The sequence below is a fragment of the Bos javanicus genome, chromosome 3 (assembly GCF_032452875.1).
Source record: "Bos javanicus breed banteng chromosome 3, ARS-OSU_banteng_1.0, whole genome shotgun sequence".
Taxonomy (NCBI): Eukaryota; Metazoa; Chordata; class Mammalia; order Artiodactyla; family Bovidae; genus Bos; species Bos javanicus.
In genome coordinates, this window is record NC_083870.1 from 82,953,139 (window position 1) to 83,097,317 (window position 144,179).

The 144,179-nt window shown below is 37.2% G+C and overlaps 1 protein-coding gene and 1 non-coding gene across 5 annotated transcripts; one reads left to right on the forward strand and one right to left on the reverse strand.

Annotated features, from left to right (window-relative positions):
- Window positions 1-13,928: 13,928 nt before the first annotated feature.
- On the reverse strand, window positions 13,929-109,923 carry ATG4C (autophagy related 4C cysteine peptidase). 4 transcript variants are annotated; one of them, XM_061411746.1, is made up of 11 exons: window positions 109,804-109,923; window positions 86,197-86,335; window positions 73,327-73,410; window positions 62,313-62,546; window positions 59,633-59,963; window positions 57,471-57,541; window positions 51,426-51,562; window positions 46,386-46,464; window positions 45,649-45,725; window positions 39,843-39,962; window positions 13,929-15,077 (listed from the first exon to the last, which is right to left on the reverse strand). In XM_061411746.1, the coding sequence occupies exons 2-11, from the start codon at window positions 86,270-86,272 to the stop codon at window positions 14,910-14,912; spliced, it is 1,377 nt and encodes a 458-aa protein (XP_061267730.1). In that variant the 5' UTR covers window positions 86,273-86,335; window positions 109,804-109,923; the 3' UTR covers window positions 13,929-14,909. The 4 variants fall into 4 exon arrangements, with proteins under 4 accessions (XP_061267730.1, XP_061267729.1, XP_061267731.1 ...); XM_061411745.1 differs by having other exon boundaries at window positions 109,757-109,923; XM_061411747.1 differs by having other exon boundaries at window positions 109,708-109,923.
- On the forward strand, window positions 44,939-45,045 carry LOC133245508 (U6 spliceosomal RNA). Its single transcript, XR_009735754.1, has one exon. It is a non-coding gene; the product is annotated as a U6 spliceosomal RNA (small nuclear RNA).
- Window positions 109,924-144,179: the final 34,256 nt, after the last annotated feature.

A 144,179-nucleotide genomic window follows, 5' to 3' on the forward strand; every position in this document is an offset into this window, starting at 1 on the left:
AGACTCTAGTTTTGAAAGTCAATTGAACAATCCAATTTACTTAAATAAGAGTAGACTTTTAAAACGACATCAGTAGATGTTCTGCTCTTTATATTCAAATTGCCTAACATTAACTCTAAAACGAATTGTCTCTCAGCTAAAAGAAAAAACTGGATTCTAATTAGAGCTCTGTCCTGTGTAGCTGTGTAACTTGGGCAAGTAATTTTATCTTTGGGGGCCTCAGTTTCCTCATCTGTAAAATCAAGACAGTGGACTAGATAATCTTTAAATTTCCTAAAACTTGGCCACCTTTCAAAGTCATTTTTTAGGTCATGCCAGATCACTCATAATCCCTTATTGCAAACTTGTTGTTATTGTCAACTAAAAAAATCCTTCTCTATTGCCCAAGGCAGGAATGAATATATTCTTAATCTAATATTCTATCCTTGAATAATTGAGGTGATTGTATAACTAACTTTCTCTCAGAAAGCATAATCCTAATTTTTTTCACTCCATCATTCTATAAGAACAAAGAAGTAAGATAATTTGTCTTTACCATGCAGGATACCCATTCTTCATAAAGTTCAAAAGAACTTAGTACATGTTTAGCTTATGGGAAAGATCTGAGAGGAACTGAGAGAAGGTAATAGCTTTTTCATGGAAGGTAACAGCTTCAAAGTTCTTCCCAGTTGGCTCAGTGGTAAAAGAATCTTCCTGCAATGCAGGAGATGCAGGTTTGATCCCTAGGTTGAGAAGATCCCCTGGAGAAGGAAATGGCAACCCACTCCAGTATTCTTGCCTGGGAAATCCCACGGATAGAGGAGCCTGATGGGCTATAGTTCATGAGGTCATAAAGAGTCAGACACAACTTAGCAACTAAACAACAACAACAATAGCTTCAAAATTTACTGGTGCTTATGTTATATCTGATAGTGAAAATGTTAACACTGAAAATTCTGTTGTATTTCAGGTATCTTCATGAAACCTTGCTAACTTCTGGGTTTTGTCAGAAACAGGTATTAATGTGTCATATGTGTCTATATGTAAAAAACAAGCAAAAATAAAAGCTTAGGGCTATTACATTATTATAGTAAAATATGGTAAATATTTGGCCTGGTAAATATGGTAAAGTTAGTTTTCACTTATATCTAGGAAAAGAAAAATATGGTTCATTAATTCCATACACAATCCCCAAATTGAGCAGTTTCAACCATTTATGGAATCAAATAGATCTGGGGTGGAATCCTGAATGAATCATTTTCCAGCTGGGTAGCCTTGGGCAATCTGACTAATCTCTCTGAGTCTCAAGTTTCTTCCCTATAAAGTGTAGATTTCTGTCTTTGGCATAAAAATGAGATAATGCAAATAAAGTGCCTAGAATAGCAAGCACTTAGTAAATGGAAGTTACAACTAAATATGAGTTCCATGAGAGCAGAGATGTGTCTTTGTTTACCTTTCTATATCAAGTGTATAGACAAGATGTGTAAGTCAAAGATTATTTATCTGACCAATGATTCCAACTTCTTTCCATGGCTTGTTACATTTTTTATCAAATAGACATCATTTAATTTGAGTTTCATGCCCTTTGACCTCCTCTGCTCATTACTAACAAGGAATGAATCATCTAAAAGATAAAACTCAGAGGGATAAATCCTACATAAATCACTGATCCCTGGCAAATTAAAAGTTATGAGCGTGAACTAAAGACAACCATGGCTCACATGGAACAGGAGATACCTGATCACAAAATAGGTACTTTTTTTTATCATTTATTTATTATTACTATTATTTTACTTTACAATATTGTATTGGTTTTGCCATATATCAACATGAATCCTAGAAAGTTGTACTAACTACCTTTACAAAGGCCACTCCTTAGGTGAGCTTCCACTTTGGTAAAAGTTTTCCAACAGACAAACAAGTGGATTGGGTTTTAGGAAATCCCGTGGAATAACTGAAATTCAGTCTAGTAAAAGAATAAAGGGAAAAGAAGTTCTAGACAATTTTTCCCAAATTAGTAACCAAATTGAAATTAAAACTCATTTTGCTTAATTTTCCTAATAAGTTATTCATTATTAGCCATACATATTTGGTTCCTATATTGGGAATCTGGTTAGTGGTATGAAGCAACATTAGAAAACAAGGTATATAACACATGTTCTCAATCTTCCTTCAGGGAATCCGGGCTGAATTTGCAACATACCAGAAGAATCTTATGAAGATCAATGATCAAAGCCTGCCCAGCAGACCTGCTGCCTGAGATGGAGAATCAATTCTGGTTCATTGGCAAACAGAGTGGAGGTAAGACTGTTCCATCCCAAACTGTACCAAATCTATGCCTCATGGATCGTTTCTTATGAAATGAGTCAGCCTATCATTGGGTCTCCATATAAGGCAAACACAAAACCATACAAAAAGATTCACGCTCCCAAACAACACTCCTGAAGTTCTATAATTATAGAGAATTCATATGGCTAGAGGTAAAGCTAAAGCTGATGAAGACATGGCTTAAAAGCAGAAAAGAGAGGGGCAGTTTGCCAGTGTATGTGGGGGAGGGGGGTCAAATCATAATCACGGAACCAGGTATTAATTGTTCTAAGTCCTTAATAGTACATGGTATATGACATGAACTTGAAAAATCGCACTGACTTCTTTCTCCATCCCCACTCCTGTGAGAAAGAAGACAGCAGTCCACAGGAAACAGGAGAATATAGTTTACAAGAAGTTTTACCAGTGACAGAACTTGGGTTGAGATTCGGGTGTCTTGTTCTTTGTACCCAGGGTTGAATATACCAAGTTATGTAAGAGTTTTCAGATGATTCTACATCTTCACTTTCATACCAGCTTGCTTGTAGCTCTTGATGAGATTTGAGATTCTAAGAGTTAGTCATCTAAATGCAAACAGTAATAATAATAATGGTGTTTCTTTTCTTTACATGTTAATATTAAGAAAACATCCTTTATATTGGGGAAGTCAGGTAAAGCATAATCAAGGTAAATCTGTCTGGGCTTGAGGAGAAGCAGACTTGAATCAGAGGTGTGGATTTGGTTCAATTTTCAGAGCATACCAGATAACTTCAGAGGATGACAGAGAGCCTAATTCTAGTTCTCCTTGAGAGGCTGATGTGTACATGTGCATAAAATGTATATTAGAAGTATATTAATGCAATTCTATCCCAACAGATTTAATTCTTAAATGCTACATATACTTGTGTAATCTCCCATTTTAAAAGTAGAAAAGGTTAGATTATAACATCAGGTTAGCTCTCTTTGAAGCAGGTAATAATTAAGTTGATTCACTGTTGCAATTACTGTCAAATCCCCCTTAATTACCAGAGATTTTATAGCAGCTTCATTATACGTCTGCTATAATGCATTGTGGCCCTAAGGAGAAGTGTTGCAGGAAATTCTGCATAGCATGGATAATTCTCACCTGCAGTTACAGCTTCCAGCAAAAGCTTCTGCACTAAATTTATCTTTTTTTGACATTTCTCCCTGTTACCCAAGCAGTTAAATGAGGTAACAATAGTAAAATACCTACCTAACTTTGAAAGTTAGAATTGATTTCTCCACAGATATTAAAAACAGAAAAATAGATGAAGAAGGGATAAATTAGTCTTCCATAATTCCTGAAAAAGCATTAAATTATGTTTAATAATGAATGTAGATTATGGCATGCAAATAGATCTGAGATCTATATCTACATCATAAATGTATCTCATGTTTCTACTTCTCATAGATATTTCTTGTATGATAAGCAAGACAACATTACTGCTAAATTCCTGACAGATGATCTTGAAGAGAATTATCAATTGCTTTTTGTTTATCAATGATTTTTTAACTAATTTCTGGGGAAAGTAACCATTTAAAATAGGTCATTTTAAAGTTTCCATATCACTGCTTGTTTTCACTGGAAAAATCTTTACAAATCACAGCCTGTAAATTGAGTAAAGTTCAAAACAGATAACTGAATAATGTCTCTCAGAGATCTTTTTTTGACCAAGGAATTTACTCCACAGAATATATTAGATTCAGAAAGGGTTGCAGTGTCAATGACACTATTGGCAGCTGTGTTAACAGTTAAGGGCCTGGCTTTGTACAGCAATACAGTTATTAAATTTCTCCAGAGACCATGACTCATTAATCAAATATTCATACATCTCTGTAAATACACACTGAACAGAGAATACCCTCAGAGCTGAGCATCCCAATACAAGTGCTCTTTCATGTAACACTGACAAAATCCTGAGAACATGCGGTCATGTTTTGCATTTCTAATGCACTATGTACTCTTTAATACTCCATTTCCTAAAAACAGAACACAAATGATCTTACTGATTGCATGTGTTAGAGGGTTACAATTAAAATTATTCCACTATTGCTTCATACCATCTTTTTTTAAAACGAGGACAGTGAATCAATTCTTCTGTTCTTTGTTTACCATCAAACAAGTAATTTTTTCCCAGGCGGATGAAGAAACCCAGGGCCATGCTCCTATTAATACAAGAATTTGTATTAGCATGAAAACAACAAATCACTGCTTAAACTAGGGAGGCCAAATAACTTAACATATTAGCAGACATGAACTTGCTATATTTTGCAAAGTCCTCAGTCTGCTTTCTACCACTGGGAGTTTTCCCTCTGTTGTATAGTAACAAAAGGTCTTTCTCAATTGTGGTCTCTGGAAAATTGGGGTCTGAAGGCCAGGCAAAGAAGAGAAGGCTCGCTTCATAAGGCTACTAAGATCAGACTCTTCACCTCAGGGTGAGCAGGATGTACTATGTGAAGGGAAGAGAGAAAAGGAGCATCTTACGTAAACTTCCCATCTATTTAGCAGTTTCTGAAACAACAGGAATCTGATTCGCAAAGCCAGTAAAATGTAAGCCAATCTGTCGCGTGTCATCTCTTCTCTTACTCAACCTCCTCAAACTGATCATGTCTTTAATCCCAGTTTTCCACAATGCTGCTATGTTAGGTCAAAGGCTTCTCTTCCACGGGCAGCCCTACTTTTATTCCCATCCAGCTCAGCTGTCCTTCATTCTCTGGGCCATTTTCACTAGCATCCACTTCTAGGTTCTTTTGAGCCACTAACTACCTACCTTCCAGGGAAAACTAGAAAGCCTTTGGAATCACGAGAGGTTTAAACCCCAGCCCTGCAAATTATCAGCTGTGCTAACTTGGCAAGCTACCATATCTGACACATCAGTTTCTTCATCTGTAAAATGATGGTAATAAGAATAATTAACTTCCCAGGATTTTTGTGTAGATTTAAGGAAATAATACATTTTAATAAAATACTTAGTAAAGTACCCAATAAATAGCAGCTGTTGCCATTGTTATCATCATTGCATTCATTAATTTTTTTCTTCAGTTCAGTCCCTCAGTCATATCCGACTCTTTGCGACCCCTTGGACTGCAGCATGCCAGGCTTCCCTGTCCTTCACCAACTCCTGGAGCTTGCTCAAGTTCATGTCCATTGAGTCTTCTCTTCAAATTGACTCAAATTTTTCTTTGGCAATACTTGTTGTTCAGTCACGAAGTTGTGTCTGACTCTTTTCCACTCCACCAACTGCTGCACACTAGGCTTCCCTGTCTTTCACCCTCTCGGAGTGTGCTCAAGTTCCTGTTCACCGAGTTGGTGATGCCATCCAAACATCTCATCCTCTGCTGCTCTCTTCTCCTTTTGCCTTCAGTCTTTTCCAGCATCAGAGTCTTTTACAATGAGTCATCTCTTCATTTCAGGTGGCCAAAGTATTGGAGCTTCAGCATCAGTCCTTCATTGAACATTCAGAGTTAATTTCCTTTAGGATTGACTGGTTTGATCTCCTTGCTGTCCAAGGGACTCTCAAGAGTCTTCTCCACAACTGTGGATGCTTTCTCCACAGTTCGAAAGCATCAATTGGCAATACTAAATTCTCATTTAAATTCAACCAACAGAGTGAAAAAGTTGGCTTAAAGCTCAACATTCAGAAAACTAAGATCATGGCATCCAGTCCCATCACCGCATGGAAAATAGATGGGGAAATAGTGGAAAGAGTGGCTGGATTTATTTTTTGGGGCTCCAAAATCACTGCAGATTTTGATTGCAGCCATGAAATTAAAAGATGCTTGCTTCTTGGAAGGAAAGTTATGACCAGCCTAGACAGCATATTAAAAAGCAGAGACATCACTTTGTCAACAAAGGTCCATCTAGTCAAGGCTATGGTTTTTCCAGTGGTCATGTATGGATGTGAGAGTTGGACTGTGAAGAAAGCTGAAAGCAGAAGAATTGATGCTTTTGAACTGTGGTGTTGGAGAAGACTCTTGAGAGTCCCTTGGACTGCAAGGAGATCCAACCAGTCCATCCTAAAGGAGATCAGTCTTCAGTGTTCATTGGAAGGACTGATATTGAAGCTGAAACTCCAATACTTTGGCCACCTGATGCAAAGAGCTGACTCATTGGAAAAGACCGTGATGCTGGGAAAGATTGAGGGTAGGAGGAGAAGGGGACCATAAGGATGAGATGGTTGGATGGCATCACCGACTCGATGGACATGGGTTTGGATAGACTCCAGAAGTTGGTGATGGACAGGGAGGCCTGGCGTGCTGCGATTCATGGGGTCGCAAAGAGTCGGACTCGACTGAGCGACTGAACTGAAATGAACAGAAACTCCTCCTTCCATCTGAATATCTCCCACTGGAATAGGGTTGACTTTGCATTCCTGCCTCCAGGTGCTGCTCTATCTTCATCTCTCACCCCGCTCCTCCTGATGTGCATCCATTTACTTCAACACCAAAATGCTCCATTTTTCAAGCCTTGCCTATGATCCACACAATCTTCTATCTTTCTGTTTGTTCCACTTTCTCACTTTAAATCCTTTGGGAGTCTGGTAAAGTCTATGGACCCATTCTCAATAAAATATTTTTAAACAGAAATGAAACTTACATAGTTATCAGGGGAATAATTATTAAAATATTTTAAAATTTGTGATATAATATAATTGATTTGTGTCTTCATCAATACATTAATAAGTCCTAGCAGCAAGTCCTAACTGTAATTTCGGAGCAGTATAAGTATTTCAAGATAACCATATCAACAATGATCATGAAAGAATGTATGATTTCTATTAGTGACAATGTCCTGGGTACTGCTGATATTACTATATATTTTTGCCTACATTCTGGAAGAATGTGGAAGAAAATGCTGTTTTAGTTAGATGATAGGGAAAATAAAGATGTAATTTTTTTTCACATCCAAGTTCACAGACCCTTGAATTCTACTCATGGGTTCATCAGGTTAAGAACCTCTACATTAAATGACTGACCTTTCCTCAGCCCCATTTAAATTTACTAATTTCATCCATAGACTATAGAATTAATCAAAGTAAAACAGTCTTGAAGGGTAGGGCTTGAGAAATCATATTCCAATTTTAAATCTTCATATTTTAAAGTGTTAGAGCTAAACCCCAGTTCTTCTGACTTCTATGCCCATTTTTTCCCTCCATCATAGCATCCTTCCCCCTGTGGCTCTCTCCCAGGCATCTACCTCACTCACACATGCTCAGTTTGTCCCACTCTTTGCGACCCCATGGACTGAAGCCCATCAAGCCCTCTGTCCATGGAATTTTCCAGGCAAGAATACTGGCGTGGGTTGCCATTTCCTACTCGGAGGCATCTACCTACTTACATGTAAATTTCAGCATGACCCTCAAGACCTTCAGTAATACAGCTTTGACATATGTTTCATTCTTATCACTTATTCTTCTATCCACATCATTGCAGAATGTTTATCATCATTATCCCCTTACTAAATGCCACTAGTGCTCCCTGGTTAGTAGAACAACCAAAACTGGCCACATGTACCTCAAATGTGCCCCAAGGGATTTGTGCTGTTTCCTTATTAGCCCCAATACTTACTTCGTCCCTGCCTATATATCAGACTTTTCGGGCTCATCTCAAATGCTGCCTCTTCCATGAAGATGTTCCTAATTTCCATAACCAGTTGTGAGCGCTCTTATGAAACAAAATACAATTCTATGTTAGAGAATTTCTATTTTAAGTCTTCTCTTCCTCTACAAAGTGTGGCCATTTCTTTGTGTGTATTTCCCCTACGCTTAGGTAAATTTCTAAGCTTCCTGACAGAAGCAACGTCACTTTTATTACCTCAAGGTATTCTGCAGAGCCTGACACTCAATACTGGAATGGAATTAAGAAGTTTTAGGTTGTTTTTTTTTTTTTTTTTTTCTTTTCTAACTCTTGGTCTTCAATGCCAATTTTAAAAAAGGCATACTCTCTTTAAGCATACTCTCTTTCCAAATCTTAAGACAGAGATGAATGAAATCTTGACAATAGTTTTAAAGGTTAACACTTACTGAGTACTCACTATGTGTTTTTGCATGTTTCCTCTCCACTTAATCCTCACAATAGCCCAATGTGATAGTTACTATTATTCATATTTTATAGATGAGATTAAATTATTTGCTCAAGGCCATGTAGCTAGTAGGGCTTCCCAGGTGGCGCTCGTGGCAAAGAACCCACTTGTCAATACAAAAGATGCAAGAAAAAAAAAAAAAAAAGATGCAAGAGACACAGGTTCGATCCCTGGGTCAGGAAGATCCCCTGGAAAAGGGCATGGCAACCCACTCCAGTATTCTTGCCTGGATACTAGAAGAGCCTGGCGGGCTACAGTCCACAGGGCTGCAAAAGGTCAGACACAACTGAAGCGACTTAGCACACACACATGTAGCTAGTAAGTGCTAAAGTCTCAATTTGAGGAGAGCCAGTTTGACTCTAGTTTAACCAGTTCTTTAGTGCCATCTCCACGGTGTACCACTGGAGCTCAACAGAGAGACTAAGTATCTGTTTTTCCCTAAATATAAGGATTCATAATTTTTTCCAAACTAGTAGTATTAAGTGAATATGTAAAGTCTTACTTTTGAAACACCTGCTCTTGTCTCCTAAATGACCTTAAATATAAAAGTTAGACTTTGGAACATCAGCTGACAAAGAAGCACTATGAGCTCTGAGCTGATGCTGTGTGCCAGTTAACAGCATGATCTTTGTGTAGAAGCTTAGACAATATTAGTTTAACATTCCATTTCCCCTTATTTTGTAAACATGACAGGAAAATACAAAAATGAACGTGCACATGGTAAGAAATGTAGGTGTCAAATTTCATATAATTAATATATAAATAGTCATTGCTGTTGTTTAGTTGCTAAGTCAGTGGGTCAGGTTTAGGAAACAGTCACAAGACACAGGTAGGACTACAAAAAAAAGTCAGAGAAACGACGTCACTGCACAAATAAAAAGTTGAAAGACTGGTGGCTCTCTCCATCAAATAGAATGCAGTTAAATTTTAAAAATAAGTATCAAAATTCAACTTATTAAACACAAAAAAGAAGAGAATATAGACAAGTGAAGTTGAGGTACCAGAAGTGTAGGTGGATTTTTTCCCTATGACATCTACTTAAAGTTTCTTGGAAATAATTGATGTGTGCCTGCACGTGTGCTCAGTTGCCCAGTCGTATCCAACTCTTTGTGACCCCATGGACTGTAGCCCACCAGGCTCCTCTGTCCATGGGATTGTCCTGGCAAGAATATTGGAGTGCACTGCCATTCCCTTCCCTAGAGGATCTTCCTGACCCAGGTATCTCTCCATTAAAACTTTGATAACTAATGAGAGTCCTAACTGTGGACTCTCCTGACTTTTGCCATTATGAGATCATTCAAGTCTCAGGACTGCTTAATTGTCTCTTTAATCCCAGGTCTAATTCCCCATTTTAGGTTCAATTTAATACAACGTAATAGATCAAAACAGTGCTGAGTAAATTAGCAAGTAGTATGTAGATATTAGAGCTTCCCGGGTGGCTCAGTGGTAAAGAATCCACTTGTCAATGTAGGAGCCACAGAAGACACAGGTTTGATCCCTGGGTCAGGAAGATCCCCTGGAGTAGGAAATAGCAATCCACTCCAGTATTCTTGCTGGGATAATCCCATGGACAGAGGAGTCCGGCAGGCTACAGTCCACAGAGTTGCCAAGAGTTGGACACGACTGAGCATGCAGGCATGCGTGTAGATGTTAGCTACAAGAATGCCACACTGTACAATTCCAGAAGTGCCATTCATTAGTTGTGCAACATGGAAGCCACATATCTACCCTTTGGGATCAGTATTTATTTTCTTCCAATGTCTACACCAAATTTTAAATCATCCCAGCACCAGCCTTCAAGCCTTTTTATTTCATACTTTTTATCTGTATCAGTCTGGTATGGTGTATTTGCCTAGACACGCTAACTTGCCATCAGTAATTCATCCTTTCTATTATCAGACTACTATGGACTTATTTTCCTTTGTTTACCTTTCTTGCTTATTACTTCTTTTAAAACCCATGAATTCCCAATTCTTATTATATAATCTGAGTATAAAATATAAATATGTACTATATTTATATTTTTTAATAACTTAAATGAAAGATAATTCTCTGTAGAATTTTTTGTGATTCATTCTTCAATGACACCAGTATCTAATGACTATTGACTTAAAATAGGGGAAGACTGAGCTTCTCAATTTCTGGAGGAATTGGTTAGAGGGTGGCACAATAATTTTTCTACCTAACACAAATTGGTATTCTCCACTTTTAGCAAAGTTTTCTTACTGTGAGAGGATAAGTGAAATTTTATAGTAGTTGTGAATGTTTTGGGCCATTGCTTGCCCCCAGTAAAGTTGAGGAGGACTGTAAGAGAGAAAGAGAGGAAAATGCTAATTCAAAAATGTGTCTACAATACTGATTCTAAATATATTCTCCAGAATTTATAGACAATGAGGAAGACTTTTGTAGAATCATGAAAATCACACAAAAATGCTAAAGATTTCTAAACTGACCTAAGATTCAAACTATAAAATAATAGAAAATTTACATTTTAGAATCAACTTGTTGTTGTTCAGTCGCTCAGTCATGTCTGACTCTGTGACCTCCAAGGACTTCGGCATGCCAGGCTTCCCAGTTCTTCACTATTTCCCAGAGTTTGCCCAAACACGTCCATTGAGTTGGTGATGCCATCCAACCATCTCATCCTCTGTTGTCCCCTTCTCTTCCTGCTTTCAATCTTCCCCAGCATCAGGGTTTTCTCCAATGAGTTGGCTCTTCACATCAAGTGGCCAAAGTATTGGGGCTTCAGCTTCAGCATCAGTCCTTCCAATGACTATTCAGGGTTGATTTCCTTTAGGATTGACTGGGTTTGATCTCCAGGATGTTTCCAGTTTTTCCTGGTTTGATGTTTGAACTTTTCAATTTGGTACCTCGAGATATTCAGTTTAAATGCTGAACAATATAGTACTATTAAAGTATGGTTAATTGACAATACTGAGGCTATAATAAATATCACTGGCTAAGTATTTATTCTCCTAAAATTTTTTGAAAGACATTGCTCTGCTTTTTTATAGAAAATAATAATCCATCATCCTTTCTAAGAAATTACCTCTATCAATATATTCTGGATATCTTGCTTCTATTTCACTATTATTTTAAATTCTCAGTATCCTCCTTGTTTCTATTTCAATAGAAGTTCATATAGTGATTTAATATTTTCAAAGCATTTTTTCATTATCTGTTCTTCCTCCTGTCTCCCACTTTTGGAAAAAATCCTTCAGTGTTTTTACGACGGTATATGAAAATAGTCAAGACACAGATGTACAATGCAAGCTACTGAAAGTGAACTGTGATAAACCATGAAAATAAAACTTTCTCCTAGTAGCAAAGAAATCAGTGGAGAAAAGGAAAAGAAAAAAAGACTGAATTAGTATGATTTTACCAGAAATACAGCACTTTCTGGCATGGAATAATAAAAAGTAACTAGAGATCTCTAAAAAATAGAGATTTTTGACTTAAAATTAGACAGACTATACAGATAAGTTATTTTTACTCTTTTGTCTCCACTCTTCTAAAAATAAGAGGAAATTGACATATATATATTTTAGATATGTTTGTCCTTGGACAATGCTACATCCTCAGGTTAACGGGCTTCCCTGGTAGCTCAGCTGGTAAAGAATCCACCTGCAATGCAGGGGACTCCAGTTTGATTCCTGGGTCTGGAAGTTCTCCTGGAGAAGGGATAGGCTACCCACTCCAGTACTCTTGGGCTTCCTTGGTGGCTCAGCTGTTAAAGAATCTGCCTGCAAGGCAGAAGACCTGGGTTCAATTCCTGGGTCTGGAAGTTCCCCTGAAGGAGGGTATGGCAATCCACTCCAGGATTCTTGCCTGGAGAATCCCCATGGACAGAAGAGCCTGGCAGGCTACAGCCCATGGGGTCCCAAAGAGTTGGACACGACTGAAGCGACTAAGCACACAGGTTAACAGAATAGAAAAGTGACCTAACTTTTAATTCTCTGAAGCTGTCTTCTCACTAATACAAATTTAATGGGGTTGGTTTAATGTAAAAACAGAAAAATGGATACCTCAGGGAAATTCTTTTGGATAGACTTACACTATAAAGGATCTTTCCATTCAGTCATTCAACAAATGATGACTCTCAAGATTGCCTGTTGCCAGTTAATACACTGACAAAAAGGGATTCAAAGTGTCAAATTTTATGAAGAAGAGAGTAAAGAAACCTTCACCACCAAAAAGTCACATCAAATATTTTAAAAATTCATTTCTGAAATGTTAATGGTAAAATCTAGTATCTTAATATTGAGGTCCAAATGGAGGATCCTTCTATCATAATTCTAACAGAACACCCATCTTAGAATTTTGTCCTTTTTTACTTTCCTTTTATTCCAGACTGAAAGAGATCATCCAATAGCTTTATTGACTGAGTTTACTGGCTGTCAGAACTTGAAATGAAATTTGTGTTCAAAGTCTGAAACATCTATTCTAATAATGTAGTCTTGTTGCTGCCTTTCCTATAAAAGATTAGCACAACTTCTGGCTGGTCCTTGGCTGTAGCTGATTTCTCTATTATTAATAAGTAAGATATATCCATCAGTCTATCTCTCAACTGCCAAGAACACATGCATTCATTCATGCATATTGGTTGAATGCTTTTTATGCATTTATTATTCTGATAATTGCTGATCCTAACCATTTACTCTCAGATGTGGGAATGATTGTGTTTTAAGATCTGTCTTGTCTCTGCAATATTCTGAGTATCCTCAATATATATTCAATGGAAAAGAAGTTTCTGCCTCCTCTCACCTCAACTTTGTCCAGGTGCAATTTTGTCTCATTCCAATTCCTACTTAAAAATGATCCCCAAATATGCTGTGACAATAACAGAATGCTATTCTCTAATTCTAAGCTTGTATATAGTTATTGTAAGAGGACACTTAACAATCAGTTCTGATTCATTTGAAGATATGGTGCTCTCATCTGATGTGTTTGTTATATTGGTAGAATCCTGTGACTACTGCAGGTATGTAGGAATAACCAACTGTAATACTTTAGATGAAGGAGCTAGAGTGTAAAAAATCATGTATAAAGCTGCATTGTATAAAACCGGGTGTACCACTGGCTTCTTGTACCTATACTACTTTTGCATACTAGGAAAATCAGTACTAGACTTAACTTGTCCAGATTTCATCTAGGATAAAGGAAAATTTTAGATTTCTGATAGTTTTTTCAATTCAGTAACTATCTTCACTGGGAAATGCCAAACCTGATCTCTCTCATCGGGCATACCAAAGCAATCTATCTGCCCACTCTCTGTTTCTGTTTTGCATGCAACTCTAAACCTAACAAACAGGCTTCCTGACGGAGAAAAAAAAAAATCAATGAGTTTAAATGATACAGAATTTTATGTCTTTATGAGTCACTTTTTCACACTAAAACATGGAAGCTTCATAAAATAAGTTAATATTTTGCTTTCAAAGCAACAATATTTGCCTTCATTATAAATAAACAGGATTCATTTGAGACAATGATTTTTCAAGTGAAGGATTAAAATAATCCCATTAAAACCAAAACAAAGGTATTTTATGTTCTTATATCTTTATTAAAGTACTTACTTTGTAAACCTGACTCAATAGTAACTCATATTTTTATTATTACAAATTTGTCTTTAATAATACATAATACACTTAAGGCAGATTTACCTTATAGATGGTCTCAGTTCTAAACACCACCACACTGATTTATACAAATAGCAAAAATCACATAGAAGAACATCTAATGATAGCTTTCTTGGTACTTATCTTTAGATTTCAAAACTGTATAATAAGTCAAGTTTCCATAAATTTCATTTTTGAGATAGGAAACAAACAATTTTGCCTTTATCTGCTTTGATTAGATGTAGTTGTTATTAGTAATATAACCTTTAAATCTGTGGGGAAACCAATACTTTACCTTTATTCCTCAGAGAAGGCTAACAGCAGGCAAAATAAAAAACCGTTATAGAATCATACTGTTAAGTATTACCTTAACTCAAAATTCTCATATAATTGTATCATATCACAGCTAAAAATTACTATTTAATATATCAAGATATATCCAAAAGTGTCCTTTGGTTGCATTAATATCAGGGGGCTTAGGCAGCACTTAAGATTCTTTCTCTGGTCTTCTGGTGATTAGTATAAACTGAAGCTTTTGAAACTATTGGGTGATGCCATTTGGGGGGCCCAATCCCGGAAAACCTCCAGGAGAATAGTGGACCCCAGTGGAAGAATTTGAAGACTAGAAGATTTGCAGTTAAGGTAGATTTATCATTAGCAGAACTTCAGGGAAATAGGAATGTGGTCAGAATCACTTAATATTTATTAGAAATCAGGATTCAGTAAATCATTTCTCTTTCAGAAAAATATCTTTAAAATGTGTATATTTTCAAATGCTCTTTTGTTTAAAAGAACATATAAAATTAAGATACTGGTGAAAATAAACCAGTTTTGAATGTACTTGTTTCTCTTCATTTTTCCACCTTCAAAGGATTTCTTCTCATCAAGCACAAATGTGCTATTCTTTACAGCAAGACAAACTCTTCTGTGCTAAATCTTTTTATTCTTTTCTTTTCATCCTCTGAGAAAAGGTCTTCTTCGTTGGTTGTAGTAGATGTAAAATCATAGTCTCTGGAATGACCATTTACAAAAGTAAATAAGGGATATTTCTCCTTAGAAGAAATTTTCAGCATCTGTAACAGAAAGTACAGAAGAATCCCTTATTGGATGCAATAGCGCACAGCAGGACCACATGATGAAATCTAAAGTTCTAGCCCTGAACTGCTCCTGTTAGCTTCTCCCAGTGACATTTACCCAGTGCTACTGCTTTACTGTTCTGGCTAAAAGACAAAAGTTGACCAGTACTTACTGTACGGTTTATTTCCAGCTAAATACCTACTTCCTCATTAGGATTAGACCATCAAAAATTAAGTATATTATCATTCCTACCCCAAGCCCCCCAAAGTAAAGTCTTCTGGTCACATTGTTTGAAGAGTTACTAGTGAGTTAAGATTTATCTCCTGTAATAGACAGTGAAACAAAACGGTATCACTGATTATGGCAAAATACTGTGAATGACTGTTTAGTACCATAATGCAAAAAAAAAAAAAATTAAACTAAGTCAAAAATATCCACTCTAATCTCAATTCTACAACTTACTTTGATGTGACTTTTGACAAATCACTCTACCTCATCTATTTTTTTTTAGGTATTCATTTTTTATTTTTTTTCTTTTTTTAAAAAACATAAATTTATTTATTTTAATTGGAGGCTAATTACTTTACAATATTGTATTGGTTTTGCCATACATCAACATGAATCCGCCACGGGTGTACACATGTTCCCCATCCTGAACCCCCCTCCCACCTCCCTCCCCATACCTCATTTATAAAAGTGGGCAAAAGATATCCAATCTCCTTACCTCAGAGAAAAGTTAGGATGACAAAAAGCAATGAAAAGTTATTTTTTAAAATAAACAAGTTTTATTTAAAAGACCAAAATAATAAGTTTGGTCTTTTCAAAGACTTCCATTTTAAAAAATATATTTCTGCAATAATCTAGTCAATACAAAAACAGTGTTTGTATATACTGCAATAATCCACACTTTACATATTACCTTCTAAAGTTATGTTATATAATATGGAAGTAAAATAAGTAATACCTGGAATTTTGTGGGAACACCAACAACCTTTATATAACCTCTGTTAATTTGGGATTCACTGACAAGTCAATTAACTCATTCTAAACCATTTAAGTCTTTCTGTTAAACAGTCTACTTAAAAATTAAAACAATTTAAATTTTGAAGTGAATAAAAATTTTTGAGTGAAGAATGTTTTTATAGAAATAAACATTTCTATTGGTAATCAGGGCTTATAAGAAAGATTCTGGAAAATTTATGTGAGTTACAAAGAATGCTGAAAAAATATCAATAGTATTTATACATCATTAATCACAATCAATTAAATATAACTTGTTTAAGGATAATTTTAGGAGCAAAAACTAAATTCTCTCAAATGTTGATATTCAAATGAAGGCTCATCAAATTCTTATATATTACATTTACAGATTCTCTTGAAACAAGGCTAAAATAAATAGGTAGCCCTAGGATATGATACAATGTTAAATTTAAAATATTTCAATCAGACAGTTAATGTGAAATACATTTTCTAACACTGAAAATGAACCATTTAAAAACAATCAAGTACTTAAAAAGCCAGATGTGATGAAAACCTGATCCTATAAATTCATATTGTGATCCTACTTTTTATTCTCAAATTTAATTTATATTCTAAAAAAATGGGAGAGAGAAGGGCAAAAATGTGGAAATGAAAAAGAGACAGAGGGAGCTGGCATCTTTCACCTCCAGCCAATGGTTGGAATACAAGCCAAAATTGTTATCATTTTATATTCATTTAATGTCACTTGTAAAAGTCCAGTATCTAATAGGCAGGTATCATTGCATCATTTTTAATTCAACATAACAGAGCTAACATTATCATCTCTTCATCGTTTCTTTCAAAATCAAGAATTAAGTCATTTAGGTTTATTAGTTGTACATTAACTAAAATTCAAATCTGTGCCCCAAGGCAAAATGTTAGAAAGGAACTCCCAGTCCTTTAATTATAAAATGCACCTACTTTTGCAAACCCACTTGCAATGTAAGGCCTCATTGCTGCTGCTGCTGAGTCGCTTCAGTCGTGTCTGACTCTGTGCGATGCCATAGACAGCAGCCCACCAGGCTCCTCTGTTCCTGGGATTCTCCAGGCAAGAACACTGGAGTGGGTTGCCATTTCCTTCTCCAATGCCTAACAGTAAAAAGTGAAAGTGAAGTCGCTCAGTCATGTCCGACTCTGTGTGACCCCATAGACGGCAGCCCACCAGGCTTCCCATCCCTGGGATTCTCCAGGCAAGAACACTGGAGTGGGTTGCCATTTCCTTCTCCAGTGCATGAAAGTGAAAAGTGAAAGTGAAGTCACTCAGTTGTGCCTGACTCTTAGCAATCCCATGGACTACAGCCTACCAGGCTCCTCCGTCCATGGGATTTTCCAGGCAAGATTACTGGGGTGGGGTGCCATTGCCTTCTCCGGTTTTGTACAATACTGCAGCATGAATTCAGGCTGAAAACCTGAATCAGTACTGGCTTACAATTCAAATTCTCAGGGAAGTTCTTTTTAACTCCCTTGACTCAGTGCCAAGGTTGAGAAGTGGAAGCTTTTCTGTCCTTTTCTGTGGGAAAGTTTATTTCCCTTTTAATTTTATATTTACCTAAGTTGTAGACTTGCAGTGTCCTAGCTTTTTAATTGGGTCCCTTTTTCCTTATCATGGGTTGTTTTCTTTGTTCTTCAGTGACACATAAATTATGGTATAAAACTGATAGCACCCTAAAATTAATCAAATTTTATAAGGCCTCATTGCCTGGAGAATCCCAGGGACGGGGGAGCCTGGTAGGCTTCCGTCTGTGGGGTCGCACAGAGTCGGACACGACTGAAGCGACTTAGCAGCAGCAGCAGCAGCATCCGTATTTATTGATTCAGGCTTTGAGAATTACATTTTCTAACTTTTCTAGGTTTAAACATTTTTAAAGACTAGAAGATGAAAAATAAATGGAAAAAAGTGTGTAAATGAAAATTTGGTTTATTTAGATAAGTTTAAATCTTATACCATAAAAAAAACTTGCACACAATGTTTTTGGTGGCTTTATCCATAATTGCCAAAACTTGGAAACCCAACAAAGATGTCCTTCAATAGATGAGTGGATAAACTGTGGTACACCCAGACAGGAGAAAATTACTATATACACTATATACTGTGTGATTCTCTCTATATATACACAGACACACACACACGCATTTTTACATACACACACACACACAGTTGAGTTGAGCAATGTTAAGTGATAAACTGACAAATATAAACATAATATAATAGGAAGAAGTAAATTTAGGACAAATAAAAATAAAAATGCCAATGGAGATTTAAATTATCTAGCTTATTCTCATTTTATAAATGGGAAAATTGAGACCCAAAGGATTTAAACTGTTTTTCCAAGATGACATAACAGCAAAAAGAGATAAACTGAAAATGAATTACTGAGACACTGCCTTATCAACAAGCCTTTCAAAGTTCTAAGTACCATATCAAAAATTTTTCAGATTTTTTAAAAGAATAATCATTGATTTAAACATCTATCAGAAGGGAAAAGTTTAGTTTTCTTTTTTATACTACAAAATAGGAGGCACTGTCAAAACATTAAGGTCCCTCCATAATGGATAATATAAAATCTACACCAAAAAAATTCCACATTAGGTTACCTATATGACTTGGGGTATTATATCAATTGAGATAATATACAAAATAAAGATAATGAAAGTTATTTAATAACTTAGAGAAATAACTATTATATAATGGTAAAGGAAAAACAGCATATAACACTAGATATAAAATTTAATCTCAGTTTTGTTAAAATAATTTTAAACACGTACTTTAAGAAGTTTGAAGAAAATACAACAAAATATTAACAGTTATCTCTGAATGAAAGACTTAATGGTGATTTTTTTTATACTTTTATCTTCCAAAATTTCTAATATGTATTTCTTATACAGTGAGAAGAAAACCAAGTTTGTTCGTTTGTTTTTAATTTAAGCTAACTGGATTTACTTCCCATAGCTATATTTCTAAAGCAGTTCAGTAGTTTACTCAACAATATCTTTAGAACAGGCAAGTCTTCTGTTCTAGTTTAATAAGACAGCTAAAGATACACTGAAGAGGCTTGATTGTCGAAAAGGCAAATCATAAATGTCTTTTTAAGAGGTCAAATATTTTATATAATTTTTCCTATGTGCTAAATTAGTGGGTTTCAGAATTTACAAAGGAAAAACCTGGAGGACAAAAATCAAGTAATTTCTTCCATCATAAAGCTAGCAGTTGTAAAGTAAGAACAGAAAGAGAACCAGATGACTCCTTCTCCCTAGCCCCAGAACTTTTTCTGCAAGTCTCTGCCACCACACATGTCAAATCAGACCCAGCGCACAGCAGTCTGTACCTATGTGGTCCATGATGACCACGATGGAGGTACATATTATGTAGGGGGTAGGTTCTAAAGTCAGGTCTTAATGTGAAAATCAAATGTAATAAAAAAATTACCTTCAAAAAGTCTTTAAATTATTTAAAGGGTGTTGTGCATAATTCTGTGTATACAACCATGTTTAGTAACATGTATAAGTGTACAATATGGTGTGGTATACAGCAATGCACAATATGAAATAAGAAGTACACATGCACAAATACGTACCATTGAACCGAAGTTAAATGTACATGTGATGATAATTCCATTCTGCTCCCTCACTACTCAATCTTAAATCCCTGTAGTTGAACTTTTAGCCCTTACTGTGTTCAGTCACTCAGTCGTGTCTGACACTTTGCAACCCCATGAACTGCAGCCTGCCAGGCTCCTCTATCCACGGGGATTCCCAAGGCAAGAATACTGGAGTGGGTTGCCATGTCCTCCTCCAGGGAATCTTCCCAATCCAGGGATCAAACCCAGGTCTCCTGCACTGCAGGCAGATTCTTTACCATCTGAGCCACCAGGAACTAACCATCTACATACAAGAAAATAAAGACTTATATTAGAAAAATCAAATAAATACATGTACTCTAATATACCCGGCTGAGTGATGAATATAAAAGTTGAGGGATTAAGTGACAGTCTAAAATACTAAACCACAGGGACCTCAGCAATCTTCACTTCCTGCTCTGGGAGCACAGAGAGGCAACATACATTCTACAGAGAGATGGTAGATTTTTTTCTCTGAAAAAAAAATAAAACAACCCTAGAGAAAAGATTACCACTTAATAACACTTGGGGGTCACCTAGTAAAAAGTAAGGCTCATCACCTGATCACCTTAGTATGAAGGTCACCAGCTAAAAAGCCATACTCAAACACAGGGAACATCTACTCAGCTCTTTAGTGTCCCACTTTCAAGTATAAACAGACACAGAAGATCACCAGTCATTTGGAGGAAAGCATCAAATGGAAAATTGGAAGATTAAAACAAAAAATAGAAAACCAACCAAACAAAAAGGATCCAACAGGAAGGGAACATAAAAAGCAAAGGAAATGGAGGAAAATTTCAAAATTACTATAATTAATTTCCTTGGGGGAGAAGAGAAGATAATACACCCATTAAAAAATGAAAGAATCCCATGAAGAATGAGTAATAGAAAAACATAAATAACTCCCAGAAATGTAAATATCATGATTGAAATTTAAAAACAAAAGCATTAAAAGATGGAGAAAATCTCCTAATACAAAAAGATAAAGACAAGGAAAATAAAAGGAAAAAAAATACAGGAAAATCAGAGGACAATTCAGAGGATCCAACAACCATATCATAAAAATTCCAGAAAGAAAGAATGAAGAAAACAAAAGATAGGAAATAATGCTATATCTACTTAAAAATTTTTTCTTCTCAGACTGGAAGGAAACAAGACTCAAGGAAAAGGAATAAACCAGGACACATAATGAAGTTTTAGAATACTAGGGATAATTAGTAATAGCTAACACATTATATAGTACCTACAGAGTACTAATCTAGTAATCATTTAATTTTCATAATGATGCTACTGAGAGAGGTAGCTATTGTTATTTTCATTCCATGAGAACACTGATGCACAGAGAGGTTAACCAGTGAGGCCAGAGGTATACAGTCATGAGATGGTGGAGTCAGGATTCAAATCTGAAAACTTTCAGAAAGAAAAAAATGTTTACATTCAGAGGAAAATAATCCACAGTGACATTAAGCTTCTCAACAGCAACATTAGACGCTAGACGGGAGCAGAGCAATGTTTCTAACGTTTGGTGGGACAGGAGGCAGGGGATTATTCCATTCTAGAATTCTATATAATATCAATAAATGAAAAGATAAAGATGGTCAGATGTGTAAGAATTCAAAAACTTTATCATCTACTCATACTTTTCTTTGAAAGTATGCTTTCATACTAGAAACTGTGCTTCAGCAAAATGAAAGTGAAAGTCACCCATTCGTGTCTGACTCTTTGTGACCCCATGGACTGTATAGTCCATGGAATTCTCCAGGCCAGAATTCTGGACTGGGTAGCCTTTCCCTTCTCCAGGGGATCTTCCCAACCCAGGGATTGAACCCAGGTCTCCCACATTGCAGGCGGATTCTTTAACAGCTGAGCCACAAGGGAAGCCCAAGAATACTGGAGTGGGTAGCCTATTCCTTCTCTAGCGGATCTTCCCAACCCAGGAATCAAACCGAGGTCTCCTGCATTGCAGGCGGATTCTTTACCAACTGAGCTATGAGGGAAGCCCATGCTTCAGCAAAACAAGGGATTAAACTAAATAAAGATTCAGAAGATAGGGGATCCAACGCAGAAAGGCAGCATCAGGGAGTTCCAAACAGACAATTCTGCATCAAGTCTAGAGAAGAAAGAAGACTGCAGCCAAGAGAAAACTGAGAGAGAAAAGTCTCCAGAAAAAAGAAGGAAAGAAGAAAATGATGTATTTTCTTACATTTATATTCATGAAAAATTTGCTGCTAGGTACTTGACAGATATGAGTAAAAAATTAAAAGAAATATCAGTCAGTATGGGATTCCCAGGTGGCTCAGTGGTAAAAAAATTCATCTACAATGCCAGAGACATGGGTTCAATCCTGGACCAGGAATATCCCCTGGAGAAGGAAATGACAACCCACTTCAGAATTCTTGCCTGGGAAATTCCATGGACAGGGGAGCCTGGTGGGCTACAGCCCATGGGGTCACAAAGAGTCGGTCATGACTTAGTGACTAAAGAACCACAAACAACAACTCAGTATGTGCAAAGGAAATAAAAAGGGGAGAGGTAGTATTTACTCCAAGAAAATAAAATTTAGAGAAAAAAGAAACGTAATCATAGTATACCATGTGATTAGTGAACAACATTATGTTGTTGCTGATATTGTTTGGTCGGTGGCTCAGTCAGTAAAGAATCTGCCTGCAAAGCAGGAGACCTGGGTTCAATCCCTAGGTCAGGAAGATCCCCTGGAGAAGGAAATAGCCTACTCCAGTATTTTTGCCTGGAGAATTCCATGGACAGAGGAGCCCGGTGGCTACAGTCAATGGGGTCAGAAAGAGTCAGATACGATTGAGTGATGAACACTTACATTTTCACAGTAGTCAGATAAGAGAATGTAGGAACTGCACAATTATTCAAGAGTATGGGGCATCATGTCGGTAACTTACTCTCAAACAGCTCAGAAAAAAATTATTTGTATTATATTTACAACTTTTCTATAAGGATGCAATTATTCCAATTTTTAATAAAGACGAAATAAAATGCATTAAACAAGAACTGAGTGAATTTATCACCAGCAAATAGCACAAAAGAAACAGTAAAGGAATTGTTCAGAAAGAAGTTAAAATGATCCCAGAGGGAAGTAAAGTAATACAGGAAAGATTGAAGGGCATCACAAAGGATAACACTGACTATTTAAAAAATAACACCTTGTGGAATTTAAAATATGTATAGGGTTAAATTATATAACAATAAAACACAAAAACAGGCTTCAAGGAAATAAATATTACTAGACACTTCCCTGTAGCTCAAATGGTAAAGAATCTGCTTGCAATGCAGGAGACCAGGGTTCGATCCCTGGGTCAAGAAGATCCTCTGGAGAAGGGAATGGAAATCCACTCTAGTATTCTTGCCTGGAGAATTCCATGGACAGAGGAGCCTCGTGGGCTACCGTTCATGGAGTCGCAAAGAGTCGGACACGACTGAGCAACTAACACACACACACACATTTCTTCACAGGCCACCACCACCAGAGTACTACACAGAGAGGAGACTGAAACACTACCCTGTCTTCCTGTAAAAAGGCCTATTTACTTAACTAGAGTTTCATCCCAAGGGACTGGCTTTAGTAACCCTCAAATATACAGGCAAAGGAGGCACTCCCAGGGCAATTAGGCAGGGAGACACCATCCCTGAGCACTCCTGTAGCCTCACTACAGTTCAGCAAGACTCCCCAGGATGGAGCTTAGACACTGTCAAGAGCCCCACTTTTTGTAACTGTCATCCAGGGGACACCATCAAACCTCCTGGTCTGGAGTCCAGCAGTTACTGACTATGGCCCTACAAAACTGCATCAGTTCAGTCGCTCAGTTATGATGGACTCTTTGCAACCCCATGGACTGCAGCACACAAGGCTTCCCTGTCCATCACCAACTCCCGGAGCTTGCTCAAATACATGTCCATCAAGTCAGTGATGCCATCCAACCATCTCATTCTCTGTCGTCCCCTTCTCCTCCTGCCTTTAATCTTTCCCAGCATCAGGGTCTTTTCAAATGAGTCAGTTCTTCACATCAAGTGGTGAAAGTATTGGAGCTTCAGCTTCAGCATCAGTCCTTCCAATGAATATTCAGGACTGATTTCCTTTAGGATTGACTGGTTGGATCTCCTTGCAGTCCAAGGGACTCTCAAGAGTCTTCTCCAAAGCCACAGTTCAAAAGCATCAATTCTTCGGCGCTCACTATCTTTATAGTCTGACTCTCACATCCATGCATGATCACTGGAAAAACCATAGCTTTGACCTTTGTTGGCAACATGATGTCTCTGCTTTTTAATATGCTGTCTAGGTTGGCCATAACTTTTCTTCCAAGGAGCAAGTGTCTTTTAATTTCATGGCTGCAGTCACCATCTGCAGTGATTTTGGAGCCTAAAAGAATAAAGTCTGTCACTGTTTCCATTGTTTCCCCATCTATTTGCCATGAAGTGATGGGACCAGATGCCATGATCTTAGTTTTCTGAATGTTAAGTTTTAAGCCAACTTTTTCACTTTCCTCTTTCACTTTCATCCAGAGGCTCTTTACTTCTTTGCTTTCTGCCATAAAGGTCGTTGTCATCTGTGCATCTGAGATTACTGACATTGATTCCCTGAATCTTGATTCCAGCTTGTGCTTCATCTGGGCTGGCATTTCTCATGATGTACTCTGCATATAAATTAAATAAGCAGGGTGACAGTATACAGGCTTGACGTACTCCTTTCCCAATTTGGAACCAGTCTGTTGTTCCATGTCCAGTTCTAACTGTTGCTTCTTAACCAGCATACAGATTTCTCAGGAGGCAGATCAGGTGGTCTAGCATTTCCATCTCTTTAAAAATTTTTTCACAGTTTGTTGTGATCCACACAGTCAAAGGCTTTGGCATAATCAATAAAGCAGAAGTAGATGTTTTTCTGAAAGTCTCTTGCTTTTTCAATGATCCAATGGATGTTGGCAATTTGATTTCTGGCTCCTCTGCCTTTTCTAAATTCAGCTTGAACATCTGGAAGTTCATGGTTCATGTATTGTTGAAGCCTGGCTTGGAGGATTTTGAGCATTACTTTGCTAGCATGTAAGATGAGTGCAATTGTGCAGTAGTTTGAACATTCTTTGGCATTGCCTTTCTTTGGGATTGGAAAGAAAACTGACCTTTTCCAGTTCTGGAGACATTGCTGAGTTTTCCAAATTTGCTGCCATACTGAGTGCAGCACTTTCACAGCATCATCTTTCAGGATTTGAAATAGATCAACTGGAATTCCATCACCTCCACTAGCTTTGTTCATAGTGATGCTTTCTAAGGCCCACTTGAATTCATATTCCAGGATGTCTGACTCTAGGTGAGTGATCACATCATCATGGTTATCTGGGTCATGAGGATCTTTTTTGGATAATCCTTCTGTGTATTCTTGCCACCTCTTCTTAATATCTTCTGCTTCTGTTAGTCCATACCATTTCTGTCCTTCATTGAGCCCATCTTTGCATGAAGTGCTTCCCTGGTACCTCTAATTTTCTTGAAGAGATCTCTATTTGTTCCTATTCTAGTGTTTCCTCCATTTCTTTGCATTGATCACTGAGGAAGGCTTTCTTGTCTCTCCTTGCTATTCACTGGAACTCTACATTCAAAGAGGCATTCATCCTTTTCTCCTTTGCCTTTAGCTTCTCTTCTTTTCTCAGTTATTTGCAAGGCCTCCTCAGACAACCATTTTGCTTTTTTGCATTTCTTTTTCTTGGGGATGGTCTTGATCACTGCCTCCTATACAATGTCATGAACCTCCATCCATAGTTCTTTAGGCACTCTATCAGACTAAACCCTTGAATCTATGTGTCACTTCCACTATATAATTGTAACGGACTTGATTTAGGTCATACCTGAATGGTCTAGTGGTCTTCCCCACTTTCTTCAATTTAAGTCTGAATTTGGCAATAAGGAGTTCATGATCTGAGCCACAGTCAGTTCCTGGTCTTGTTTTTGCTGACTGTATAGAGATTCCCCATCTTTGGCTGTAAAGAATATAATCAATCTGATTTCGGTATCAACCACCTGGTGATGTCCATGTGTAGAGTCTTTCTCGTGTTGTTGGAAGAGGGTGTTTCTATGACCACTGCGTTCTTTTGGCAAAACTCTGTTAGCCTTTGACCTGCTTCACTTTGTACCTCAAGGCCAAATTTGCCTGTTACTCCAGGTATCTCTTGATTTCCTCCTTTTGCATTCCAGTCCCCTATAATGAAAAGGACATCTTTTGGGGGTGTTAGTTCTAGAAGGTCTTGTAGGTCTTCACAGATCCATTCAACTTCAGCTTCTTCAGCATTACTGGTCAGGGCATAGACTTGGATTACTGTGATATTGAATGATTTGCCTTGGAAATGAACAGATATTCTGTTGTTTTTGAGACTGCATCCAAGAACTGCATTTTGGACTATTTTGTTGACAATGATGGCTCCTCCATTTCTTCTAAGCGATTATTGCCCATAGTAGTAGATATAACAGTCATCTGAGTTAAATTCACCCATTTCAGTCCATTTTAGTTCACTGATTCCTAAAATATCAATGTTCACTCCTGCCATCTCCTGTTTGACCACTTCCAGTTTGCTTTGATTCATGGACCTAACATTCTAGGTTCCTATGCAATATTGCTCTTTATAGTACTGGACTTCCATCACCAGTCACAACTATAACTGGGTGTTTTTGCTTTGGCTCCATCTCCTCATTCTTTCTGGAGTTGTTTCTCCACTGATCTCCAGTGGCATATGGGGCACCTACTGACCTGGGGAGTTCATCTTTCAGTGTCTTATCTTTTTGCCTTTTCAAACTGTTCATGGGGTTCTCAAGGCAAGAATACTGAAGTGGTTTGCCATTCCCTTTTCCAGTGGACCTCGTTTTGTCAGAACTCTCCACCATGATCCGTCTGTCTTGGGTGGCCCTACACGGCATGGCTTAGTTTCACTGAGTTAGACAAGGCTGTGGTCCATGTGATCAATGTGGGGTTAGTTTTCTTTGATTGTGGTTTTCATTCTGTCTGCCCTCTGATGGATAAGGATAAGAGGCTTATGGAAGCTTCCTGATGGGAGAGATTGATCCAGGAGAAAGAAGCAGTGTCCCCACAAGAGACTGACCCAGACTTGCCTGTGAGTGTCCAGGAGTCTCTAGCGGAGGCATGGGTCGGTGGTGGACTGCTGAAGGGTGGGGGGCACTGAGTGCAGCACTGCATGCATGGGACATCTTGAAGGAGGTTGCCATTATCTTCATTACCTCCACTATAGTTTGGCCCCTGGTGGCTCAGAGGGTAAAGCATCTGCCTGCAATGCAGGAGACTTGGTTTGATCCCTGGGTCAGGAAGATCCCCTGGAGAAGGAAATGGCAACCCACTCCAGTACTCTTGCCTGGAAAATCCCATGGACAGAGAAGCCTGGTAGACTACAGTCCATGGGATTGCAAAGAGTTGGACACGACTGAGTGACTTCACTTTTCACTTTCTCACTTTATAGTTTGGCCTCAGCTCAAACAATAGGGAGGGAACACACCCCTGCCCATCAACAGAAAACTGGATTAAAGATTTACTAAGCATGGCCCCACATATCAGAACAAGATCCAGACCCAAAACTGCATTTAGCTGCATATTTTAAAAGCTGCTGACTGAGGGTTTAGCACCCCATCAGCCTGAAATTAGGTGTTAAATGAGGTTCCTCCCCTTGAAACACTGACAGGTCTCAGTAGGCTCTCAACAACACAGGTATATCAAGAATAAACCAGGAGATACTCCAAAAAGAGCCAGGATGGGTGAGCACCCTGAGTCCTGCCCTGGTGCACAGCAGTCAAGGCACAAGATGGCTAGGCAAACCCCCCAGCCCCACCATGCCCATGCAGCAGTTGACCCACAAAAGGGCGAGGCAAGTGCCTTGAACTCCACCCACCCCTCACAAATACAAAACTTTAACTAATCCTTACCTACACCATGCAGACATTGAGCCACAACTGGGGTAGGTAAGCAATTTAAGTTCTGTCCTCCCTGCACAATGGCCAAGTCACAATCAGACCAGGCAAGGGCCCTGAGCCCAACCCTCCCCACACAGCAGCCTCAGTCCTTTCACAGCTGGTAGGCACACAGCCCACACAAAGGACTCCCATAGAGTACCTGACACTGGTGACCAGGGGAGAGTGCATTTCTGAGCCACATGGTACAGCTCCTATATAAGATCACTCCTTAAGACAGAGGCAGCCATTGTAGCTCATACATACAAACAGGCAAAAGGAGGAGACACAGGAATATGTTCCAAACCAAAGAACAAAGCAAATCCCTCCCCCAAAACCTTAATTAAACAGAGATAAGCAACCTATCTGATAAAGAGTTCAAAACAATGATCATGAAGATCCTATGATCTCAGGAGAAAAATGGATGAGCAAAATGAGAATTTCAAAAAAAGACAGAAAATATAAGAAAGTACCAAACAGAAGTTGGAACAACTGAAAAATACACTAGAGGGGTTCAAGAGCAGAATGGCTTTAAAATAGAAACACGAATCCAGAAGACAAAGCAATGGAAAACATCCAGACAGAGCGGCAATATGAAAAAATAAAAGAAGACAGGACAATATCAAGCAGAATACTGTTTCGATTATAGTGATCTCAGAAGGAGAAGACAGAGAGAAAGGATGAAAAAGCTATTTGAATAATGTCTGAAAATTTCCATAATTGGGGAAAGGACACAGATACCCAGTCTAAGAAGCCCAGAGAATTCCAAATAAGATGGACCCAAAGGAAAACATACCAGCCACATTATAATGGTAAAAGTTAAGGATAAAAAGAGAATCTTAAAAGCAGAAAGAGAACAGCAACTTATTTTGTACCAGGGAAAGCCGATAATGCTATGAGCAGATTTTCAGCAGAAACTTCACAGGCCAAGAAAGGAGTGGTACGACATATTCAAAGTGCATAGAGGAAAAAACTGCCAACCAAGAATTCTCTACCCAGCAAACTTAGCGTTCAAAATTGAAGGCCAGATTAAGAGTTTTACAAATAAATAAAGCTAAAAAGTTTATCACCACTAAAATGCTACCAAAAATGCTAAAGGGACTGCTCTAGGTTAAAAAGAAAAGCACTAATTAATAAGAAAGCATATAAATGTAAAAATCTCAGTGGAAAAGGTAAATAAATGATAAAGGTAGTAAATCAGTCATTTATAAAGTACAAACGGTAAAAGACAAAAGCAGTACAAAAACTTTGAAAATGTAATAATTAGTCAAGGGATACATAAAATAAAAAGATGTAAAATATGTCAGCAAAAATATCAAACACGGAGTCAAAATGAATGTGTTCAAAATTAAGTTACTATCAACTTAAAAGAGATTTCTATGTACAGAGAATGTTATATGTGAATCTCACAGTAAGCACAAAGGAAAAAAAGTAAATATACAAAAGAAAGTGAGAAAGGAATGCAAATACATATGCCACCTACAAGACACTCACTTCAAACCTAAAGACACTGATTGAAGTGAAGAGATGGAAAAAGATATACCATGAAAACGGAAACAAAAAAGCTAGGCTAAGGCAATAGCACTCCACTCCAGTACTCTTGCCTGGAAAATCCCATGGACGGAGGAGGCTGGTAGGCTGTAGTCCATGGGGTCGCTAAGAGTCGGACTCGACTGAGCGACTTCACTTTCACTTTTCACTTTCATGCACTGGAGAAGGAAATGGCAACCCACTCCAGTGTTCTTGCCTGGAGAATCCCAGGGACAGGGGAGCATGGTGGGCTGCCGTCTCTGGGGTCGCACAGAGTCGGACACGACTGACGTGACTTAGCAGCAGCAGCAGCAGCAGCAGCAGCAATACTTAGACAAATTAAACTTTAAAACAAAAACTATTAACAAAACGCAAAGAAGGGTATTATAACAATAAAAGGTTCAATCCTATAAGAGGATACAACATTTTGTAAACATTTAAGCACCACCATGGTGTGTGCACACTCAGTCGCACAGTCGTGTGACACTTTGTGACCCCATGGACAGTAGCCCACCAGGCTTCTCTGTCCATGGGATTATCCAGGCAAGAATATGGGAGTGGGTTGCCATTTCCCCCTCCAGGGATCTTCCCAAACCAGGGATTGAACCCATTTCTGAGTCTCCTGCATTGGCAGGTGGATTCCTTACCAATGAGCCACCTGGGAAGCCCATGCATCGAACATAGGAGCACCAAAATATATAAGCAAATATTAACGTAAATAAAGGAAGAAATACACAGCAATACAACAATAGTAGGGGACTTTTATTCTCCACTTATATCAAAGGACGGATCATCCAGACAGAAAAATCAATAAAGAAACATCAGCCTTAAATGGCACATTAGACCAGATGGACTCAATATAAATATATACAGGACATTCCAGTCAGAAACAGCAGAACACTCATTCTTTTCAAACGCACATGGACCATTCTATAAGATAGATCACACGTTAGGTCAGAAAACAAGTCTCAATAAATTTAAGAAGATTAAAATCATACCAAACATCATTTTCAACCACAACCAACAATAGTATAAAACAAGAAATCAATTACAAGAAGAAAACTGAATACACTATATACCTGAAACTAACATAATATTGTAAGTCAACATATATCTTCTCAAATTAGGGTTTACATTTTGTTCAGATAAATATCCAGAAGTGGTATTGCTGGATTGTATTGTGGTTCTATTTTTAGTTTTTTGAGGACTCTTCATGCTATTTCTCATAGCAGCTGTCCTACTTTATATTACCATCACCAGTGCATGACAGTTTCCTTTTCTCCACATCTTCACCAACCCTTGTTATTGTCTTTGTAATTTTAACCATCTAGTGTGTGTGTGTATAAGATGGTAAATTATTGTGATTTTGCATTTCCCTGATAATTTGTGATGTTAAGCATCTTTTCATATGCTTGTTAGCCATCCGTATGTCTTCTTTAGAAAAACGTTTATTCAGGTCTCCTGTCCATTTTTAAATAGAGTTTTTTGTTTTGTTTTGTTTGCTGTTTAGTTGTATGAGTTCTTTAAATATTTAGATATCAACCACTTATCAGATATATCATTTGCAAATATTTTCTCCCATTCCATAGGTTGCCTTTTCATTTTGCTGATGATTTTGCTGTGCATTAACTTTTTAGTTTAATGTAGTCTCATTTGTTTATTTTTGTTTCTGTTGCCCTTGCCTGAGGAGATATATTTTAAAAAAACATTGCTAAGACTAACAGCAAGTGCTTGCTGTCTATGTTTTATTTGAGGAGTTCATCAGGGATACTGATACGCACCCCTTTCTCTTTTTGTAGTGTCTTTGTCTGGATTTGGTATTAGGTTAATGCTAGCCAATGTTCCTTTCTCTTCAATTTTTTGGAATAATTTGAGAGGGACAGGAATTAATGCTTCTCTAAATGTTTGGTAGAATTCATCTGTTAAGCCAGCTGGAACTAGATTTTGCTGGGAGTGCTTTTTTTTTTAATTAATGATTCAACTTCATTACTAGCAATTGATCTATTCAGATTTTCTATTTCTTTGTGATTTGGTCTTAGAAGATTGTATGTTTATAGAAATTTATCCATTTCCTTTAGGTTGTCCAATTTGTTGACAGATAATTGTTCATAGTATCCTCTTATGCTCTTTTGTATTACTATGGTATTGATTGCAATTTTTCCTCTTCATTTCCAATTTTATTTATTTGGGTTCTCTTTTCTTGATGAGTCTGGCTGCACGTTGTCAATTTTGTTTATCATTTCAAAGAACCAACATTTAGTTTCATTAATCTTTTTTCTATTGCTTTTAAAATCTCTTTCATTTATTTCTGCTCTCATCCTTATTTATTTCCTACATTCTACTACTTTGGGTTTTGTTAGTTCTTTTTTTCCTAGTTCCCTAAAATATAAAATTAGATTTTTTTATTTGAGATTTTTCTTATTTCTTGAGGAAGGCCTCTATAACTATGAACTTCCCTCTTAGAACTGCTTTTGCTGTGTTTACAGATTCTGGAAAGTTGTGTTATCATTTTTATTTGTCTCAAGGTTCTTAAAAAAACTTTCTCTTTGATATCTCCACTGACTTCTTGATTGTTTAGTAGCACACTGTTTAGCCTCCAAATATTTGCATTTTTCCAGTTTTCTTTTATTTTTTTTGCATTTTTGTACACTAATAATAAACTATCAAAAAGAGAAATGAAGAAAATCTCATTTACAACTGCACCAAAAAGAACAATATACCTAGGAATAAATTTAACCAAGAAGGTGAAAGACCTGTACTCTGAAAACATGACAAAAGAAATTAAAGAAGACAACTGAACTGGAAGACTCAATATTATTAAACTACTACTGAAAGCAATCTGCAGTCAATGTAATCTCTATCAAAATACCATGGCATTTTTTGCATAAAGGAAACAAATAATTCTAAAATTTGTATGAAATCACAAAAGACCCCAAATATCCAGAGAGATTCTTGAGAATGAAGAACAAAGCTGGAAGTTTCAAGCTCCCTTATTTCAAACTATACTACAAAGCTATAGTAATCAAACCAGTATGGTACTGGCACAAAAACAGATCAATGGAACAGAATAAAGAGCCCAGAAATAAACTCACATTCATATGCCTCATTAATCTAAGACAAAGGAAACAACAATACACAATGGCAGAAAAAAGTCCTCTTCAATAAATGGTATTGAGAATACTGGACAGCCACATGTAAAAGAATCAGACTACTTTCTCACACCATATGCAAATATAAACTGAAAATGGATGAAAGACTTAAATGAAACCATAAACATCTAGAAGAAAACAGGTAGTAAGCTCCTTGACATCAGTCTTGGTGATGATTTTTTAAACTTTAACACCCCAAAGCAACAAAAGCAAAAATTTAAAAAGTGGAACTATAACAAACTAAAAAGCTTCTGCACAGCAAAGGAAACCATCAAAAAAATTAAAAGACAATCTACTAAATGGGAGAAAATATTTGCAAATTACATGCCTGATAAGGGGTTAAAATCCAAATTATATAAAAAAGACTCATATAACTCAATATCAAAATACAGACAACCTAATTAGAAAACGAGCAGAAGATGAGAATATACATTTTCCCAACGGTAACACACAGATGCCCAACAAGCACATGAAAAGACACTTAACTTCTCTAATCACTGGGGAAATGCAAAGCAAACCGTAACGAGCTATTACTTCATACCTATCAGAATGGCTGTTACCAAAAGGACAAAAAATAAGTGCTAGTGAGGATGTGGAGAAAAGCACATGCCCTAATGATGGGAATGTAAATTGCTGCAGGCAGTATGAAAAAGTAATGAAGTTCCTCAAAAAACTAAAACTCAAACTGCTACACAATCCAGCAATTCTAATTAAGTTATTTACTCAAAGAAAATGAAAACACTAATTTAAAAAGATATAGGTACCCCTATATTCATCACAGCACTATTTACAATAGCCAAGATATGAAGGCAACCTAGATGTTCACTGATAGATGACTGAATAAAGTAGATGTTTTACACACACACACACACACACACACACACACACACACAGTTGAATACTACTCAGTCACAAAAAAAAGAATCAAATCTTGCCATTTGAGACAACATGCACCTAGAGGGTATTATACTAAGTGAAATAAGTCAGTCAGAGAAAACCAGTATCTGCATGATTTCACTTATATGTGGAATCTATAAAACTAAACAAATGAACAGACAAAACAGAAACAGATTCATAAATACAAAGAACAAACTGATCTCATGCTCTTGGATTCGAAGAATTAATATTGTTAAAATCGGCATACTACCCAAAGGAATTGACAAACTTAATGTAATCCTTAACAAATTACCCAAGACATTTACCACAGAACTATAACAAATAATCCTAACATTTATATGGAACAACAAGAGACCTCTGTAAAAGCAATCCTCAGGGAAAAGAACAGAGCTGGAGACAAATTCTCCCAGAACTCAGACAATACTGAAAAGCTACAGTAATCAGAACAGCATGGTACGTGGGGGAAGAAAAAACACAGACATATAGATGAATGAAACAGAAGCAAGAACCCAGAAATAAATCCACACAGCTACAATCAATTAATCCACAACAAAGGAAGCAATAATGGGGAAAAGATGGTCTCTTCAGCAGGTAGTGTTGGGAAAGCTGGACAGCCTCGTATAAATCAATGAAATTAGAATATTCCCTCATACCATATACAAAATAAACTCAAAATGTCTTAAAGACTTAAATATAAAACATGAAAACATAAAATCCTGGAAGAAAATACAGGCAAAACCTTCTTGGACATAAATCATAGTAGTATTTTCTTAGATCAGTTTCCCAAGGAAAAAGAAAGCAAAGCAAAAATAAACAAATGGGACCTAAACAAACTTACAAACTTTTGCACATCAAAGGAAACCATCAAGAAAAAGAAAAGACAACATACAGAATGGGAGAAAATATTTGCAAATGATGCAACTGACAACGGATTAATATCTAAAATATACATACAGCTCATATAACTCCGTATTAAAAAAAAAAACCACCCAATCAAAAAATGGGAAAGAGACCTAAATAGTTACTTCTTTAAAGACATACAGATGGCCAATAGGCACATGAAAAGACGTTCAACATCTATACTTAAATAAATAGATAAGCAACTGTGAAGAAGGCTGAGTGCCGAAGAATTGATGCTTTTGAAGTGTGGTGTTGAAGAAGACTCTTAAGAGTCCCTTGGACTGCAAGGAGATCCAACCAGTCCATTCTGAAGGAGATCAGCCCTGGGATTTCTTTGGAAGGAATGATGCTAAAGCTGAAACTCCAGTACTTTGGCCACCTCATGTGAAGAGCTGAGTCATTGGAAAAGACTCTGATGCTGGGAGGGACTGGGGGCAAGAGGAGAAGGGGACGACAGAGGAAGAGATGACTGGATGGCATCACTGACTCAATGGATGTGAGTCTGGGTGAACTCCGGGAGTTGGTGATGGACAGGGAGGCCTGGCATGCTGCGATTCATGGGGTCGCAAAGAGTTGGACACAACTGAGCAACTGATCTGATCTGATCTGAAGCAACAAGGTCCTATTGAATAGCATAGAAAACTATATTCAATATATCATGATAAAACAATAGAAAATAACATGAAAATGAACATATAACTGAGAATATATATTTATAACTATACAGCAGAAATTAACCTAAGTGTAAATCAACTATACTTCAAAAATTAAAAATTTTTTTTATGTATTATATTGTAAAATGTAATTCTGAGTAATGCTCAAAATTCTAAGCCAGGCTTCAACAGTACCTGAACCGTGAACTTCCAGATATTCAAGCTGGATTTAGAAAAAGCAGAGGAACCAGAGATCAAATTGCTAACATCCGTTGGATCACAGGAAAAGCAAGAGAGTTCTAGAAAAACATCTACTTCTGCTTTATTGACTATGCCAAAGCCTTTGACTGTGTGGATCATAACAAAATGGAAAATTCTTAAAGAGATAGGAATACCAGACCACCTGACCTGCCTCCTGAGAAATCTGTATGCAGGTCAGCAAGCAACAGTTAGAACTAGATATGGAACAACAGACTGGTTCCAAATTGGAAAAGGAGTTCGTCAAGGCTATCTATTGTCACCCAGTTTATTTAACTTATATGCAGAGTACATCATGAGAAATGCCAGCCTGGATGAAGTACAAGCTGGAATCGAGATTGCCAGGAGAAATATCAATAACCTCAGATACATAGATGACATCACCCTATGGCAGAAAGCAAAGAAAAACTAAGAGCCTCTTGATGAAAGTGAAAGAGGGGAGTGAAAAAGTTGGCTTAAAACTCAATATTCAAAAAACAAAGACCATGGCATCTGGTCCCATCACTTCATGGCAAATATATGGGTAAACAATGGAAACAGTGACAGACTTTAATTTTTGGGCTCCAAAATCACTGCAGATGGTGACTGCAGCCATGAAATTAAAAAATGCTTGCTCCTTAGAAGAAATGCTATGACCAACCTAGAAAGCACATTAAAAAGCAGAGACATCACTTTTTCAACAAAGGTCCATCTAGTCAAAGCTATGATTTTTCCAGTAGTCATGTATGGATGTGGAGAAGGTAATGGCAACCCAATCCAGTACTCTCGCCTGGCAAATCCCATGGATGGAGGTGCCTGGTAGGCTGCAGTCCATGGGGTCACTAAGAGTCGGATACGACTGAGCAACTTCACTTTTCACTTTCATGCACTGGAGAAGGAAATGGAACCCACTCCAGTGTTCTTGCCTGGAGAATCTCAGGGACGGCGGAGCCTGGTGGGCTGCCGTCTATGGGGTCGCACAGAGTCGCGCACGACTGAAGCGACTTAGCAGCAGCAGCAAGAGAATGTATGGATGTGAGAGTTGGATTGTAAAGAAAGCCGAGTGCCGAAGAATTGATGCTTTTGAACTGTGGCTTTGGAGAAGACTCTTGAGAGTCCCTTGGACTGCAAGGAGATCCAACCAGTCCATTCTAGAGGAAATCAGACCTGAATATTCATTGGAAGGACTGATCCTGAAGCTGGAACTCCAATACTTTGGCCACCTGATGCAAAAAACTGACTCATTGGAAAAGACCCCTGATGCTGGGAAAGACTGAAGTCAGGAGGAGAAGGGGACAACAGAGGATGAGATGGTTGGATGGTATCACCGACTCGATGGACATGAGTTTGAGCAAGTTCCGGGAGTTGGTGATAGACAGGGAAGCCTGGGGTGTTGCAGTCCATGGGGTTGCAAAGAATCAGACAACTGAGTGACTGAAGTGACAGATTTGTAAAAAGTATTACTCTTTTGCAGTTTAAATGAATCAGCTAGACCAACATGAACAGATAAAATCTCCAAGTCAGTCAAATGAAAAAGCAAGTTGCAAAAGGATATATATATTTTTATATAAATATATAATTAATGACAAGTTTAAGAACATAGAAAACAGTGTATTTTGTTTATGGATATATCAAGTATACTAATTTACACTAATTTAGGATAGTGGCTGCCACTTGGAAGGAAATAAGGGAATAACATTGGGGAAGGGTAATACACTTCAATAATATATGAGGGCTTTATTTTTCCATAAGCTTAATGATAGCCCATGGGTATTTATTATGCTATCCTCTATATTTCTGTATGCTTCACATTTTTAAAAACTAGTCTAATAATGTCAACATATTGTAAAAGTACAAACTTCTCCAGCCTGGCATTCAAAACTCTCTACATTATTATTCCAACCTCCTTTTCTAGCCTCATCCTTTACTATTTACTATAGTGTTTCCTTATTTTCACTATATATGTCATCTCTATTACAATTAATGAACATTTTTCTTTTCAGAATTTTATTTTTTTAATTAATTAATTAATTTGGCTGCGCTTAGTCTTAGGTGTGGCATGTGGGATCTAGTTCTCCAACCAGACATTGAACTCAGGCCCCCTGCAATGCGAGCGTGCAGAGTCTTAGCCACTAGACCACCAAGGAAGTGCCTCTTTTCAGAATTTTGACTCAAATAGCCTTGTACAGGTCAATGATAAGGAGGAAATCACGTTTAACAAGCCAGCTATACTTTTCTATTATGAATACACATATATATAAGTATTAGAGTATTTGTCCTGCTGTCACCTAAAAACATCAAGTATTACACCTTGGGTTGTGCATCAGTGGTTCTCAAATTTGATGTACAAGGTTACTTGGGAGGTTTGTTAGAAATGAAAGCTCCCAGGCCAAATCTCTAAGACTTCTGATTCAGGCCGTTAGAAGATAGACGCCCTGCCCTACATGTATCCATGGCCCCTAACAAATTGGACTATCTGCCATTTTCTAAAGAAACTATATTTTTCTTTTCCGGTACCTTTCCTTTTGTTATTTCCTCTGCTTGAAGCACACTCCCTTCTCCCTGAGCCAATAGAAATTAAGCCTATACTTTAAGGCCCATATTAAATATCACCATCACAATAAAGAACTTTGACTTGGATGTGACATCTCTCTCATTTTAACCTTCTTCCTTCCCCTATCAATTTATTTCTATTTCTGTATGAGTGCTTATCACATTCAATGTAATGCATATCTTCTCTTATTCTGCCTCCTGAACTATAAATGCCACTTGAGGGCAAAAGCAGGGATTATGGCTTGGTCATTTTATGATTTCAACATGATAGTTATTCAGATACTTGCTGGACTGAGCTCTGCTAAACACTGAATTAATTTAACAAGTTTTATTAACATTTAAAATTCATGTGGTAAAAGCATTAGAATATTCATTCATGTAGCATTACAAATTAAACATGAGAATCTAGATTATCTGGCCTCATTTTCAAAATGAGAAAACTGAAAACATATCTTATATAGAAACAAATATTTTAAGAAGTTTTAATTTTCAAAGAAAAAAATTACAGTTTAAAAATGCCAAATTCAGCTGTTAAGAAAGAAAGCTGCTTAACTTACAATCTTCCAAGCAAAAGTAAATGACTGAGCTATTAATTGACAAAGTGAACTTCTGATATTGCTACAAAACGCTATGAACTTAAGAACAACAGTATAATTAAACCAAAGTTAATAGAGTCTAGCAAAATTCTCAATACTTCCATAATATTTCAGCATGTTTTCTCTTTGCTTTAACATTGCATATCACTAGGATACATCAAGTGCAATAACTCTGAAGTAGTTTTCCAGCATAAAAACTATAATTATTAGTATAAAACCCAAAAAACTATGTTTTTAATCAGAAAATATCAACATGCAACTCATTTATGAATATAATTGTTTTTCAATTTGATAATAGTAATTTGGGCTGTTTTCTATTCCAGAGGTAAGTACTTCACTGTTCTAAATATACTTATTTCAACCTAGATAGAAAATAAACTAACAGAAATAGAAATGGGACTTTTTAATGGAAAAATGCTCATCAACATCAATCTATACTACAGCATCATCTGCATCTGTATATTAGTACGTACATAACACCTTATAAAGACAGAGCATTGTCAAAATGAAATATACAAATGTATATACTAATTTCAAGTAATAAAAAAGAGAAAATGGATAAAACATATTTCCTTATGTTCACTTGGCCCTTCAGGTTGAAAAGCAGAGTGAAAAGACGACAACTGTGAGAAATGAGGAATAAGAAAATGTTCTCACATATCTCATTTTCTCCTCTTCTCATTCATTTTTCTGTCATATTTCTGTTAAATTTCCTTTTACATGGCAAGTCAAGTAAACTAAACCTAACTCAAATGAAACTTTTTGTTTAACTTTTTCATTCTATTTTTACATTACAAAAATGAAATTTTAACCCAGTATGTCCATTTCCCTGAATAAAATTAACTGGAAATAAAGCAGTTATAAGGCATACTATTATAACTGAGCTCAAGTTAAGAATTCCTAAAAATGATTCTAGTACTGGTTTTACTTACCACAAATGATAATCTGTAACTATTGATACTAATAAAGAGAGCCATCCAATTATGCTTACTTCCTAAATAAGTAATCTTTCCAAACTACTAAATATACACAGACCTTAAGGCTCTATAAATATTTTAGCAGTACTCAATGGCCAGAAAAATGCAGAAGTTTAAGGTAATAAGAGGAGTCAAATAAACCTATTTCAGAGACCCTATAAGTAGAATAGATCAGATTAAACAAGCTTATTGGAAGGTAACAACACAGCTCATTTGATAAAGCAGTTCTGAGAAATCCAAAAATACCATTTCTCTTTAAAAAAAAATCAAAGAAGCACTTGGACTAACAAGAAATAATGCACAATTTGGCTTGATCAAATACTTCATTAATTTTTTTCTACCCCCTAAGGTATTGCCCTTTTAAAATCTTCAAATAAAATATAACCTAATTGCTTGCACATGGCTACAGTTTGCAGAGATTTTTATTTCAACAGTGCCACCTAGTGGATCAGTCAATACTTTCAACTGGTCAAAAAGTTTCATCACCCTCAAAGGCTAGGAATCCCCAAATAGTTGTATTTTCTGTTCACAATATTCCTAATAATATTAACATTCAAGGGGAAATTTTATAACCATATTATAAATTATGGATTTTTATCTTCTGATAGGCTATCTATAATAAAAATTAGATCATTTACAAATATTATTGTAATATTTAAAATAAAAGTACCTTAGTGATTTCTTCAGAAGCTCGTTTGAAGTCCTGAACATTTCGACAGTAAAATCCTATTGTACAGCTAGGATCCATTTTTCGAAATGACATCTTTTTGGGAGAAGGGCAGTGGAATGTCTGTAATTTTAAAAGTTCTTTAGGATTAATTTAGTTTTATTTAATGTACTTTATATACAAAAATATCACTTCATTTAAAATTTGCTATATAGCTATTCTTCAAACTATAAACATGCTTTCAAATGGTGTTTTAGTATATCCTATGCAGATGATCCCTCCCAGTCTCCAAAGCTGTAAAACATAAGAGCCAACATTGTGTATATTCAGTTTACCAAATCTCCACCTTACACATTAGGGCCATTCTGCAAAAGAAAAGAAGTGTGTCAAAAGCAGGGTGCATTTCTAACACTTGCAGAAGGGAAAAAAATGTATCTCTGAAAAAGACATGAATAAGCTAGTACAATGTTTAGAATCGAGTTAGCTATTTCTATGGAAGTGCAATTAAGTCTGTTCAGTTAGAGATTTTTAAAATATTTATAAACCTTGGAATAAAAAACCAAGACTTTGTAAACAAATATGCAGGTTTATGAAAATGTTCCATGATGATATGAAGAGGTCAACGTGAGAGTTTTAGCAATTGACACAATCAGCACATAACTGCACTGTCCTAACCCACTCTTCTACTGAGCTTTACCTCAGTTCTTGTTTAGTCCCACACAGGATAAGGTGAACATTGTTCTACTATGGTCCCTGCGCTCTTCCCTTAGTTCCCTCTTCTCCAGTGGTCACACTGTTAAAGGTGCAAATGGGCCAAAAATACTGCTCTAGACTCTACTTTTGCTAGCAGGCTGTGGCTATTAGTAGAATCTGGTTATCTTTAGAGAATGCAAAAGTAGGAAAAGCGTAGAATATAAAGCTAATCATTCCAATCTTTTTTCTTCACCACGACACTCTAGTACTTGGTTTAAAACATTTTTTAACTGCATAAATGCTCAGATACTTGTCCTTAAAAATCACTGATGCTACCAAATCTTTTTCTTGTATGTATAAGGAAAAAGACGTTTATGTTAAAAAGGAGGGCCATAAAATATATATTCATATTTGCATAGGATATACAAAAATTAACAAATTTAGAGAAAAGGGAGAAAACTTGGCAGATGGGAGACAGGTGTGAGAAATTCTTCATTTTATATTTTTTAATTAAAGAATAAGCTGCTCAAGAAATAATCTAGGCTGGATATAAATCCATAAACTTAAAATTTCCCTACATTTAATGCCTAAAACTAAGGGATTTAAACTTGGAATTATCTATAAAAAGGCAGAAAAATATAGACTTTCGTATTTATGTTCATGGTAGATCAATCAAAACCACTCTTTTCTCTCCCCCTACATATATCCTGTGATCCAATTAATATTCCATATTATCACCAGCGGTTAAGCAAAACGAATACATTCAAACTGTTCTTTTCCCCTTATCAATAGTTCAGTCATGTATTAGCTTCAAATCCAACATCATGCTAGTAAATAACCAAACAAATGTGTTTTTAAAACTATGACTACTATGAAACCCTTAGCTAACACTTACTGTACAGTAAGACTCAACCCAGCCAAACTGGAACGTCCATCTTTCTAATCAATATGAGTACTGCCTTAGCTGGACTTTTCTAACATTGTTTTACCGATTTTGTTTATAAAAAGATATTAAAAAACAGATCTGGAAAGGTATAGAAGAGCTAGGTAAATTTGGTAGTTAACAATATACAGGAGTATTACTATTTAAGGCTCAGACAGTTCTAGGTCATATTTACAAAAGAAAAATTATTTAACATACAAGCTATCTAACAATAGTCATTTACTCCTCTTTCCAAAAGCCAGTAATAAGAAATGCTTGTTTAGCTTTTACTACTTGGGGATAAGAAAGAAGAGTCAAAAGTCTGCATGGTCCAACAAAGCATTTTCTTAACTTGTCTATATGGATGCCCTAAATTATATTAAAGCATTGATTAAAGTTTTCATTAAGAATCATTAAGACTAAACCAATATAGGCTTAGTGCTATTTCATTGTATTGTCTCCATCACCATAGATAATAATGACAAACACTAGTTAAGCATAGTTCTTTTCATATCTATAGAAAACTTTTAAAATTATTCACAAAAACACAAATATAAATCTCTGATGATTGAAAACTGCAAATTGCTATCTGGTGTTCCTACATGAGTACTAGGACTCATATTACAGAGAGGCATTTTATACCATTTAAATCATGTTGTTTGTTCACCCAAGAATATTCTGAACCAAGATTAATCAAACCAAGATTAATTTATAATTCAAAATCAATTCTGTTTATTGTAGAACAACTTAGACTTTATGGTATTTTTCCCAAGTGGCATTACACAGCTCTGTTCACTCTGTGATAATTCTCTGCGCTATGCATTTAGAGGAGAAGGCAATGGCACCCCACTCCAGTACTCTTGCCTGGAAAATCCCATGGACGGAGTAGCCTAGTAGGCTTCAGTCCATGGGGTTATTAAGAGTTGGACACGACTGAGCGACTTCACTTTCACTTTTCACTTTCATGCAGTGGAGAAGGAAATGGCAACCCACTCCAGTGTTCTTGCCTGGAGAATCCCAGGGACGGCGGAGCCTGGTGGGCTGCCGTCTATGGGGTCGCACAGAGTCGGACAGGACTGAAGCGACTTAGCAGCAGCAGCAGCATGCACTTAGATTTCTTTTTTAGTTTTTAAAATTCTGATGATTTGGTAAGAGTAGCAGCTTCTACTGAAGCACATTTTAGCAAGTATCACTAGATACACTTCTGCACTTACGTTTTTGAAAAAACTGGCTGGAGTGAGTCAATTCCCATTTATTTCATTTTTCTGGTACAATATTTATTCATTGCCTCAAAAAATAGTTATTAGGCACCTACCAAATGGTAGGCACTCTTCCAGACTTATTATATCGAAGAGTGGGTTCTACTACCTAAACATACAAATAATACTGAAACAAATAATTTTAGATGTAGCTCTGTTATTTTGGTGATTTAGATAAAACTTCCTAATATAATTAATTAGAGAATACGTCCTTACTAAAAAGCACCTCCTACTTATTGCAGTTCACATGTGTAATTCATAAAGGGTACATCTTTCACTGAGAAATTCACTTATCTATCAACATAATCACATTACATCATTCTAATAGCTTTAGTGCCACTAAGCTTTGAATTTACAAGGATATATTAAAATAATCACCACTGTATACACCTCCTAAAACCTGAAACTTGGAATTGGGGGCCTAGCAATCAGAAGAGACTAACATTTCTGTAATAAGGGTTTTTTTAATATTATTAGTAGAATGTTAATATTAAGGTAACACAATATTTGGAGAAGGAAATGGCAAGCCACTCCAGTATTCTTGCCTGGGACATAGACAGAGAAGCCTAGGTCACAAAAGAGTCAGACATGACTTGGCGACTAAACAACGAACAGTACAACAATACCTTAATAATAAAATATTCTCAGTATTTGTAAAGAGATAGAATCAAGTCACTCTGAAAGTATATCAGAAATAGCATGAAGCAATAGTTTCTGGTTTTAAGAAATCTTACCTTAAATATATGCACACACACACACATACATGCCTGCATACATACACATATACATTATAAATGTGTATAAGATAATGTATATCCACTAGTCCTCTCATCCAAACAATTGATACTCTGCCCTGTCCTAACTACTAACAATGAGAACCCACAGTTTAACATGGCCTCACTGCTAAATCTCATCTTAAACTCACTTTCTGGCATCTCAATATATAAAAAATAAATGCTTCTGTGCTTTTCAGAAGTTATCTAATTTCACCAAATTTTACTTACAAAGTCTCTTAAAATGAAATTATTTTCCATTCCCACTACCACCCACTTCAAGCTTCTATTGACTCGCCTGTGAAGTGTTGCAACATTCTCCCAATGAGCTGCTGCTGCTGCTGCTAAGTCGCTTCAGCCGTGTCTGACTCTGTGCGACCCCATAGACAGCAGCCCACCAGGCTCCTGTGTCCATGGGATTCTCCAGGCAAGAGTACAGGAGTGGGTTGCCATTGCCTTCTCCCCCAGTGAGCTACAACCTTCCCAATATTGATTGTGTAGGCATTCGTTAATAACAGTGTGGATAACATGGATATTCACTGACCTGGCATCTTTGTAGAGTCTCTCAAAATATCAGATGAATAATCTCTTTCTACTGGTCAAAACAGCCGACCTAATAATCTTTTAATTTGCCTATTTTAGATAATGCTTAGAACACTATGAACAAGTTTCCATCTAAATCTCAAGTATTTATTTTTTTTTAAGGAGTCAATTTGACACATGGGAAATCATGTGTCACTGAAGACACAGGAATCAGTGCCACAAGATCACAACGCAGCAGAAACAGATTTACAGTGTGGTTCACATAGCACAATTCTAGAGTTCCTCCCACAGTATTAATCAGTCAACCGGAAATACTTATTAAAGTTTATATGCAAAGTATAGTGAAGGAAGAAAGTAGAAAGCAAAGCTGTTCTCTGGCTCGTACTTTAGTTGAGGTAATAGTCTACAAAAAATGCTAGGCTGTTTTATAATGTATCACTTAGTACCAGATTTTAATCTTGTGCTTTATCCATCTTCATAATTAGGTATTAATATTAGCTAACAAGCTATTACTAAAACAAAATACTAAATCACATTTCCAACTTGTCAAGCCCTGGAGAATTAGTGATCCATGTGCCACTCAAGTGATTAAGATGACTTTAAAAGTCTCTAAAAGCATCAACTGGGAAAATAAGAACTGATACCATGTAACAGTTACATTTCTCATTTATGCACTCTCAAAATTTTCTGAAATATAATCCTATACAAGTATGCTGCTGCTGCTGCTAAGTCGCTTCAGTCGTGTACGACTCTGTGCGACCCCATAGACGGTGGCCCACCAGGCTTCCCCGTCCCTGGGATTCTATAATTGATTCATTTTGCTGTACAGCTGAAACTAACAAAACATTGTAAATCCAATTTAAAAATTTTGTAAATGCTGGCTCAGAAAATGATCAACAGGAAGGAAAAGTGCTCACTTCGGCAGCACATATACTAAAATTGGAACGATACAGAGAAGATTAGCATGGCCCCTGCGCAAGGATGACACGCAAATTCGTGAAGCATTCCATATTTAAAAAAAAAAAACAAAAAAACAGGAAGGAAAAGAAGACTTTAAGAAATCAAAGTTAAAATAAATATTAGAAACCCAACTAAAATTCATGGAAACTTAACTAGAGGCTAAGAATTACTGAAATGCTAGAAACAATTATTAGACATTGCTCTTGTTGTCACTGAAACTTGTCTTAATTACATACTTAAAGCAAAATAATGTCACATTCCCCTTCAATCATTTTGTCATTCTAACCCAACTCCATTGTCTTCTTTTTCTTTTTTCCCCCTTTCTTTCTTTAAACATGTCTAACATTTTAAATTCTTCAGTACTGTTCAGCTGTATATGTACAAAATTACTTGGAAGCTTGATCATTTATTTTGGTAGGGCTAGGATATCTAACAAGTTAGAGACAAAGATAAATGAAGACAGTGTATTATAAATTAAAATTCAGCAACACAAATTATCTAACCTTTGACCACTGTATGTATTATGGACTTGTAAATTAGTAAAATATTTATTATTAACTTGGAATACCATAAAAGCATAGCTGCTTAGCATATCTCTGAATAATTAAGAGTTTGCTTCATATGGTAAGAAAGCAGTGCCAGCTCTTTATCCACAGTACCTCAAGAGGGAAATCCTTTATGCTGACATCTACAAAAGATTGGCAGTAATGAGGATCCATGTAAATCAAACTGTCATCTGCAAGGACAAAACAGAAGACAAGTAATTCAAAAAACACCTTATTATTACACTGCTTACAATCCAATTTCTATGTAGAATAGCTGAAAAAAATCTGGGAGTAACAGCTTGCCAGACTGATATTCATTGACTGAAACATAGGTTTGCACAGGACAGATTAACTTTTGCATAATCAAATATGCTTGTATAAGCAGAATTTTTATAAAGTGATGAGACTGTCATTTAATTTTTGGTGATAAAATTACTTTCACAAACACACAATTATATTCTACAGTTTGCATATGAAAAATGCATTGCACTACTTTATCCTGACAGGAAGAACATATTGCTTGTCATTTTATCATCAACTAGCACCACTAAAACTGGTATAAGGTAAATATGTAAATAGCAACTGTCAGAATATGGCAGCAATGTCTTCTAAAGTTTAGTAAAAATCAATAAATTATGCCTTGTTTATGCAATAACAGAAATTAAATATACATTTTACAGAATCCAATTATACTATGGACCAAATGACAAATGAATGGCTATGGCAGGACTGATGAATTTATAAGGTACTCATTTTGCTCCGTTACTCATCCTGTTTCTGGATGATCCTATGTTAACTTTCTGACTTTTAAAAGAAAACAAAGAAGAAATATACTTTACTAAACCACTAACCTTGAAATCCAGCAAAGTAATATGACTGTTTAGGTTTGCCACCGATAATACCCACACAATATTCAAGGCTTAAAATTCCCTGCCAAAATAAATTAATTCAGATTTAGGGTCAAGAGACAAACGATAATTATTCAAAACAACTAAATTTGTATTACTAGTAGTAGTCTGCAAATTTTTCACCATCAGTTTTATTTTTATTACATTTTCCCCCATGTTCTGAAACCCTTCTGTCTACCAAACTATCTTCCATTTAACAACATTAAACAATTACTACGTGCCAGTTATAAACAACATAACTATGGAAAGGCAATAAACATTTCTGCCAAAGTCAAAACACATGGCCTGTCAGTTAGGTGGTGCACCTTTGCTGTGATCAATGTAATATTTTCATCACACTTCTTGAAATGCTAGAAATAATTATTAGACATTGTTCTTGCTTTCACTGAAACTTGTCTTAAAACGACAAATAAAAATCATTTTTAATCAGTGGCGTTCACTTGATGAAAATTTTGTGCTACTTCATTTGGAATAAAATCAGACTAATAAAAACAATCTAATCCAAGGAAAAGAATTATTATTATTGTATTTAACTCAGTTTACTAATCATAAATATCAATGATACCTCAATAAATCATTTAGTAAGTTCCCTAAGCAGCTGCTTAAGGTGGGTCAAACAATTCTTTTTTAAAATTAATTAATTCATTTATTATTTTGGCTGTGTGGAGTCTCACTTGCAGCGCAGGGGACCTTTTGTTGCATCCCACCAGCTCAATCGTGCTGTGTGGGCTTAGTTGCCCCAAGGCATGTAGGATCTTAGTTCCCCTGTTGTTTAGTCACTAAGTCATGTGGGACTCTTTGCAACCCAATGGACTGCAGCCCACCAGGCTCCTCTGTCCATGATATCTCCCAGGCAAGAATCCTGGAGTGAGTTGCCTTCTCCAGGGGATCTTCCCAACCCAGGGATCAAACCCCATCTCCTGCATTGCAGGAGGATTCTTTACTGCTGAGCCACCAGGGAAGCCGAAGCCCCCTTAGTTCCCTGATCAGGGATCAAACCTGCGTCACCTGCATTGCAAGGCAGATTCTTAACTACTGGACCAACAGAGAATAATTCTGGCCTAAATAATTCTACACTTTAAAAAAAAAATCATGTCCATGGAGTAGAGTCATTTAAAAATATGCCCAGTGGAATCAATTAATATCCATATTCTATTAATGTAGAAACTGTCAATAGCTTCTATATTAATTTTAGCATATATTATGGTAGAAAACACTAATAATGATAAAGTTTATGCTATAAACCCCCCAAAGTATTAAACAATAAACTTCCCTTCTCTTAAATGAGAGGATGTTTCAAAATCTAGAAGACACAAAAATAGACTGTGTGATCAAATGCTTTTTCCTTTTAACAAGTAAACAGAACAGTTTTGTTTAAACTTACTGATTTTCTTAAAAATAGTAATGTGGTTTACTGAAAAACACACAAAGAAAATATATCAAAAAGCAAAAATTTCTCAAAACACCAACACTCAGATTTCATCATTAACCACACTTAGGGGAATACCTTCTTGACATCTGTCTATATTCCATATATTCACATATAGATTTATAAATACAATTATATATGCATGGCATTATATAACAAATGCCACTGTAACATTTGTCATTCATGATCTCTTAAACATTTTCCTATCAATAACTATAGATCTATATTACAAGGTTTAATGGCTGCAAACTCTGTATACTTTGTGAAAATATCATAGAGGTGTTTTTTGTGGGGTAAGGAGAACTGCAACTGAAAAAAATTAAACAGAAAAATCAATTGGGGCTTCCCAGGTGGCTCAGTGGTAAGCAATCTGCCTGCCAATGCAGGAGACGTAGGTTCAATCCTTGGGTCCAGAAGATCCCCTGGAGAAGGAAATGACAACCCACTCCAGTATTCTTGCCTGGAAAATCCCAAAGACAGAGGAATCTGGTGGGCTACAGTCCATGGGGTCACAAAAGAGATGGACCGGACACAATTGAGTGACTAAATAACAACAACAAAAATTAATTAAGATGCAATTATACCAAAAATCTTGATAATAATAGTTATTATTATTCTATGTTATTATCATTCTATTTACAGTACTATTATTCTACTGTGTTCCCCCAAAATAAAGATCTTTAACACAATTAGAGAGTGCCTTCAACCTGAGGCAATCTGATCAGCTGAAATACAATGTTTCTGATACAGAGACCCAGGAGAAAGTAAAAGTTCTAAGTCCCTCAAAATCGAGAGAAAAAAACGCATAGCAGGAATCATCACAGACTATCAGAAAAAAGAGTGATTTTGGGTAATGGAAGAAAGACTTTGGTTCTTGACATCTATATTTCCTTTTCAACAAAATAGAGCAGATTTAGCAATAAACACTTAGAAGCAGATTAGGAGCTAAAATGTCATTACACATAAGAAGCTGTATCTGGAAACTTGAAACACTTTTCAGTTCCTAAAAAAGCTTTTTCACAGTTATCTAGTGGTGAGCATTGATTGAGCTGTATCCATGAAGCAATAAATAAGACTGAAGTAATCAGTCAAAGAAGGAAAGTCCTAATTTGTCTTGCTGAAGAAAGAGAACATATTGGATTTTCCTCATTCCAGGTCCTTTTAAAAATAAATAAATAAGTAAACTTCTTGTGGTAGGGACTGATAAAGCACCACACCAAATTTTTCTCCTCACAGAATGTAGCAGGCAATGGTACCATCTCCGAAACACCATGGAATTACCTTGGCTAATAAATTTAGATAATAGAATTGAATGGTGAATTTTAGAGAGTATAATGTACAGTAGTTTGGCAGGAAAAAATACAACGCTGACAAAGGAGGAGGAAGAAGCACAGAGAGAGGAGAAGAGGGAGAGGGAGTGCGTGGGGAGGTGGGGGTAGAAGTGGAGGAGGAGGAAACAGAAGAAAAGTGAGCAGAAACCAAAGAGGAAGAAGAGGACGATGACTTTTCTTTTAGGTCTATTAGACACACTATTTTTTTCACTCCTAAATGAATAGCTCTCTACATGATCTCATTATGGCCTTTGACCCAGCCATCCTGTGACCAAGCACCACACCTAACATAACACCTACTTCACTCAGCCATTTTAGACATTTTTACCTGATAATCAAAAATCTTAAACATATTAATAGTTATTAATACTATTCTAAAAGTGGACTGTAGCATAAATTAAATTAGTAGGAGCTCAAAGAAATGTTACATTTTAGGAAGTCCAGATTCTACGGGAACATATGAAAAAAGGTCAGGTCTCTGTCAATAGTTTTATTATCTGAAGTTGAACATATCACTTAACTTTTGTCACTTCTGTTTTTTTTTAATAAAGGCAGTTGAGTTCCCAGCTAGTGTGAGGGCAAAATGAGATAAATCTGTATTACAAGTGTTATACAAATACCTGTCGAGCAACTCCTATATGCTAGGTACTAAGGATCACTTTAACAGCTAACCGTGGTTTATTTCACTACAATGCAGACTCCAGTGAATCACTCAAGAGGATTACACAGCCCTGCCATCTGATAACTGTTCTCAATGCCACCAAACAGCGAAGCCCTCAGCCAGATGAAGCTATCTGCAGCCCTTTTCACCAGAAATGGGGTTTTAGCAAGTTGATTCCAAAATTGCCTCAGTTTCTGATCTTCTCATGGTAGTAGAGAAGGCAGGCAATCCATTTTAGATTTGGTTACAACAGAGACATAACAGCATGCCAGAAATCTCAAAGCCCCCATGAAATGGTTTATAACTTCTCATATTGCACCCAAAATTCTACTGAAGAGTCCACATGTTAGAAATCAAAGCCCCACTTTTATCTAGTGGATTCATAAGTTATTGGTTACAGTGGCGCCAATGGTAAAGAACCCACTTGCCAATGCAGGAGACCATAAGAGATATGGGTTCCACTGCTGGGTCAGGAAGATCCCCTGGAGAAGGGCATGGCAACCCACTCCAGTATTCTTGCCTGGAGAATTCCATAGATAGAGGAGCCTGGTGCACTACAGTCCACAGGGTTGCAAAGAGTCAGACAAGACAGAAGCAACTCAGCATGCACACACTGCTATTATTAGTAACAAGTAGCCTGCAAATTTTTATTAACTATTAGGAAAAGCCAAGATATCAGCTAGAAGACTTGCATATACCATATATTGAAATGAACTGCTCTAGATTTTTAGAATCAGTACAATCTAGAGTGAGGATACATGTTCCACCTGTATACACTGGGATCACAGTATGGGACTATTATTGTGTTTCACGTGAGGTACAAATCTAAACTTTATTTCAAGATGAGTATATGCCATGACAGTCCATTCAAAGAGGAATTCCATCTCTGGCCTTGATTTTATTAAAACTATGCAAATAATATAAATACTAACTTTCAAACAGACTATTTCAAAAGGTAAAGTTTTGTGACAAGATAACCTAATTAGGTTCTTTTGAAAAAAAAAAAAAATTATGTATCCTGAAATAGAACAGATTTGTAACTGGTTAATATAAGGAAAACAAAATTGGAACCTCCCCAACATTATCTTCATCATCTCTGTCTACATAAATAAGTATTCTTCCTACTTATGGACCTTATGATAGCACATGAAACAAAGTAGAAGATAATGCAGCAGTAATTTTTAAAATAGTTACCTAGATATAGTTTAATGTGGGTTTATGAATAAATAAAGGTACATACATTTAAAAATCACACATAAGAATAATGGGAACTATAGACTTATTTCAGATTATGATTATTGCTGCACTGTATCCCCTTGATTAGCTGCAAAGACTAAAAGGCTTTTTATTTTGTCATTGAACACCTTACTCTTCAAATCACACTGATCTTGTAATACTGAAATTTAAAATCTATAATGCCAAATTTTACAACCTACAACTATAAAATCATCAATCTGCAACTATAAAATCATTCCATTTCATAGAAAAAAGACTGCAAACCTTCTGTATTTTTCATGTTAGCTAGCATTGCCTTCAAAAAATTTTTAGTTCTTATTTCATACCTTTACAAAATCTAAATAGTCGGCATTGGTTCTTTCTCCACCAAGTCTAACAGGAACTAGAATAATAACAGCTTTGTCATTTGTATTATCAGAGGCCATGGAAGTGCACTGTTTATCAATTACATCAGAACTGTAAACTGAGAAAAAATACAATTAATACATATTAAATTTTATAAAAATAATTTTCAGAAACACTTGTACCCTAATTTTTCTCCCAACAATGGCCAGTCATGCAATTTCTAACATCATTAACAAGGTCTCAATGAGTTAAAAATTACCCACATCCTTTATGCATTCAATAGGTATTTATCAAATAATTATTATATGGCACTGAGTCTTCAGCAGTGAGCAAAATGGAGAAAAACCCCTGACCTCATAGAGCATATCCTCTAACACAGAGAAGTAGACAATAAATGAGTAAAATATAAGACAGATGGTGATAGCTGCTCTGAAGGAAAACAGAGGGGAAGAAAGATAGATAGGAAATGTTGAAATGGAGCACAATTTAAAATAAGCTGGTAGGGAACTCAAGACTTAAAGAAAGTAATAAACCAAGAAGTGCAGATACCTGGGGGAAGAGATTCCAGACAGAAAGATGAACAAGTGCAAATGTCTTAGGACAGACGCATGGACAGCTTGTTCCAGGACCAAGAGGCCAGTGCCTCTGGAGGGACTGTGAGTAAGGGTACAATAGTAGATAATGAGGTTAGGAGATAAGGTTACAAAGTGAGAGAGAACAAAGACAGATGGTAGGAAATTTAAAAGCCATTATAAAGACTTCAGTTTTTACTTTAAGTAAGATGAGAAGCCACTGAAGAGTTTTTTAGGAAACAAATGTCCTGATCTGGATTTATATTTTATCAGTGTGGTTCCTGTGTTTATTAACACAGGACTGCAGAGGGCAAGGGCTGAAACACAAAGAAGTTAGGAAGGCACCGCAAGAATCCAGCAACAGATGATGGTGGCCTGAACAAAGGCAATAATTGTCAAGATGCAGAATGGTCACAAGATGCTCATGAGGAGGTGGTGAAAAGTGATACATTAAAAATAATATACGAGAGGAAAAAGGAGTCATAGATGCTTGGCGTGGTTTTGATATAAGCAAAGAGTAGGCGAGCTGCCATTTACAAAGACAGAGAAGACTGTAGGAAGGGAAAATACAGGAAGGAGAAACGGGAATTCAGTTTTAGACATGCTAAACTTGAGATATCTACTAGACATGCAAGCAGGGATGATAAGTTGGCAGTTAAGGACATAAAAAGTCTCTATCTGCAGACAGGTCTGAGATGGAGCTAAAAATTTGGGAACTGACAGACAGATGGTACTGTAAAGCCACGAGACTGAGTAAATCCAAATATGTACTCAGGAACTGTGCACCTCCCATGGTCAGTCTACACCAAAGCTACAGAAATGGAAAAACAGTTCTTTCCATGTTTCAATTCATCTTACTTTTGCCAAACTACTCAGTAAAACTTCTGGTTATAAATCTCTAAATTCTCTCACTTTTCTGAGACAGTACACACATGACCATTTCTATCTTTGACTTTTCTGAACTAATACATACTCCAATCAAATGGGTTTTTCCAAAGGACTACTTCCTTCAGAAACAAATATTGTTGCAAAAAGACAAAGTAATAATATTCCCCTGACATATACAACAATTTCTTCCTTATCAAGTGCTTCTTACTCTTCAATTTCTTCTTACTGTTCTATTTCATTCAACACACATTTATTGAGGGCCAACTATTTATTGAAGCTTTCTATGCCAGGGAAATATAAAAGCAAATAAGATCCTTAATTCACAGTGTCTGCCTCAATGTTTTGGTATTTTTCCTCCACTTTCAACACAATGGAAGGGCTATAAAACAGTCCAATTCCATAACAGAGGCTCACTACAGTAGTGACTCCCAACCAAACAGTTCTGGTACTTTCCCCCAACACTGATCTACAAGGACTTACAGATAAGCACAAGGTATTATTAAAAGTGAATTACAAGTGCAATATTTAATATAAGTATTTCCACAATGTTACAGAACACAGAATAAAAAACTAGTTCTACCTGATAGGAGCTGGAAAAGGCTTCACAGCATGTTCTTAAAGAATGAGTAAAAGTTAATACAAAGCATTTTAATAATAAGGGGCATTTTAAGCAGAGGCAATAGTATCAACAAAGACATGGAAGAAAGGTAATGATAGTATATCCAAGGAATGGTGTGCAGGTTGATGGTACTTTGGTGTACTAGCAAGCAAGACAGTTGACAGGCGATGCTGGAAATGTAGGTCAAAACAATTGGTAAAGGACTTCATGTGCTGTATTTTAAATGCTACAATAACTTGAGACTGGAAGTTAACAGACAGTCATAGGTTTTCAAATTAAGGGACATGATCAATTTCTTTTGACAAAATGAATGAGAAATAGAAAAGAAAGATAGGGAAATCATGTTCAAGTCCTAGTTAGAGATAAGGGTCTGATCTGTATCAATGAGTGAAGAAGAGACAGATTTCAGAACCATGTTTGTTTTTAAGTATAATTTGTTAAGCCTTGGTTGACTAACTAGATATTAGCAGTAAGAAAAGAGTCAAGAATAAGTAAGCATGCATGTGGACATGATACTATGAGTGAACAGAAAATAGAAAGCAAGAAAGGAGCCGTGTACAGAGAGAAATGATAGGTTTAATTTTAAATGTGCTGAATTTGAAGTGCTTGTAGAACATCTACATGGAAATAGTTAAGGATGGCAGAAAATACAAGTTACCTCATATTAACACAAGTAGCAATGGCACCCCACTGCAGTACTCTTGCCTGGAGAATCCCATGGATGGAGGAGCCTGGTAGGCTGCAGTCCATGGGGTCGCTAAGAGTCAGACACGACTGAGCGACTTCCCTTTCACTTTTCACTTTCATGCATTGGAGAAGGAAATGGCAACCTACTCCAGTGTTCTTGCCTGGAGAATCCCAGGGACGGTGGGCTGCCGTCTATGGAGTCGCACAGAGTTGGACACAATTGAAGTGACTTAGCAGCAGCAGCAGCACTAGAAGTGCAGTGTTAAAGTCCTAGTATATAGAGCATAGTCCTAACTATTTAAAGCCATGGAAAAATATGTAATTACAAAGGAAAAGAATACAGAATGAGAGGAAGAGAAAATAACAGAAAGTGGATCTTCTAAAAACACCAATAAAAAAAAGCACTAAGGAAGATGGCGGAATGGCAGGGAATTAATTATTAATTGACTCTGGCTTCACCTAATTTCTAACCTCACAATCTATCAAAATGCACTACAGTAATATAAATTCTCCCTTTATAATTTTAAATATCAGTGTTCAGAATTTTAAATATCTACTTCAAATTACACAAACCACCTAGATATTGAGTAGCTTTGTGTTCTTTAATTAACAGTATGTGACACTAAAGACCAAAGCTGATTGATATCAACCAAAATGCAAAAGGCAAATTCATAAATTATTTAATGACTAATTGTTTATGTACATCCTTTGGCTTAATTAGAACTCTTAACACAGTATATTTTATTTTGTAAGATTTCCTACCTGAAAAACAAATATAGTATCTGGAAAATTCATGCACTTGTCTGAAAACTTAAAACTTTCATGTTCATATGCTTATAATCATGGCTTATCAGTCTTTCTTAAAAATCCAATTAACCTTAACAAAAGCCCAAACAAATGCATGTGTATTTGCCAACCATTATTTCCACACTATCAGCACTAGTCAGTTACCAAGGTACTCTCAAACCTCTTATAAACACCATTATATTAAACATAATTAAAGTATAACTTAACTTTCCCCAACATTAACATACTTTGTCCTGTTGAAAGCATTTCTGTAAAAAATAAACAATATGAGGTGGCTTATTTTGAAGGCACTTTATTTTATCAGGAAATTAAGGTTCTATTTTATCCCCAACAGAGTTTCAAAATTACTATAAATACTGGTCATTAAACAGAAGACCCAAAACATTAAAACAAAGCTACATTCAGGACAATACCTGCATCATGATCAGATGATTTACTGATGGACTAGTAAGAGACAAGTCAAACTGAGAATTTTCCTCCCTTGAAACAAATCCACCAATGAGGAGGTACTTGGCAGACATGCAGACCAAGTATATACTTATGTTAAATTTTCCCACCTATCTTTTTTTAAGTAGTCATTTTAAATACTGAAATTTCCCTCAAGAATTTATTTTAATATTGCAACTTATAAGTCATAGTATATATTCAATCAAGAAATATTTAATGAGTGCCTACACAGGGTGCCATGTTGGAACAAAAATGTGAAAACATGGTCCCCACCTTCATAATCATTTACAGTATAATTGGGATAAGCTAAATACTTTTGAAAAATCTAATTATAAATGGTGTTGAGACAACTGTACAGCCACATGCAAAAGAATAAAACTGGACCACCATCTTATACCACGCACAAAAATTAAATCAAAATGAATCATCAAAGATTTGAACGTAAGACCTGAAACCATAAACTCCTAGAAGAAAACAGGCAGAAAGCTCCTTGATATTGGTTTTGGTGATAATGTTTTTAACTGGGCATCATAAGGCAACAAAAGCAAAAATAAACAATGGCAATACATCAAACTGAAAAGCTTCTGTTACAGTCAAAGAAAATGTCAACAAAATCAAAGGATAACTTACTGAATACAAGAAAATATTTGCAATCACATATATGATAAGGGGTTAATATACAAAATATACAAAAATATTTGTATATAAAATACATAAAAAGACTCATACAATTCAGCATCAAAAAAAACAAGTAATCCAATTTTAAAATGAGCAGAAGACCTGAAGAGACACTTTTCCAAAGAAGCCATATAAATGGCCAACACATACATGAAAAAGTGCTCAACTTCACTAACCATCTGAGAATGCAAATCAAACCACAATGAGATACCATCTCACACCTGTTAGAACGGTTATTATCAAAAAAGACAAAAAACAACAAATGTTGAGGATGTGGAGCAAAAGGAACCCTTGCGCACTGCTGGTGAGAATGTAAATTAACATGGCCACTATGGAAAACACTATAGTGGTTCTTAAAAAAAATAAAAATAGAACTACAATATGATCTAACAATTCTACTTCTAGGTATTTATCTGAAGAAAACAAAACCACTATGTCAAAAAGATAAATGCATCCCCTTGTTTTCTGCAGCATTATTTACAATAGCCAAGATATGGAAACCACCTAAGTGTCCATCAATAATGAATAAAGAAAATGTGGTGTATGTATATGTGTTTATAAATATATAAGAATATTATTTAGCCATAAAAAAGAATGAAATCTTGCCATTTGTGACAACATGGATAGATTCTGAGAGCATTATACTAAGTATAATAAGTCAGACTGAGAAACACAAATACTGTATCATCTCACTTATATGAAGACTCTTAAAAAGCAAAACAAAATGCATAAAACACCAAGCTCATAGATACAGAGAACAGACTGATGGTTGGCAGAGGTAGAGTGGGGGGACAAAAAGAGTGAAGAGGGTTAAAAGGTACAACTCCTAGCTATAAGATAAATTACAAGGATGTAATGTACAGGAAGGGGACTATAGTTAATAATATTATAATGTATATTTAAAAGTTTTCATCACACACAAAAAAATTTTTAACTATGTATGGTGCATCAGAGAATGAGATGACTGGACGGCATCACCGATGCAATGAACATGAACTTGGGCAAACTCCAGGAGATGGTAAGGGACAGATAGGCCTGGCAAGCTGCAGTCCCTGGGATCGCAAAGAGTCAGACACAACTGGACAATGAGAATGGAATGGACAGAATGGATGGTGATGGATGCTAACTAGACTTATTGTGATCATTTCACAATATATACAAATACTGTTGTACATCTGAAACAAATGCAACATACAAATTTGTATATATAAATACAAATTATGCTGTACATCTGAAACTAATGTAATGCTATATATTATACCTAAATTTTTAAAAAGGTCTAACCAAATAAGTGGATGAAAAGTAAAATCATATAATAGATTCCTCACCTGTACAATCTTGTGCAACATAAATAGTGATTCCTTTTAAGTCTGGGTGTCTTGCTTCTTCAACTGCTTTTCTAAGAAAATAATAAGGATTATCCTTTAAAATCCTAACATTTCCAGTTAATAACTAAAGATTTCATTTAAAGAAAAAGAAAGCCAACATTTTCTAGACTTTCCTATTTAACCTTTAGTGCCTGCTTTCAAAACTATTACCTGAATGGTATTTTTAAAAAATCATGTCAATTTTTTCAAAGTAGAATATTACTCTAAATTACTCAAAGAACATAAAAACATAAGTTTAAAATTTTAAATTCTTGGGTAAAAAGGCATGAACCCTACCCAGTCCTCCCAAAAGAATTTCTCTCAAACTCCCCTGGCTATATTAAATGCTTTCTAAAAAGTGCTATTACAATACGCTTCAAGGTTTGCTTCATATTAACTTACATTAAATGAAAGTGAAAGTCGCTCAGTCGTGTCCGACTTTTGCGACCCCCTGGACTGTATAGTCCAAGGAATTCTCCAGGTCAGAATACTGGAGTGGGTAGCCTTTCCTTCTCCAGGGGATCTTTCCAATCCAGGGAGAATACTGGAGTGGGCACCCTTTCCCTTCTCCAGGGGATCTTTCCAATCCAGGGATCAAACCCAGGTCTCTTGCATTGTAGGTGGATTCTTTACCAACTGAGCTATGAGGGAAGCCCATTACATTACTGATTAGCAAAATATGATTGTTCTCTAGTACATTTAAGGAAGTTTTTTATCTTTTCTTTAAACAATAGCATGACTTTTTTCCTTCATTCAAAAACCTATAGGACCTGAACAGATGAATTTCCTACTTTCAAGTCTTAGAATTCTGTAAGTAAAACTGCAAATTGAAAATTTTTTCCAAGTGAATATAATGCTCTCAATGGTTCACAAGATATGAAAAAAAAAAATCATAATATCTGTAAAAGTAAATTACACAAATTGTAGAAAAATAGATACTTTTATTTAACTGTATCTTTTTTGTTTTTACTTTAATATGCCTTATTTTGCATGTTTTTATGTGCTAGTATAAAAGAGGGATGGAAAATTATGGCCCACAGTTCAAACATGAGCTGAGGCCTGTTTCTGTACAACCTGAGGCTAAAAAATGGTTTTTAGTTTTCAAAGACTGTAAAACAAAAAAAATTTTTTTAAATGAGAAAAATGAGCAATAGAGACCTTATAGAGCCTGAAAAGCCCAACTATTTACTATCAAGTCTTTTACAGAAAAAGTGCCCTGATCCCCGGGGATATAGAATGTAACATCTTAAAGAGCAGAAACTATGCTTTTATGATTATGTTTTTATAAATGTCATACTAAACTGGACTTGATATTATTCTTAATAATCCATTTAATAACATTAGGCAAATATTTTTTCAACTGCAAGCATTTGGCCTATAAAATATAAATCTTTTAATATGCAAAAAAACACTGTAATAATTTGGATTTTGTATATTATTCTAAATGGACTAAATTTACTATAACATGCTGTAATTTGATGATATTATTAATGGTTCAGTTAATAATAATGGGAAATATAACAAATAAGATAATTTTTTTAAAACTTCAGTAGTAAATGGCACTATAAACCTGAGGTATAGTGAAATTTGACTTTCAACTTTTTTCTAAGTACTCTGAATATCACATACCCTTTACTTTTACTATGATATAATTATATTAATAATCCCATACATTTACAATTCACAAGAATTTGATGTGTGCAAAGAAATGCTGGAAACATCAATTTTAGCTCTTGACATTTCATTACACTATCAGTACATTATAGCCCCCAGGTTACACTGTTTAAAAAAAAACTATAATGTCATGCATGTTCCAAGGTTGAAAGAGTTGTTAGTTTTAAGAACATTTCAATAAGGTAGTCTAGTGAAAACCTGGTTAGAAAGAGACCTTGGATATCCATACCTATGAGCAAAAGAAGAAAACTTTGTCAGTAGATAAATTAAATGTGACTAGAGTCACAATATGTCTTATCTTTTCCCTAATAGCAAATGGAAGTTCCTTTATAAATATTCTCATACAGTTAGATTTTAGAAGTTCTAATAAGATATATGCACTGCAAAAATCAGTATCTCTGAGCCTGAGGACCTCTGTCATGAGATGGAAGACTTTAAAACAGTTTTACCTTAAAATGTGAGCAACAACAGCCGGTCCATACCAATCTCCAGCTTTTTTCCCAGACTTCTTTCCATATTCTATTAGCTGATGTAAACCAAAGAGAGCCAAGGGGGAATCACCAAACCAAGAGACGATTTTCCGGTGATGAATTTCATTTTGCATCTCACGATCATCAGAATATCTCTCGATTTTTTCCTTCAGAGAAATTGTTGGGGTTTTGAGTTCTCTTTCCCCTGAAAGCGATGCTTCAAATGATGCAGTAAATTTTTTTACAGTGTTGGAAGTCCATGATTCAGAGTCTGAATTTTCAATGTTCAAAGCATCTGGCCAGGTCCAAGCTATAGTAGTTACAAAGCAAATTATTCAGATCTGTTAAATAGTTAGACTTTAACAATTCTACTAAAATAAGTATGCAGCATTTAAAGATACATGAGTTACTAAACTAAAATAATAAAGTCAGAAAGTAGATTAATGGTTGTATATGGGGAAGGAGGAATACTGGGAATGACCACTATTAGTATGGGCTTCCCTCACTTAGCATAGCATAGCATATAGCTCAGCTGGTAAAGAATCTGCCTACAATGCAGGAGACCCCAGTTCAATACCTGGGTCAGGAAGATCCCCTGGAGAAGGGAATGGCTACCCACTCCAGTATCCTTGCCTGGAAAAATCCAGAGGAACCTGGCAGGCTATAGTCTATGGGGTTGCAAAGAGTTGGACACAATTAAGCGACTAAGCACAGCACAGCACTATCAGCATGCGGTTTCTTTGGGGGAAGATGAAAATGTCCTAAAATTAGATTATGGGGATAATTGTAAAATTCGTAAATATACTAAAAACCACTGAAATATTGTTCACTTTAAATAAGTGAATTTATAGTATGTAGATTAATAAAGGTGCTTAAAAAAATAAAGGTACTTAATAAAGGTACAAGCAGAGAAAACATGCTAATTTATCAATGATGCTTTCTTTAGAGTTGAAATAATATTCTCCACACTTTTCTGTAGTTTCTAAAAATTTTTAAATGGGAATATATTACATATAATCAGGAAAAAATTACCAAAATGAAAGAGAAAAAAATAGTAAACTTAGGTACAAATGGACATTTCAATATGTTTCCCTTTCTTTTCTTTTTTTTTATAGTACTAAGATGGGATAAAGACTTTTACATTCCATTACCAATACTGCTCACCAGATCTTGACTACCCAAAGGCACAATAAATATATTGAATATCATTCACAGTATTCATGAGAGATTCATTTCAGAAAATGTGTTTTGTTTTGGTTATACCTTAAAATAAAAGTTTGACCGTGGAAGTTTAATATTTCTTTTCAAGGTTTTTTTTTTTCCTCATATACTCCTTTCAAAATAATTTAATTATTCTTTGGGGAATAATATCAATTCTCTAGTAAGTGAAGTTAATAAAGTCATTAGAGATCAAAGGTCCCCCCACACAAAATCAACTATATCACTACCTCATTCTTTTTAATAATAAGACAGTCCCCAAACATTCATGCAATTTTAAGTTAGCCAAATGAGTCACAGGTTCAGAGGCTGAGTCAGGACTGTGAAAAGTGTTCCAATTTGTGTCCATGTTTGCAGGAGACTACAAATGAATCATCCCAGGAAAAGCTGAAAAGTTCCTTTCCTTGCAATATCTACACCATTCTGGAATAAATATTCTCTCTAAATGATCTCATCAATAATACCTACAGAAAGGTTATTAAATATTTGCTGGGCATTGTAAAAAATTATCTAACACCTAAAAAAATATAATAATACTTAGTAGCAACCAGATACGATAGCCTAAAACGGTAAACTAAAATCTTCCTACAAATGTACATATTACGTAAAAATAAACTAGTGGAAATGTTAAGAAAGGTGGCACATCAGAAAAAATAGATATATGTAAGTTAGGTATCAATGACATTTTTTAGAGTCTAAAACTATGATGACTTTATTTATTAATAGAAAATAACAATCAATTTAACTGATTATAGCCACACGACTGAGCGACTTCACTTTCACTTTTCACTTTCATGCATTGGAGAAGGAAATGGCAACCCACTCCAGTGTTCTTGCCTGGAGACTCCCAGGAACAGGGGTGCCGGGTGGGCTGCCGTCTATGTGGTCGCACAGAGTTGGACACGACTGAAGTGACTTAGCAGTAGCAGTAGCAGCCATATTTATAAAAATAAAAATAATATTAAAGCATTACTGATGATATGTAGAGTGAAAAATAAAGAAACCAATATAAAACTTCTTAAGATTTAAATAATATAAAAATATTTTAATGTAAAAATATTAACTGCACAATAATTATCTGCTCTGTCATTGCTGCCAGAATTTACAAACTGCAGATAATCCAGAGAGTCCAATTGAAAAGAACTAAATAATAACAAAAACAAAAAAATCCAAAGACTACTAAAACTTGAACTTAATTCATAGTGGTAGCCATGAATAATATTTACATTCAACCTGTATTTTGGAAAGGTGAATCATGAAAGTTAAAGTCATACTGGCCCAATTCAACAAAGATGTTATGTTACTTGCTAAATAAGTTACAACTTCAGAAGACATCAGAGAGTCAAGAAAGTTAACATCAGGGAATTTCATTCAGTTTGCAAGCTAGACTTCAAATTTAAACAACAGCAATAAAACCCCCAAAACCAAAAATCTGATTTACCTCTACCAAGAAAGTGTAGTATGAGTCCTTGAGCCAGTAGCATCTGGCCAGTTCTTAATGTACACCCCCAACCACAGTCTGTTGTCAAAGCTGAGCCTTCTATTTGAGGAAATTCTTCCCTGTAGGTAAGCCATATTCTTGAAATGAAATCTTTACGAAATTCTTCTACATTTCCTGCAATCACATGATCTTCTATTGTACACCCTGATCTTGCAGGTAAGAGTTCATTTTCATCTACAAAATAAAAATATAAAAAAATATATACAAAGTAATATATAAATATATACAAAAAAAATGTCAGTAATGGTAATATATTCCCATTACTGTTCATATGGAGTATGGCACAATCCAATTCTTTCTTCAGATTTAAATGAAGATAAATCTTACATTCTGTTCAGGCTGTTATGAAAATCAAATAAGAATGAATGCGGAAATGATTTGTACATTTTGGTACTAACTAATATAAGATATTATAAGTAATTCTGTTAACAATAACATTCTATATTCCAAATACAATCAACTCTAATGAGATAATATAAAAATGTTTCCTTTTTGCCTCACTTGGCTCAATATACAGGTATTAGTACTCTCTAAAATGAGATTTACAAATAAAATATCATGATTTGCCAATATGTAAAAAATGTATATAATCATATGATAACTATATCATATGATAACTAGCTCAAATAAAATATAGATGTATTTATTGTTAGGAACATTTGTACTCAAATTATAAAACCAAAACTAATAAGCTAATGGCATCATCAACTCAATGGATATGAGTCTGAGTAAACTCCAGGTGACAGTAAAGGATGGGAAAGCCTGGAGTGCTGCAGTCCATCATCAGGTAGCAAAGAGTCAGACATGACTGAGCAACTGAACAACAACAACAAATAAAATTATTAAATATGTTATTACCCAGTCATGTTAAAATATATTTTTTAATTCTTGCCACTCACATATGTAATTTTTAAAAGCCTTTACAAATTGATTCTCTCTACTGCAAGGAGATCCAACCAGTCCATTCTGAAGGAGGTCAGCCCTGAGATTTCTTTGGAAGGAATGATGCTAAAGCTGAAACTCCAGTACTTTGGCCACCTCATGCAAAGAGTTGACTCACTGGAAAGGACTCTGACGCTGGGAGGGATTGGGGGCAGGAGGAGAAGGGGACGACAGAGGATGAGATGGCTGGATGGCATCACTGACTCGATGGAACTGAGTGAACTCACTGACTGAGTGAACTCCAGGAGTTGGTGATGGACAGGGAGGCCTGGTGTGCTGGGATTCATGTGGTCACAAAGAGTCAGACACAACTGAGTGACTGAACTGAACTGAACTGAATACAATTTCTATGTGAAAACTATGGTCACTATTTGCCCAATAATTTATAAAACACCAGTGCTCAGAATGAACTAACATTCCCTGATCTTTCCAGAGAGAAAGTCTTAGTCATCTTTTCAGCTTCTGCATGCATACAGTACCTAGCACAAACAGATCCTAATAAATGTTGGCTGGTTTGGGTGAATGGATGGATAGGTAAATAAATCTGCCTATAACTCTCAACTCCAAGGAGTTCAATTTTTAATGCCATTCTGCAAGATGTTAAAGCAGTTTTATCATGCTTTTATTCCTCATGTTTTCTGCATCTATCCCTCTTCAAGCTCATTCTGAAAAAATTACAATCACCCAAACTTCATAATATTCAGTTTAATGGAGCTAAATTGTAGCATATAGTTTTAATAATTAAAAGAATACATGCCAAGCCTCTTTTATCAATGAATTTCTCTTAATACTAAACCTTGAATCTAATTATAAATAAAAATTAAAATGCCTGGAAACTGAATATGGCACTATAAATATGTCAAAAGTTTCTACTTTAGGAGACATTTAAATTTGTTTTAAATTGAATACAATAACACATAACTATCACACCTTATCCTGTGGCTTGCCAAACACATAGTTCCTAACTTCCTACCTTGACAAAGTGACTAATTCCTTATCCTTTTAAGATCTAGTCTCCCTCTAATATTTACTCTAAATATTACTGGAAAACTCCTAGTACTAAATGAACTTTGTGGTCCTGTTCACATTCTACTATAATACTGTTCCTTCTATTCCACTCTTTGCCTGGCTTTCCTTTTTACAGTATTAATTATACCAAGAATATTTTTTTATTTACATCTGCTTTCCATCCAGATTTCAAGTATACCAGAGAGGAAGAAATGTGTTTATCTTCTGGACCTCTGAATGTTCAGTGCCTAACAGAGTTCAGTCCATAGGAGATGCACAATAAACATTTGTCAGGTGAATGTAAGATAAATGGAATCAAAGGAAGAGATGTTTTTTAAATTTTGTTTTGCTTTGCTTTTGTTTCCCATGATGGAACAGATTTCTGAGCAGAGGTTTATGAAGAATGAGAATGCCTACAAGAACCACTAAAAGAGGGAGAAAGAAAGCTGACAGAGGAAAGAGAAGAGAATCGCTAGCAATATTGAGAGCTCAGTGAAAGTCTGCCTCTCACCAACAAAAAAAGTTGGACAAATAACATAAAATAGACTATTAAAATTGACCAGGCACATGTAAAAGAAAACCAAAAGGAACTACCAGAAATAAATAAATAATAACAGAAAATAGAAATTTGGTATAGATTAAATAGAAAACTACACATAGCTCAGAAGATAATCAAGGAATCAGAAAAACTAAAGAAATTACTTAGAACACAGCACAGAGAGGCAAAATAACTAATATCTAAAAACCAAAGAATTTAAGAGACATTAAAAAAAAACTAACAACAGAAAAGCTTGTCAAAGATGTACAGGAGAACAGGAAAAATGGAGAAAAACTATAATTAAAAGTGACTGAAATTTTCTCAGATTTTAAGAAATATATGAATTCTGAGTAGAATAAAATGAAGCCCACACAAAAGACAAACAGCTGATCTTAAAAACAACCAGAGAGAAAACATACACACACAAAATGACAGCTTTAAAACACTAGAGAGAGAAAATCATGTCCTAAATGAGCAAAAATTTATTAAACAGAATCCAAAAACTACTAACCATTTAAGAAAGTAAAAAAGTCAACCAGATTATATTAAAATTATGAACTCTTTAAAATTATGAGCTCTTCAAAAGATAAATGATGAAAAAGTAACTAAGGGAGTAGGAGACAACATTTCCTGTAGATATATTCAAAAATGGATTCATACCCAAAATATATGAAGACAATCTAGAGAGACAATTTAATAGAAGACATGTTTAAATGGAAAAATATCTATGAAAATATGCTCAGTTTCATCAGTTATCAAACAAACGCAAATTAAGATAAAATGTTTCTCTAATAAATATGAAAAATACCAAGTACTGGTGAGCTGAGAGCAAGCAGAATTCTCATACGCATCTAGCAGAAATATAAATTAGCACAACTGGTTTGTAAAATTATCTGGTAGTATATACTGAGACTGAACATATGAATACCCTGTGACTCAGCAATTACATCCCCAGGTATACACACTGTATGAAAATCCATATTCATGTTCATTAAAGCACATGTACAAAAATATTCACAGGAGGGCTCTTACTGATTGCCAAAAACTGAAAACTATCCAAATCTCCACCACAAGTAAAATGGATTAATAAAGTGGCATATTCATACAATGCAATACTCAGAATACAAAAATATCCAGCACCCAAAAAGGTAAATAATACAATGTCTGGCAATCAGTTGAGCATACAAATAGGCAGGAAAACACAAGCCAAAAAGAGAATACTCAGTCAATCAAAACTGAACCCAAACTTACAAAAGTGCTAGAATTAGCAAACAAGAATATTAAAAGAGTTATTAATATTATAATATTGTGCTGTGCTGTGCTAAGTCATTTCCATCATGTCTAACTTTTTGCAATCCTACAGACTATAGCCCTGCCATGCTGCTCTGTCCATGAGATTCACTATACACAGCCTGCCATGCTGCAAGAGTCTTGGAGTGCGTTGCCATGCCCCCCTCCAGGGGATCTTTCCAGGCAAAGATTGAACTCATGCCTCTTACATCTCCTGCACTGGCAGGCAGTTTCTTTACCACTAGCACCACCTGGAAAACCTCACAACAGTATTACATATGTTCAAAAAGATAAGTAGAAACAAGTCTTTTTACTGGAATTTTAGACATACAAACTACAATGTCCAACATAAAAGATATACTGACTTGGATTTATGAGAGCTATTGCTGAGGAAAAGATCAAAAGACTGGTGAACTTGAGAACAAAGCAATAGGAACTATACAAATTAAAACACAGAGAAGAAAAAGAATTCTTTAAAAAAATAAAAGCACATCAGTGAGATGTGGCACAATTTCATTCGTGCTAATATATGTCCAACTGGAGATCCAGAAGGAGAGGGAAGAGAGGGGAGGATAGAAAAAAACATCTGAAGACAAAATGGCTGAAAAAATTCAGAACTGGTGAAAGCTATGAGACAACAGTTTCAAGAAATTCACCAAAACCCAAGCAATCATGAAGAAAACAACACCACTTCAACATCATAGTCAAACTATTCCAAACTAGTGATAAAGAAAAAAATCTTAAAAGCAGTCAAGAGTAAAACAGACATTATGTACAAAGAAAGATAAGGATAACATCAGGTTTCTCACAGTAAACAAAACAAGCAAGAAGATAAATGAATCACAGCACGCCAGGCCTCCCTGTCCATCACCAACTCCCGGAGTCCACTCAGACTCATGTCCATTGAGTCGGTGATGCCATCCAGCCATCTCATCCTCTGTCGTCCCCTTCTCCTCCTGCCCCCAATCCCTCCCAGCATCAGAGTCTTTTCCAATGAGTCAACTCTTCGCATGAGGTGGCCAAAGTATTGGAGTTTCAGCTTCAGCATCAGTCCTTCCAATGAACACCCAAGCCTGATCTCCTTTAGGATGGACTGGTTGGATCTCCTTGCAGTCCAAGGGACTCTCAAGAGTCTTCTCCAACACCACACTTCAAAAGCATCAATTCTTCGGTGCTCAGCCTTCTTCACAGTCCAACTTTCACATCCATACATGACCACTGGAAAAACCACAGCCTTGACTAGATGGACCTTTGTTGGCAAAGTAATGTCTCTGCTTTTCAATATACTATCTAGGTTGGTCATAACTTTCCTTCCAAGGAGTAAGTGTCTTTTAATTTCACGGCCACAATCACCATCTGCAGTGATTTTGGAGCCCCCAAAAATAAAGTCTGACACTGTTTCCACTGGCATGCTGTGATTCATGGGGTCGCAAAGAGTTGGACACAACTGAGCAACTGAACAGAACTGAACTGAACTGAAGAAGATAAAAGGGCAATATCTTTTTTTTTTATATATCATATAATTTATTTTTTTTCTTTTTTTTTAAATTTTATTTTATTTTTAAACTTTACAAATTGTATTAGTTTTGCCAAATATCAAAATGAATCCGCCACAGGTGTACATGTGTTCCCCATCCTGAACCCTCCTCCTTCCTCCCTCCCCATATCATCCCTCTGGGTCATCCCAGTGCACTAGCCCCAAGCATCCAGTATCGTGCATCGAACCTGGACTGGCAACTCGTTTCATACATGATATTATACATGTTTCAATGCCATTCTCCCAAAACTTCCCACCCTCTCCCTCTGCAACAGAGTCCATAAGACTGTTCTATACATCAGTGTCTCTTTTGCTGTCTCATACACAGGGTTATTGCTAGCATCTTTCTAAATTCCATATATATGTGTTAGTATACTGTATTGGTGTTTTTCTTTCTGGCTTACTTCACTCTGTATAATAGTCAATATCTTTAAAGCCACAGAAAGAAAAAAATCATTAACCCAAAATTCTATACCCAGCAAAAATACCTTTTGAAAATGAAAGCAAGACTCTTTCAGAGATACAAAAGCTGAAAGAATACATCACCAGCACCCCTGCATTGTAAGAAATGTTAAAATAAGTCCTTCAAGCAGAAAAAGAATGAAATTTAGCAGACAGAAATATGGATTCCTACAAAGGAATGAGAAATACCAGAAATAACTACATGAGCAAATATGTAAGTTTTCTTACCACTTAAATCTCTTGAAAGATATTGAATGTTGAAACAAAAACAATAACAATGTATTGTGGCATGTATAAGACACAAATAAATAAAATATATGGCACTAATAGCATAATAAAGACCAGGAGGAGGGAAGTGCAATACACCACTCCAAGGTTCTTATGCTATATGTAAGTTGATATAATACCACTTGAAGGTAGACAGTGATAAGTTAAAGATGTATACCAAAACCTTAAAGTAACCAGCAAAATAACATAATAAAAAGTTATAGCTAATCAGCCAGCAAAGAGATAAAATAGAAACCAGAAATAGTCAAATATTCTGAAAGAAGGTAGAAAAGAAGAAAAGGCAACAAAGCAGATTTAACAAATAGAAAGTAAACAATGAGATGACAAACTTTACTTTATCAATAACCATATAAAAAGTGAACACAGGCATATCTTGTTTAACTATTCTTCACTTTATTGTGCTTTGCAAATAGTGAATTTTTTATACCTGAAGCTTGGTTGACATCCCTGCATTGTCAGATGATGATTAGCACCTTTTAACCATAAAGTAATCTTTAATTAAGGTATGTAGAAGCAACTGTTAGAACCAGACATGGAACAACGGACTGGTTCAAAATTGGGAAAGGAGCACATCAAGGCTGTATGCTGTCACTCTGCTTACTTAATTTATATGCAGAGTACATCATGCAAAATGCCAAGCTGGATGAAGCTCAAGCTGGAATCAAGATTCTCAGAAGAAATATCAATAATCTCAGATATGTAGATGACACCAAAGGTAGAAAGCAAAGAGGAACTAAAGAGCCTCTTGATGAAACTGAAAGAAGAGAGTGAAAAAGCTGGCTTAGCATTTAAACTCAGCATTTAAAAAAGCAAAGATCATAGTATCTGCTCCCATCACCTCACAGCAAATAGATGGGGGAAAAATGGAAACAGTGACAGATTCTATGTTGTTGGGCTCCAAAATCACTGCATTGGTGATTGCAGCCATGAAATTCAAAAGACACTTGCTCCTTAAGAAAAGCTATGACAAACCTAGACTGTATTAAAAGCAGACATATCACTTTGGCAACAAAGGTCTATATAGTTAAAGTTATGATTTTTCCAGTAGTCATGTACAGATGTGAGAGTTGGACCATAAAGAAGGCTGAGGGCTGATGAATTGATGCTTTCTAACTGTGATGTTGAAGAAGACTCTTGAGAGTCCCTTGGACTGTAAGCGGATCTAACCAGTCAGTTCTAAAGGAAATCAATCCTGAATATCCACTGAAAGGACTGATGCTGAAGCTGAAGTTCCAATACTTTGGCCACCTCATTAGAAAACACCCTGATCTTGGGAAAGATTGAGGGCAGGAGGACAGGGAGTGAAAGAGGATGATATGGTTGGATGGCATCACTAACTCAATGAATATGAGTTTGAGCAAACTCTGGGAGATAGTAAAGGATACGGAAGCCTAACGTGCTGCAGTCTTTGGAGGCACAAAGAGTTGGACATAACTGAGTAACTAAACAGCAATATTATTTTTTAGATATAATGCTATTGCATGCTTACTACACTATTATACTATGTAAATACAACCTTTATGTGTACTGGGAAACCAAGAAATTTGTGCAACTTATTTTATGGCAATATTTGGTTTATTGCAATGGTCTGGAACGAAACCCACATTATCTCCAAAGTATGCCTATTCTAAACAACTTAATTAAAAGGCAGGGATTATCAGATTGGATAAAAAAGCAAGATTCAACTATTCACTTCCTACAGGAAACAAACTTTAAACATAAAGACAAATAGATTAAATGTTTTAGAATATTTAAAAAGATATACCATATAACCCTAAGCAAAAGAAAGCTTAATATAAGACAAGTATGCTGCTGCTGCTAGACAAGTATATTTCAGACCAAAAAATATCACCAGGGATAAAGAAGGGTTTTATAATTATAAAGGGGTCAATTCATTAACAGACCAAAACAATTCTAAATGTTTATGCATCCAATAACAGAGCTTCAAAATCAACGAAGCAAAAACTAATACAACTGCAAGGAGAAATAGACAAATCCACAATTACAGTCTGAGATTTCAATATCCCTCTCAACAAGTAGGACAGTGCAAGAATAAAGATTTGAACTCAACCAACTTGACTTAACTGTCCTTTTAGAACATTTCAGTAATAGAATACACATTATTGTCAAGCACACAAAGAACATTTACCATATTTAGAACATTATACCATATTTAGACCATAAAGCTAGTCTCAATAACTTTAAAGAGATTAGAATCATAAAAGTGTTTTCTTTGAACACAATGGAATTAAAAATCAATAACAGAACAAGATCTGGAACATGTCCAAATTGAGCAATGTACTTCTAAATAATTAATTTCTTCCTACATACCCTTTCTTAGTAAATGGCAAAAAGTCATGTTTCAAAAAATTCCACACTGTGGGATCTTATTTCCATAACATTTAGGCATAATCTTGGCAATATCTGGAATAAGAGAGATCCATGAAAATAGCAGAGATAGCACAAGAACCAAGACCATATCCAAGAAGACCCTTTGATATGTTAATTTCATGCCCTTTCTTCTGTTCTATAAAGAGATCCCTAGGCAAAGCTCCACCCTGGGCTGGCTTCAGCTCAGAAAAAAACTTTTATTATTTTCTAGCCTCTGTGCTACCCTCTCTACTTCTTAAAAACTTTTTTCCCCTTTTTTCCATGTACTTTTTTTTTTGTCCATTGGTTAGAATGATTGTCTATAGGCGTTCCTCAGCCACAAAATTAGGAGGGAGAGAGCCTTATCTCCAGTTATTCTTGTTAAATCCTTTGGGTCCCTAAGAAAGAACTTGTATGCTAGAGATAACCACACATACATTTTTTCCTTAATGGTCTCTGGACCCATCGTGTCCTGAACCATCTAAGAGAAAATCTAAAAAAATCCTAGCCAGATTGGGGCATGGTATCTAAGGGGAAATGACGCTTTCTTAAAATAAGATAAAATCCTTAACTGCTTCTCTTAGAGATACCTTAATTTTTTATTAAATTTTGGTATTTGATCAAAATAATACCGATTGGAAGGACCATTTGGATTTACATACCATGAACATTGACTTAACAATGCACAGCATGATATCAAACTCTGGGAAAGAAAAATTGCATAATATAAGTTTGTAGTTCAAGAAAGGTAGCAAGATAAATTTAAACCTTGAAAAAGCAGGTCAGACTTTGCATAAAGTAATATAATCATATTAAGATTATAACCTTACAAGAATCTTATACTTATTTATCATCATAAATTAATTCATTGTAGATAACTCAGAGGGAGGCAAAATAAAACCATTGTGATTGGAAGACACCATTTTCTAAGCACTTAGATCTGTGAAACAGATTGCCAACACCTTCAAACTGAAAGGGAATCAAAACAACTGAACAAACTATCCACCAGATAAATGTCAATAAATAATGAGAGATGAGTGACTCTGGTTAAAGTAATTTGACTAAAACCCTTAGCAAAACGAAAAAACTATTAGAAAATATTTACATAATAAAAAAAGATAATTAAAAATCAAGAATTTAAGTGGGAATGTGATCTATCAGAACTAGATTGAAAACAACTATTATACACTGATGGCTCTATAAGAAAAAAAAGGAAAAAAATATTTATCTTCTCTGGCTCTGTCCACTCAAGTGGCCTGGGGAAATGTTATCTCCACAATGAAACCTTTTTCTACATGAGAAACCAGAGTTCATTGGGAATGGCTGATTTCATATCTGAGGCTGAAAAGTATAAAGTGGGCATGGCACACCTACTTATAGAAGAAAATAGGAAATTTCCAAAAATTACTTAGCATTTGTTGAAAGATAAGCCAATCTGAAAGAAGTTTCCACTGGCTAACAATTTGAGTACCATAAGAAGATTACTGGTGGAGACTGACCAATGCACAGTATAGAACCTAAAAACCTATGAGTCCTTAATGACATACAAAGAAAGAAAAGATTAGCATTAAAATATTTCAAATGTGATAAACAAAATATTATATTACTATTAAGCCTACTTAAATATACCTTGTAGGCTTGTTGTGAGAATTAAAGACTTTTCTCAAAGAGTTTAGCATGATGCTTGACACATAGCAGGCATTCAATAAAGGGTATAAATTATTAAAAGAAAATATACAATAATAACAGAAAGGATGAGTATATGTGAGAATTCAGAAACATCAAATACAGTAAACAATTTCAGAAATTGGAGCATCCTTACGAACTGGAAAACTTACTATTTTTAGGTTAACTAGAAGGTATACTTTTAATTATTATCATACACTTTAAAATTATCAAAGAATTTGATAAAAAATATTAAGATATCAATTCAAATAATATTTATTTAACACTCATACTGTAAGTCCAAAACTATGAGGGAATATAATAAATGGAGTACAATGGTATGAACTCTAATGTCAAGGAATTTACAAGAAACTCAAACCACATGGCAGTATTTTATGTAACATATTTTATGTGTTAGGAATTAGCACAGTTAACCTTCTATCCATATTTTATGTGTTACATAAAATACAGGTTCTTAAAAGATACATGCCAAAACATATGCATACAAAGTAGAATGCAGATTGCCAGGGGCTGAAAGGAAGAGAGGAATGAGGAGTTACTGTTTAATGGGTACCGAATTCAGTGTTACAAGATGAAGAGTTCTATAGATGAATGGTAATGATAATAACACAACATTATGAATGTATTTAATACCACTGAACTGTACACTTAAAAATGGCGAAGATGGCAAACTTTGTGTTATGTGTATTTTACCACTTAAATACATAAAAATAACTGAAAGTGAAAAACAAAAGAAATATGTCAAATGTAGATTAATCTAGAAATAAAATAATGAAAACAAAACAGTGAGTTTCTACAAAGATTTTTAAATGGTTTACAAATTTAGCACTTACCTTCATATTTAAAATGGTAACACTTTCCAAGTAATAATACAGGAGAATTTCTACTAAAATATGTCTTCGTTTTCAACACCCAACCTAAATGAGACAAAGAGAAAGACAGTTTTGCAATTAAGGGATTTCAGACTAAAAGTTTAGCAGCATTTTCTTTTATTTCATTTCAAATCACTAATTCTCAATACAGATGTACATCTTTTATAAGTGGAGCAAAAATATGTTGACAATGAACTGAAAATACAGGGCACTTATATTAAATATTTTAAAATAAAGCTAAGTATTTTAACCACATTCTATCTACTTAACAGAGAAAACAGAAATTTTAATTTTCCAATAGATCATAATGTTTTCACAGTATAAAAATTAAAAGTTAAAAATTCTACTCCAGTTTCCTTGACACCAACCATCTTCCAAAAGGCAATAAGTATTACCAATTTATTGTATTTCCTTCCATTTTAGATAACTTAAAAGTTAAAAATATTTGAACATTCCAATTAAGTAATTTAGGGATAAGATCACAGAGTATACTGCTGCTGCTGCCGCTAAGTCACTCCAGTCGTGTCCAACTCTGTGCGACCCCGTAGACGGCAGCCCACCAGGCTCCTCTGTCCTTGGAATTCTCAGGCGAGAATACTGGAGTGGGTTGCCATTTCCTTCTCCAATGCATAAAAGTGAAATGTGAAAGTGAAATCACTCAGTCGTGTCTGACTCTTAGTAACCCCATGGACTGTAGCCTACCAGGCTCCCCTGTCCATGGGATCTTCCAGGCCAGAGTACTGTGGGTTGCCATTTCCTTCTCCCAGAGTATACTGGTGCTTATGATAAAAGCAGATCTCTGAAGTTTCCTAGGGAAATCTGTTTTAACCCCATCATTTCGGCTTAATAAGGATTTCTGAAAGTGATATACAAAGCTTTCAGACATTTTCATCTCAATTTTCCACCTCCCAAACCAAATCCTCAATCCTCAACTTTTAGCTGCAAACTCTAACTTTCAATTTTCTTCCTACTAAACTGTCTGTATCTAAAAGGTACTACCCTTTTGGCTTTTTATGATGCCATTAATATTCTCAATTTCCTAAGAAAAGCACTTGCCCATTACATTCCTGAATATTCCCAAGTATATGAAATTCCTACGTGCTAATGTAGCCTTAAAAAGCAGCTCCTAAAATGTAAGAACATAGAAACAGAATCTGAAACTGGGAATCAAGACTAGGTCTAGTCTTAAGCAGACCAGCATTTATATTTAACAGAGTTGTTACAAATTTTAAATGAGTGACTTTTATGAAAGTGCTTCCTTAAAGACTGTAATACAAATAAGGACAAAGAACAAGTACATTAAAATATGTATTTATAATAAAAATCATACAAGTATCTGAGTTTGGTACTGAAACAGAGAGAATGGAAAGTCAAATACACTGATTAGACTTTGGATTACTCCAAAGTCTAATTTGCAGTACTCCCCCAAATGGCTTCTTTGTCATCTGTCTTTCCCCATGCTAGCATATGCCACTTATCCCTGCCAAATTAATCTCCCTGTGGCTCAGCTTTGATTAGGTAATTCATCTACTCATCTGCTCAAAAACCAACTTCAATGACTCATTAACCTAACAGATTTATAATGAACTTCTCTGTGATACTAAAGACTTTCCTCAATATGATACAAATTACCTTTAGAGCTATCTTTTCCACTAATTTTCATCTGTACTCAAAGTGGGCTTTACTATTTGGTTCATATTATTCCATGACAAAACTATCCTCCCCAATATCAGCCCATTTCAATCCATTTAAATCTTCTTCTAATTCAAACATGCAGTTTTTGTTGTTCCCAATTTACGAGTGTTATTAGTACCATGCTAGAATGATTTTAACCCCCAACCCAGTAACAATTCCCCCCTCCCCAAAAGGCAATATTTCCAAAGTAAGTCCTAAGAACTTCATAAACACAACCTTAAAAACAAACAAAAAGCCTTTAAGGAGGACTTCTCTGTCCTTACACTTTACCTTCAACCTACACCCTCTTACCAGTCACCAGTCCTTCCAAAAGAAAGAAAAGTGAATCTGAGTCCAAGTCTGAGGCTCTGCAATGATCTACATTTTACATAAGCAGTAAGTTATCGTGCACAAAGAGAGTAGAAGTTGTCTCCTAAGAGTTAGGCCTAGAATTGACATAGCCTCCTTTCTCATTCTATTGGTTGACGTAAGACACAGTCCAGCCCAGATTCAAATGAGAAAAAAAGACAACACAAAACGTGATTCACTGAGGACTGTCTTAGGAGAGTCACCATAAACAAAGTGTTAACCCAAAACCTACAGTCCATTAAGTTAGCAATTTTAAAATCACAAATAAAGCTTTAAAAGATGCAAACAAGTCAAAGAACATAGAAACAGTAGAGATGATAACAATTTTCTGGAGGAACAGAAATCATGAAGGATGATTTAGAAGAAGGATGAATTATTTAATATTTTAAAAAGGAAATCAAGTTTATATACCTCATAAAGTCATATAAATAAGGGGGGGAGGAAAGCAAAAATTAAACATTGTTTCAAGAAAGTAAGCTCCAGTCTCCTTTAAAATGTAAGTGTTATGCCATTTCTAGTTCTGTCTTCATATCATAATACTGACATTGATAAAAAAATAATTCTAAATTATGTTCAGTGTATCCAGAGAACAGCAAGAATAGGGAGCCAAGGGAGGCTGGACTTGAATACGTTTCAAGACTTATCTAGATATGTGACCTTGAACATGTCAATGTCAGTTTTCTAATTTACAAAAAAAGAAAACCTTAAAAAGATAGGAGATTTAAATCTCAGAAAGATCTCTAACTCAGAAAGATATGAGATTTAATTGATAAGGTACATAAGCTATAATATACTAGTGGGTGCTCAATCAATTTCAGTCCTTCTTCACTACATAATGATCAAGGGATCAATCCAAGAAGAAGACATAACAATTGTAAATATTTATGCACCCAACATAAGAGCACCTCAATACACAAGGCAAACACTGACAAACATAAAAGGGGAAACTACAGTAACACAATAATAGTAGGGGACTTTAACACCTCACTTACACCAATGGACAGATCATCAAAACAGAAAATTAATAAGGAAACACAAGCTTTAAAATGACACATTCAACCAGATGAACCTAACTGACATCTTCAGGACATTCCATCCAAATGCAGAAAAATACACTTTTTTCTCAAGTGCATCTCAAGTGCACTTTCTTCTCAATATGTACTTCTCAAGTGCACATTCTCCAAGACAGACCACATCGTGGGTTACAAATCAAGTCTCAGTAAACTTAAGAAAACTGAAATCAATCATCTTTTCTGACCACAATGCCTAGATAAAAATTACAGAAAAAAAAAAAAAACTTAAAAACACAAACACATGGAGATTAAACAACACATTTCCAAATAATCAACTAGTCACTGAAGAAATAAAAAGGGAAATCAAAAAATTCCTAGAAACAAATGACAATGAAAACACAGTGACTCAAAACCTATGGGATGCAGCAAAAGCAGTTCTAAGAGGGAAATTTATAGCAATACAATCCAATTTCAAGAAACAAGAAAAACACCGAACAGACAACCTAACTTGACACTGGAAAAAGAACAAAAAAAAACCCAAAGTTAGTAGAAGGAAAGAAATTATAAAGATTAGAGAAGAAATAAATGAAAAAGAAATGCAGAAAACAATAACAAAGATTAATGAAACTAAAAGCTGTTTATTCAAGAAGATAAATAAAATTGACAAATCATTAGCCAAACTTATCAAGAAAAAAAGGGAGAAGAATCAAATTAACAAAATTAGAAATTAAAAAGGAGAGGTTACAACAGACAACACAACAATACATAAGGCTCATAGGAGCCTATTATAAGCAATTTTATGTCAATAAAATGGACAATCTGAAAGAAATGGACAGATTCTTAGACAAGTTCAACCTTCCAAGACTGAACCACAAAGAAATAGAAATTATGAACAAGCCAATCACAAGCACTGAAATCGAAACTGTGATAAAAAATCTGCCGAAAAACAAAAGCCCAGGGCCAGATGGCTTCACAGGTGAATTCTATGAAACATTCAGAAAAGAGTTGATGCCTTCCTCCTCAAACTTCAAAAAAACTGCAGAGAAAGGAACACTTCCAAACTCATTCTACAAGGCTACCATCACCTTGATACCAAAACCAGATAAAGACATCACAAAAAAAGAGAAAATTATAGGCCAATATCACTGATGAACATAGATGCAAAAATCCTCAACATATTCAAACATCATACAACACAACACATTCAAAAGATCATACACCAAGATCAAGTTGGGTTTATCCTAGGGATGCAAGGATTCTTCAATATACACCAATCAATATGATACACCATATTAACAAACTGAAAGATAAAAATAATATGATAATCTCAATATTTGCAGAAAAAGCTTTTGACAAAATTCAGCACAAAATAATTTTGATAAAAATTTTTCCAAAAAATGGGCACAAAAGGAATCTACCTCAACACAATAAAGGCCATATATGATAAACCCAGAGCACACATTAATCTCAATGGTGAAAAACTAAAGGCATTTCACCTAGATCAGAAATAAGACAAGGGTGCCCACTCTTGCCAGTATTATTCAACATAGGTTTGGAAGTCCTAGCCACAGCAATCAGAAAAGAGAAAGAAATAAAAGTAATCCAGACTGGAAAAGAAGTAAAACTCTCACTGTTTGCAGATAACATGAACTACACACAGAAAACCCTAAAATAGTGTCAGAAAATTGCTAGAGCTAATCAGTGAATTCAGTAAAGTCACAGGAAACAAAATCAATACCCAGAAATCACTTGTTTTTCTATACACTAACAATGAAAAGTCAGAAAGAGAAATTAAGGAAGCAATCCCATTTACTACTGTAACCAAAAGAATAAAATACCTAGGAATAAACCTAACTAAGGAGACAAAAGAGCTGTATACAGAAAAGTATAAGACACTGATGAAAGAAATCTAAGATGACATAAACAATGAAGAGATATTTCATGTTCCTGGGTTCGAAGAATCAATATTGTGAAAATGACTATATTACCAAAAACAATCCCTATCAAATTACTGATGGCATTTCTCACAGAACTAAAACCAAAAAAAAGGCATAATTCATATGGAAATACAAAAGACCCCGAATAGCCAAAGCAATCTTGAGAAATAAGAATGAAGTTCAAGTAATCAACCTTCCTAACTTCAGACTATACAGCAAAGCTTCAGTCATCAAGACAGTATGGTACTGGCACAAAATAAAAAGAAATATAGACCAATGGAACAAGATAAAAGCCCAGAGATAAACTCTTGCACCTATGGGCACCTTATCTTTGACAAAGAAGGCAAGAATATACAATGGAGAAAAGATAGGGTCTTCAATAAGTGGTGCTGGGAAAACTGGACAGTTACATGTAAAAAAATGAAATTAGAACATTTCCTAATACCACATACAAAGATAAACTCAAAATGGATGAAAGACCTAAATTTAAGACCAGAAACTATAAAACTCTTAGAGGAAAACATAAGCAGAACACTGTATGACACAAATCACAGAAAGGTCCTCTATGACCCACCTCCCTTGAGTAGAATGGAAATTAAAACAAAAATAAACAAGTGGGACCTAATTAAACATAAAAACATTTGCACAGCAAAGGAAGCTATAAATAAGCTGAAAAGCTAATCCTCAGAATGGGAGACAACAATAGCAAATGAAACAACTGACAAAAGATTAATTTCCAAAATATACAAGCAGCTTGTGCAACTCAATACCAGAGAAACAAACAACCCAATCAAAAAGTGGGGAAGAGACCTAAACACACATTTCTACAAAGACATACAGATGGCTAATAAGCACATAAAAAAATGCTCAATATCGCTCATTATTAGAGAAATGCAAATCAAAACTACAATGAGGTATCATCTCACACTGTTCAGAATGGCCATCATCAAAAAATCAACAATAAATGCTGGAGAGGGTGTGAAGAAAAGGGAACCCTCTTGCATTGTTGGTAGGAATGTAAATTAATACAGCCACTATGGAGGATAATACGAGACTCCTTAAAAACTAGGACTAAAACTACCACATGACCCAATAATCCTACTATTGGGTATATGCCTGGAGGAAACCAGAACTGAAAAAGACACATGTACCCCATCTCACACGCTAGTAAAGTAATGCTCAAAATTCTTCAAGCCAGGCTTCAGCAATATGTGAACCGTGAAATTCCAAATGTCCAAGCTAGTTTTAGAAAAGGCAGAGGAACCAGAGATCAAATTGCCAACATCCGCTGGATCATCCAAAAAGCAAGAGAGTTCCAGAAAAACATCTATTTCTGCTTTATTGACTATGCCAAAGCCTTTGACTGTGTGGATCACAATAAAACTGTGGAAAATTCTGAAAAAGGTGGGAATACCAGACCACCTGACCTGCCTCTTGAGAAATCTGTATGCAGGTCAGGAAGCAACAGTTAGAACTGGACAGGGAACAACAGACTGGTTCCAAATAGGAAAAGGAGTACGTCAAGGCTGTATATTGTCACCCTGCTTATTTAACTTATATGCAGAGTACATCATGAGAAACACTGGGCTGGAAGAAGCACAAGCTGGAATCAAGATTGCCGGGAGAAATATCAATAACCTCAGATATGCAGATGACACCACCCTTATGGCAGAAAGTGAAGAGGAACTAAAAAGCCTTTTGATGAAAGTGAAAGAGGAGAGTGAAAAAGTTGGCTTAAAGCTCGACATTCAGAAAACTAAGATCATGGCATCTGGTCCCATCACTTCATGGGAAATAGATAGGGAAACAGTGGAAACAGTGTCAGACTTTATTTTGGGGGCTCCAAAATCACTGTAGATGGTGACTGCAGCCATGAAATTAAGACGCTTACTCCTTGGAAGGAAAGTTATGACCACCCTAGATAGCATATTAAAAAGCAGAGACATTACTTTGCCAACAAAGCTCCGTCTAGTCAAGGCTATGATTTTCTCAGTGGTCATGTATGGATGTGAGAGTTGGACTGTGAAGAAAGCTGAGCATCGAAGAATTGATGCTTTTGAAGTGTGGTGTTGGAGAAGACTCTTGAGAGTCCCTTGGACTGCAAGGAGATCCAACCAGTCCATTCTAAAGGAGATTAGTCTGGGTGTTCATTGGAAGGACTGACGCTAAAGCTGAAACTCCAGTCCTTTGGCCACCTCATGCAAAGAGTTGACTCATTGGAAAAGACTCTGATGCTGGGAGGGATTGGGAGCAGAAGAAGGGGACGACAGAGGATGAGATGGCTGGATGGCATCACCAACTCGATGGACATGAGTTTGAGTGAACTCCAGGAGTTGGTGATGGACAGGGAGGCCTGGCGTGCTGCGATTTGGGGTCGCAAAGAGTCGGACACGGCTGGGCAACTGAACTGAACTGAACTGAACCCCATCTACACATGTTCATTGCAGCACTATTTACAATAGCTAGGACATGGAAGCAACCCAGATATCCCCTGACAGAAGTGAAGTAAAGCAAAGTCACTCAGTCATATCTGACTCTTTGCGACCCCGTGGACTGTAGCCTACCAGGCTCCTCCATCTATGGGATTTTCTAGGCAAGAGTACTGGAGTGGGTTGCCATTTCCTTCTCCAGGGGATCTTCCTGACCCAGGGATCAAACCTGGGTCTCCCTCATTACAGGCAGACACTTTACTGTCTGAGCCACCAGGAAAGCCCTTTCCAATGACAGATGCATGGACAAAGAAGCTATGGTACATATATACAATGGAATATTACTCGGCCATAAAAAGGAATACATGTGAGTCAGTTCTAATCAGGTGGAAGTCAGAAAGAGAAAAACAAATATCATATATTAACACATATATACAGTATCTAGAAAGATGGTACCAATGAACCTATTAGATCTAGGGCAGCAAAGGAGACACAGACATAGAAAACAGACTAACAGTCACAGCGTGGGAATGAAGAGGGTGGGATGAATGGAGAGAGTAGCATGGAAACACATACACTACCATACATGAAACAGATAGCCAGTGGGAATTTGCTGTATGACTTGGGGAGCTCAAGCAGGTGCTCTGTGACAACCTAGAGGGATGAGATGGGAAGGGAGGTAGGAGAGAGGTTCAAGAAGGAAGGGACACCTATGGCTGAATCATGGTGGTGTATGGCAGAAACCAACATAATACAGTAAAGCAATTATCCTTCAATTAAAACCAAATAAATTCAAAAAAATGTTTTAGTACTTCTTAAACCACACATGGTAAAGAACCCACATGCCAGTGCAGGAGACCTACAAGACACAGGTTCAATCCCTGGGTCAGGAAGATCCCCTGGAGGACAGCATGGCAACCCACTCCAGTATTCTTGCCTGGAGAATCCCACAGACAGAGAAGGCTGGTGGGCTATAGTCCACAGGATCACAGAGTTGAACATGACTGAAGTGACTTAGCATGCACACACACCATCCATACAATACAAACTCTAAGCCAGGAATACATATTAAACCTTTTAGAATAATTTTCATCAATAAAATCAAACTGAAATACTATTCTATCAGAGAAGGCAATGGCACCCCACTCCAGTACTCTTGCCTGGAAAATCCTATGGACAGAGAAGCCTGGTAGGCTGCAGTCCATGGGGTCGCCAAGAGTCGGATACGACTGAGCGACTTGACTTTCACTTTTCACTTTCATGCATTGGAGAAGGAAATGGCAACCCACTCCAGTGTTCTTGCCTGGAGAATCCCAGGGACGGGGGAGCCTTGTGGGCTGCCGTCTATGGGGTCACACAGAGTCGGACACGACTGAAGTGACTTAGCAGTAAAATACTATTCTATAACTCAAAACTATCTAGAACATGTGACTGCTCAGTCACTAAGTGGTGTCCAACTCTGAGACCCCATGGACTGTAGCCTGCCAGGGTCCTCTGTCCATGGCATTTCCCAAGCAAGAATACTGGGGTGAGTTGCCATGTCCTTCTCCAGAAGGTACCTTCTGGAGGGTACCCTTCTTCAGGGTAACATGTAGTTACCCTGAACATTCTGTTCTTCAGAGATTAGGGATTCTGGCACCCCACTCCAGTACTCTTGCCTGGAAAATCCCATGGATGGAGGAGCCTGGTGGGCTGCAGTCCATGGGGTAGCGAAAAGTTGGACACAACTGAGCAACTTCACTTTCACTTTTCACTTTCATGCATTGGAGAAGGAAACGACAACCCACTCCAGTGTTCTTGCTGGAGAATCCCAGGGACGGGGGAGCCTGGTGGGCTGCCATCTATGGGGTCGCACAGAGTCGGACACGACTGAAGCGACTTAGCAGTAGCAGCAGCAGGATACTGCTAAAATGTGTTAGTACCAGTATGATAATTTCCAGACCTTATAAATTAAATCTTCATCACATAACCTATCCATCAGATTAAATGACTGAAAAGAATGTAAGTCTCTATTTTCAGATGACATGAGCTTACACAGAAAATCCTCTAGAATCCACAAAAACCTATTAGAACTAATAAAGGAGATCAAGTTTACAAGACACTCGATCAAATCACAAAAAAATAAATTGTATTTCTCTATATTAACAATGGCACCCCACTCCAGTACTCTTGCCTGGAAAATCCCAAGGACAGAGGAGCCTGGTAGGCTGCAATCCATGGGGTCGCTAAGAGTCGGACACAACTGAGCGACTTCACTTTCACTTTTCACTTTCATGCATTGGAGGAGGAAATGGCAACCCACTCCAGTGTTCTTGCCTGGAGAATCCCAGGGATGGCGGGGCCTGGTGGGCTGCCGTCTATGGGGTTGCACAGAGTCGGACACGACTGAAGCGACTTAGCAGCAGCAGCAGCATACTAACAAAGAATATAAAAAGAAATTAAGAAGACAATTCACTTTAAAATAGCACTGAAAGACTTCTCCAGTGGTCCAGTGGTTATGACTCTGCTTTCCAAAGCAAGGGGCGAGGATTCAATCCCTGTTCAGGGAACTAAGATCCCACATGCTGCAAGGTGTGGCCAAAAATTGGAAAAAAATTAAAAATAAAATAGCATTGAAAAGAATAAAACAGGAATAACTTTAACAAAAGAAGTGTAAGACTTACACACAGAAAACTACAAAATGTCATGGCAAGAAATTAAAAATCTAAATAAGTGTAAAGACATCCCATGTCTATGAATTGGAAAACTTAATATGGAAATATTCTGTTAATATGTCAATACTCTGATCTACAGATTCACTAAAATCTATATAAAAATCCTAGCTGAATTTCTTGCAGAATTGATAAGATGATCAAAAATTCATAGGGAAAATGCATGAGATCCAAAACAGTTAAAACAACCTTGGAAAAGAAGAACAAAATTGAAGGAACCATACATTCCAGTTTCAGATTTCACAAACAACTAAACTAATCAAGAGAATGTTGTATTGGCATAAGAACAAACATACTGATTAATGGAATAGAATTGAGTGTCCAGAAATAAACTCTTTACATCTATGGTCAACTGATTCTAGATAAGGGTGGCAAGACCATTCAATGGGAAAAGAATATTCTTTTAAACAAATGGTGCTGTGACAACTAGAAAGCCACATACAAAGAATGAAGTGGAACTTCTCACATCACACACAAAAATTAACTTAAAATGGATCAAGGACCTAAATAGAAGAGCTAAAAAGAAAAAATATCTTTAAAAATAGGTGTAAATCTTCATGATCTTGATTTAATCAACATTTCTTAAATACAGCTTCAAAAGCATAAGCAACAAAGAAAAAAATAGGCAAAGTGGACCTCATCAAAATCAAAGTTTTATGCTTCAGTGGACATTATTAAGAAAGTGAAAAGACAATTGAAGAATGAGAAAGAATATCTGCAAATCATATTTTTGCTGAGGGGTTTTCATCTAGAATATATAAAGAACACTTAGAACCCGATAATAAAAAGACAACCCAATCTTAAGATGTGTAAAAAATTAAATGGACATATCTTCAAAGAATACATACAAATGGCTAATGAACACATGACAAGACACTTACCTTCATATAGTCATCAGGGAAATGCAAATCAAACTTACAGTGAGATATTTCACATTCACTAAAAGGGATCTAATTAAAAAGATGGACATTAACAAGTACTGCTGAGGATATGGAGAAATTTAAACCTTCCAACATTGCTTAGAAATGTATAATGGTCCAAACAGTTTGGTAGTTCCTTAAAAGGTTAAACTTAGAGTTAATATATGATCCAGTAATTTTACTCCTAGGTATATACCCAAGAGAACTGAAACTAAGTTTACACAAAAACTTGTGCACAATATTCACAGCAGTACTATTCATATAGCCAAGAAGTAGAAATAACCCAAATGTCCATCAACTAATGAGTAAAGAAAACGGCATATATCCATACAGTGAAATAGTACTCAACCATATAAGAGAATGAGGTATTGATACATACATGCAACAACATGGATGAACTTTGAAAACACTGTGCTAAGTGAAAGGAGTCAAAAACAAAAGACCACAAGTTACATGATAGCATTTATATGAAAAGTCCAGAAGAGGCAAATCTATAGAAACTCCAGTACTTTGGCCACCTCATGCAAAGAGTTGACTCACTGGAAAAAAAACTCTGATGCTGGGAGGAATTGGGGGCAGGAGGAAAAGGGGATGACAGAGGACGAGATGGCCGGATGGCATCACCGACTCGATGGACCTGAGTTTGAGTGAACTCTGGGAGATGGTGATGGACAGGAGATGGTGATGGACAGGGAGGCCTGGTATGCTGCGATTCATGGGGTCGCAAAGAGTTGGACATGACTGAGCGACTGAACTGAACTGAACTGACAGAGGCATAAAGTAGCATGGTGGCTGTCAGGGATTGGAGAGAGACGGTGAAGAATAGGGAGTATTCTTATACTGCTAATGGGTACAGGGCAACTTTGAGGTGTGATAAAAATGTTCTGGAGTTAGTCACGATGGTTGTACATTTCTGTGAATATACTAAAAGGCCACTGAATTATACATTTTGAAAGGGTGAATTTTAGTAGCAAATGATTTATCTCAAATTTTCAAAAAATTAATGCCTATAATCTTCAAAACGCAATGTTAAGCTATTAATGTTAAGTTATTACCAAGTTTTAACTGTCTAAATAGCTAGCTGGCCATGATTTCCAGTGAATCAGGAGCCAACAGCCAACTGTGTTTTACTTGAGTTTGCACTGCCTATGGGTTTTATTATATTTTTCCATTCCTATTTTATGGATATGAACTTCTTCCTGTTGACAATAATTCTCTGAGTATTTCTCCACCTTTGAAAGATTCTTCATTGACAGTTTGTTTCCAGTCTGAAGTATGCTTCAAAACAACCATATGATCCTTACCAGATTTGTATGCAAACCAAGAATAACTAAGTTATAATTAAGTGTCTGAGTGTGCTCCTAGAAGAAAGTTATGTATCAGAGTATGAACTTTAAATGGTCTGCTTTGTGTGTTCAACATCTATTTTGCTTGGTTCCTGGTTCAGACATGAGGCTGCCTGAAACTGAGTCTGAAAAACTGAGGTAGTATCCATTACCTGAATAAATTATATCTGCTTTGGCATTTTCCTTTTTAAAGGACCACATGATATGCCTGAGTTTCTAAGCAATATTTATGAGGATACTTGGCTCTTTCTTTAGGAAGTATTCTTATATAGTTTGTAACTGATATATATACAGAATATATTATATTTTATTCCTTACAGAAATATTTCATTCAAGGAAAACCTCAGCAATTGTTACTGACTGAATAAGGGAGATAATACATATCTTCATATATTTCTTTGGATTATATAATTTTCAAATCATGATACTTACTATATTTCATGTTGTTCCAAGCAGATATAAATTTAGTTTTCAGCTTATCGACATCATCTGTTCCTGTGGCCTCCATATTCAGATTCTAAAGAAAAAGCCATCACTTGATTGCATTCTTCTGTAAGTTTAGTCTTTTGCTCTGACGTAAAGAAAAAGTTAAAGAAAAATAAGTAATGAGTATATATTCTATGGTATAATACCTGCTAAAGTTACTTAAGCGATTAAATACAATTTGAACTGGAAATGAGCAAACAAATTTTTCATTTTACAGAATAAAATATAATACACTCTATACATTTTTAAATTACAAAATATATTTAATACCAAATACACAACAATAAAAATTATCACACAAGAGATTTCCCTGGGGGTCCAGTGACTAAGACTCTGTGCTCCCAATGCATGGGGCCCAGGTGCAATCCTTGGTCGGAGAACTAGATTCCACATGCCACAAACAACAGTTTGCATGCCACAATGAAGATCTGTGATCTGCATGCCACAACTAAGACCAGGCACAGCCAAAATAAATAATAATAAATGAATGTTTTAAAAAGTTATCACACGAATCCAAACAATAACTCCCCACAGATACACACAATTAAAAACAGTAACAGTAATACAACTCATTTTTGGTGAGACTATCCAAGATTTGTTTCTTTTGTAATTAGACACAGTGATCTGAAATCATAAGAAATGATAACTATATTCATAATGGAGACTTCCACTTGTATTAAGTCACTGCTGCTGCTGCTGCTGCTAAGTCACTTCAGTCGTGTCCAACTCTGTGCGACCCCATAGACGGCAGCCCACCAGGCTCCCCGTCCCTGGGACTCTCCAGGCAAGAACACTGGAGTGGCTTGCCATTTCCTTCTCCAAGGCATGAAAGTGAAAGGTGAAAGTGAAGTCGCTCAGTCATGTCCAACGCTTAGCAATCCCATGGACTGCAGCCTATCAGGCTTCTCCTTCCATGGGATTTTCCAGGCAAGAGTACTGGAGTGGCTTGCTATTGCTTTCTCTGGTATTAAGTCACTGCTTTCATATAAAGCCTAATCATTTTTTTTTAATTAAGGCATTTCCTATATATCCTTCTTACAGCCACATTTTTTAAAAAAAATAGAAAGGCTTAAATTTACAACAGACAATGCTTTCTTACTCTAAAACAAGAATAACTGTAGCTTATAGGCATTTGTTTTTTAAATGACTTGACGGAAAATTGAGATATGTTATATGTAATCTGAAAGAGGAACAAATTATTACTGAAAATACTCCAGTTTATTTGTAATAATTCACAGACAGTTTTCTTTTCAAGAAAAGAATGCAGGGGCTTCCCTAGTACTCAGTGGTAAAGAATCTGCCTGCCAAAGCAGGAGACACAGGTTTGATTCCTGGTCCGGGAAGATCCCACATACCAAGGAGCAACCAAGCCCGTATGCCACAACTACTTGGCATACTGTGCTAAAGCACTACTGTGCTCTGGAGCTCAGGAGCTGCATTCACTGAGTTCACATGCCACAGTTACTAAAGCCTGCAGACCCTAGAGCCCATGCTCCACAACGAGAGAAGTCACCACAGTGAGAAGTCCACATACTGCAAAAAAGAGTAGCCCCCACTCTCCACAACTACAGAAAACCTGCATGCAGCAATGAAGATCCAGTACAACCAAAAAAAAAAAAAATTATAAAAGAAAAGGAATGCCACACAGAACATTATCCTTTCAGAATTATAAATATCAACTCAATGGGATTGGTACATTTGCTTCTCTAACAATAGATATTCCATTTTATAATATGTATTAGAAGTAACTAATTAAACATTATAATTGTGGCAGAAGAAAGCATGGTCCACTAGAAGAATTTAAAAAGTCAATGTGACTAAGGAGCAGAGTCCAAAAAAGTGACATGTGTGTGGCTATTGGGTTAGACATGGGCCAGAGCACACAGGGCCCTACATCCTGGGTTAAGAATTTTGTTCTTTATGCAAAGAGCAAAGGATGCAAACAGGAATATCAGAATCCGATTCTGTGGGTTTGTGTGATTTTTTTAACACTCCAACACAGAGAAAACAGACTGAAAAGGGACAAAAGTAAAGGGTGAGAGTTTACTATTTATTGTATTGGGTGAGGAGAAAGATGGCAGCCTGGACTAGAGCAGTGGAGATGGAGACAAATGAGCACATGAAGAAATGTGTCAAAAATGCATTTGGTCTTGGTGATAAAATGAATGTGAAAGGTGAAAAAGAGAAATATGTCAAAGATACACTCAGGTTTCTACCTTGTGAAATTAAATAGATGGTGCCAATCCCTTAAACAAGCAACATCAGGAGAAGGGCAGATTAGAGGGATAAGATCATGACCTGGATTTATGTGGAGCTCGAGACGCCTCTGAGATATAGTAAGGAATCGTTCCCTTTTGAATTGAATCACTCGGGGTAACTTATTGCCAGGCACTGTTCTAAGAAATGCAGATACAGCTTAGGACAGAAGGAGTAAAATTCTTGCTTTCATGGAGTTTACTTTCTAGACATTCTAAAGAGGCCATCAAGGCAGTTGGATATATAGATCTGGAACTCAAAGGTGAGGTTTGGGCTAGAGCTGTTGAGAATTGCTGATGTACAAATGAAAGAGTCAGAGCTATAAACATGTTTCTCAACGATTCTGCCTCATTCATGATGACACCCCAGCCTTAAGGATGATATTCAAAGCCCTTCATGAAATTACATCTGCCCACTTACTCAGCTTTCTCTCTTGCCACTCCCTCACATGCACCATAGACAGAAGCCATTTTTAATATTAATATTAAAGCTTCCTAAACTTGACATGCTAATACCTCCTTGCCTTTGCGTGTGCCACTCCCTCCATCTAGAATGCCTTTCGGCTTACCCTCACTTTTTGACAGCCTTATATCATGAGTACGTTTAAGTTTCTCTTCCTCAGATTCCTTAAAAAACTGGGAATAAAACTGCCATACAACCCAGCAATCCCACTGCTGGGCATATTCCCCAAGGAAACCAGAATTGAAAGAGACACATGTACCCCAATGTTCACTGCAGCACTATTTACAATAGCTAGGAGATGGAAACAACCTGGAAGTCCATCAGCAGATGAATGGATAAGGAAGTTTTGGTACATCTACACAATAAAATATTACTCAGCTATAAAAAAAAAGAATGCATTTGAGTCAGTTCTAATGAGGTGGATGAACCCAGGGTCCATAAGAGTGAAGTAAGTCAGAAAGAGAAAGACAAATACTGTATATTAACACATATGTATGGAATTTAGAAAGATGGTACCAACGATCCTACATGCAGGGCAGCAAAGGAGACACAGACGTAAAGAACACTTTTGGACTCAGTGGGAGAAGGAAAGGGTGGGAAGATTTGAGAGAATAGTACTGAAACATATACATTACCATATATAAAACAGATGACCAGTGTGAGTTTGATGCATGAAGCAGGGCACCCGAAGCCAGTGCTCTAGGACAACCTAGAGGCATGGTGCGGCGAGGGCGCTGGGAGCAAGGGTTCAGGATAGGGGGATACATGTACACCTATGGCCAATTCATGCTTATGTATGGCAAAAAATCATTACAATAGAGTAAAGTAATTATCCTCAATTAAAATAAATACATTAATTTTTTTAAAAAAAAGAAAAAAAAAGTTTCTCCTCCTGCGGTAAGATCAGTAAATTTTCTACCCTTGTCCCAACCTCAAACCAATACAGAAGTCCCTCTTTTTAGTCCCTTAGGGTCCTATGTCTTCCTCTAGCACAGTACTCATCACACACGTTATAATCATTTGTTTCTTACATTCTCTTACACTAGCCAGTAAACTTTTTAAGTGTCCTTAAATTGTGCCTGACACACAATTGGTCCTCAAAATGTTTAAGGGAATCACAAACTGATAATGAAAAGTAGCAGTATTTTACCTGTTATATTTAGAATTCTTTAATTGACAACGAGAATAAAGGAAAAAAATTTCCTCCCAAAAGTGTATTTAACAAAATTTGGAAAAGTAGGAGTAAAGTTTATAAAATGTGTGAATTATACATAGTGAATCTATATGATGGGCTATATATCCATTTTAAATGCCCCTGAAGAGTCTGTGAAAATGGAGAAACAATACCCAAAACCTAAAACTTTATGTATCATATAATACTTACTGGTTGGGATCTGAGGGGGAAGCGAGGAAGTTTAAAAAAAATATATACCAAAATGCTGACAACAGTTTCCCTAACAAACTGTGACTGATTATTTTTATATCACTATTGCCCAGATTTTCCAAATCTTACACAGAGAATATATGTAATGTTTAGAATTTTAAAAGTTTAGCTTTAAAAAGCCACTAACCATGAATCTTCTAAATCAAAAATGTTTAAGAGAATGTAAGGAACCACTATACTGTTCTCCATAGTGGCTATACCAATTTACACTCCCACCAACAATGTAGGCAAGTTCCCTTCTGTCTACACCCTCTCCAGAATTTACTATTTTTAAACTTTTGGATGACGGCCATTCTGACCAGTGTGGGGTGATACTTGACTGTAGTTTTGATTGCATTTCTCTAATAATTAGCGATGTTGAGCACTTTTCATGTGCCTATCGGCCATCTGTATGTCTTCTTTGGAGAAATGCCTATTTAGATCTTCTGCCCATTTTTTGGTGGTGGTATTTGGGTTTTTGATATTGAATTGTATGAGCTGCTTTGCATATTTTAGAGGTTAATCCTTTGTCAGTCACGTCATTTGGAAATATTTTCTCTCACTCTGTGCATTGTCTTTTTGTTTTGTTTATGGTTTCCATCACTGTGCAAAAGCTCTTAAGTCTAATTAGATTCCATTTATTTTTTTTTCACCTCCATCACTCTAGAAGACATATCCAAAAAGACAGTGCTGTGATTAATTTCAAAGAGTGTTCTGTTTTCCTCTAGGAGTTTTATAGTGTCCAGTCTCACATTTAGGTCTTTAATCCATTTTTTAATTTATTTTTGTGTGTGGTGTTAAGAGAATGTTCTAATTTCATTCTTTTTTTTTTTTTTACTGTTCTATCATTCTTTTTTTTTTTATTATTTTTTTCTAATTTTATTTTATTTTTAAACTTTACATAATTGTATTAGTTTTGCCAAATATCAAAATGAATCCACCACAGGTATACATGTGTTCCCCATCCCGAACCCTCCTCCCTCCTCCCTCCCCATACCATCCCTCTGGGTCATCCCAGTGCACCAGCCCCAAGCATCCAGCATCGTGCATCGAACCTGGACTGGCAACTCGTTTCCTACATGATGTTTTACATGTTTCATTGCCATTCTCCCAAATCTTCCCACCCTCTCCCTCTCCCACAGAGTCCATAAGACTGTTCTATACATCAGTGTCTCTTTTGCTGTCTCGTACACCGGGTTATTGTTACCATCTTTCTAAATTCCATATATATGCGTTAGTATACTGTATTGATGTTTTTCCTTCTGGCTTACTTCACTCTGTATAATAGGCTCCAGTTTCATCCACCTCATTAGAACTGATTCAAATGTATTCTTTTTAATGGCTGAGTAATACTCCATTGTGTATATGTACCATAGCTTTCTTATCCATTCATCTGCTGATGGACATCTAGGTTGCTTCCATGTCTTGGCTATTATAAACAGTGCTGCGATGAACATTGGGGTACACGTGTCTCTTTCCCTTCTGGTTTCCTCAGTGTGTATGCCCAGCAGTGGGGTTGCTGGATCATAAGGCAGTTCTATTTCCAGTTTTTTAAGGAATCTCCACACTGTTCTCCATAGTGGCTGTACTAGTTTGCATTCCCACCAACAGTGTAAGAGGGTTCCCTTTTCTCCACACCCTCTCCAGCATTTATTATTTGTAGACTTTTGGATCGCAGCCATTCTGACTGGTGTGAAATGGTACCTCATAGTGGTTTTGATTTGCATTTCTCTGATAATGAGTGATGTTGAGCATCTTTTCATGTGTTTGTTAGCCATCTGTATGTCTTCTTTGGAGAAATGTCTATTTAGTTCTTTGGCCCATTTTTTGATTGGGTCGTTTATTTTTCTGGAGTTGAGCTGTAGGAGTTGCTTGTATTATTTTTATTTCATTCTTTTACAAACAGCTGTCCAGTTTTCTCAACACTACTTACTGAAGACAAAACTACCATATGATCCTGCAATCTCACTCATGGACATATATGCAGACAAAACCGCAATTCAAAATGCAACCTGATGTTCAATGTTCATTGCAACACTATTTACAATAGCCAAGACACTGAACTGAACTGAACTGAAGACATGGAAGCAACCTAAATGTCCACTGACAGATAAATGATAAAGATGTGGTACATATACAATGGAATATTCCTCAGCTGTAAAAAAAAAAAAAAAAGAATGAAATAATACCATCTGCAGCAAAATAGATGGACCTAGAGAATATCATATGAAGTGAAGTAAACCAGACAAAGACAAATATCACATGATATCGCTTATACTGTATTGTAAAACAGGAACAAAAGTTGTCAGTCAATTACATGTCAAAAACAAACTCAAAGAAAAGAGATCAGATTTGTGCTTACCAGAGGCAAGGGGTGAGGAGAGAAGAAATTAGATGAAGACAGTCAAAAGATATAAACTTCCATTTAAAAGTACTAGAGATGTAATGCACAACATGACAAATATAATTTTGTATGTTATTCAGTTCAGTTCAGTTCAGTCGCTCAGTCGTGTCCAACTCTTTGTGACCCCATGAATCGCGGCACGCCAGGCCTCCCTGTCCATCACCAACTCCCAGAGTTCTCTCAGACTCACGTCCATTGAGTCAGTGATGCCATCCAGCCATCTCATCCTCTGTTGTCCCCTTCTCCTCCTGCCCCCAATCCCTCCCAGTATCAGAGTCTTTTCCAATGAGTCAACTCTTCGCATGAGGTGGCCAAAGTACTGGAGTTTCAGCTTTAGCATCATTCCTTCCAAAGAAATCCCAGGGCTGATCTCCTTCAGAATGGACTGGTTGGATCTCCTTGCAGTCCAAGGGACTCTCAAGAGTCTTCTCCAACACCACACTTCAAAAGCATCAATTCTTCGGCGCTCAGCTTTCTTCACAGTCCAACTCTCACATCCATACATGACCACAGGAAAAACCATAGCCCTGACTAGACGGACCTTTGTTGGCAAAGTAATGTCTCTGCTTTTCAATATACTATCTAGGTTGGTCATAACTTTCCTCCCAAGGAGTAGGTGTCTTTTAATTTCATGGCTGCAGTCACCATCTGCAGTGATTTGAATTACCAAAATCTAAAACACTGACAACACTAAATGCTGGTAAGGACAGGTACTCTCATTTACTGCTGGTGGGAATGCAGCTAATTTGGAAGATGGTTTGGTAGTTGTTTTTTTTTTTTTTTACAAAACCAAACATACTCATAAGATCCAGTAATTGTGCTCCTTGGTATACACCCAAATGAAACGAAAACTTATTCTCACACAAAATCTTGCCCACAGATATTATAGCAGCTTTATTTATAACTGCCAAAACTTGGAGACAACCAAGATATCCTTCAGTAAGTGAATGGATAAATAAACCAGAGTACAAACAGACAATGGAGTATTATTCAGAACTACAAAGAAATGAGCTATCAAGCCATTAAATGATATCAAGGAAAACTAAATGTAAAGTAAAAGAAGACAATCTGAAAAAGCTAAATACCACATGATTCCAACCAGATAGTGTTCTGGAAAAGGCAAAATTGTGGAAACAGTAAGAAGTGGTTGCCAGGGGCTGGGGGGTTAGAGGGAGAGAATGAGTAGGCAGAACATAGAGGATTTTTAGGGCAGAAAAACTATTTTATATGATACTGTAATTGTCTATACACATCATTATACACTTCTTCAAACACAGAATATACAACACCAAAAGTGAATCCTAATGTAAACTATGGTCTCTAGGTGATACTTACATGTCAAAGATTCTTCAGTTGTTCCAAATATACCACTTTGATGCAGGATTTTTTAAGTGGGTAAGTCATGTGTGTTGTGGGGAGGAGGTATATAGAAACTCTGTATACGTTCTGTTCAGTTTTGCTGTAAACCTAAAATTGCTCTAAAAATTGTTTATTAATTAATTTTTTAAAATATCACCAGGACATGCAGTGAAAGAAAAAAAAGAACCGGATAAATACAATTTAGACATCTACCTACACATGTATTATGTATGTACATACATTTACACACACACAAATACACACGCATAAAAAAATGTCTGCTGCTGCTGCTAAGTCACTTCAGTCGTGTCCGACTCTGTGTGACCCCACAGACGGTAGCCCACCAGGCTCCTCCGTCCCTGGGATTCTCCAGGCAAGAACGCTGGAGTGGGTTGCCATTTCCTTCTCCAATGCATGAAAGTGAAAAGTGAAAGTGAAGTCGCTCAGTCGTGTCTGACTCTTCACGACCCCATGGACTGCAGCCTACCAGGCTCCTCCATCCATGGGAGTTTCCAGGCAAGAGCACTGGAGTGGGTTGCCATTGCCTTCTCCGAAAAAAAAAAAAAAAATGTCTAGAAGTCCATAATGTTAAAAGCGGAAACTCTAAGAGATGTGAGGTCATTTTTTAAACATTAGGACAAGCTCTATATAACAAGATATGATTAACAGTGAGACTAATTTTAAAAATGTTGATATTATGCAATGTTATTTCTTCCTTTTTTGTACTTCTCTTATTATTTACATTGAGCTTCTTTTAAAATAACAAGATTATTTATTGAAAAATAAGTTGCTCAAATGAAAAACTTAATACACAAATTATAAATGTGTTCAGGCTATACACAAATTATAAATGTGTCCAGGCTATGTTCAACTCTTAACAAAACTGAAACTGCTCAATTAAGAAATCTACAGAGAAGACACTCTGTTGCAAAATTGCTAAACAGCCTATAAGAAAGATAAAAATACTAAGATGAAGTGCTTTTTCCTTTTTAAGATAAACAGCATTATTCTTGTGGTTCCTAAAGACATCAGATTCAGCTGTTTAGTCATTTGCAAAACTTAACTTCCTCAATCTAGTTTCCTAGAGCAGCTTTGGCTAAATAAAATGACTTGGAGGATATTCCTTGTTAATTGATAATTTTTGTTTTTCCTTAAACAAAGGGGGATGAGACCTGGAAAGGGGAAAAAGAATAAATTCATGCTCACAGCCATTCAGTCTACCGAAATATATATATTTCTTTAAGATTTTTTTGATGTGGACCATTTTTAAGTCCTTACTGAATTGTGTTGTTAATACTGCTTCTGTTTTATGTTTTGGATTTTTTTTTTTTTTGGAGGGGGGCAGATACGAGACCTATGGGAACTTGCCTCCCCAACTGGGGATTGAACCTGCACCCTGTGCGTTAGAAGAAGTCTCAACTGGAAGGAAGGAATTGGATGAAGGCCGTTAAAAGGTACAAACTTCCAGTTATAAGATAAATAAGTACTAGGAATGGAATTAACAACATGATAAATATAATTAACCCTGCTGTGTGTTATATATGACAGCTGTTAAGAGAGTAAATCGTAAGAATTCCCACCACAAGAAAAAAAATGTTCTATTTCTTTAGTTTTGTATATACAAGATGATGGATGTTCACTTCACTTATTGATAGTCATTTTTTCATCATGTATGTAAGTCAAGGAGAAGGCAATGGCACCCCACTCCAGTACTCTTGCCTGGAGAGTCCCATGGACAGAGGAGCCTGGTGGTCCGCAATCCATGGGGTCGCTAAGAGTCAGACAAGACTGAGCGACTTCCCTTTCACTTTCACTTTCATGCACTGGAGAAGGAAATGGCAACCCACTCCAGTGTTCTTGCCTGGAGAATCCCAGGGACGGCGGAGCCTGGTGGGCTGCAGTCCATGGAGTCTCGAAGAGTCGGACACAACTGAGCGACTTCACTTTCACTTTTCACTTTCATGCATTGGAGAAGGAAATGGAAACCCACTCCAGTGTTCTTGCCTGGAGAATCCCAGGGACAGAGGAGCCTGGTGGGCTTCTGTCTATGGGGTCGCACAGAGTCGGACACAACTGAAGAAACTTAGCAGCAGCAGCAGCAGCAACCTTTTCTACCTGCTTCCTTTTTTAGTAACAAATATCAATCCCTTGTTTGACCTTGAATGTCTCTCAATATGTTGGCCTGCATCTCTGTTGTTATTTCTTATCTCCATCTCAGTTCTTTGTTTACAGAAACATCAACTGTTACACTCACTTCTACTCCCTCTTTTCCTATACTTGCCAGTCTTCTATCTTCATGCACAGAACTAAAACCAGCCTAAAAATGTTCAGCTTTTAAACCTAGAAAGGTTTTAAGTAGCAAATATGAAGAAAGGGAGAGTACAAGCAATATTTACTTGGATTGTCCTCTTTCGGAGCTAAGGGTTAAGCAATGTAAATGGCAATACGAGATAAAAAGATTGAGAAAAGGAACAAGAAACATAGTAAGGGCAGGATATGTATATTCAGCGGCTTCCCGGGTGGCTCAGTGGTAAACAATCCGCCTGCCAACCTAGGAGACACATTAGACGTGGGTTTGATCCCTGGGTTGGGGAGATCCTCTGGAGGAGGAAGTGGCAACCCACTCCAGTATTCTTGCTTGGAAAATTCCATGGACAGAGGAGCCTGATGGGCAACAGTCCATGGGCCTGCAAAGAGACTTAGTGACTGAGCACGCATGCATATCCAGAAGCTGATTTGGTAGTTTTCCCTCAAGTATACATCTTGCAAACATTCTTAGAATTCTTCAGGATTGCATCCTCCATTTAAAGACACTAAATCAATGAACAGCTACTGTGTAATGATGATATAAATAAAATGTACTATTTATGTGTTCTCTTAAATTTGAAATGAAAAAAAAAACTTGGTACTAAATAGACATTTACCCTCACATATGAGTTGTATTGCAAAATTCAGACTTAAATTCTAGAAAGTAGGGAAAACCACTAGGCCATTCAGGTGAGACTCAAATCTCCTACAATTAAACAGTGGAAGTGACAAATAGATTTAAGGGATTAGATCTGATAGAGTGCCTGAAGAACTATGGACGGAGGTTCGTAATATTGTACAGGAGGTGGTGATCAAAACTATCCTCAAGAAAAAGAAATGCAAAAAGGCAAAATGGTTGTCTGAGGAGGCCTCACAAATAGCTGAGAAAAGAAGAGAAGCAAAAGGCAAGGGAAAAAAAGGAAAGTTATATACATCTGAATGCAGAGTTACAAAGAATAGCAAGGAGAGATAAGAAAGCCTTCCTAAGAGATCAATGCAGAGAAATAGAGGAAAACAATAGAATGGGAAAGACTAGAGATCTCTTTAAGGAAACTAGAGCTACCAAGGGAATATTTCATGCAAAGATAGGTACAATAAAGGACAGAAATGGTAGGGACCTAACAGAAGCAGAAGATATTAAGAAGAAGTGGCAAGAATACACAGAAGAACTGTACAAAAAAGATCTTCATGACCCAGATAACCAGGATGGTGTGATCACTCACCTAGAGCAAGACATCCTAGAATGCAAAGTCAAGTGGGCCTTAGGAAGCATCACTACGAACAAAAGCTAGGGGAGGTGATGGAATTCCAGTTGAGCTATTTCAGATCCTAAAAGATGATGCTGTGAAAGTGCTACACTCAATAAACTAGCAAATTTGGAAAACTCAGCAGTGGCCACAGGACAGCAAAAGGTCCATTTCCATTCCAATCCCAAAGAAAGTAAAAGTGCAAGTCACTCAGTTGTGTCCAACTCTTTGTGACCCCATGGACTATACAATTTTCGAAGCCAGAATACTGGAGTGAGTAGCCTTTACCTTCTCCCAAGGTTGGGGATCCCCAACTTCTCCCCAAGTTGGGGATCTTCCCAACCCAGGGATCAAACCCAGGTCTCCTATATTACAGGCAATTATTTACCAGCTGAGCCACAAGGGAAGCCCATCCCAAAGAAGGGCAATGCCAAAGAATGTTCAAACTAGTGCACAATTGCACTCATTTCACATGAGTCACCAAGTAATGCTCAAAATCCTCCAAGCTAAGCTTCAACAATACATGAACCGAGAACTTCCAGATGTATAAGCTGGATTTAGAAAAGGCAGAGGAGCCAGAGATCAAATTGCCAACATCCAGTGGGTGAGAGAAAAAGCAAGAGAATTCCAGAAAAACATCTACTTCTACATCATTGACTTCGCTAAAGACTGTGTAGATCACAACAAACTGTGGAAAACTCTTCAAGAGATGTGAATACCAGACCATCTTACCTCCTAAGAAACCTGTATGCAACTCAAGAGGCAACAGTTGGAACCAGACGTGGAACAGACTGGTTCAAAATTAGGAAAGGAGCACGTCAATGCTGTATATTGTCATGCTGCTTACTTAAATTACATGCAGAGTACATTATGTGAAATGCCAGGCTGGATGGAAGCACAAGCTGGAATCAAGACTGCCAAGAGAAATATCAATAACCTCAGATATGCAGATGACACCACCTTTATGACAGAAAGTGAAGAGGAACTAAAGAGCCTCTTGATGAAAGTGAAAGAGAATGAAAAAGCTGACTTAAAACCCAACATTCAAAAAAATAAGATCATGGCATCCCATCCCATCACTTCATGGCAAATAGATAGGGATAAAGTGGAAACAGTGACAGACTTTATTTTCTTGGGCTCCAAAATCACTACAGATGATGACTGCAACCATGAAATTAAAAGACGCTTGCTCATTGGAAGAAATGCCATGACAAACCTAGACAGCATATTCAAAAGCAGAGACATTACTTTGCCAACAAAAGTCCGTCTAGTCAAAGCTACGGTTTCCCTGGTAATCACATATGGATGTGAGAGCTGGACAATAAAGAAGGTTGAGGGCTGAAGAATTGATGCTTTCTAACTGTGGTGTTAGAGAAGACTCTTGAGAGTCCCTTGAACTGCAAGGAGATCAAACCAATCCTAAAGGAAATTAATCCTGAATATTCATTGGAAGGACTGATGCTGAAGCTGAAACTCCAATACTTTGACCACCTGATGCAAAGCACCAACTTATTGGAAAAGACCCTGATGCTAGAAAAGACTGAAGGCAAAAGGAGAAGGGGGTGGCAGAGGATCAGATGGTTAGGTAGCATCACTGACTTGATGGCCATGAATTTAAGCAAACTCTTGGGAGACAGTGAAGCACAGGGGCTTCCCTCACAGCTCAGTCAGTAAAGAATCTTCCTGGAATACAGGAGAGCCAACTCCTTAGAAAAGAACCTGATGCTGGGGAGGATTGAAGGCAGGAGGAGAAGAGGATGACAGAGGATGAAATGGTTGGATGGCATCACTAACTCAATGGATGTGAGTTGAGAAAGCTACTCCAATCTACCAGTAGCTTCTCCTAATTCTATCTTCCACTTTTTGGGTGGGAGCAGTCGGAGAAGGCAATGGCACCCCCCAATCCAGTACTCTTGCCTGGAAAATCCCATGGACGGAGGAGCCTGGTAGGCTGCAGTCCATGGGGTCGCTAAGAGTCGGACACAAAAGAGCGACTTCACTTTCACTTTTCACTTTCATGCATTGGAGAAGGAAATGGCAAGCCACTCCAGTGTTCTTGCCTGGAGAATCCCAGGGACGGAGGAGCCTGGTGGGCTGCCGTCTCTGGGGTCGCACAGAGTCGGACACGACTGAAGCGACTTAGCAGCAGCAGCAGCAGCAGTGAAAGAAAATGTGTAAGTTAAAAAAAATAATCACTCTTCTCCCAGGAATCTGATCTGCTCTCTGGTTTGGACTTATTAATCACTAATCAGGTTCATCCACTCATACAGCAGCACAATTTCCTTTAGAACAACCTTGCCAAGTGCATTCAACCAGTCTCTGAGTGAACACTCCTAAGACAGGGGACTCAGTATATAATGAGCTTTGTACTGAGCTGAATATACAGCTATAAGTTTAAAAGTTTGATAATATTTTAAACTATTCTCTATTCTCTACTAACATAATGAGTTCCTTGGACAGCAAGGAGATTAAACAAATCAATCCTAAAGGAAATCAATCCTGAACATTCACTGGAATGGCTGATACTCAAGCTGATGCTCCAATACTTTGGCCACCTGAAGCCAAGAGCCAATTCACTGGAAAAAATCCTGATGCTGGGAATGATTGAGAACAGGAGGAGAAGGGACAACAGAGGATGAGATGGTTGGATGGCATTACTGACTCAATGGACATGAGTTTAGTCAACTCCAGAAGATAATGAAGGACAGGGAAGCCTGGCGTGCTGGAGTTCATGGAGTCACAAGGAGTCGAGACAACTTAGTGACTAAACAACAACAATTCTAAACACCTACACTTGTTTGAATGACATATAAAACCAAAAGTCTCTGTCCTGATAATTTCCACTAACAATTCTAAACACCTACACTTGTTTGAATGACATATAAAACCAAAAGTCTCTGTCCTGATAATTTCCACGAACAGTTCCTAGCTGTGTTTTCTGAAATCAATCCCTCTTCCATTTGACAGCCCATCAGAAAGTTTAAGACAAACTTCCTGGGCTCCCCTCATGGTCGAGTGGTTAAGAATCAGCCTGCCAATGCAGAGGACATGGGTTTGAGCCCTGCTCTGGGGAGATCCCACATGCTGGGAGGCAACTAAGCCCTGCACCACAACTGCTGAGCCTGCGTTCTAGAGCCCGCATGCCACAACTACTGAAACCTGGGCACCTAGATCCTCTGCTGCGCAACGAGACAAGCCACCAAATGAGAGGCCGGTGAAACACAGCTAGAGAGCAGCCCCAGCTCTCCACAGCTAGAGAAAGCCCTTGAGCAGCAACGAACACCCAGTGCAGCCAAAAATAAATCTTAGAGAAAAAAAAGACATATTTCTTGTTCCTCACCCGACCCCATCATCTCTTTTCACTTTCAATATTCTTAATTCCTTCAGTTAGTCAGAGGATTGTTATATGAGTGGTAATGAGTGCCTCCATCAGGGTGCTGGTAAGGGGATAAGGAATAAGGAGATACAAGCAAGAAACTGAGATGGCAGAATGAGCAACATCGTATATGAATATTTATATGCCCACATACAGGAGAGAGACTAAAGTGACTAAGATTTCAGGTCTGATGTCTAAGAGGATAATGATACTATTAACAGAAAAGGGGAACTCGGGGATAAAAAGCTAAAGAAAGATGGGGGATTCAGTGTGAGACACAGTGATTTTGAGATTTGTAACAAACAAATTTGGATAAGATCTCCTCTAAGTCCCATTCCATTAGATACTTTTGTCAAGGAAAAGGTGCAACCATATTATTCAAACTAGAAATTACATATCATATAAACACAAAGCATCATATTTATTCATTCATCCAGTATTGCAGTGCTCACTTCTAGTGTATAGGAAATACAATAAGCACAAAACCCAGTTCCTGTCCCCATTAACCCGGCATTTTAATCAGCAAGATGTTTATAACTAATCAGAATGCAAGACTGAATATGGCTATTATGTCTCACATTAGAAATATAAAATGCTCAATTATTAAGAGAAATATTTTTTCCCTTTCCAGTGAGAATATTCACACATGAAAAGGCATTCTTTAAATATGAAGAACAAGGACTTATATAATATCTTTCTATTCTGGGTGTAAATACAGGAAAACACTAGCCATAGTTTTTAGGAGTGAGTTAAAGCACCCTGAACAATTATATCTATTGTTAAAGATTAATGCTTGAATTGTATTATCAGTCAAAAGAAGAGCATTGTTTAAAATGTTCACAAACACAATTGTTCTGGCTTACAACTGGGATTGTTTGATGTCATTTTTCTCAACATTTTTAATTTTAAATAATAAAAAAATAACACCAGTTTGAAAATAAAGTATGAGTTTAAAGCCTTATAAAGATAAAAACTGCATATTCTCTATTCTAGAGTTTCCTATTACTATATATTATGATATCATTTTAAATTATTATGTCTACTTTAGTAGTTTTACAGATAACCAATTTTACAGGAAATCTATTAAAAAGTAGTTTAGTAGGAACTTAACTATATTTTAAATTGATAATATAATCACAGAAAAAATAATTCAAATAACTCTGAACATCTACTTTGACTATACATCTTTAGAGGGATATATTCCAAGGACATAAACTGGCAAAGAAATCTTTACTTGGTAAATCTGTTGTAGGAGGGAGTATCAGTATAGTAATTCCAAAACTAGCGTGTGTGTGTGTGTGTGTGTGTGTGTGTGTGTGTGTGTGTGTGTGTACTCGTGTGTGCGTGCTTAGTCTCTCAGTCATGTCTGACTTTGAGACCCCATGGACTGTAGCCTGCCTGAGTCCTCTGTCAATGGAATTCTCCAGGGCAAGAATACTGGAGAGGGTTGCCATGCCCTCCTCCAGGCATATATGTGTGTAAGACACAGTAAATATAAATGAGTAAATATATTAATATGGCTGAGAATCAGAATTCTCCCTGTAGGAAAAGGGAGACACAAATATAAACTGAGGGAAGGTAAAGTTGAACTCTGTGGTTTTGAACTTGAAGGTATCCTATAAAATCATGATTTCTTTTAAAACGTGTGTGTGTGTGTGTCCATTTAAAGGGCCCGAAAGCAACGATACTCCAGTAGTAACGAGTTTTTTCAATGCCCAATTTTGGTTTCTAAGTACCATTTTCCATTAAAATGAACAAGGGTACTGGCGGTAAAAAAGGGTGGTCAAAGTGTTGATTCCAAGCCTCAAGCAGAGAATAGATAAGGTAAGCCTGCAACATTTATTGTACAAAAAAGGAAGAAGGTGCCCAAATACCAATATGGACATATACAAAGGTCATAGGAACTACTTTGAAGGGACTAATCAAATTTGAGATAACTCAATCATCAAAAGAGAATAATGCTAACACGGGCTTCCCTGGTGGCTCAGTGGTAAGAAACCACCTGTCAATGCAGGAGACATGGGTTCAGTCCCTGATCCAGGAAGATTCAACATGCTGCGAGTAACTAGGCCTGTGCACCCAACTACTCTAGAGCCCAGGGGCTGCAATTACTGAGCCCACGTGCTACAACTACTGAAACCTGTGCACCCTAGGGCCATGTTCCACAACAAGAGAAGCCACTGCAATGAGAAGCCCACTTGGCAAACTCCAGAAAAGCCTGTGCAGCAGTGAAGACCCAACACAGCCATAAATAAACTAAGTAACGTCATTATTGTTTAAAAGAATACTGGTAACAGATCATCACACTGGATAAAGTTTTTAAAAAGGAATTGTTGGGTACACAGTGAAACTAAAAAGAAAAGGAGAAGGAATACATCTTCTTTCGAGAGATAGTCAACCAACATATGTAGATAGAATGAGAGAACTGGAAAACCATTATTTGCAAACCACCAGTGCCATGGTTGATTCAGAAAAGGATCATCTATGGTTACTAAAACCACTGTTATAGAAAAAAATTAATAGAAAACAGAATATCCAATGATAAAGTAACACGTCCAGAGATTAATTATTAAATACAAAACAGAAAAGATATCTTTAGAATGTAGGAATCTGTCTAACCTAAGTGGTCAACCTTAACATCACCAATAACTTACAAATTATCATTATATTACTCTTGATGTAATCAAACGAAAAGTTTACAATAACTATCATATAATAACAATCTTAGGGGGAAAAAACACATAGCCTGAAACTGTGAGGAAACAATCCAATTCATTTTGTGAGACATTCTACATACAACTGGCCTGGACTTTTCAAAACTGTCAAAGTCTTGAAAGACCAAAAAAGAAAAAGGAAGGAAGACAGGAGGAAAAAGATGAGGATTGTTCTAGATAAAAGAAAACAGAGAGATGTGACAACTAGGTATAATTTATAATCTCCTCTTAAATTTAGTATTTTTTTCCTGAAAAGTTATAAGGGAAATTACTGGAACATTTGGGTAAATTTGAATTTTTTTCATATGGCCTGTACATTAGGTAATATTATCAAATAAAAATTAAATTATTTGGGTATGCTAATAGCATTATAGTTATGTTAAGAGGATGTCCTAGATCTTAGGAGATGCATGACAAAATATTTAGGAAGACAGTGTCATGATGTTTCTACTTTACTTCCAAATGGTTTAACAAGAAAAGAAAAGTGTGCATTTATGTGTGTGCTTCCAGGCGGCACTAGTGATAAAGAATTCACCTGCCAACACTGGCAGACGTAAAAGATGTGAGTTCCATCCCTGGGTTGAGAAGATCCCCTGGAGGAAGAAATGGCAACCTGCTCCAGTATTCTTACCTGGAGAAACCCACGGACAGAGGAGCCTGGTGGACTATAGCCCATGGGGTGACAAAGAGTTGGATACGACTAAAGTGACTAAGCGCATGTATGTGTGTGTGTGCGTGCACACATGCTAGAGAAAAAGCAAACGAGCCATAATGCTAACAACAAGTGAATCTAGGTGAAGGATATATAGGTATTGTATTACTCTTTCAACTTTTTTTATAGGTTTATAACTTTCAAAAGAAAGTAAGTTGGGAGAAAAAAGAAGGATGGAAATTAAACTGACGCTGAGCAGCTGATCAGATTTTATAGCATTTAACTACTTCTTCACCCTATCCATAAGACCTAAAAGCCAATAAAAGTCCAGAAAGGTTGGACTAAAAATAAAAGTAATAATTTTAACAAATAATAAGTAATTACAAGCCAATCCATCATTAATTTCCAATTGTAGCTGTTGCTGTTGTTATTTAGTCACTAAGTCATGTCCAACTCTTTTGCAACCCCATGGACCATAGCCCACCAGGCTCCTCTGTCCATGGGATTCTTCAGGCAAGAATACTGGAGTGGGTTGCCACTTCCTTCTCCAGGGGATCTTCCCAACTCAGGGATCAAATCTGAGTCTCCTGCATTGGCAGACAGATTCTGGTGAGAATTCTGGGAAAGATGACATGTGCTAACTCATTTAGGATGAGTAATTGTAAATAAACAAAAGTTTTCTTATATTTTCCCCAAATCCAAATATGACTACCAAACAAAATTTTTTACCCAATTGAGATCTATAAGTTAAAAGGAACTCTAAAATTAAAATGTTGTACAGAAATCCAGATGATCTCAGACACAACATCACTATAATGATAATCATAACAACAATAAAACAAACTCTGTACTGGGAATTTTGTTAACCTATGCACACATCCCACCTCATTTAATCTTCACAACAACTCTTTAAGCCAGGTATTACTGTTATACTCATTTTATAGATTTAAAAACTAACAAAGGCTAAATGCTGCAAGATTATACTGCTACAAAATAGCAAAACACACCTTGAATCCAGGCAACCTGACTCCAAGCCCAAGCTTTTTGCTCTGTATTCTCTACAGCTTTTTACTATGAGATATAACTTTTAAATAACCAACTGTATTGATCGAATATCTACCAAAAATTACATAAAGGAGTCATTTCAGAAAAAACCAAAAGCATTCCCTAAAACACAATTATGTTTATATATACACCAACTGAAGTTAGAATTTAACCAGATGCTCAATTTATTGCCAAATCCCAAGTGAAAATAAAGATGATATATAGCTTTATTACTCAGTTATCTATTCATATATATGGTTGAATATGTTACATAAAAATTCAAAACAAATTCCAATATTTTTCCAAAGGCCTTCATCTAGAACTTCCTCCCTGCCCGCTCAAGAAAAATAATACTGAAAAAACTTATTTCAGGTACACTATTCCTCAAATATACTTAAACAATGACATTAAAGGAAAAAAAGAATAATTAAGACATTAACCTTTAACACCGATGCCACAGTGAAAACAAAGCATGCCCCCCCCAAACCCAGTCATCTTACACTGTTTTCTGTTTCATGAATTGTACCACAATCCATCTAGTTACACAAGCCAAAAAATCTAGTGGTGGCCAACGGCACCTTTCTCTCCCTCATTTCTCATACCCAATTAATCACCAAATTCCACACCTAAACATCTCTAAAATCCCTCCAGTTTTATTTACCTTCACCATCACTTTGTCTAAGGTATTATCGTCTCTTATATGGCCTCTTGTCATCTACACTATCTTCTCTGAAAACAGTTTTTCTTCTGTATAACATCTAGTCTTTTTTCATAAAACTTAACAAACAATTGCACCTTTACCTTTTTTGATGGAATATTTGTGTCTGCCTTCCCTCATACATTTTGTGTGGTAGAGATGCTATTTACTCATCACCGTATCACCGTGGCCTAGAAAACTGCCTAGTAAATAAATATATAAATGCTAAATGATTGAATGCATGTCAAAGATTACAAACTTATTTATAAATAGTCAAAAAAATTAAGTAGTTATAAGGTTCATGAAAAATTATAAGGAGTACCTTATTTCATCATTTCTAGATCACACATTGTGATTTCATTTTTTTTATTTTTACATCTTTAACTCCGAAACGGAATACATCTTATAGTCAACAATCTCTGTATGCTTAGTTGGCAATTTTTTTCTTTCATAGCAGTTCATAAAATAATGGCACATCTTGGAATAAAATAAACAAGGGGGAAAAAAACCTCATGATTTGATGAAACAGGTAAATCTGGCTCACTCAGTCCAAACCTGGTAGGCTAACCTCCCTTTTCCATTGGCTACTGCGCTACTGCCAGTATTCAATAATTAACAGGTCCTACTGGTTCTTTCACTAACAGCTATCAAATCAATTCCTTTCCTTAAATCCCAGAATAATGACATGACACCTATCTAATTCCACGTTGCCTGCTGAGTTCTTGCCCTAGCTTCATTCATTTAAATATTTGCTTCAAATTCAGTCAACGCTGTGCACCTATATGCAAAGAACTGAAGATACCAGTCTAGCTATCTATACTTTCCACCAATCTCTTACCTATAATTTAGAATTTTGCTCATTTTATGCCTCAAACTGGAACTACTTTCCTCCCAATTTCTATCTACCAAATTCCTACTCAATACTTTAGCTCTAAATCATATTTCATCTTCATGAAATATGCCCTAGTTTATCTTTCAACCTTAACATTTTAAAACAGATGAAATCTAATGCATATTGGTTGCATTTTCTTTACCATTTGAGCCACAAGGGAAGCCCCCCATATTGGTTGTATTTTTTGTTTCCTGAAGGCAAGGTTTACACGTCATACATTTTGATAGAGTGTAAGCTCCCTAAGAGAAGGGATTTTTGTCTCTTTTGTTCAGTTATATTCCCAGCACCTAGAAGGGTATCTGGTACATAATAGCTGCTTAGTATCTACTGAATTAATGCTCTCTAGTATGCAGTCAAGAAGCAACAGTTAGAATCAGACATGAAACAAAATTGGGAAAGGAGTATGTCAAGGCTGTATTCTGTCAGCCTGCTTATTTAACTTAAATGCAAAGTACAGCCAAAGCTCCATTACTTTGGCCACCCGAAGCAAAAAACTGACTTATTGGAAAAGACCCTGAGGCTGGGAAAGATTGAAGACAGAAGGAGAAGAGGACACCAGAGGATGAGATGGTTGGATGGCATCACTGACTCAATGGACATGAGTTTGAGTGAACTCCAGGAGACAGTGAAGGACGGGGAAGCCTGGCATGTTGCAGGCCATGTGGTTGCAGAGTTGACTTGGCGACTGAACAACAATAACATACTCCAGGGTATAGAACAAATCTTTGCAGCTGTAATAAGAGGGAAGAGTCAAAAGGAACTGGACTAAATGACTTGAACTCCTTGAACTTCAGTTTCTTCATCTGCTAAATGTAAATAATACTCAATAGCACACTGAGTTGTTATAATGATTCAATACAATAATGCTTTAAAGCATCTAGTACAGAGCTGAGGACAAGAAGATGCTCTCAGTAAATGTTTTGATGATAGTGTGACAACAGTTAAACAGTAAGAAGCATTCAATAAATGCCTATTAAATGAATAAAATCTCAGGAAAAATATTAAGTTTGAGCAATGTCTAACCTCATCATTTATTCAATAAAGAATTCATGAGTGAATTAATTCTGAAATATTATATGTACATTCACCCTCAATCTTAAGCATGGTTGAAACCATTTCTGATTAATTAGGAATAACCCCACCAAGTAGACAGTGTACAAGTATTAATATTTATACTTTACTGACACATAGAGATTATATTTGATTCCTAAAGAAGAACAATAACTTTATTATTAGAGTAGTAAAATACTGAGAATAAAAGAAAGCTGCAGTTACTGAAGTTACATGGTCCCCAGAAAGCCAAGAAGTACAAAAGTTTCTGTCTACAAAACACTAGTGAGTAATAAATTATATAAAGCAGTTTTACCAGCTCTATCAAAATATATAGAAATATGTGATAAACAATCACAACAAATAAACTCTTCAATATATTTGCATTCAATTTTACAGGGAAAAAAAGAGGATCAGTTAAAATGGGTTTTAAACTCTTTTTACAAACCTGTAATATTTCTTATATTGGCTACTTTTTAACTTTAAACAGTTCCCAGAATTTTACAGTGAGATTATTAATTCAACACAGCATTAGATTACTGAACTAATTAGAAACTCTCCCTTGTTCACGGAAGACACTTTATTACTTTGTAAATTGGTATATACACAAACTTTTCCTTTCAAAGCTTTTCCAATCCCTCTGGGTACTTTCAATGACTCACAATCTAATCACCAATCATAAACAACAAAGGAGGAAAGAGCTATTGTGTCTATCTACTATTAATTGTGTCTATCTGCTATTAATTGACATAAAATCATCGCAAAAATTCCACTGGGGACATATGTCTTGAGTAGGAAAAGAGAAAAAGATCCCATCTAAGTATTTCAGATACAAGGAGCTCTAGGAGGAGGTATTCTCCTCTAACCATGGGGTAGCAGTAACCCTTGTGGGAAAATAATCAAAACAAACCGAAAACGGAAGCCAAAGAGAATAAACTCCATAGAGTCACGTTTAGCTGATAGTTGACAGTCTCTCGTATTCACCAGTCATCATAACGATGTATTTGAACCTCCAACCTAAAAAAGCCCTGAGATGTGGATGGAGGTGGAAGGGTTGAGGATGAGTAGGAACCAAATAGAGTGAGTAAACTGTTAAGGTCTGGATGGAAAAGCATTAAGATATTCAGGCAAATGTATTAAGTGTCTGAAGCAGTAACAAAGGCCTAAAAAGGGATAAAGGAGTGAGGAATGAGAAGATTAAGATCTTGAGGATCTGATTTGGGTTTTTTTTTTTTCTTCTTCTTCTTCTTTTTTTTTTTTATCGGAGAGAAATAGGGAAGGAGCTAAATAGATGCAAGAATTGAGGAGAAAAGAGATCGTGCCTGAAACACCTAAGAAAACCCTCTAGAGGAGGGGAAACAGCTGCCCACAGGAAGGCTTAGGGTTAGCGCTGGAGCCCAGGAAGGGCAAAGAGTCAGAAAAATGGTACCAGAAAGGAGAGATGAGGGTGACGCCAAAACCCTCAGAGAGCCGAAAAGGTTGGCCACAGGGTTTCCACTGAGGGCAAGACAACCCCCGCCTCTTCCTCAAGGAACCCGATCTTTCGAGAGGACCAGAGACTCTTAAGTCCCAACCTTCTCCTGAGGCTAGCAGAGTCAGAAGAACCTCAAGTCGCTCCCTCACCAAAAAGAGAACTGGAGAAGTGTAAACGATGTGCAGGAGCCACCAACCAGGAAATGTTCCAGCTCCAGCAGCAGCCGCCCCAAAAGCAGCGCGCATACAAGCCGACTCTCCGACCTCAGCGCCGCAGCCACAGGCACCTCGAGCTCCCCGGCCACCGTAGTCAGAGAAACGCCCCACCCCACCCCCTTCAAACCTAGTAGGTCAGCCACTTCCGGGGCATTAAAGCCTATTGATTGGCGGCAGCAATAGCCAGACCAATGGCAAGACCCTGATGCTGGGAAAGATTGAAGGCGGGAGAAGAAGGGGACGACAGAGGATGAGACGGTGGGATGGCATCACCGACTCAATGGACATGAGTTTGAGTAAACTCAGGGAGTTGGTGATGGACAGGGAGGCCTGGCGTGCTGCAGTCCAAGGGGTCGCAAAGAGTCGGACACGACTGAGCAACTGAACTGAACTGAAATGTGCAATAGCCATACCGACAGGCCCCTGATCTATTTACTTCATCCATCCTTTTTTCGCTCCAAGCCACCAATATAGCAAGCACAGAACCAAGGGAAAGTATCCACCTATAAGCGGTGTCTCTGACAGACAAAACATCATTCCTGCCTTGAGTTCCTGTTGAACAGACTTCAACTCCCAGCGTGCCGTGAACACCACGCCCTCTCCTCGAACGCGGGAACTACAAGATCCAGGATGCACTGTGCCGTTTATTTCTCTCTCTCCCCGAAACACCCGCAGACCCCGAAAGCGGTTTCTGAAGACTGACTAAATCCTTTAGATTAATGTAGACCTTTCTACCGAGCTCCACTTTGGTAAAAAATACAAGTATTTCTTTTCTTTCTGTGAAAGTATTCTGAAGGGACTATAGGTAAATGCTTATAAAATATCAAGGAATGTGTGCTTTCATTTTCCATATTTATTTTCCAGAATTGAAACAGAACAGTCTGCGAAGGCTTTTTATGAAATGGAAATTTTTATCCTCTTTCATAAGGTGTGTTGAGAGAAATACTAAATTATTGCGAAGTGTAATGCTGTAAGATTTTGCTGGAACAAGGGCTACGAGACATGCTTCTGAATTGCGTAGGGAATTACAGTAAGAGCTAGAAGTGAAAAATTAACAGTCTGTACTAGCGGACTATGAAACCACATGGGAAAGAAAATCTTTCAGAATGCAGAGTTGAAAAGTTCAAAATTAGATTTGAAACGTTTTCATTCTTTTATGTGTTTAATGGTTTGAATTATTTTTATTATTATTCTCACAAAAAGAGGTAACTGCACGACTATTTATTTTCTGTTATGCAGTAGGGCAACCAAATAACCAATCACACAAAGAATATAGTAAGATGTAACATTTATTAGAGTGAGCGAACAAAAGAACTGTTTTCTTGTCTGATTAGACAGCTGGTGGATCCACATTTTAAAATACAGAACTTTGTTTTGATTTTTTAGGACAGATAATATACATTTAACAAGCTTTCTGGATGATTTTTTGTTACTTTCATAAAGTCTTAGATTACAAGAGCAAATAAATTTTATTTTTAATATACAATAACAGGATGTGAGAAACAATGCTTTGATTCTTTCATTAAACTACATGGTAATTATACAAAATAAAACTGTGTATACCACAAACATTGGTATTCTGTGGATTTACTTGTACAAAACAAATTTTAATTGGTTAGTAAAACAGTAGAATACTTTCCACTTTTACAACTTCACATAGAAGTCACAGAGGGGAAATATATCCTGTAACCTTGGCATGACATCTATCCAACTCCCTAGTGCTAAATTATGCAGCACAGGCAGGTAAATATTTAAAACCTACTATCATGGAAAACAATCTGCTGCTTTCTATACTCATGCACCAAAGCAATGTGAACTCTGTGAGAGAAAACATTTTCATTGGAATGCTTCAGAGGTAATAATAAACTATAATTAGGTTATCTGCTATTCATAGGTGTTTGTAGTAAATAAACACATAATTAGATCCACTTATTAGGGATGTTATTAAGGAAGCTTTGAAATATGCTAAATATTTGATACACATATTTCTAAAGCAGTTTCAATGATCAATTGTATAAATGAACGTGGGAAAGAGTCTAAAGAGTACATAATTTATGTAACAGACTTTAGGTTTTTAAAAGAGATTCTTACAGCTGCAGCACTCAGCAATATTCTCTCCTCTAAACTGACTCCCATTCAGTCAATTGCAAACAGCATAGGAGTCAGAATTAGACCAGATGTTCATTTTCATTCAACAAATACATAAGTACTGCTGGGGCAAAGCAGTCTGCCTAGGCACTCAAGTCTTTTTTTGAATCACATAATTTTAGGAAGTGTGACTTGTATATTCTGTGCTTCCTTGGTGGCTCAGCAGTAAAGAATCCTCCTGCCATGCAGGAGATGTAGGTTTGATCCCTGGGTTGGGAAGATTCCCCTGGAACAGGCATGGCAACCCACTCTGACCATAGGGTCAGAAAGAGTCAGGCACAACTGAAGCAACTTAGCACACACACATGCACTTGTATACTATGGTAACAATCTTGAACTTTAAACTGGTTATAAAGGAAACCATTTAGGGAATGACAGATTGCATTTTTGACTGCTGGTTGCAGGATTATAGAGAATGGCTTGGAATGGAAAGAACAGTTAGGAGACTGTTTTCATAAATCAGATTTTAAGAAAATGGGAGATCTGATGCTATGCTATGCTAAGTCACTTCAGTCGTGTCCGACTCTGTGCGACCCCATAGACGGCAGCCCACCAGGCTCCCCCGTCCCTGGGATTCTCCAGGCAAGAACACTGGAGTGGGCTGCCATTTCCTTCTCCAATGCATGAAAGTGAAAAGTGAAAAGTGAAAGTGAAGTCGCTCAGTCGTGTCCGACTCTTAGCGACCCCATGGATTGCAGCCTACCAGGCTCTTCCGTCCATGGGATTTTCCAAGCAAGAGTACTGGAGTGGGGTGCCATTGCCTTCATAGTAATAAGAGAAGATTAAAAAAAAAAAAAAAAACTGCTCAGATATATTAGGACAGTGGAACCCAGAGGAGGGTGGGATAAGGTGGGGAGAAAGCAAGGGAGACTCCCAGGTTTCTGTTTTTTCAATTTTCTACCTGTTAAGTAAGAATGTTTAAGCACCATGAGAGGGCGGTGCCCAGGAGGCAATTAGCTACTGAGCTTAAGAGAAAGATTTGAGCTGACTATATAGCTTTGGGATATAGCTACATATCTACAGGAACTTCTCTGGTGGCACAGAGGTTAAAGCATCTGCCTGCAATGTGGGAGACCTGGGTTCGATCCCTGGGTCGGGAAGATCCCCTGGAGAAGGAAATGGCAACCCACTCCAGTCTTCTTGCCTGGAGAATCCCATGGACGGAGGAGCTTGGTGGGCTACAGTCCACGGGTTGCAAAGAGTCGGACACGACTGAGCGACTTCACTTTCACTTTCTTTCATAGCTTTGGGACTCATTAGCTTTAGGTGAGAGTTGAAATCATGGGCATAGATCAGATTATGAACCAGGTGGGTGGGGATCTGAGCTAGTAACCAGGAAGCCAAAAGGTGACTGAAATGAGGGACGTGGGGAACAGTATAAGTAAATATCATGAAATTTTGAAAGGAACAGGAGTTTTACATAAAAATAGAGGGTTCCTGGTTTAGATGTAGCATTGAAAAATAAGGAGAGAGTCAAATACCTGGACTTGGTGTTTATAAGTAAATGATATCAGAAAGACAAAAAAAGCATAAATTCAAAAAAAATTGCAGGGAGACAGAATCTTCAGAGAAGAGTCAGTATTTATTAAGACCAGAAAGTGAAGGAAGAATTCCATGAACCCATGTACTTTCCCAGTGGTCCAGTGATTGGGATTCTACCTGCCAATACAGGGGACGTGAATTCAATCCCCGATCTGGGAAGATTCCACATGCCGCGGGGCAGCTGAGCCTGTGAGCTACATCTACTGAAGCCCAGCGCCTAGAGCCTGTGCTCCACAGCAGGAGAAGTCACCATGGTGAGAAGCCCGCACACCGCAATAGAGAGTAGCCCCCACTTGCCGCAACTAGAGAGAAAGCTCGTGCGCAGAAACAAAAATCCAGGTCAGCCAGATAAATAAAAAAAATTTTTTTAAAGAATTCAGTGAGAAGAATCGGGAAATAGGAAATTAGAGCATCAGAGGAAGAATGGAAAGATTTCAAATGGAGGAAAGTAGTGGGAGACTGGGTCATAAGAAAGAAAGCACAAGTGAGAATAAACACAAAATGATGGTCAGGCTTCCCTAGTGACCCAGTGATTGAGGATCCCCTGCCAATATGGGTTCAGTCTGTGATCTGGGAGTATCCCATGTGCTGCTAGGCAGCTAAACCTGTGCACCACAACTACTGAGCCTTCAAACTGAAAATACTGAGCCTGCATACCTAGAGGCCCTGCTCTGCAACAAGAAAAGCCACTGCAAGGCATAGTCCACGTACTGCAACAAAGAGTACCTCCTGACTAGAGAAAGCCCGTGTACAGCAATGAAGAGTGAGCACAGCCAAAAATAAAAAATAAATAATAAAAAATTTTTTAAAGAAAAAATGATGACCAGCCAGGAACCTGAGGTAGTATTCACCAGCCTCAAGGTTTAAAAATAGAAATCCTATATGAATCTGCCATTCACCCGAATTTGTATATGTAGCCTTCACTAGTCTTGGCAGCCAAGAGTGTAATTCACCGACTTACACTCACATTCTCTTTTATAGTGGAACTCAGAGTCCTCACAGCCAAGAGCTTCAGGAGACAAATAACCCCCACCCAAGCCCTACAAGTCATAAAATGTGAATTGCTTAACATATAGACTCTAAAGCAAACACTGTGGCCTATTTCTCTTGGTTTAAGCATGAACATGTGAGAGAATTTCAGGCAATAATATGTGAGGGAAAATCTGCCAGGCCGGAAGGGAAGAAAAACTTCTGGAAAAAGTTTTTCTCTTTTCTCTCTAACAAAAAGCAGTGCCTATTGTGCACTCTCGTCAGGGTAGCGTTATTCACAACAGGTAAAAGGTGGATGCAGGCCGAGGGTCCATCAACAGGTGAATGGGTAAGCAAAATGTGGTGTACAGACATAATGTACCATTATTACTTTTTTAAAAAGTGGGGAATTCTGATACATGCTACAATATGGATGAAACTTGAGGACCTTGTACTGAGTCAAATAAGCCAATCAGCCAATCACAACAAAACAAATACAATTGACCTTTGAACAATGAGGAAGTTAGGGCACCCATCCCCATGCAGTTGAAAATTTGCACATGTAACTTGTAGCCAGCCCTATATAACCACAGTTCTGCATCCACAGATTCAACCAACCTTGGAGTATATATCACTGTAGTATTTACTATTTAAAAAAAAATCTGAGAATAAGTGGACCCATTCAGTTTAAACCCATGTTGTTTAGGGGTCAACTGTACTGTAGAATTTCACTTACCTGACTTATCTAGAGTAGTCACGTTCACAGTGATAGAAAGTAGAATGCTGATTGCCAGTGACTGGGAGAGAGAAAGGAACAGTCATTATTTAAAGGATATAGTTTCAGTTTTGCAAGATAGAATGGATTCTGTAAGATTCTTTTTTTTTTTTTTCTGGAGCTACCCATCCTAGGAGGTTTGGTTTATTACAAATTCTTTCTCAAGTACTGAACCTCCTACAGGGAAGTGTTTGTGGACCAGAACTTTGACTCTGAATGAATGGTGTTAGAGACATGGTGATGGTTGCCCAGCAATATGAATGTACTTGGTGTTACTGATCTGTAACTTAAAATGGTTAAAATTGTATATTTTATGTGTATTTTACTACAATAAAAATAAATGAAGTGGGGCTTTCCCGATGGTTCAGTGGCTAAGACTCCATGCTCCCAATGCAGGGGGTCTGGGTTTGATCTCTGGTCAAGGAACTAGATCCCACATGCTACAATTAAAGAACAAAGATCCTGCTTGATGTAAGACCAAGCACAGCCAAGTAAGTAAATAGATAAATAAAATCATAAAAATAATCTCTCTCTCTTTCTTTTGATAGAAAATTAACTATTTTGGGTGTTTGGAGACCAAGGAATTCAGTTAGCTTAGAGGGAGAGGAAGGAGTCCAATACTGACAGTTTGTCACTTGAACCAAAGCCAGGACTCAAACTTCGAATTGGTAGAATGTTCAGAAAAGACTACTAATTTAAGATTAATATTAAGTTAATATTAATATTAAATGTTAATATCACTAAACTGTAGCTTTGAAATAAAATTAGAAAAACTTTCTATTTATACATTTTAAAGTAAAAAGACAGCCAAAAGAGAATTCTTCTTTGTATTAATTCTTTTTGACTTGTCTATAGAAACACAGACGCTGGGAAGGATTTTGTTTATTAAGTCTCAGTAGATAGTTAAAGGTTATTATTTACTCAATAAGTACACAAATTTTACTGATGAATGTCAAAAGTCTGTTTTTTAATGAGTCTACTCTAGTTTTATAATCACAATGGTGTGATCACTCACCTAGAGGCAGCCATCCTGGAATGTGAAGTCAAGTGGGCCTTAAGAAGCATCACCATAAACAAAGCTAGTGGAGGTTATGGAATTCCAGTTGAGCTATTTCAAATCCTGAAAGATGATGCTGTGAAAGTGCTGCACTCAATATGCTAGCAAATTTGGAAAACTCAGCAGTGGCCACAGGACTGGAAAAGGTCCGTTTTCACTCCAATCCCAAAGAAAGGCAATGACAAAGAATGCTCAAACTACCACACAATTGCACTCATCTCACACGCTAGTAAAGTAATGCTCAAAATTCTCCAAGCCAGGCTTCAGCAATACATGAATCGTGAACTTCCAGATGTTCAAGCTGGTTTTAGAAAAGGCAGAAGAACCAGAGATCAAATTGCCAACATCCGCTGGATCATCGAAAAAGCAAGAGAGTTCCAGAAAAATATCTATTTCTGCTTTATTGACTGTGCCAAAGCCTTTGACTGTGTGGATCACAATAAACTGTGGGAGATTCTGAAAGAAATGGGAATACCAGACAACCTGACCTGCCTCTTGAGAAACCTATATGCAGGTCAGGAAGTAACAGTTAGAACTGGACATGGAACAACAGACTGGTTCCAAATAGGAAAAGGAGTACGTCAAGGCTGTATATTGTCACCCTGTTTATTTAACTTATATGCAGGTACATCATGAGAAATACTGGGCTGGAAGAAGCACAAGCTGGAATCAAGATTGCTGGGAGAAATATCAATAACTTCAGATATGCAGATGACACCACCCTTATGGCAGAAAGTGAAGAGGAACTAAAGAGCCTCTTGATGAAAGTGGAAGTGGAGAGTGAAAAAGTTGGCTTAAAGCTCAACATTCAGAAAACCAAGATCATGGCATCCGGTCCCATCACTTCATGGGAAATAGATGGGGAAACAGTGGAAACAGTGTCAGACTTTATTTTTGGGGGGCTCCAAAATCACTGCAGATGGTGACTGCAGCCATGAAATTAAAAGATGCTTACTCCTTGGAAGGAAAGTTATGACCAACCTAGATAGCATATTGAAAAGCAGAGACATTACTTTGCCAACAAAGGTCTAGTCAAGGCTATGGTTTTTCCAGTGGTTGTATATACATGTAAATGTTGGACTGTGAAGAAAGCTGAGCACTGAAGAATTGATGCTTTTGACCTGTGGTGTTGGAGAAGACTCTTGAGAGTCCCTTGGACTGCAAGGAGATCCAACCAGTCCATTCTGCATGTAAATGTTGGACTGTGAAGAAAGCTGAGCACTGAAGAATTGATGCTTTTGACCTGTGGTGTTGGAGAAGACTCTTGAGAGTCCCTTGGACTGCAAGGAGATCCAACCAGTCCATTCTGAAAGAGATGAGCCCTGGGATTTCTTTGGAAGGAATGATGCTAAAGCTGAAACTCCAGTACTTTGGCCACCTCCTGCGAAGGGTTGACTCATTGGAAAAGACTGATACTGGGAGGGATTGGGGGCAGGAAGAGAAGGGGACGACAGAGGATGAGAGGACTGGATGGCATCACTGACTCGATGGCCATGAGTCGGAGTGAACTCCGGGAGTTGGTTATGGACAGGGAGGTCTGGCGTGCTGTGATTCATGGGGTCGCAAAGAGTTGGACACGACTGAGCGACTGAACTGAACTGAAAGTTCTCACTGTCACATTCAAACCTGAAGTACCTAACAGAAGATGGGCTTTTTGTGTGTGTGTGATGTTTGTTGTTGTAAAATACAGATAACATGAAATTCATCATTTCAACCATTTCAAATTATACAATTCAGTGCCGTTTAGTAAATTCACAATGTTGGGCAACTGTCACTACTATCTTGTCCTAAAATGTTTTTATCACCTTTAAAAGAAACCTCATATTGATTAAACAGTCATTCTCTTTTACTCCTTCCACTAGTTCCTGGAAACTAGTAATATATTTTCTCTTTCTATGGATTTGCTAATTCTGGTTAATTCATATAAATGGAATCATAAACATATGGTCTTTTTGTCTGGCTTTTTTCTCTTAGCCTATAGTTTTAAAGGTTCATTTATGATGTAGCATTTATAAGTACTATATCCCTTTTATGGCTGAATAACATTCTATTGTACGAATATGCCACTTGTTTAACCCATTCATCTGTTGATGGACACTTGGGTTATATACACTCTTTGGATATGTGACTAATGCTGCAGTGAACACTAGCACACAAGTATCTGTTTACATCCCTATTTTTGATTATGTTGAGTGTATATGTGGTAGTGGAATTACTAGATCATATGATAACTCTGTTTTACTTTTTGATAAATTGCAGAACTCTTTTACAGCAACTGTACTATTTTATATTCCATCAGCAATGTGTGAAGGTTCCCACTTCTCTGCATCTTTTCCAACACATATTACAACACTTAATATTTTTCATTTTTTGATTATAGCTTCCCAGTAGGGATGAAGTTGTTCTAACTATATTTATTAGATTCTGTGTTTGCCTCTTTGGCATCCAATCATTACAGGTCAAATCTTGTATTAGCTATGTTTTTTTTTTTTTTTCTGTATTCTTTTTTTTTTCACTCTCTAAGTTTTTATCAACATGAGTTTCCAAAAACAAGCATTCATATTAGTTGGAGTGGGAGGAATGTGGGAAAAGAGGGAAGGGCAGGGAAGAGGAATTCTCCTCTATTGGTAATAAAGCTCCAGGTTCATCCTATAATGGGTTTCATAGTCCCCCAGAGATACATGGTCTCTAAAAATCATGTACCATTTTTTCAATACCATATTTTTCCAACAGGTGCCAGTTTGAGCTGTGATCAGCTTCTTAAGGTCCCCAGTGGTGTCATCAGTATTGCATTTAATGCAGACTTTCTTCCCCAGTCACTGCCAACAACCTTGATCATCCTGACTGGAGCTCAAATCGCCTAGAACCAGCTGATGCCACAATCTCCTTGCTTGAGTGCAGAGCCCAGGCCCTATTTTCTATATTTTTGATGCTCTGGCACTTGGGGACCTCACAGACCCAGGGAGAGAATACTCCTCCAAAGGCTAGCTGATTCCTACAGATAATACCTATTTGTCTACTGAGCATGCCTTTAATGTGCAAACCAATCAATCCTGAGTCTATACCCTCAACCATCTCTTTATCTAACTCTCACACTAAACTAGTATCTCCCCTGCTCTAAATCATCCCAGGGCTGGGTATCAGGCAACTAGAGACCAAGTCTATAGTCCAGAGCCCACTGGAATTATTCAAAGTAGTCAATCTTAAACTATTTACCCTGCTGTTCCTTGTCTTTTTTTTTTTCTTTTATGATTGGTGATGGTGAGTATTACTAATTATTTTGCTGAAATGAAGGCAAGAATATTAACTTATGAAAAAAAATCTCTTATTGATGGAACTGTGTCCCTCCTGAAAGTCATTTGTTGAAGTCCTGACCCCCATTGCTTCATCATATGATCTTACTTGAAAATAGAGTCCTTGCAGATGTAATTAATTAAGCTGAAGTCACACTGAAGTAGGGTGGATCACTAATCCAATAAGACTGATGATCTTTTAAAAGGGGGAAATTTGGACAGAGACACTAACACAGGGAGAACACCATTTGAAGACTGAGTTATATTGTCACAAGCCAAGGAACTACTGGAAGCTGGGAGAAAGACCTGGAACAGATCCTTTCCTAGAACCATCATCAAGAGCGTAGCCCTGCAAACACATTGATCATGGACCTCAAGAACTGTGGGGCAATAAATTTCTAATGTTTAATTCACAATTTTTGTTGTACTTTGTTATGGCAGTCCTAGCAAGCTAATATATCATGCAATAATTTATGCAGGAGGAGAAGGGGTGACAGAGGATGAGATGATTGAATGGCATCACTGACACAATCGACATGAGTTTGAGCAAACTCTGGGAGATAGTGAAGGACTGGGAAGCCTGGTGTGCTGCAGTCCATGGGGTCGCAAAGAGTCAGACACAACTTAGTGACTGAACAATAATTTGTGGGTTATACATATCTTTTTTTCTTACTAATCCAGACATTGCCAATCCATTGAGAAAATATACAAACATGTACAGTAATAATTAAGTTCAATCATCTTTCCTATTTTGATGACGTTCAGTCAGATAAAACCATAAATTTAAACAATTTTTTAATTTGTTGCTATAAAAGTATTTTTTGGCAAGATAGGAAGATAGAATATTGTAGTGTTAGCCCTTACACTTAGGTCTTTGATTGATCCATTTGGAGTTCTTTTTGGCATATGATATGACTTCATTTTTCTGCGTGTGCATTTAGTTTTTCTATCACCATTTTAAAAAAAAGATTATTATTTCCCCAGTAAATTGTGGTGGCATCCTTGTCAAGTATCAATTGCCCATAAATATATGGGTGTATTTCTGGACTTGCAATTCTATACATATATCCTTATGCCAGTACCACTGCCTTTGACTACTGTAGCTTTTCAGTAACTTTTGAAATTGGGAAATGTGAGTCCTCCAACTTTGTTGGTGGATTCTTTACCCCTGAGCCACCATGGATTCCCTTTCAGTGGTTCTGGGACCAAACGCAAAGCTATCAATTTAGACCTGTACCTCATGCCTTACACAAATATCCACTCAAAATAGATCATAGACTTAAATGTAAGAGCTAAAACAATGCATTTGTCAGAAGAAAGCCCAAGAGTAAATCTTCATGATTGTAAGTTAGGCAAAAGTTTCTCAGATACAATAACAGAAGCGTAAATGATTAAAGAAAAAGATTTTAAATTTAACTTTATCAAAATTAAATGTATTTTGCTTCAAAAGTTTTTTATTTTCATTAAGAAAGTGACAAAATAAGCATATTATGTTGCTGATAAAAGACTTATCTCCAGAGTATATAAAGAACTAAAAAATAAAGAGACAAACCAACTCTAAAATGGGCAAAGAATTTGAACTGACATTTCTCCAAAGAAATGTTCAACATCACTAGCATCAAAGAAATGCAAACCCTAACCACAAAAAGTGTTTACAAATAGCTCATACAGCTCAATATTCTAAAAGAAACAAACAAAAAAACCCAATCAAAAAAATGGGCAAAATGTCCAAACAGACATTTTTCCAAACAAGGCATACAGATGGCCAGTAGGCATAGGAAAAGACACTCAACATTGCTAATTATTAGAGAAATAAAAATCAAAACTACAATGAGGTATCACCTCACACCAGTCAGAATGGCTATCATCAAAAAAATCTACAAGTAATAAATGCTGAAGAGGATGGGTAGAAAAGGGAACCCTCATACACTGTTAGTGGGAATGTAAATTGGTACAGCCACTCGGACGGACAGTTTGCAGGTTCTTTAAAAAAAAAGTAAAAATCGAGTTACATTATGATCCAGCAATCCCATTCTGGATCAAAACTAAAATTTAAAAAGATACACACATGACAACATTCACTGCAGCAGTATTTACAATAGCCAAGACATGAAAGCAACCTACGTGTCCCCTGACAGAAGAATGAATAAAGAAGATGTGGTGTATATACTCAGCTGTGAAAAAGAATGAAATAATAGCAACTGTTGACAAGCATTTGGAAAATCAGAACTCTTATGTATCACTGGTGGGGATATAAAATGGGGCAGCTGCTTTGGAAAATAAGTTCCTCTAAAAGTTGAAAGTAGAATTACCCCATAACCCAGCAATAACATTCCCAGGTACATACACACTCGAGAAAGAGAACATATATCGTATAACACAAAAACTTATATGCAAATATTTGTACCAGCATTATTCATACCAGCCAAAGGGTGGAAACAGTTCAAATGTCTGTCCATTGCTGAATACATAAAGAAATGTGACCTATCCTTACAATGGAATGGTATTTAGTCATAAAAAAGAGAAGGAAGTACTGATATAAACTTCAACACAGATGAACTTTGAAAATATTATACTATAATAAACAATAACTTTAAAAACATTATACTATATTAAAGAAGCCAGACACAAAAGGCTATGTATTGTATAGTTTCATTTCTACGAAGTGTCCAAAATAGGCAAATCCGTATAGGCTGAACTGAAGCAGTGGTTGCCAGGAGGGAAGAATAAGATGGTAAATGCCTACTGATATGGGATTTCCTTTGGGAGGAGCAGTGATGAAATATTCTAAAATTAGTGATGACAGTTACACAATTTTGTGAATATACTTAAAAAATACTGAATTGTATACTTCAAAAGCATGAATTTAATAATATATGAACCATAACTCAAACCACAACAACAAAAGACTGTAGATAATGGAACAGATTTGGTGATAGAGGAGAAATGTGTTCTGTTTGAAGAAATTAACAAGTTAAGTCTTGGTGGCTCAGATGGTAAAGAATCTTTCTGCAATGCAGTAGACCCAGGTTCAATCCATGAGTTGAGAAGATCCCCTGGAGAAAGGAATGTTTACCCACTCCAGTATACTTGCCTGGACAATTTCATGGATAGAGGCGACAGGCAGACTACTGTGGGGTATAGTCCTTGGGGTTGCAAAAAATCGAACATGACTGAGGAGTCAAGCATCATTGGAAGGACTGATGCTGAAGCTGAAGCTCCAATAGTTTGGCCATCTGATGCAAAGAAGTGACTCACTGGAAAATTTCCTGATGCTGGAAAGATGAAGGCAGGAGGAGAAGGGGGACGACAGAGGGTGAGATGGTTGGATGGCATCACCAACTCAATGGACATGAGTTTGAGCAACCTCCAGGAATTGGTGATGGACGAAGAAACCTGGCGAGCTGCAGTCCATGGGGTCACAAAGAGTCAGAGATGACTGACTGATTGAAATGAACTGAACTGAACTGATAGTGTATCAACAGGAGGACATAGCAACCTACTCCAGTATTCTTGCCTGGAGAATCCCCATGGACAGAGGAGCCCGGCTGTCTACAGTCCATGGGGTCTCAAAAAGTCAGACACAACTGAGCAACTAAGCACAGCAGCACAGGGTAATGTATCAAGGCCTCTAGGAATGGCCTTGGCACTTCTCCCAGCCTCATCTTTCATCACTCTGTGTCTCAAAATTTTTTCTCAACAGTAATGAGTTGCATTCATTCATTAAACAAATACGTAGTGCGCAATATGAGGAATAAAGGAGTAAGGAAAGCAGACATAGCCCCTGACTTCAGGGACTTTGCACTCTAGAAAGGTAAGCAAGTAGTTATATTTTAATGTGCTTGGTCCCATGACTAAGAAAACAAGCTAAGACACTATCCCATTCTTCCTCCATCCGGTTGAGCTAAGTGCCTCTTCATTATGGTCTTAGAGCATCCTTTACATAGGTTAATTAACTTACCACATTATTTTTGCTACAATTATCTACATTTACATCTGTCATCCTAAGTAAATGTAGCTTTCTCAAATTTGACTTAGTATCTATATAAACCATAACAATGCTAATGAGATAATATGAACTCAATAGCTGTTTGCATCTGGTTATGGCTAAGAGTATACACTCTGCAGCCAAATTCAGTTCAGTTCAGTTCAGTGGCTCAGTCATATCCAACTACTTTGCGACTTTTTGTCCATCACTAACTCCTGGAGTTCACTCAAACTCATGTCCATAGTGATGCCATCCAATCATCTCATCCTCTGTCATCCCCTTCTCTTTCCACCTTCAATCTTTCCCACCATTAGGGTCTTTTCAAATGAATCAGCTCTTCGCATCAGATGCCCAAAGTACTGGAGTTTCAGCTTCAGCATCCGTCCTTCCAATGAATATTCAGGACTGATTTCCTTCAGGATGGACTGGTTGGATCTCCTTGCAGTCCAAGGGACTTTCAAGAGTCTTCTCCAACATCACAGCTCAAAAACATCAATTCTTCCCCACTCAGCTTTCTTTATAGTCCAACTCTCACATCCATATGTGTCTAGGTTTGTCATAACTTTCCTTCTAAGGAGCAAGCGTCTTTTAATATCATGGCTGCAGTCACCATCTGCAATGATTTTGGAGCCCCCCAAAATAAAGTCTGTCACTGTTTTCATTGTTTGCCCATCTATTTGCCATTAAGTGATGGGACCAGATGCCATGATCTTAGTTTTCTGAATATTGTTTTAAGCCAGCTTTTTCACTCTCTTCCTTCACTTTCATCAAGAGGCTCTTTAGTTCCTCTTCACTTTCTGCCATGAGGGTGGTGTCATCTGCATATCTGAGTTTATTGATATTTCTCCCAGCAATCTTGATTCCAGCTTGTGCTTCATCCAGCTCAGCGTTTCTCATGATGTACTCTGCATATAGGTTAAATAAGCAGGATGACAATATATAGCCTTGATATACTCCTTTCCCTATTTGGAACCAGTCTGTTCCAAATTTTTGAGTTCTAATCTACTCTCTGAAATTTCTTAGCTGCTTGACTTTTGGTAGAGATATCTAGCTTCTCTATGTTCAGCTTCTTCACCTGCAAAATGAGAATAATAATAGCTCTTAATTTATATGATTTTGTGGGGGGTTTAAGAATTAATGTAAGTAAGATACATGGAACAGTGCTAGAGACACATTTTCTTTCTTTTTTGTAAAATTTATTGAATTGGAGGATAATTAATTTACAATATTGTGATGGTTTCTGCCATACTAGACATACATTTTCTGCTCTTATGTTGTACAGATCACTAAACATCATATATCCTGTTGTTACCATTCTTACTGTAATCGTTTAGTTGGCTAACAGTAAAAGAATAACTCCTCCATGTGAATATATGTGCTTCAAGTTATAACTATGATATTATTTAGAGATATCCTCCATAAAAAGTATGGCAAAAAGATTGGTCAGATTGAATTTAGCCAGAAAGTTAATCACAGTATCACCTATGGAAATATATTTGTCAGAGAATCCTGATAAATTAAACAGATTTCAATGAGCTACCAGTAGATGGCTCTCTTAATTTGCTATTTTATTTCAGTTCAGCTTTGTGCTTTTATGCATTAAGTCACACAATCAAACAACCCCAGTAACAGGGTAGAAATGGCTCTCCAGGAATTGTCTAATATATTTGTCTATCTTCTGGTAGGGTTTATAATCCACAGTTGTAAATTAATTTGTAGAGGTCCTTCTTCAGTGGGTACTTCTGAGGGTTCTTTTTTCTTTATTTTTTAAGAAAATCATTTTGGAAATATTTTTTGGAGCCTAGAATTTTGATTATTTTATATATGTCATGATAGATGGATGAACATAATTTATGTCTTAAATTTTCATGGAGAATGAATTTCCCATTTTTCTTGATATCTCATTTTTTTATAATAAATTTAGATCTGGTTATTTCTAAAGTTAACTCTTCCCTTAGTCTTTCTCTGTATTGTAAAACTAAATGATGATGTTCAAAATTTGTCTTTACTATATCAGTTAGCTACTCAGGACCTTTCTATTTCCATAGCATTTTATCTTTATTTTATTATATTGTCATTTATTAGTTTTACTGTTAGTTCCTGCACAAATGTTTGGAGAATAAAGTTATACTCTATTCTCTAAAATATTTATTGCTGTAGCACATATATCCAGATATTCACTAGTTAAACCTTATAACCTATAGTGTTTATAGCCCTACCCACTGTTTCTGCAAAGTTGTAGAACTTATTTCCTCAGATTATGTCTGTAAACTTACAAATATACCTGTATTCCACCCCATCCTAGGCAGTCCGAGGAGGATGCCTAGTCTCTTCACTGCTTTCATACACACGCGCACACACACACATACACACACACACACACAAACACTTGCACTCAAATACTTGATGGAGATCTGCAAAGTCCTAAAGAGGAGTCAGAGGCAAAGTGCACGGTCTTGTCTTAGTTGGAATAATCTTTGATTTCACTTTGTATTTGCTCCTCTTCTCTTCTCTCCACTACTACCCTATTATCCAGAATTTTACAAAATAAACTCAGTATCTCTTCTTTATAGAACAGATTTGCCAGAAGTCAGATCTCAGTTCCTCAAACTTCTCAGCCTCCCACATGGATAGTTCTAAAGCTTTAATGGGTCTTCAGATATATCTTCGGTAAAGGAAAGAGGCCAGGCTTTGGTATTCCTCATTGGTCAGTTTTGGGATGCAAGCCACTCCCAGGGAGGAAGCATAGTCCTTGCTCTGAGTGAGGTTCCTCCTTTGTGCAAGGGCAATTCCCAGAGAGAGACAATCAGCCTTAAGCCGTCAACACCAACACTCCCCATAGCTGGGGGAAACCAGTACTTCCATCCTAAAAGTGGCTTCTGAATGCTACACCACAGAATCCACCTCAGAATCCATCTTCAGAAGAAGGAGATGAGGCCCAAACAGCAAGAAATAAATCCAGACAGAAATGGAAAGGCCCAACCCTAATATTATTTGAGTTCCTCAGTTCAGTTCCAACCCTGGAGTTCTTAGTTACATGAGCCAGTAGATTGCATTTTTCTGCTTAGGCTATTTGAAGTTGGGATTCTGTCACTTCTAACTGAAAGACCTCTGATGAATAACACCTCATGTTTGAAGCAAGTCATAATCACTATTCTCTTCTTTCAGCAATTACAATGTCATATTATAATTTGTTTACACATCTACCTTTCTAATTAAACTGTAAATTTCTTATGGGATCTTATTTTATTTATCCTCTCTCTAGCATCTATAGCAGGTGTAAGCAGGGGAGATAATGAATACAAACTCATTGAATTAGTGAATAAGAAAATTCCAAAATGATGACATGCACAGGCATAGACACAGATGAGTTCACAGAGCACATTAGATAAGGAACGTATAGTCAAAAGTTGACTTGTAAGGCATGATAAGATTTCACATTTCCTCTCTTAGCCCAATCTAAGTTGGAATTTAAACCAAGATACTCAGATTCATGAATATTAGTTTGACATGTAAGCTAGATTTGGTGGATTGCTCATTCCTTCTTAAAATACATTTTTTACCTTCTCTATAGGTTCTGAGCTCCATGTTCATTCTTGGTCTGTTGATTTGTTCACTGTGTATACGGTCTCAGGTCTTGTGTTGGACTCTGAGAATATTTCAATGATAGGAAGATCCGCACCCAGGGAGAGCATATTCTTTAAAAAGAGGTAAACTTTAAATAAGTAATTACAAAGGCAATATTTATCATAAAAAATAATTATAGGGGTGTACAGCATGAGAGAACAATGTAAATTATGAGATTAGGGAAATTTTCCTGAGAAAGTGACATTTTTATACAGAAACAAAGGAAAAATAGAAGTTACTTCCCAGAAGTCCCCAACAAACATGTCATTTGTCTCATTTGGCCTAAAATAATCAGTATAGTCAGAGGAATAGGTGAATTAGTGAATTCACTACATCATTAGGAATTCACTGAGTAGCTAAACTAACCAAAATCCACTTCTGGAATTGAAGGTGAGGTTAATCCCACCCAAATTACATGATTGAGAATGAGATAGGGATTTCTTTTTCCCCAATGGAAATTTTTGAGTCCAGCTACCAAGAAAAACCAGAAATTGATGCTGGGCAGCAAGCACAAGCCTCCTTTATAAGGAGGCTAGAAGACCTTTCCAGTATCCAAGTGAAAGATGAGAGTGACTTGGATAAGGAGAGGCCCGTGAAGGTTGACAGGACTGGATAAATAATTGGCTGAAAACGTAAAGAGTGGGGAGACAAATCAAAAATGACTCCAAGGTTAAAGTTTTTTCTCGTCCAGACTGCGACATAACTACCCTTGATATTTTAAGAATTTCTTGACCATGGCTCAATGAATGAGAAAATATTTCCCAAACTCATTATTAAGTTCCTTTTTGGTAGTTTCTAAATGTCTCCTTTGCCGTTTTAATGTTCTCTCTTGTTCTTTTGGATCCTCATATGCTTTTTTAAATAACATACTGCTAGTCTGAACCATATTCATTAATTAAATATTAAGGCTACTTCTACCTAGGGCTTTCCCAGTGGCTCGCAGCTCCAGGGAATTCAGAGCAACGCATGATATGCAAGAGATGAGTGCTGTATTGCCTGTGGTTGGGAAGATCCCCTGGAGGAAGCATAGCAGCCCACTCCAGTATTCTTGCTGGGAAAATCCCACAGACAGAGGAGACTGGCTATAGCATATGGGGTCACAAAGAGTCAGACAGGATTGAAGCGACTGAGAATGCACTTCTACTTTAGCTTCTTTACACAACATATTAGGCAAGCATCTGAGCCTTAATACTAACCAGTGGCGAATGTCATGAAGTTTAAAACTATTTCAAAGTAGTTCTTTAAGTATCAAAAATAGTATGCCCAGAACTTTAGATGCAAATTGGAGTGGCTGCTCACTTAATTCCTCTGTAATTGTATATGATTTGAAAGTTCCAGATCTCTGGGCACAAAGGTAGGCCATGATCCAGACTGGGTCAGTTTAAATTCCTGATTCCCCAGCCCTGCTGATTCATTCAAGGAATGGGCTCATCATTCCTTCCCAGAGATTTGTGAAACTGAAGTTGAGAAAAAGATTCATCTCCTTCTAAAAAAGATAAGCTTGGAAGAATAAAATTACAAGTTGCTTTGTCTGTGTACTCTTCATGAATTCACTTCATCTACAGAAGCAAAGATTGACATCAGTGTGCAAAAAAATACAGAGACACAAGAATGGAAAAAGAGACAGAGAAACAGAGATCTTAAAATCTGGTAGCATTTATATGCTTGGGTCTTGAGGTCCTTGGAGCTATCCCAACTTCTGACTTTCCTGTAGTTTGATCACTGCTCTATAAAAGGAAGGATTGCAAGTGACTGGCACATGACAGGCATGCCAAGAATCATTGTTGAGACAGATACTTCACTTTGGACCAAGATCAAGTGACAGGGACCACATTTACCTTCCTTCTGAAACAATTTAAAAGACAGAGAAAATACATGAGAAAAAAAAAACAAAACAGTTTTTAGATATTGGACATCAGACAGTACAGAACGATGTGATTTCTGAGAGAGGTAACAAACAAAATTAGCTCTATGATTACCCCATTTTAACACTGGGAGAGTTTTCGTACCACATTGCAAAGAGGGGGAACTCAGAGAGCCTCACGATCTCTCTGAGTTGAGAAGATGGAGTTGGGGTCCTGGGAGGACAAGGCAGCTAGAACTCTCAGCGCCAACACACTAGAGAGGAGACTGCTGCACTGAGAGAGTGCACTGCAGATCGGCAGGGTTCCTCTTTGTTGTTTTGCTGACTACTCATCAGAGTATAGAAATGAGGAACAGTCTCAAGTGGGAACTGTAAAAACACAAAAACGTTTCCTATAGCTTTCTTTGAGCAGATCTGTTTTCCAACTTGGAAAATAAATAATGTATCCTCATAGTTTCCAATGAACAAAAGCTCTGTTACTTCATAAAGATTCTTGAATGAATGTGAGTCAATGCATTCTTCCTTTTTCCTTAAGTTAGTTCTACCTGGGTTTCTGTTGCTTGCAACCAAAGAATCTTCACCAATATAACTTGCAATTCCATTTCTGAGGTTATCTTCAGAAACTAACAAGGAATTCCAAAGACTTTGGTTATAAGAATGTCTACCATTTTAATGTTTATATACATCAAAAGTCAGATTTTCTGATATTCCCAAATAAAGATCTTTCTATGGAAATTTGATAAATTAATCTAATAACACACTATGTAATAACTAACAGGACATTTTAGTTTCTCACTTGACATAGTGAGAAGGCAATGGCACCCCACTCCAGTACTCTTGCCTGGAAAATCCCATGGGCGGAGGAGCCTGGAAGGCTGCAGTCCATGGGATCGCCGAGGGTCGGACACAACTGAGCGACTTCACTTTCACTTTTCACTTTCATGCATTGGGGAAGGAAATGGCAACCCACTCCAGTGTTCTTGCCTGGAGAATCCCAGGGACAGGGGAGCCTGGTGGGCTGCTGTCTATGGGGTCACACAGAGTCAGACACAACTGAAGTGACTTAGCAGCCGCAGCAGCACTTGACATAGAAATACGTTTATGATATATTGATTAATTTTTTTTAAAAATTTTAAATTTCCATTCCAAGTTATAAAACAGAATATATAGTTTTTATTGTACAGATGGATATATACATATAAAGTATGGAAGGATGTTTCTTAAAATTTTAATAATCCTTATCTCTGGTTGGTGGGATTTCAGGTAGCTTTTAATTCTTAAAAAGAAAGTATCTGTGTTTTCTCATTTTCCACCCTACAACAAATTTGCTTCAGTTTCTTTTTTAATGCCTGTCTTCTTAGTTACTGGGCTTTCCCGGTGGCTCAGACAGTAAAGAATCCTCCTTCATGTAGGAGATCCAAGTGCAATCCCTGGGTTGGGAAGAGCCCCTGGAGAAGGGAATGGCTACTGTCTCTAGTATTCTTGCCTAGAGATCTCTGAGGTTTTGTTCTTGATCTAAGTTTGCCCCTGATTTCTAGTTTATTTGCAAAGCAGAGAAGACTGACATACTTTTAGTCAGTTGAATAATTAAGATTTTTCGTATTCAGATTACAAATTCCTCCTCTTTCCCCAAACCCTCTTACAGAGCTGTAATCACTGTAATTTTGCAACAAAACAACCTTATACATGGTACACTTACTAGAAGCACAATTATTGTTGTTTGGTCTCTGAGTCGTGTCTAACTCTTTTGAGACCCCTAGACTGTAGCCTTGGAGAAGGCAATGGCAACCCACTCCAGTACTTTTGCCTGGAAAATCCCACGGCGGAGAAGCCTGGTAGGCTGCAGTCCATGGAGTCGCTAAGAGTAGGACAAAACTGAGCAACTTCACTTTCACTTTTCACTTTCATGCATTGGAGAAGGAAATGGCAACCCACTCCAGTATTCTTGCCTGGAGAATCCCAGGGACAGGGGAGCCTGGTGGGCTGCCGTCTATGGGGTCGCACAGAGTCGGATACGACTGAAGCGACTTAGCAGCAACAGCAGCAGCCTGCCAGGCTCCTCTGTCCACGGGATTTCTCAGGCAAAAATTCTGGAGTGGGTTGCCATTTCCTTCTCTAGAGGAATTGACCCTGTGTCTGCTGCATTAGTAAGCAGCTTATTTACCGCTGAGCCACCAGGGAAGCCCCTACATACAAAATAAAAATTGTTAAATAGATGGTTATTCTCTCACAAATATAGTTAGGGAGAGATGTCACATACCAAAGATATATGTTCTATAAAATGGGGCCAGAGACGTTTTAAACTTTTACCAAAAGATGTCGAAGCAGCTCGGTTACTAAGCTTAAAAACGTTTTCTACTGCCTGGCTGATCTAACACTTTGGCAAATATTGAAAGTGACCTATATCCCTAGGGGGGAAGCATATTGCTAATGATTCAGTGTCCCAGATTTTTCAGAAAAGACCTGATTTTTCTTTTGTTTTTCCATAGCAAAGGTCATTCCTTTGTCGGATTTTAACTTATGTTTCTTGAAGATTTTTCCTATAAATAAATTCATGCATTCTAGTAAAACATCTTTTGCTAGATTACAAACCTCGATTTTTAATTTAGAAATAAAACTCACCAAAGTATTAGGGTTGGAACAATTAGTCCTTCAGTAGGGTCATGCAGCATTGGTGACCCCAGCAGGTTCAGGGTGAGATACGAATGTTGTAGATATTAAAAATCTAATTTGGGGGCTCACCCTTCAGTAACTATAAGAAACTACCACCTTGAATTCCCAATTTTCATCTGACCTTGAATTCTCATCTCAGATATAAAGCTAACTAGCTGTATAAAAGCGGCTCAGTCAGTCAGTGTCTGGTTTCTTTCATATCTTTATTTCTCAAGTAGCATTTTGAAAAATGATCTGTCAGCCATACTGAGTTGTTTTGAGGATTAAATGAAATATTAAATGTACAGTGATTTGAAAAAAGCATTGTTTGTCTTTGTTGAGGAGCTCTTTGTTAAAATATTACCAAGGAAGTTAAAAAAATAAAACACAAAAAGAGCTGAGTTGCTCAGGTTGACTATTGTTTTATAGCCTTCATTACCCTCCTGCATTGGAGAAGGAAATGGCAACCCACTCCAGTGTTCTTGCCTGGAGAATCCCAAGGACGGCGGAGCCTGGTGGGCTGCTGTCTTTGGGGTTGCACAGAGTCGGACATGGCTGAAGCGACTTAGCAGCAGCAATCCTCCTGCGTATCTTTAGTCATTCTTCACTCTAGCAAGTTTTTACTGACCTATCTAGACTGGGCTATATCCCCTCCTCTGTGCTCTAAACCCATCTATGTGTACTTCTGTCCTTTCTACTTCTGCCTTGTGTTGAAATTATCTATTCATAATCTGTCTCCTTGACAGGTTATGTAGAAGCTGCCATGTAGCTTCTTCTTTCCATGTAGAAGCTGAACTGTAAGCTTCTACATGGAAACCTTCCACAAACTCCGGATGGGATTGAGTTCCCCTATTATGTGTCCTCAATTCTCTACAATTTTTCTTTATAAAAGTTAAGGGTGTGATTATTTTAGGCTTCCCAGGTGGCTCAGTGGTAAAGAATCCACTTTACCACTGAGGAGAATCCAATGCAGGAGACACAGGTACAATCCCTGGGTTGGGAAGATACCCTGGAGAAGGAAATAGCAACCCACTCTAGCATTCTTGCAGAGATAATTCCATGCACACAGGAGCCTGGTGGGCTACAGTCCATGGGTTGACAAAGAGTCAGACACAGTTGAGCAACTGAGAATGCACGTGATTATTGTTGATGCTAATTACCACTGTCCAGAACTATATAACCATCAGGGCTGAAGTTTTCCCTCATATACCACTATCACTTTCCTCACTTCATTCACTTTGTTTTTCAAAGGACTATTTGGAAAAAATAAAGTAGGTATTTGTTGTTCTTTTATTTAAAACAATAGTTTATCTTTGAACAGAGTTCTAAAAGTTAAATAATACTCTAAGACTCATAATGGGAAAAAGTGGTATACTGTTCCTCTTTTTCTACCCTGAGTACCACTTCTCAAGTACAACATTTTTTTCCATTATATTAGCTGAATATTCTTCTAGTATTTGCTTCTGTCTTTCTCAGTGACATCCCTGTATTGCTGCTATTTTGAGATTGCTCAGTTTTATATCTTTTAGCTTCCTACTATGGAGGGTGAAGATTAGGCTCTCTTGTAACACTGCCCACCCATGCCCTACTTCACACCTTCACATGCATTTTTTTCCTCCTTCATTTCTATGTATATGATTATACTATACGTAACTTTTGATTAACTCAACATGACCAAGCAGTGCGAAACAATTACACTTCCTTTCTTGTACAATTTTTTAATTTTTCCTGCAATTAAAAACAATCTTTATTATTGGCTTAGTTTTCTATATTCCTATAACTGACTCATCCTCTAAAATTCCTCCAGAATTACACATTTCCTTTCATGATGTTCAAGTACATCAGGTTATTTTTATTTTTATTCATTAGATAGCAACATCCCTGGTGGATCCCTCTGCCTTCCTGCTCCCTCCAAATGAACAGTTTGTTCTCTAGAAATACTATGCAGTTATTGCTCTTGGATCTCCCTCATGCTTATTCTGACAAAAGGTACATACTAAGGACAGTCCTGATGAGCACAAATATCTGTAACTTCCCTGCTGGTCCAGTAGTCAAGATTCTGCACTTTCACTGCAGGGGGTGTGGATTTGATCCCTGATCAGGTAAGTAGCCCGAGGTGCGGCCAAAAAAAAAAAAAAGAACATGAACATTTGCAAATGTCTTTATCCTCACACTTCACAATCTGGCTGAATATAGAATTTTAGGTTGACTCCATTTTCCGTGTAATTCTGGAGACATTGCTCCATTGTCTTCTTGGATGAAGCTTTGTGACAGAGTCAATTCCTTCCTAATTCTAGCTCTTTATGGCCTCTCTTTCCCTCTGGAAATGTTTAGGAACTTCTTTTTGTCCCTGGTAAATAAAACCTCTCACAAGATGCCTCAATATGGTCTTCCTAAAGCTATTGTGCTCAGCACTTAGTGAGTTCTCTAACTCTTGAAAGTCATGTCTTTTTAGTTGTGGAAAACTTGCTTGAATTATGACTTTGATAATCTCCTCCCCTCGGTTTTCTCTGTGTTTTTCTTTCTGAAATTCTTGATTTTCATTTATTTTCCACTTTCCATCTTTTTAAATTTAAAACTTTTATTTTTTGATCCTACTTTCTCAGGGTTTCCTTCCAAGTTTATTTTCCAATTCTTGAGCTTTTTGAGAGTTCACAGCATGAATCAGCTTGTTAGTACCTTCCCTTCTGCAAGTTTAGATTTGAGCTTTCCCTTGACTAGGATATTAGCTGTGAGTTATTCATCTGCTTCCATGCTGCAAATTTTGTTATATTGTCTCCTCTCCCATTCTCTTGGTCCCTCTTGGTTTATGCCTTTATGGGGATTTCAGGAGAAATCTGTGGTGAATACATGTGTTCAATCTAACATATACAGCCAAAACCTTTGTCTCATTTGCACTATGATTGTCATGCTTCTTCTCAAGGCAGCATGGCTACCTCTGAGTTACAGGCAAATAATTAGCTACAAGAAAGTATAGGAGAAAAAGAACAAGTGTTAATATTTAAAGATATTATAACATCTCCAACAGTACTGGAGCTAGTTCATACTGGCTCACAAGAATAGATGTTTTATGTTCGAGAATTTGTGAGCAAGTTGCTAATCATTACTAAAAATTAAATAAACTTACAATGTTTCTTACAGTTTACAATTTGCAATTAAATAATTTATACTAAAAATATATAATACTCAAAATTTATCAGTTCCTCATGATTTTAGTGAATTTTTATTATCTGTCTTCTTGACATTATTTACATCTATTTTAATGATGTGCTTCTCAGGTTGCTCAGTGGTTAAGAACCTGCCTGCCAATGCAGGAGATTCAGGAGATGCAGGTTCAGTCCCTGGGTCAGGAAGATCCCCTGGAGGAGGAAGTGGCAACCCACTCCAGTATTCTTACCTGAAAAATTCCATGGACAGAAGAGCCTGGCAGACTACAGTCTATGGGGTCGCAAAGAGCCAGACACAACTGTGTACACATGCCTGCAGTGATGCTTCCCAACTCCATATTCAGTGAAGTTATATTAGCAGCTTAAAAGTGGTAATAGTGGGAGTATTTATAGCACAGAAATCAGAAAATGATACAAATAAGGAATTTATGTTGTTATTTTCATTGTCTAGACTTAAGTGATAGAGAAAATATTAATAATTAATTCAGTTCAGTTCAGTTGCTCAGTCGTGTCCGACTCATTGCGACCCTATGAATCACAGCATGCCAGGCCTCCCTGTCCATCACCAACTCCCAGAGTTCACTCAAACTCATGTCCATTGAGTCGGTGATGCCATCTGGCCATCTCATCCTCTGTCGTCCCCTTCTCCTCCTGCCCCAATCCCTCCCAGCATCAGGATCTTCTCCAATGAGTCAACTCTTCGCATGAGGTGGCCAAAATACTGGAGTTTCAGCTTCAGTATCAGTCCTTTCAGTGAACACCCAGGAATGGTTTGATCTCCTTGCAGTCCATGGGGCTCTCAAGAGTCTTCTCCAACACCACAGTTCAAAAGCATCAATTCTTTGGCGCTCAGCTTTCTTTATAGTCCAACTCTCACATCCATACATGACCACTGGAAAAACCATAGCCTTGACTAGACGGACCTTTGTTGGCAAAGTAATGTCTCTGCTTTTGAATATGCTATCTAGGTTGGTCATAACTTTCCTTCCAAGGAGTAAGCGTCTTTTAATTTTATGGCTGCAATCACATAAATAAATTAAAATTGTGCTGTAATAAAATTAAACTTAAAGGTGTGTTGTAATGGTTAGATTGTGTCTGTAATGTGTCTGCAATGGTTAGATTGTGTCTGTAATGTGTCTGTAATGGTTAGATTGTGAACAGTTCTAAATAATTGAGGATATAGTCTTCCAAAAGTATTTGAAAACTATTACCTCATTGATAAAGGCAATCTGTTTTGACAAACAAATGAAGTTTTGACATTTCTCTTTCTTGTTTCACTTTTATCTTGTTAACTTATATGAAAATATTAACAAACATTCAGGTGGAACCCCACTCATTTGCCAATTGCAATCATAGGTTGGCCCTGCATAAAAGAATTTTGCAAAAATCTACAAAATCATTCTGTGAGAATCAATTTGTTATAATGACTCTACAAAAAGGTATATATATTATTTAAAAATTGTGTGATACACATTCTTTGTCTTAACAAAATTTAATACACACATGCACATACCTTTTTAAAATATTGATTGATTTGGCTGCACTAGATGTGGGATCTCTTGTTGAGGCATGCATACTCTTAGTTCTGGCATAAGGGATCTAGTTCCCTGACCAGGGATCGAAACTGCACCCCCTGCACTGGGAGCGCAAAATCTTAACCACCGGACCACCAGGGAAGGCCCTTCATCTACCTTTTTAATTTCTTTATTATAGAGCTAATTCTTAAACAATTAGTAATACATCACTCTATAATTGTCCCTATAATTTCCATGAGGGCAGTAACTGTTTTTCTTTGACTTCCCAACCCTTGCAAGGTTTTTATTACCTACTAGGTACTCCGGAAACACTTACTGAATGAGTGAATGAAAGCTCAGGGAGTTTGCCTTGTTTATTATTATATCTGAGAACTCACAGTGCCTGACACAGACTGCGTGCTAAGAAAAAAAATGCTTGCTGACCTGAACTGAACTCGAGTCACGGTCTCCTAGTTCTGAAAACAACCTCATGACAATCAAACACATCAAGGAAAAGAGTTGAGATGGTTTATTTATTCAGGCATAAGGTTTGTTTTCATGGTCTCTTTGTAAGTTAAGTCACTTGCTGCAGTAAGTCCAGGGTGAAAGCCAAATCTCCTGATTCTCAAAACAGTGCCCTATTCATTAGATTCCCTATTTCTCAAGGGCGCCAGTATTTTCTGACACTAATGTTGAACAGGAATGCTGATTACTTGCTTTGTGGCTACAAGATTTTTACTTAAGATAAACAACAATAAACAGAGTGGAGAGGAATCAGATACAATGTTTACCATTTAATAAGCACACACTGTGCTTATTATACACTTAAATCCAGTAGCTTGGTTCCTCTCAACAACTCTGTAAGGTAGAAAGCATTCTTATGTTACAAAAGGAAGACACTGAGGTTCAGCAAAATTTGCAAACTTAACCAAGCTCACAGCTACAGAGTAACAGTGCTAGGATTCAAAACAGTTTTGTCTTAAGACTATTTTGAGTATATTTTAATTGGACGATGTTCTTAAACATCAGCTGTTCATACACCATTTTCCACGTTCCACCTTCAGGATATGCATGCTAATCATATGATCATTTACTTCATATTTTCATTGAACCTTCTTTCATTATGAGTTAGCCTAATGGGAAATAATAATATCCATGAAATGATGGATTAATGTTGTTATACTTTTCTAATATACCCTAAAATGAATGCATAATTATTAAACTAAAAAATTTGCCTGCTTACCACCTAAAATGACCTTGAGTATTATCAGAGATACATATACCTCCCTTAGGAAAACACTGCTTCTTGCAATGCTGCAGATTTAACTTGTACTGGCGTAGGAGCAAGGGTGAGGGTCATAGTTTTTGGTTTGTCTTCAGCTCTTAGCCTGAAAAAAAGGGAATCAATTCTATTCTGCTGTGAGGGAGGGAGTGGGGCCTGACTCACACTTCCTGAGCAAATTTCTGTTGCACAAAATAAGGAGCGTTACAAAACCTTCTTCCAGGGTCACTGAAACCTTCCAAGTGACAGAATTGGAATTAAACTTGGCAAAGATTACTAAATGCCACTAGTGTTAGACAATTGAGGGTTTCTGTAGCAAGAACAGAATTCAAGAAAAAGAAAACTGAATTGTTGGAAAGCACCTACAGTGAGAGTCACGAAGGACTAAAAAAAAAAAAAAAATCTAAAAAAAGCTTTCTGGCGTTTGTGTTGCCCCAGCTGGAGTTGATAGAATTGTTTCTATTCTTTCCTGTAAGTATGCTGGAGGAGGAAGTAGTTGGAATGTCTTTCTTGGCTTTTGAGTAGGAGGAATAATACAGCAATATCAGAGATAGTGGAAAAACAGAAAGAAAAAAAAATGTTTTGAGCTGCTGAAAAACTAAATCCATATCTCTTTGTAAGAACCCAGATTTGGTTATATAAATAGTTTAGAATGTTGTCCAGTGAATTTCAAAGTAAAAAAAATTTTAAAAAAGCATCAGAAGCCATAGCAGTCAAGACTATGGTGGTAAATAATATAGCTTTTTTTTTTTAAAGTTTGTGTATATTTGATCCAGTTTTAATCTATCTTCTTTATGATGCCTACATGTCCCTCTGCAATATAGTTTCTACCACACATTCAATCCTCTCATTACCTCAGATGTAATGGAGTTCTATACCCTATACCCTAACTGAGCCCAGCCCAGAGTCACTGCATAAGGGTTTCACTAACATCCAGACATTAAGTTGATGAGAATCTGCAAATTTTAGTACTGCTATCCTCTTATTTCTTGAAGGGAAAAGTCCCCTGTAGAATTTGAAGCTTGAAGGGGTACTGTTTTGCTTGAGGAAATAGACTCATTTACAATATTGAGAACTTAACAATGGAGTGTGTGTTTTCATCTTGCCCAACAGACTGGGTGGTTAACAACTTAAATGACAAATTAAATGACTTCTAGTTTCTGTAGAATCATCACAAAGGAATGAGACATTATTTTCTCTCCTTTTCTGGAGGGACTGTGGGGGTGGGAGAGGGGAGAGTAACCAGGACTTTGTGTTCTATTTGGTAAGATCTAGGCTTCCTTCACCTAGTTAAGAGAATGATGTTTGTTTTTGAAATCTAGATCCTTGAAGGCTTGTTAGATTGGCATAAAGAGAAAGAGCTTCCAGCATTCAGAGAAGAGATGAATTATCCAGAGTAGGCAGATGCAGAGTGCTTGGCCCTTTGGCTGTGTGGTTTTGCACTCTGCTTCCTCACAGTGGTTTGGAAGTTGCAGGAATTTTGATGGCACAGCTTTATGTGTACCTGGGGACTGAATACTAAGGTACAAACATTTCTCTGTAGCGAAGTTCAGTTCAGTTCAGTCCCTCAGTAGTGTTCGACTCTTTGTGACCCCGTAGACTGCAGCACGCCAGGCTTCTTTGTTCAGAGCTTGCTTCCAGAGCTTGCTCAAACTCATGTCCATCAAGTCAGTGATGCCATCCAACCATCTCATCCTCTGTCATCCCCTTCTCCTCCTGCCTTCAATCTTTCCCACCATCAGGGTCTTTTCAAATGAGTCAGTTCTTCGCATCAGGTGGCCAAAGTACTGGAGTTTCAGCTTCAGCATCAGTCCTTCCAACGAATATTCAGTATTGATTTCCCCTAAGACTGACTGGTTAGATCTCCCTGCAGTCCAAGAGACCCTCAAAAGCCTTCTCCAACACCACAGTTCAAAAGCAGCAATTCTTCGGCAGTCAGCTTTCTTTATGGTCCAACTCTCATGTCCATACATGACTACTGGAAAAAAAATAGCTTTGACTAGTCAGACCTTTGTTGGCAAACTTATGTCTCTGCTTTTTAATATGCTATCTAGGTTTGTCATGACTTTTCTTCCAAGGAGCAAGAGTCTTTTAATTTCATGGCTGCATTCACCATCTGCAATGATTGTAGAACCCAAGAAAATGAAGTCTGTCACTGTTTCCATTGTTTTCTATTTGCCATGAAGTGATGGGACTGCATGCCATGATCTTCATTTTTTGAATGTTGAGTTTTAAACTAACTTTTTCACTCTCCTCTTTCATTTTCATCAAGAGGCTCTTTTGTTCCTCTTCACTTTCTGCCATAAGGATGCTGTCATCTGCATATCTGAGGTTATCGACGTTTCTCCCTGCAATCTTGATTCCAATTTGTGCTTTATCCAGCCTAGCATTTTGCACAATGTACTCTGCATATAAGTTAAATAAGCAGGGTAACAATATACAGCCTTGATGTACTCCTTTCCCAATTTGGAACCAGTCCATTGTCCCATGTCCAGTTCTAACTGTTGCTGCTTGAGCTGCATACAGACTTCTTAGGAGGCAGGTCAGATGGTCTGGTATTCCCATATCTCTAAGAATTTTCCAGTTTGTTGTGATCCACACAGTCAAAGGCTTTGCTGCTGCTGCTACTGCTGCTAAGTCGCTTCAGTTGTGTCCGACTCTATGCGACCCCATAGATGGCAGCCCACCAGGCTCCCCGTCCCTGGGATTCTCCAGGCAAGAACACTGGAGTGGGTTGCCATTTCCTTCTCCAATGTGTGAAAGTGAAAGTGAAGTCACTCAGTCGTGTCCGACTCGTAGTGGCCCCATGGACTGCAGCCTACCAGGCTGCTCTGTCCATGGGATTTTCTAGGCAAGAGTACTGGAGTGGCTTGCCATTGCCTTCTCTGGTCAAAGGCTTTAGCATAGTCAATAAAGCAGAAGTAGATATTTTTTGTTATCAGTTGCCAAATTTGAGACAGAGTCGATGTTATTTTCAGCAGAGGTAGCCACCTTAAAATAGATAGATAGGTAAATAGATGGATAGATTTAGACAATGTGCATTTCAGCATAAAATCAATGGATTGAGAATTCTCTATACACCTCCTCTCCATATCAGTTTCCCTGAATTAGATAAGGCTTAGGGTCCTGGGAAAGAAATGCAAAAGAGCAAAATGGCTGTCTGAGGAGGCCTTACAAATAGCTGTGAAAAGAAGAGAAGTGAAAAGCAAAGGAGAAAAGCAAAGACATAAGCATCTGAATGCAGAGTTCCAAAGAATAGCAAGAAGAGATAAGAAAGCCTTCCTCAGAGATCAGTGCAAAGAAATAGAGGAAAACAACAGAATAGGAAAAACTAGAGATCTCTTCAAGAAAATTAGAGATAACAAGGGAACATTTCATGCAAAGATGGGCTCGAAAAAGGACAGAAATGGTATGGGCCTAACAGAAGCAGAAGATATTAAGAAGAGGTGGCAAGATACCCAGAACTGTACAAAAAAGATCTTCATGACCCAGATAATCATGATGGTGTGATCACTCACCTAGAGCCAGACATCCTGGAATGTGAAGTCAAGTGGGCTTTAGAAAGCATCACAATGAACGAAGTTAGTGGAGGTGATGGAATTCCAGTTGAGCTATCTCAAATCTTGAAAGATGATGCTGGGAAAGTCTTGCACTCAATATGCCAGCAAATTTGGAAAACTCAGCAGTGGCCACAGGACTGGAAAAGGTCCGTTTTCATTCCAATCCCAAAGAAAGGCAATGCCAAAGAATGCTCAAATTACCACACAATTGCACTCCTCTCACACACTAGTAAAGTAATGCTCAAAATTCTCCAAGCCAGGCTTCAGCAATACATGAACCGTGAACTTCCAGATATTCAAGCTGGTTTTAGAAAAGGCAGAGGAACCAGAGATCAAATTGCCAACATCCGCTGGATCACAGGAAAAGCAAGAGAGTTCCAGAAAAACATCTATTTCTCCTTTATTGACTGTGCCAAAGCCTTTGACTGTGTGGATCACAATAAACTGTGGAAAATTCTGAAAGAAATGGGATTACTAGACCGCCCGACCTGCCTCTTGAGAAGCCTATATGCAGGTCAGGAAGCAACAGTTAGAACTGGGCATGGAACAACAGACTGGTTCCAAATAGGAAAAGGAGTACGTCAAGGCTGTATATTGTCACCCTGCTTATTTAACCTATATGCAGAGTACATCATGAGAAACGCTGGGCTGGAAGAAGCACAAGCTGGAATCAAGATTGCTGGGAAAAATATCAATAAACTCAGATATGCAGATGACACCACCCTTATGGCAGAAAGTGAAGAGGAACTCAAAAGCCTCTTGATGAAAGTGAAAGTGGAGAGTGAAAAAGTTGGCTTAAAGCTCAACATTCAGAAAACGAAGATCATGGCATCCGGTCCCATTACTTCATGGGAAATAGATGGGGAAACAGTGGAAACAGTGTCAGACTTTATTTTTGGGGGCTCCCAAATCACTGCAGATGATGACTGCAGCCATGAAATTAAAAGACGCTTACTCCTTGGAAGGAAAGTTATAACCACCCTAGATAGCATATTCAAAAGCAGAGACATTACTTTGCTAACAAAGGTCCATCTAGGCAAGGCTATGGTTTTTCCAGTGGTATGTATGGATGTGAGAGTTGGACTGTGAAAAAAGCTGAGCACTGAAGAATTGATGCTTTTGAACTGTGGTGTTGGAAAAGACTCTTGAGAGTCCCTTGGACTGCAAGGAGATCCAACCAGTCCATTCTGAAGAAGATCAGTCCTGGGTGTTCATTGGAAGGACTGATGCTGAAGCTGAAACTCCAATACTTTGGCCACCTCATGTGAAGAGTTGACTCATTGGAAAAGACCCTGATGCTGGGGAGGGATTGGGGGCAGGAGGAAAAGGGCACGACAGAAGATGAGATGGCTGGATGGCATCACCGACTCGATTGACATGAGTTTGAGTGAACTCCGGGAGTTGGTGATGGACAGGGAGGCCTGGCGTGCTGTGATTCATGGGGTCACAAAGAGTCGGACACGACTGAGTGACTGAACTGAACTAAACTGAACTAGGGTCCTTTTATTAAGAATGAGCCAGCGCCCTCTAAAAGTAACTTTGAGTGAACTAGCAACCCTGATAGGTGAGAAATAAAGGACTTAAATGAGAAAAGTTTCAAAATATGATATTCCCCACACCTTAGTTTTATTAGTTATTGCACAGAGTTGGACATGACTGAAGGGACTTAGCAGCAGCAGCAGCAGCATTGCTGTGAAGCAATATTACCACAAACTGAGTGACATAAAATATCATTCACTTATTAAGGGCTTAAAATATTATTTTATGGACTCCCCTAGTGGCTCAGATGGTAAAGTGTCTGCCTACAATGCTGGAGACCCGGGTTCAATCCCTAGGTAGGGAAGATCTCCTGGAGAAGGAAATGGCAACCTATTCCAGTATTCTTGCCTGGAAAATCCCATGGACAGAAGAGCCTGATAGGCTACAGTCTATGGGGTTGCAAAGAGTCAGACACAACTGAGTGACTTCACTTTCACTTTTCTTTTTCTTAAAATATTATTTATGCCTTAGCTCTTATTTTCTCTGCATCATGAACCTGGACATGGTTTAGCTCAATCCTTTGTTTCGGAGTCTCTGACAAGATAGTTCTTCTAACATTTTTCTTTTCTTAGTCTTCATTTTCTCCCTTTTTCTTCTTTTATTTATAATTTACTAAGGTCAGGAAAATCTGCTGGAAAAAGAACAGGCTACCCACTCCAATATTCATGAGCTTCCCTGATGACTCAGCTGGTAAAGAGTCTGCCTGTAATGCAGGAGACCTGGCTTCCATCCCCAGGTTGAGAAGATCCTCTGAAGAAGGGAACAGCTACCCACTCCAGTATTCTGGCCTGGTGAATTCCATGGACTCTGTAGTCCATGGGGTCACAAAGGGTCAGACACGAATGAAAGACTTTCACTTTTTCACTTTATTATATCGCTTCCCAGGTGGCACTAGTGGTAAAGAATTCACCTGCCAAAGCAATAAGAGATGTGGATTGGATCCCTGGGTCAGGAAGATCCCCTGGAGGAGGCCTTGGAGACCCACTCCAGTAGTCTTGCCTGGAGAATCCTATGGACGGAGGAGCCTGGCGGGCTACAGTCTATGGAGTTGCAAAGAGTTAGACACTGCTGAAACAACTTAGCAAGCACTTTATTATATGTGCCTTTAAAAACTTTCTCAAATATTTTGTAGAAACTGGTGTATAAATAAATATACTTCACATACTGTTAAGAACTCAGTGTTTGTTTGTCAGAGAAGCCTATCTGCTGCTCCTCAATTGTCTCTGTGTACCCATAAGGCTGGCCTTGTGTGAAACACACACCAACTTCTCTGCCTGTCAGGGATGGGTCTTCCCGTACCAAAAATATAATAACTATTTTCATTTGCCTTGCTTCCCACACTAGCTTCTCTCTGGTCTGTATAATTGGCCCTTCCCACCT

Bases quoted from the DNA above. Each gene is read 5' to 3' on its own strand.
- ATG4C (XM_061411746.1), bottom strand. From the start codon at position 86,272: ATGGAGGCCACAGGAACAGATGATGTCGATAAGCTGAAAACTAAATTT. The intron at 57,542-59,632 runs GTAAAACTGTTT...TTATTTTCTTAG, and splicing joins GTTGTTGCTCACATTTTAAG to AAAAGCAGTTGAAGAAGCAA. The intron at 51,563-57,470 runs GTGAGGAATCTA...ATTTTTTCTCAG, and splicing joins TGTTGCACAAGATTGTACAG to TTTACAGTTCTGATGTAATT.